General features: G+C 50.2%; 3 protein-coding genes and 1 long non-coding RNA gene across 10 annotated transcripts; 2 read left to right on the top strand and 2 right to left on the bottom strand.

Annotated features, from left to right (window-relative positions):
- The first annotated feature begins 42907 nt into the window (after nt 1-42907).
- CXCR5 (C-X-C motif chemokine receptor 5) lies at nt 42908-88049 on the top strand. The gene is made up of 4 exons (XM_081152675.1): nt 42908-42974; nt 75356-75590; nt 77334-77483; nt 85423-88049. The coding sequence occupies exons 3-4, from the start codon at nt 77424-77426 to the stop codon at nt 86482-86484; spliced, it is 1122 nt and encodes a 373-aa protein (XP_081008801.1). The 5' UTR covers nt 42908-42974; nt 75356-75590; nt 77334-77423; the 3' UTR covers nt 86485-88049.
- On the bottom strand, nt 86649-115940 carry BCL9L (BCL9 like). 5 transcript variants are annotated; one of them, XM_081152670.1, is made up of 9 exons: nt 115297-115940; nt 100090-100191; nt 98445-98830; nt 97668-97787; nt 94948-95149; nt 94692-94776; nt 92298-94593; nt 91611-91790; nt 86649-91222 (listed from the first exon to the last, which is right to left on the bottom strand). In XM_081152670.1, the coding sequence occupies exons 2-9, from the start codon at nt 100113-100115 to the stop codon at nt 90129-90131; spliced, it is 4389 nt and encodes a 1462-aa protein (XP_081008796.1). In that variant the 5' UTR covers nt 100116-100191; nt 115297-115940; the 3' UTR covers nt 86649-90128. The 5 variants fall into 5 exon arrangements, with proteins under 5 accessions (XP_081008796.1, XP_081008795.1, XP_081008798.1 ...); XM_081152669.1 differs by having other exon boundaries at nt 91611-91892; nt 115297-115939; XM_081152672.1 differs by lacking the exon at nt 115297-115940 and adding an exon at nt 100977-101106 and having other exon boundaries at nt 91611-91892.
- Nucleotides 115941-132479: 16539 nt separating this feature from the next.
- LOC308564439 lies at nt 132480-137754 on the bottom strand. Its single transcript, XR_013999953.1, has 4 exons — nt 137424-137754; nt 135978-136157; nt 135383-135479; nt 132480-134325 (listed from the first exon to the last, which is right to left on the bottom strand). It is a non-coding gene; the product is annotated as an uncharacterized lncRNA (long non-coding RNA).
- On the top strand, nt 137424-139575 carry UPK2 (uroplakin 2; the record flags this gene model as incomplete). Of its 3 annotated transcripts, none has more annotated exons than XM_081152677.1 (5): nt 137424-137548; nt 137965-138096; nt 138258-138396; nt 138665-138735; nt 139148-139575. In XM_081152677.1, the coding sequence occupies 5 exons, from the start codon at nt 137473-137475 to the stop codon at nt 139282-139284; spliced, it is 555 nt and encodes a 184-aa protein (XP_081008803.1). In that variant the 3' UTR covers nt 139285-139575. The 3 variants fall into 3 exon arrangements, with proteins under 3 accessions (XP_081008803.1, XP_081008802.1, XP_081008804.1); XM_081152676.1 differs by having other exon boundaries at nt 137473-137548; nt 137962-138096; XM_081152678.1 differs by lacking the exon at nt 137965-138096 and having other exon boundaries at nt 137473-137548; nt 139148-139573.
- Nucleotides 139576-141841: the final 2266 nt, after the last annotated feature.

Here is a 141841-nt window from a genome sequence, read left to right as displayed (position 1 = left end):
CACCACCCCAAGCTCTTTCATTGTTCAGATGATACAACCTGGTCTGTTCAGAAGAGTCTGGGTTTATGCCTGGGATTTTCCCACAGTAATTATTAATAGTGCGCCTATTTACCCTCCAAAGTATCCCACTTTGGATGTAAATTCTATAATCACTCTATTTATAGCTCTGTTCATAGGCATTTGTATACATGTCTAATTTCTAAGCTCACTGAGGACAGGAACAAAGTCATGTTCATGTTTCTTTCACCAACAACACCTAATAAGATACTTTGTATAAATATAGTAGAAGCTTTTGTTGAATGGTATTGGATGATACATTAAAATGCAATCATGTATCTGAAGAGTCTAGCACAATATCTAACACATAGTGTGTTAGGTTTTTTAAAAGTTCAATAAATGTTACTTTCCCTTGCCGCAGATGACTCCAAATGTCACGCCTCCCAAGCTCTTTTTTTTTTTACTTTTGGTCTTATATCTTCTACTAGATTGGAAGCTCTTCAGAGGCAAGTATCATGTCTTATAATTCTCCGTTCCATATAGCAGAATGGGTTCATATTTCTAAATTGGCTGATACTGAGATGCTCAATACTTAATGTTTGGTTAATTTGCAGGAAAAGGTGAAATGATGACAATGGTAGGGAATATCAGGTTAGGTGCACACAGTCAGTGGCAGGAGGGTCAAAGATCGCCTTCCCTGTTTGCAGGTGCATGCCCCTGTGTTCTTCCAGCCAGCAAAAACGGGAGCTTCAGATGCCTTCACTCCTATCGCTTTCCAGCAACCAAAAGGATACCGGTTCAACCCATCAGGTAATGGTTATGCAAATACAGTGTCCTTTGGAAGTATGGGAAGAATGAGAACTACTCAGTGTTGAGGTCTGACTGGAATAATAAGATCTGGGCTTGAATTCCTAAGCCATTTAACCTCTCTAAACCTGTTTTCTCATCTGTAAAATCAGGAGGATACATCCGCCTCTGGGGTGATTGTAAGAAGAATAAATGAGAAATATATGTAAAATCCTTAGCACAGGGCCTGACTCATTGCACGCCTTAAGAAACAATAGCTATTTTTATGATGGGCAATCTAGGCCGCTTCAAAGCGTGTTTCTGTGCTAAAGGTGGGGTAGTTTAAAATATAATTTTCAAATTTTTAGTTAAATCTTGTTTTTAGTGTCAACAACAAGATATAATTCTTTGCTTATTCATTCATTCAATAATTTATTCTTTTGTTCATTTATTTATTCTGTCAGGTACAAGATAAATGCTTACTGAATTTCATTGAATAAATAATAGAGTAATAATAAGGAACTTAGGCCCTGGCTGGGTAGCTCAGTTGGTTAGAGCGTCATCCTGATACACCAAGGTCTCAGGTTCAATCGCCGGTCAGGGCACATGTGAGAAGCAACCAATGACATATCAGTAAGTGGAGCAACAAATTGATGTTTCTCTCTCCCTCCCTCCCCCACCCTCTTTAAAAATCAATCAATAAAAAAATAAGTAACTTAGGGGAAATGAAGACTTTTTGGGGAGGTATGCCCTCAACGACATCTCTGGATGAGCATAAAACACCCTGTGACTAGGCCGGATTCTGAAGGTGGAAATCCAACCACCTCACCTACGGAGACTGCAGCACTTTAAGTTACCTCCTTGCAGCGCATGACCACCTCATCCTCATGGAAAAGGTCAAGTTCATGGAGCTCAGTGTTCCTCATCTTCCACAGAATCTGGCCTCACCTCCTTCCCTGGCATCTCTTCCCTCTCGGGCCCAGGCAGAGTGGAGCAGTGCCACCTGTGTGCCACCGCTGGGTACATTTCTATTACTGTGCAAATCACTCAGTATCAGTCACTCTGGCCGCAGCCTTGCCTTCTAGAAAGAGCGGGTCTCTTCTGCAGGTGTGCACTGCCTAACACATGGCCTGACATTTCGTAGGCGCTCAGTAAATGTTCATCCAATGGGCTGTTGAGTCACCTGCACCTTCCCTTTACACTCCTTTCCAAAAAATAATCCTTCGCAGAGACCCACACATTACTGAATCTCTGCTTCTTCACCCTAGGTGTTTCCCTGGTCTCCCACATGCAGCACATCCACAAGTCCTGTGGGCTCAACCTCTAAAATATTTCCTGAGTCTGCCCACTCTCGTTGCCCCATAGCCTCCACCCTCATCCAGACAGTCTTTCACCGGCCTGTCTACTGCGATAGTGTCCTAACTTGGGCTCCCCACTTGCCTTATCCCAATCTATTTTCCACACAGCCTTGGTGATATATTTTTAAGTTGAATTTATTGGGGTGACATTGGTTAATAAAATTATACAGGTTTCAGGTATACAATTCAACAATACATCATCTGTATATTGTATTATGTTCACCACCGCAAGTCTCCTTCCACCACCACTAATCCCTCCATACCTTCTTCTACCTGCCCCCACCCCCTGGTGATATTTTTTAAAGGTAAATGAGAGCATCACTACCCTGCATTTTTACATAGTTTCCCAAAGTGCTAAGAATGTAGTCCAAATCCCCTGTCCTGGTCCACAAGGACCTGCGTGACCTAGTCCTGTCTGCCCCTCCTAGTCACTCACTCTGTTTCAGCCACAGTGGCCTCAGAATTTCTTCTGTCTGAAGGTCTCCTCCCTCATTTACACAGCTGGTCCCTTCTTACTCGTCACATCTCCAAGCAAATGTCATTTCTCAAAGACACCCTCCCCCCCCACACGCCCTGTCCTAATCACAGGATCTGGTTTATTTCTTCATAATCCTTACCATAGCCATAATTATTTTATTTCTTCATTTGCTGACTTGTTTGTTGTTTGTCTTCTCTGTCAGAATATAAGCTTCAGGAGAGCAAGGACCTTGCACATGGGGTCCCCACTGTACAAGTGCCTTGCACAGTCCCTAGAGCAAAGGCGCCGTGTCTGAGTGCCCGTCCTGCACTGCAAACCATCTGCTTTTCTGATTTCTTCCTTTTAACTTGCAGGAGGTAGAAGACCCCCGGGAAAGGCGGTCTCCCTAGACTTTGTCTCCCCCGGCTGCCCTGGCGCCTCCCCCTCCCACTGGGGAAGGGAGGGCGGCCGAGGCCACCAGCTCTGCCAGCATCAGCAGCGGCCTCCTGGCCCGAAACCCCAGGGCCTTCCCGTCGCCGCGTGTCCTCAGTCTTGTTCTGCAGAACACGCGTCCCTCTTGCTGCTCTGGTGAGAACCGTCCATGTGTCTGTCCGTGTGCCCCGCGCCCAGCTCTGCAGCACTGAGCACAACTGCAGTTAATTAATTAATTTAAGTAGTGAATGGCTGACTTTCCTGAGAAATGTGAACTCTTTTATTGATTGATTGGTTGATTGATTGATTTTTAATCCTCACGTAAGGATATTTTCTTCCATTGCTTTCAGAGTGGGAAGGGGAGAGAGAGGAGCATCGATGTGAGAGACACATCGATTGGTTGCCTCCCGCACTCACCCAACCAGGGCCGGGGGTTGAGCCTGCAACCGAGGTACGTGCCCTTGGCCAGAATCGGACCCAAGACCCTTCAGTCTGCGGGCCGACGCCCTAACCACTGAGCCAAACCAGCGGGGGCGAGAAATGCAAACTCTTTTGTTACTGAATAGCCCCATAATTCCAGCATGTAAAAGATATTTAATGCTTGTCAAACTGACTGCATGAATGTTTCCCTCTGGGAAATTCACAATGTGAATATATATATATATATATACATTATGTCTTTTTTTTTAATATATCTTTATTGATTTCAGAGAGAGGACAGGAGAGGGAGAAAGAGAGAGAAACATCAATGATGAGAGAGTCATTGATCGAGCCCACAACCCGGGCATGTGCCCTCACCAGGAATCGAACCTCGATCTCCTGGATCCTCGGTCGACCCTCAACCACTGAGCCACGCCCGGCCGGGCCACAATGTGACTATATCAAGTGTAAAATCCTACACGAAAGAGTTTTTGTTGTTGTTAACCCTCACCCAAGGATGTTTTTTCCATTGATTTTTCTAGCTGAGAGTGGAAGGGAGGGAGAGAGAAACATCCGTGTGAGAGAGACACATTCATTGGTTGCCTCCTGTAGGTGTCCCAGTCGGGGCTGGCTGGGGATCAAGCCTGCAACCCAGGTGCATGCTCTTGACCAGGAATTGGACCCACGGCCCTTTGGTGCTCAGGCTGATGCCCTAACCACGAAGCCACACCGGCCAGGGCCCAGAGGAAGGAAATCTGTCCAGGCTTGTTTAGTGCAGTGATTTCCAAACTGTAGTTCTTTGTCTCTTGCATTCCCAGTGGTGGGATAGGGTGTGTGGTGTAACAGCTGCAGCTGATAAAAGCTACAGGAACCGTCAAGAAGATGGTAACCCCCACTGGTCTTGGGGATTAAAACTGGCAGAGACCAGCTCCACGCGGCACGGCGACTACTTTCGCCTAAGGGTAACCCCCAGCCTCCCTGTGTGCTCATCGTGATGCGCCAGCCTGCTAAAGGGCACAGCCCGTGCCCCCGGGCTCAGAGACGGAAAGCCCATATCAGGACACAGAACGGCCAACGGAATCCCTCCGAGAAGCCTCCAGCCCTTTCCCGGGAAGGTCCCGAATATGCCTCCCCATTGTTGAACATCCTACTCCACGGTGCGATGAACCTCAGTAAAGGAAGCTAATTCCCCTAAGGGGCCGGCCTGTCCGTGGAGCGGCCGCTCTGTCTCCCTGCCTCAGTCCTAAACCCACCGTCACCGTGCTCTCTCTGCTGGCTTGTTTGAATTCTTTCCCGTGCAAAGCCAAGAACCCGTGGTGGACCGGAGCCTCGGGACCCGGGTCCCCGGGATGCCCGTGTCAGGAGAATACCACCAAACACCCTGAGGGGTTTTATAAAACAAACATCAGAACACCTACTCTCTAGCATTTGATATTGTTGAGCACTCACTACTTCTCCGTATTTTCTGGCCTTGGCTCCCAGGTCTCCACTTTTCCTGGTTCTCTTTCTCCCTTTGAGGATGACCTTGCCCATAATCACGGGGTCACCAGCCGTTAGTGTGTGGACACCACCCAGCCACACAGCCCCCGGGCCTAAGTGACCATCTCACGAGGGTGTGCGTCTGCTCTGGCCGTGTCATTAGCCCTTCATTCCGACTGCGTCCAACCCCCCCCTCCTGTGCCTCGTATTCTGGTTAATGTTCCCGGCATCTAAGCCAGAGCCCAGGAGGTCTTAGCCTGGATTCCTCTCATCGTCCTTCCACTCTGAATTAAATTGATCCACTATTTCAGAAACAGTATTTACAACTTAGCTCTTTTGTCTGTACACGCTGCCGTTTTCTTGAGGTACACGTTTTCAAAATCTACTCCCTGCGTTAGTGCAAGAGCCTCAGGACATTCACCGTGTGCGAGCCTCCCAGGCCCATCGGCCCCTCACCCTGCTAGCAGAGCTGGCTTTTAAAACCCTCATCCAAGGATATTTCTTCTTTTTTTTTAAAGGATGTTTCATTTTTATTTTTTAAATATGTCTTTATTGATTTCAGAGAGAGGAAGGGAGAGGCCTGTGCCCTAATGGGAATTGAACTGCGATCTCCTGGATCCTAGGTCGACGCTCAACTGCTGAGCCACCCCGGCCGGGCAAGGATATTTTTTCTATTGCTTTTCAGAGAGACTGGAAGGAGAGAGAGAGAGAAACATCGATGTGAGAGAAACACAGTGACTGGTTGCCTCCCACACTCCCCCCGACCAGAGCGTGGGATGGAGCCTGCAACTGAGGTACGTGCCCTTGGCCAGAATTGAACCTGGGACCCTTCGGTCTGCAGGTAACCACTGAGCAAAACCGGCTAGAAGAGAACTGGCTTTCTTGAAAAAAATTTGTTCATATCACTCTCCAGTTTGAAGAACCTGCTGGTTCCGTTTTCCATAGAATGAAATTCAAGTTTCACAGATTGGTCTACAAGGTGCCTTCTCCCAGCCTCTCCATCCTTAGTTCCTGCTCCTCTCTCTCTTAACACCCTCTCTCTTCCTCTTTCACACCTCACCTATCAGAATGTTTGTCCAGTTTAATAAACATTAACTAGGTACCAAACTCATAGAAAAAGAGATCAGATTTGTGGTTACCAGAGGCAGGGGGCGGGGAGATGCCTCTTGGGCATTGTTTTAATCAGTTCAGGCGGCTATAGCAAAATGCCAGAGACCGGGGGCTCACCAACCACAGAAATTTCATTCTCACATTTCTGGAGACTGGAAGTCTGAGATAGGGGTGCCAGGAGGGTTAGGTTCTGTGGGGGCCTTTTTTGGGTTGCAGACAATTGACTTCTCATTGTTCCTCACATGGCGGAAAAAGAGAGCTATCTAGTTCCCTGGGATCTCCTTATAAGAGCATTAATCCCGCCCGGCCGGGTGTGGCTCAGCGGTTGAGCATCGGCCTAGGACCCAGGCGATCGGGGTTCAATTCCCGGTCAGGGCACATGCCCGGGTTGCGGGCTCCATCCCCAGTCGGGGGCGGGCAGGAGGCGGCCGATCAATGACTCTCTCATCATTGATGTTTCTCTCTCTCTCCCCCTCTCCTTTCCTCTCTCTGAAATCAATAAAGACATATTTAAAAAAAAAAAAAAAAGAGCATTAACCCCATTCCTGCGGGCTCTCCTCTCAAGATCTGATTACCTCCCAAAGGCCCCACCTCCAAATACCATCCCATTGGGAGTAAAGTTTCAACCTATGAATTTGGGGAGAGCCCCCGTCTGGAGATCTGGGATGGTGGTTAGGGTGGAGGTCAGGAGTGAAAATGGAAGAGATGTCCTCCTCATAGAGAGGACAGACGCAGCAGGCACGAAGACCCAGAAGGTGGGTGGAGCTGAGGCAGGAGGAGAAAGGACGAGCCGGGGAGCGGCTGCCGGAGCAGGTGCAAGAGGAGGGTGGGCCAAGGGTGTCCGGGGAAGGGGCAGGCCGGGGTCAGCTGGGGAAAGTGGGCACCCAGCAGCCGACGGGAGGGCGACGCCAAGCGTCACAGCAGTCCAGTGAGATGAGGGCCGAAAGCTGGCCCTGGGTGTTTTCAGGCTGCCACAGGTCACGGGCAGCCTGGGCCAGAGCATTTCCAGTGGAGAGCTGGGCAGGCCGCAGGTTTCAGCGGGAGAGTCAGTGCGAATGTCTATCGAGTGCTTGTCACGCGCCAGGCATGTGCCAAGCGTTTCATACGAATGATCTAACTTAATCCTCACAGCAACCCTCTGAGGGGAGACAGTCACAGTTATCTTTTTTCTTCATCGTCATGTCACTTGGGGATATTTTCACTGATTTTTTAGAGAGAGAGAGAGGGAGGGACATGGATGTGTGAGAGAAACATGGGCCAGTTGCCTCCCACCCGCGCCCCGACCAGGGATCGAACCCACAACCTTGTTGCTGTGCTGGATGACACCCAACTAGCTGAGCCACCCGGCCCGGACCAACTTCACCTTTTCACCCAGTCCTCCAGCCCCACGTCCACCTGGCAACCGTCAGTTTGTTCTCTGTGACTCTGTTTCTGTTTTGTTCATTTATTTTATTCTTTAGATTCCACATGAGAGATCATATGGTATTTGTTTTTCTATGTCTGACTTATTTCACTTAACAAATCCCCTCTAGGTCCATCTGTTATGTGGAAAGGTAGGGCTTTGCTCCTTTCGTGCCTGAGTCTATGCCACTGTGTGTGCACCACAGCTTTCTTGCCCCTTGTCTGTCGATGGGCACTGCGGTTGCTGCCATGCCTTGGCTATTGTAAATAACACGGCAGTGAGCATAGCGGTGATTTATCTTTTCAGATTAGTGTTGTAGGTTTCTTTGGTTAAATGCCCAGAAGTGGAACAGCTGGGTCATAAAGCAGCTCCGTTTTTAATTTTTTCAGGAGCCTCCACACTGTTTTCCACGGTGGCTGCCCCAGTCTGCACCCCACCAGCAGGGCACCAGGCTCCCCTTCTCCACACCCTCCTGGCACTTGCCGTTTGCTGACTTGCTGATGGAGCCATTCTGACAGGGCCGAGGTGACACCTCACTGTGGTTTAATTTGCATCTCTGAGGATTAGTGACCTTGAGCATCTTTTCATATGTCTCTTGGCATCCGTGTGTCCTCTTTGGAAAAATGTTTATTCAGGTCCTCTGCCCATTTTTTATTCGAATTGTTTGTTTGTTTTAGTGTTAAGTTGTATGACTTCTCTATAAATTTTGGATGAATCGCTAATGAATATCTCCTACCGTCTGGCAGGTGGTCTTTCGGTTTTCTTTGTTTTCCTCTGTAGTTTGACGTGGTCCCATCCGCTTATTTTCCTTTTGTCTCTCCTGCCTGAGGAGACACGTCAAAATATATTACTAAGAGCGACGTCGAAGAGTTTGCTGCCCATGTTTTTCCTAGGAGTTTTATGGTTTCAGATCTTACATTTAAGTCTTTAATCCATTTTGAGTTTACTTTTGTATACGGTGTAAGAAAGTGGTCTGGTTTCATTTTTTCTTTTTAACATCTTTATGTTAAAAAATTTTCCCAACACCATTTATTGAAGAGACTGTCTTTACTCCATTGTATGTTCTTGCCTCCTTTGTCATAGAGTAATTGACCATATAAGTGTGGGTTTATTATTATTATTATTATTACTTTAAATATGTCTATTGATTTCAGACAGAGGACAGGAGAGGGAGAGAGAGAGAAGCATCAGTGATGAGAGAGAGTCATTGACCGGCTGCCTCTTGCATGGCCCCCTGCGGGGGATCGAGCCCCAAACCCAGACATGCGCCCTGACCGGGAATCGATCCTCGATCTCCTGGATCCTAGGTTGATGCTCAACCGCTGAGCCACGCCAGCCGGGCAGGTGTGGGTTTATTTTGTTCCACTGATCTGTGTCTGTTTTTCTGCCAGTGCCAGGCTGTTCTGATTACTACAGCCTTGTAGTGTAGTTTGGTATCAGGTAGTGTGATCCCTCCAATTTGTTCTTCTTTCTCAGGATTGCTGTGGCTCGTTGGGTCTTCTGAGGCAGGTTGCATTCCTGATCAGGGCACATCGTTGATGCTTCCCTCTCTCCCTTTCCCTTCCTCTGAAGTCAGTAAAGACATATTTTTTAAAAAACAACCAAAAAAAACCCTCTGAAAGTTCAAATTTGAGTTCCAGCAACAGATGCCAGATTAAACCCACAATTCATTTCACTCCCTTTCAAAACTCCCTAAAAGGACAGGAAAGACTTTTCAAGAACCCCTGAGGTCTAGCAGAACTCTTAGGGACTAGGCCCGCGGGGGCGGGTGGCAACCGCGTCGGCGGAACCGGGGAGCCTGCGCCCTAACCGGGCGGAGAGGAACCCGAGAAGCGCCTGCCGCTCCCCCCAGGGTTCCGAGGCGCCACCCGGCGCCACAGGCGCCTGGGGAAGTTGTGCTGAGAAGCGACGGCGAACACAGCGCTGGAACCCGCCGGGCCGCAGCCAGGGGCCCCCGCCCGCCCGCGTTTCACCGGGGCCGAGTCTCGTCCCTGGAGCCGGCGAGACCGGCCAGACCCGCAGACACTGCCGCGGGTTTCCCCGGCGGAGCAGCCCCCCAGGCCGCAAGGCGCCCGTGGGCACCGAGCACCCGCCCGCTCGCCCCCGCAGGCGGCCCAGAGCCCCGCGGCCCCCCCCCCCCCCCCCGACGGGCCGGGCGAGCGGGGCAGACAGGGCTGGGAGCCCCTCCCGCCCGCCCCTCCCCTCCTCCTGAGGGGGCGCGGGCGAGGCGGGTGTCGGGGCATCGGGGAGGGCGAGGGCTTGGGGGGGGCGGGCACTGCAGCGAGGGGCGAGTGTGGCGGCCGAGGCCGCGCTCGGGACTCGTGGGGTAAAGAGGGCACACGCGAGGTGGGGGCAGGGCAGCCTGGCGGGCACTCGTGCCCGGGGGCACACGCGAGGTGGGGGCAGGGCAGCCTGGCGGGCACTCGTGCCCGGGGGCACACGCGAGGTGGGAGCAGGGCAGCCTGGCGGGCACTCGTGCCCGGGGGCACACGGCGAGGTGGGGGCAGGGCAGCCTGGCGGGCACTCGTGCCCGGGGGCACACGGCGAGGTGGGGGCAGGGCAGCCTAGCGGGCACTTGTGCCCAGAGGAACCAAAGAAGCCATTGAGCATCGAGGGGCGGATGGCAGTGGCCCCGGGCTTGGCGCTGGAGCCCTGAGCAGGGGAGGAGGGGAGGGGGAGGGGGAGGGGAGGGGGAGGGAGGGAAGAAGGGAGGGGGAGGGGGAAGGGGGGGAGGGGGAGGAGGGAAGAAGGAAGGGGGGAAGAAGGAAGGGGGGAAGAAGGAAGGGGGGAAGAAGGAAGGGGGGAAGAAGGAAGGGGGGAAGAAGGAAGGGGGGAAGAAGGAAGGGGGTGTCCTCCAGGCGCGGCCGGGAGCCCAGGGTGCGGAGCCGCGCGGCGCTGGGGCGGAGGGAAGGCGGCAGCTGCGCGCGGGAGGCCGGCGCTGACCCCGCGCCCCCAGCGAGGCCCGGCCTGGGCGAGGCCGCGTGTGCCCGCCCGCGGGTTTGGGGCTCCTGCGGCGAGGCTGCGGGCGGCGCGGCAGGTAGGGCGGCTGAGCGTCCACCCGGGACCCAGGCGCTCGGGTGGGGTCCCGCCAGGGCGCAGGCCGGTCGCGGGCTCCGTCCCCAGCGGGGGTGCGGGGCAGCCGACCAGTGACTCTCTTCATTGATGTTTCAACTCTCTTTCCCTCTCCCTTCCTCTCTCTGAAATTAATAAAGATATATTAAAAAAAAAAAAAGCAAAAACAGGAGATTGGTTACTTACAGGGAGGAACTGATCAAATAAGTATGTAATTTGAGGATAGTAGGAACCAGGTTCTCAATGAATAAGAAGGAATTTGCAGCCAGGGAAAAGGGGAACCTGTGGTGCTGGGTAGATAGAGGTGTAAACATAGATGTGTGTTCAAACACACGCATACACACATTCCCCAGCTTTATCCACTTGGAAACAGCAACACTCCAGCAGCAATTAACAACCCTAGTGCACTAATCTTGGTCTCTAAATACCATTCTCCACCGAGAGAAACCAGGAGTCCTGGGAGAAAGGATTGATTCCAGGGCTGAGATAGGGAAAGTACGCGATAGACCCGAATCATCTTTCTGTGCCAAAAAGTGAAAAACTTCCTACAGAATGGTGAGGACATGAAAGGATGCAGGAAGGGCTTGAAGGGGACTCCCACTAACCAAAGCTGAGCATCAAAATAGATAATGATAGTTAAAGGTTATAATCCATTGAATAAAATAAAGATCTATATGTCCATACTGATATAAATAAGTGGGAGGAGAGAACATTTTTCTTTCTAGTAGAATAAATTTAGAAGGAATAATGAAATTGGAAAATCACCATTTGGCAACTATCATAGTAAAAATTCATTCAGCAAAAAACCCTAAAATTAGTGAGTTAAAGTTTGATGAGGATATGTGCATAGTCTCAAAGCACCTCCCACAAAATTCTTACCGATTACAAAGGACAAAAGAGAAACTTCACAATGGAGAAACCTATCAGGTACCACTTTACTCAGGTGATCAAAGTTAACGTTCTCAGTAATGGCACACATTGAGGAGAAAAAACAAGCTGGCGGCGTAGGTAACAGCTGCACCCGCTGCCTCCCGCAACCACATCAAAATTACAACTAAAATACAGAACCACCATCACTCAGAGCCTCCTGAACCTGGCTGCACAGAAGCCCCACAACCAGGGAGCTGAAGGGGCACTGAGACCGGGAGGAGGGGCAGAGATGCCAGCAGATGGGGGCTGAATCACAGAGACAAGGCTGAGGGCCCACACCCGGTGCCAGGGTTGAAACCCGGGAGGGAATCTTGGTGGCAGAGTTTTCCTGGAGGAGGGAGGGGTCCCGGCCCCACAGCAGGCCCCCAGCCCAGGGCTCCAGGGCTGGGAAGAGATGTCCCCACAACTCTGGGCTGTGAAACCAGCGGGGACTGTTGCTGAGGGTGGCAGAGGCTGCGGGAGCCCCAGCAGCTCCTCTCAAAGGGACCGAGCACAGACTCACTCAGACGCTCCCTCTGAGTCCAGCGCCGGGCGGCAGCCTGAAAGGACCTGGGACACTCGGGGAGGAACTAACCTGCCTGAAATCCAGGCGAGAGGTGGACGGGCGGCTTCCTCCCAGGCAGAAGGGCTGGCAGAGGCCCTGGCTCCTTTGGCCAGTCGTCCCCGCACCTGACTCGCACCTTTGGCCCCGCCCCATGATTCCCGGAGGCCCTGCCCCTCCCCACCTGCAGCTCATCCAGGCCATTTCCAGGGGCTTTTCTGTGCAAGTGGCCTCTCGAGCCTCATGCTTAGGACTTTCCTAAGATCTGGCAAACAAGCAGCAGTAGGCCCCATACAGCTTGATAAGTGGCCCCAGGCCTGGCACTAGCGGCAGCCTGCATTGGCTCATAGCTGGGCCTCTCCTGGACACCTCCAAGCCCAGCACAAGTAGCTGCCAACTACGGTCCGCTGAGTAGCTCATGCTGGGTGGCCCCGGGCAAGGCACTGGCACAGGCTGACTTTGCACCTCCCGGGAGGCCCCAGAGACAGTGCACCTGGTGGTGAGACTCCACCATGCTGGATTACAACCCTACCACATCCACGAGTGACACTCAAGGGGCGCACTTGGTGAACACCAAAGCCCCACTGAAGTAAATCCTGCTCCATAGGGGTGTCTCCAGCACAGCAGCTCTTTAACTGTAATTGGAGCTGGTCCTCACAGCTGATTGGCCCAGGGGTCAGTTCCTCCCAGGGATGCCAACAGCAACCAAGGCTCAACTACAACAGGACAGTGCACACAGCCCACACAGGGGAGCACCTAGAAGGCCCAGCTCAGGTGACTGGGGAGGCTGAGCCACTGGACCCTACAGGACACCTACTACACAAAGCCACTCTACAAGTTCCAAGAGACATAGCAGCTCTACCTAATACATAGAAACAAACACCTGGAAGCAGCCAAAATGTGGAGGAAAGAAACATGTCACAAAGGAAAGAACAGAAGAAATCTCTAGAAGAGGAACTAAATGAAAGCAATCCAAGCAAGCTAACAGATAAAGAGTTCAGAATTTTGGTTATAAGGATGTTTAAGCAGACTATTAGGGAAATAACTGAGAAAATCGATAACATCATAAAGTACCAATTTGAAATGAAGGCTACAGGAACTGAAATGAAGAATAATTTACAGGGAATCAACAGTAGAGTAGAGGATGCTGAGAATCAAATCAGCAATTTGGAACATGAGGAAACAAAAAACACCCAACCAGAAGAGCAAAAAGAAAAAAGAATCCAGAAATATGAAAATAGTATAAGGAGCCTCTGGGACAACTTCAAGAGGCCCAACATTCATATTATTGGGGTACCAGAAGAGGCAGAAAGAGACCAAGGAATTGAAAACCTATTTGAAAAAATAATTACAGAAAACTTCCCCTACCTGGGGAAAGAAATCGACTTTCAAGTCCAGGAAGCACAGAGGGTCCCAAACAAGAGGAACCCAAAGAGGCCCACAGCAAGACACATCATAATTAAAATGCCAAAGGTTAAAGACAAAGAGAGAATCTTTTTTTTTTTTTTTTTTAAATATATCTTTATTGATTTCCGAGAGAGGAAAGGAGAGGGAGAGAAAGAGACAGAAACATCAATGATGAGAGAATCATTGATCGAGCCCGCAACCCGGGCATGTGCCCTGACCGGGAATTGAACCCCGATCACCTGGATCCCAGGTCGACGCTCAACCTCTGAGCCACGCCCGGCCCGGCAAAGAGAGAATCTTAAAAGCAGCAAGAGAAAAGCAATTAGTTACCTACAAGGGAGCACCCATACAACTGTCAGCTGATTTCTAAAAGGAAACCTTGCAGGCCAGAAGGGAGTGGCAAGAAATATTCAAAGTGATGAAAAACATGGAACTACAACCAAGATTTCTCTACCCAGCAAAGCTATCATTTAGCTAAAGGAGTTCATCACCACCAGACCAGCACTACAGGAAATGTTGAAGGGTCTTCTTTAAGAAGAAGCTAATGAACAAAAGAATCTGACGAACTAAATAGATCCAGAGACATTGACACATGCAACAGACAATCATATTTCAGAGGAAAGAGGGAAGGGGGGGTGGAGGGTGGAAAGAGATTAACCAAAGAAGTTATATGCATATATGCATAACCCACCGACACAGTCAATAACAGGGTGAAGGCCTGGGGAGGGGGTGGGAGTGAAGTGGAGGGGGTCAGTTGTGGGGGAAAATGGGACACCTGTAATACTCTCAACAATAAAGATAAATTTTAAATAAATAAATAAATAAATAAATAAATAATAATAATGGCACACATTAAAATCAGTTACCACCCCATAGGAGGCCATTAAAAGAACACAGCATCACTTCTGTGCTGTCACAAAATCCGTAACCTAGATTTGATCATGGGGACATTCAAACTGAGAGGGATTCTACAAAATCACTGCCCTGGAAAAAATGTCAAGGCCATGCAAGTCAAAGAAACACCAAGGAAGTTTTGCTTCAGATTGAAAGAGACTAAAGGGACTCAGCAATCAATGCGAAGTATGGGCCTGGACTGACTGCTTGTGCTCTAGGGGACCGTATTGAGACAACTGGAGGGATGTTATTGGAGTCTGTGGATTAGATGGCAGTCATGTATCAGCATTAATTTGTTGAATTTTATTATTGTGTTGTTAGGTAGAAGAATATCCTTGTTTGAGGAAATACACACTATATTGGAGATGAGAGGAATCATGTTGGCAATTTACTCACAAATGGCTCAGGAAAACATTTCTTTAAACTATTCCTGCAAATTTTTTTGGAAATTTAAACTTCTTTCATAAAAAAATAAATTAAAAATCTATCACTGATATCCTAAGAGAAATGAGAAGCTATCAAATTAATGAAACAAAAATAGTACACCATAAAAAGAAACATTCATAAACAAGGCAGAACTCTTGAAAATTAAAAATATGGTAGCAGAAAACAATTTTACATATTCAGCAGAAAGTTTGCAAGATACAGTTGAGGAAATCTTACAGAGAAAAAGCCAAAGTAGAAAATAGAAGGAAGGCTAAATAAATAAATAAATAAATAAGCCCCAAGATAATTAGATTAGACCAGGAAATCCAACATCTATCAGGGCTGGGGAAACTTTTTTCTGCCAAGGGCCATTTGGATATTTATAACATCATTCGTGGGCCATAAAAAATTATCAACTTAAAAATTAGCCTGCTATATTTGGTCAAACATTTAATTGAATTTATTGGATTTTGAGTCCCGTCTGGAGTTGTCTTGGCAGAGCCAGGCCAAATGATTTCGCGGGCCCTATGTAGCCGGAGGGCCAGACGTTCCCCACCCCTGAATGACAGCTGCTCAAGAGAAAGAGAACAGAGAAATCGGAAGGGAGATGTTCACCCAATTGAAGAACATTCCCTAGAACTGAAGGACATGTTTCCAGATTGAAATGTCCCATCCAGTGACAGCACAGAGAATGAAACCAGACCCACAACAAGGCACATCATGGAGGTTTATGAGACAACCAGCAATAAAAGGAAGAAGGGGTCCCAGAAAGGAAAAAACCAAACTAATCAAACATAGGCCACACTGAAAGGTTTAGGAATCAAAATGACTTCAGACCTATTAGCAGCCACATTGGAAGCTAGAAAGTGATGACGGAGCATCGTTAACATTCTGAAGAAAAATTATTTACAACCCAGAATCCTAAATATAGCCAAACTAGAAGCGAAGTATGAAAGCAAAAACATTTTCAAGCATGTGAGGTCTCCGAAAACTTATTTCCCAGCTATGCTTTATCCAGGAAGCAAAAAGTTTTGCAAGAAAGGAAAAGTAAAAATAGTACACTATGTGACTCACTTGTGAACACCAATTACATAGTCTTTTCTTAAAATACGTTTTTTACTGATTTTAGAGAGAGGGAGAGGTACAGAGAGATAGAAACATCAATGAGAGAGGTTGATCAGCTGCCTCATGTGCGCCCCCTAGTGGGGCTCGAGCCCACAACCTGGACATGTGCCCTGACTGGGAATTCAACCAGGGACCTCTTGGGTGGACACTCAACCACTGAGCCACACCAGCTGGGTGTAATTGCAGAGTCTTAATGACTTAAACTTAATGAGACTAAATAACCAAAATTATGATATAATTATATTGGGGAATAGGGGTTAGGGCAATAAACATGTGATGGTGCTGGTGGTGGTGGTGGTGGTGGTCATGGTGGTTGTGGTGGTGATGGTGGTGGTGGTCATGGTGGTTGTGGTGGTGATGGTGGTGGTCATGGTGGTTGTGGTGGTGATGGTGGTGGTGGTAGTAGTAGCAGTGGTGATATTGATTGGGTGGTGGTGGTGGTGGTGATATTGATTGGGTGGTGGTGACGGTGGTGGTGGTGGATGTGAAAGAGGGATGATTCTTCATCTTCTATAATGTGAAAGCTAATAGATAATATCTAAAACAGAAAAATCAGAAAGTAGCAGTATAATTGTGTTATTCAAATACCCTGGAAAATACAAAGGAATCCGTTAAAATAGTAGAACTTGAAAAGAAAAGTGGGGTGAAGGGAGCAAGAGACTATTTTTGTTTTTTAATGTCTTGTAGACTCTTTAAACATTAAAAAAAAATGAAGGGAGGGAGGAAGGAGCGAGGGAGGGAGGAGCGAGGGAGGGAGGGGAGAAAAGGAAGGAAGACAAAACTTTACTTATTGTAAAAAATGTGCAAATTGAAACTCTGTTGAAAAGTTATTTTGATGTCTTGGTTTTAGAAGGCAGGCCATCCTGGGCCCACTGGCCGGACTGTCTCACTGAGAGCTGGCTGTTTCTCGCACGCCATGCGGTGCAGGGGACGGAGTCAGGCCTCAGGAAGTCTGTTCCCCAAGTGCTCGGGAAGCATTGAACATTTAGAGCCCAGGATGTCTTACCTGTGGGTCCTTTTATAGAGCACACTTCCTCTTGCTTTATAGGCAATTTAAACACATCTGGGTATTTGAAAAGCAATGTAGTATAGGGTGGAAAGTCTTTCTCTATTACAATAAAGTGTATTCATTGTTTCTCAACCTGTAAGACCAATAATAATGTCCCTATTATCTTGAAGTGTTGATGTGAAGTTTGTATTTGTCAAAACTCTCTTGGTTACAAATGGCAGAAATCCAACTCAAACTGGTTTAAACACAACAGAAATATAAACAAAAAATTGATGTGTATGGTGCAGGCACTCATGCAAGTTGAAAAGTCCAAGATTCAGGTATTTAAAGGATATTGTCAGGCCTGTCTCTCTCTATCCCTCAACTGTTTTCCTGTGCGTTAGACTCTTTTTATGAGGCAATAAGATGGACTTGGGCGGCTCCAGGTTTGCCTGTTTTTTATAGCATTCAAATAAACATCAGCAGAACTCCTCCCTGACCCTTGTGGCAGATTCTGACAGGACCAGCCTGGGCCATGTGCTTGTTTCTGAACCCGTAAGGGACAAGACATATTCTGATTGGCCAGGCCAGGCCCCAGGGCTGTGGCTGACACACGGTGATGTCAACTGGAGAGGTCAGACGAGCACTTTAAAACTGGTGAAGTGAGATGCAAGTGTAAGTAACAATTATTATCTGCCCAAAGCACATTAGAAAGTCTATCAGAGGGGAAGAGGGCCTGGAAGTATCTCTACCCTAAGAACAAAGCGAAGTGGGAGCCAATAACAGGGAAAGTGACAGAAAAAAACTATAAAAATCTTACATAAAAGCTTTAGAAGTACAGCTCTGAGACATTTGGTATACAGACAACTAGTTTTACAAACTGAAGATACCCCACTGTTATCAATTTAGAAAACAATTTACAGACATTAAAAAATTAGTGCTTGCCTATGTGTTTAAAAAATTAGTGCTTGCCTATTGTCTATCCAGAATGGCTCTTCTCAAAGCCCCAGATTGTGATTTCGCAGGGACCCTGTCCCAGTGGGAGGTTAATATAATACGGAAGATGGTGTTGGTTTATTACAGCCCGATGTACAATGAGAGCTGAAATAGCAGTCATTTATACAAGAAGCTTTACATAATAATTAAGGTTTCGGTTCCACGCTCAAAGGCAGAATATTGAATTGGGTGGGTCTATTGAAGTAGGACAACACTCCTGTTTTCACGTTAAGCTTGTTCGGCCACCCTAAACCTGCTGCCCTAAAAATACACTCACTCAGCCCACAGATAGGATGTAAACACCTCTCGCTGCGATCTGTGTTCACTCTTCCGAGTTCTCTTCTGCAGTTCCCTCAGTGGTCGGGCATGTGCTGGTGGAACTTGCTCCTGGCAGCAGAGGCACAGGAAGGTGCTTAGCTCACGGGGCTTCATGCTGACGGCGCTTGTCACAGGAGAGGAGAGATGCCACCCATTTTCCCATCTCACAGGCGGCTCTGCCGTTAGATCCCCCTGCTGCTTCATCACGTCCCAGGAGCTCCTGTTCAGAGCCAGATCTCGCCCGCTGGCGCCTTGCACGTCCCATTAGGATGTCACCGCACTTCAGGCGTGCGCGTGACCACATCTTATTCCAGGTTGGGACTGAATGAGGGAGAAGAGCGAGGATGGGAGGCGGAGGAAGGGGAAGAGCAGCTGGTGCCCCGGCCTCGCCCGCTCGCCCAGCTCATTCACTCTATTCTGGCCGCAAGGTAAACTAATCCTTAGCCTTACCCAGGCCATTCATTGTTCCGGTCACTATTTTGTAGCAACTTGTGCACACCTCCTGCTTCTTTGTTGCTCTGTGCTGCTTATTTTCCTCCTTGTAACAATTTATGGCTAGTTCCTTATCCAGCTTCTTAATGGGAAGCAACAGGCCAATACCTGAGGTATTCCAGATTCCAATTTTCAATCAACAGAGTCTTCTCGGGAGTCAGTTCCACTGGTGAGAGGTTAGCTTGCACACAAAACTTAAAGTTTGAAGGGAAAATACCCATAGCTACCCACACATTCAAATGGGCAGCCACACCAGGAGAGGGAGACTGGGAGAGAAAGTTGTTGGTGGAAGGAGTAGCAGGCAATAGGAAGAGGCGAGAATGGCCAGGAGGGAGAAGCCCGAGGGCAGAGCTAAGGGGGCAATTCAGCCCAGCTAAAGGAAACTGGTTGTATTTGTTTATGTTGCTTGGTGACAAAAGTGCCTTAGAAACAGGAAATAGGCCAGGTGAAGCGATGAACTACAGATCCCCAAATCACAACATACTTAAGTGAGCCTTAGGAGAGCCAGTTGCAGTTTTTTAAATTATGTTCATAGAAATCACTTGTCTTTAGATTTGATGCTTCTTTTCCCCTGCAAACCATGTATTTGTCTGGGGGAGTTAAGAACCATCTCTGAAGGGAAGGGCCTCTCCAGGGACTTCCTTCGATCCAGCCTTGGAATTCTAGAAAACAGGCATAACTCAAAATGGAGATGCCTGTATGAAAAGACGCTCAACATGACTAGTTATTAGAAAATGCAAATCAAAACCACAGAGAGCTATCACCTCACACCTAGCAGAATGGCTATTACCAAAAAGGCAAACGAGTGTTGGCAAGAAGGTGGAGAAAAGGGAGCCCTTTGCACTGTTGTGGGATTGTAAACGGGGGCAGCCACTGTGGGAAACAGTGTGGAGGTTCCTCAAAAATTAAAAACAGAGCTTCTCTATGATCCAGCGATTCCTCTTCTGGGTATTTAGCTGAAGAAACCCAAAACACTAATTCGAAAAGATACACACACCCTTCTGTTCACTGCAGTATTATTTGCAATAGCCAAGATATGAAAACAGCCTAAGTGGCCACTGACAGATGAATGGATAAAAAAGATGGGGTTCACACACAGAGTGGAATACTACTCAGCCATAAAAGGGAAGGTTGTCATTTGTAACAACATGGATGGATCTTAAGGATAATATGCTAAGTGAAATAAGTCAGAAAAGAACAAAAACCATGTGATTTCACTTATATGTGGGATATAAAACAAAAAGTAATAAATGAACTAACAAAACAGAACAAAAACAAACTCATAAATACAAACATCAGAATGGCGGTTACCAGGGTGAGGGGAGGTGGGGGATGGCAAAATGGGTCAAATATATGGTAATAAAAGGAAACTATACTTTTGGTGGTAAGTATGCAATAGAGTATACAGATATCAAATTAAAATGTTATATACCAGAAATTTATACGTTATTAACCAATGTTACCTAAATTTTTTAAAAGCCTAAATAAATAAATAATTTTTATAAATGGAGCTGCCTGGAGTATCCTTCTTCACCTTTTTAATTTCCCTTTCATAACAGGTCAGGATTCATTTCTAACAAGTCTGTTGGGACCAGAGAAAAGTTGGCCGTAGCCATGTTACTGCTGACACGTTTCTATAAATGCTCCCCTACCCGCTCAGAATTAAACTGCAGTCCCTCACAGGGGACTGTGTATCTGTCTTCTCACGTGGCCTACACGCTTTCTGTCATCCGCCTTCACACTGCCCGCAGTTATCCTACACAAACTTTTTTTTTAAATATATTTTTATTGATTTCAGAGAGAGGAGGGAGAGGGGGAGAGAGAGAGAAACATCAGTGATAAGAGTCATTGGTCGGCTGCCTCCTGCACGCCCCCGACTGGGGATGGAGCCCGCAGCCCGGGCATGTGCCCCGACCGGGAATCAAATCATGATCTCCTGGATCCTAGATCGATGCTCAACTGCTGAGCCACGCTGGGGGGATCTACACAAACTTTTTAATGGCACTCCACCCCCACAGAACAAGGGGGCAAACTCTTTTCCGCGCGTTCAGAACCCCCTCAATCTCCCTTCACAGCCTCCTCTCCCATCACAGTCTTCATTCTTCTCAGTCTCAGCTCAAAGCCACCAGCTCCATGAGGCCTGTGCTCGGTCGTTTACATGTTTGTTTCCTGCATTAGGATGGAAGTTCCATGAAGGCTGCCTCCTATGTGACCTAGTTTTTAAATCTATCCCCTTCCATCTTGTCCCCATACATGTAATTCATTCACTCACTCCTTCCACAAGTAGTTATTGGTTGCTCACTCTGGGCCAGGCAGTCCGGATGAGTAGCTCTCCTCCTAAAATCGTAATGACAACAATAATTAAAAAGGGAGTAGTGGCTAATGTTTATTAAGTGCTTTGTATCACATGCTGTGAGAAATGTTTTACATTTTTAAAACCTTTTTATTTTGGAATAGTTACAGACTCACGGGGCTGAAACGACAGCGCATAGACTCTTGCTTGTCCTTCGCCCAGCTTCCCCGAACGGTGGCAGCTTTGTAATTGTGGTCCAATGTGAAAGCCAAGAAATTGACAGTGGAACAATATTTTGAACCAGACTACAGACCTTATTCAGTTTTTGCCCCTTTTTGCATGCATCAGTCCACATGTGTGTGGTTCTAGGCAATTTTAAGCCCTGTGTGGATTTGTAGAACACACACAAGAGAAAGAACTGCTGTGTCGCAGGGGGCTCCCTTGTGCCAACCCTTTACACTTCTGAGCAACACACACACCTGCACATACCCACACCCACACCCCGTCCACACCCTACCAACCACAAATCACTTCTCCATCTCTAGTTTTGTTATTCTGAGAACGTCATATAAATGGAATTATACAGTGATTGACTTTTTTCACATTTTACATTTAAATGATCTCTTGAGTTAACTTCTGTATAAGTTATGAGATTTAGGTCAAGGTTCCCTTTCTTTCTTTATTTTGCTTATGGATATCCAATTTCTCCAGCACCACTTATTGAAAATACTATCCTTCCTCTATTGAATTGCTTATGTCCCTTTGTCAAAAATCAGTTGGGCCTACCTGTATGAGCCAGTTCCTGGGTCTTCTGGTCTGTCCTGTTGCGCTCTGTGTCTGTCGCCCCACACTGTGTTGGTTACGGCAGGTTCACTGCGGGTCAGCAGCGATGTTTCAGCATTAGCATGAGATAGGTGACTCTTCTCACCTTGTCCTTCCTTTCCAGATTGTTTTATCTATTCTAGATCCTTTACCTTTTCATATACATTTTAGAAATGGCTTGTCTATACCTACAAAAATATTGCTGGAATCTTGAATTTTAATAGTCTTTAAAGTTTTCTTCATTTCATTTATTTTGTTTTTAATCAACATTTCTTTTTAGTGCTTATCTTCCTGTAGGCCACACAGAGTGTCAGAAGACTTTAATTTTCCCATTTCTAAGAGATAGGACAAGCCAACATTGGGCACAGTGGTCACCAAACTGTTTCATACATTACTTTATATGTGTTCTTTAAGCTTTATTGTAACCCTAAGAGGAGATACTGTACTATCTCCATTTTTACAGACAAGAAATCTGAGACATGGATAGACTAAATAATTTGTCCAACATCTCATCGCTAGCAAGTGGTGGAGCTGGGGTGTGAATCTACGAAGTCCAATTTTAGAACACACACTCTTATCCTCTGTGTATGCTGCTTTTCTTTGAAAACAATGATCTCATTCAAAGCATTTTTATTGACTGCCTATTATGTGGCCAGGAAATGTTCTTGGTGCTGGGGCTACAGAAAATGAAGTAAAGAAGGTTCGGGTCCAGATGGTGGAGTAGGTGAGCACTGTGCTCGCCTCTTCCCATGGCCACATCAAAATTACAGCTAAACTACAGAACAACCACCATTGAGAACTGCCTGATGTCTAGCTGAACATCAGCTGTGCTATAACTAGGGGTACCAGAAGAAGCCATGGAGAGCAGCTCGAAAAGTGCCAGGAACAAATGGGGAGAAACTGAATTTTCTGGCTTCAGGGTGAGAGCTGGAAGGGCAGCTTTCTTCTAGACAGAAGTGCTGGCAGAGGCCACTGTTCCTTTGTTGAGCCTTCCTTGCACCCAAGCTGCACATAGGTGCCATTTCTGAGTGTCCATAAACCTAGCTAACACTGTTCACCCCACTCTGATGATTCCCTGAGACCCTGCACCACCCAACATGCAGGCCCACCCAAGCCACTTCCAGTGGTTTTTCCATACAAATGGCCTATCTTGGCTTCAGGCTTTCCTAAAATCTTTCAAAGGTTCGCAAACCCCAAACATGCAAATCTGGCCTCAGTGTGCTCAATACCTCTTGCTAAGCAGCCCCAAACCCGGCACTACAGGCAACTGGCCTCAGTTTGCAGCTTAGGCTCTCTCAGGCACCTCCAAGCCCAGCACAAGTAGCACCATCTGTAGATCACATTGTAGCTCATACCAAGTGGTCTCGGGCAGGGGACAGGCCGCAGCTGACCTTGGCCAGCACCAGAGCCCCTCCCAAGAGGCCCCATAACCAACACTCCAGGTGGCCAGCTTCAGACCACACCAGAGTACCACCCAACCACCTCCACAAACAAGTCAAAGGGCAGACACAACAGGCACCAGGGCCCTGCTAAAGAGAATCCTGTTCCATAGTGTCAGCCCTTGCATAACAGCTCCTTCACTATAGTCACAACCATGCCTCACAACCAATCAGCCTGAGGATCAATCCCTCCCATTGACATGCCAACAGCAACTAAGACTCAATTACACCACGAGGGCACATACAACTCACACAAGGGACACACATGGAGGACCTGGCTCAGGTGACCAGGGACACCACACCACTAGGCCCCACAGGACACCTGTTACATAAGGCTACCTTACCAACACAGGGAGATGTAACAGCTCTACTTAATACATAGAAACAAACAGAGAGGTAGACAAAAAATGTTCCCAAATGAAGGAACATAACAAAAGGACAGAAAAATAACGAAGAAGAACGGAGACAAATGACCTACCAGGTGCAGAGTTCACAACACAGGTTATAAGGCTGCTCAGTGACCTCAGTGAGAATTTCAAGATAGGAAACATAAAAATGAAGAGAAAAAAACATAAAAAAAAGAACCGTCAGGCCCTACTTGGTTTGGCTCAGTGGTTAGAGTGTTGGCCTGCAGACCAAAGAGTCTTGAGTTCCATTCCAGCCAAGGGCATGTACCTCAGTTGCAGGCTCAATCCATGGCCCCAGTTAGAATGCATGTGGGTGGCAACCAATCAATGCGTCTCTCTCACAGCAATGTTTTTTTTCTCTCTCTCTCTCCCTTCCACTCTCTCTGAAAAGCAATGGAAAAAATATACTCAGGTGAGGATAAGAAAAAAAAGAACCAGTCAGGCAGGGCCAGCATGGCTCAGTGGTTGAGCATCGACCTATGAACCAGGAGATTACAGTTTGATTCCCAGTTAGGTCACATGCCCAGGTCGTGGGCTCAATCCCCACTAGGGGACATGCAGGAAGCAGTCAATTGATGACTCTCATCACTGATGTTTCCATCTCTCTCTCCTTCTCTTTTTCTCTCTCTAAAATCAATAAAATAAAATAAAAACATATTTTAAAGAACCAGTCAGAAATGAATAATACAATAACTGTATGAAAAATACATTACAGAAATTACTACATTAAAGCAGAGGATTGAATCAGAAATTTGGAAGGTAAGGTAACAGAAAAACCAAACAGAACAGCAAAAAGAAAAAAGAATCTACAAAAATAAGAATAGTTCAAGGGTATCAACATTTGCATCATAGGGGTACCAGAGGGAGAAGAGAGTTAGCAAGGAATTGAAAACCAACTTGAAGAAATAATGATGAAAACCATTCCTAACCTGGTGGAGGAAATAGACTTACAAGTCCAGGAAGCACAAAGAGTCCCAAACAAAATGAACCCAAAGAGGCCCACACCAAGACACATCATAATTAAAATGCCAAAGGTTAAAGACAAAGAGAATCTTAAAAGCAGCAAGAGAAAAGCAGTTATCTACAAGGGAGTTCCCCTAAGCCTGTCAGCTGATTTTTCAACAAAACTTTTCAGGCCAGAAGGGATTGGCAAGAAATGCACAAAGTGATGAAAATCGAGGACCTACCATCAAGATTACTCTAACTAGCAAAGCGATCACTAAAGCTGAAGAACACACAAAAAGCTTCTCAGACAAGAAAAAGCTAAAGGAGTTCATCACTACTAAAGCAGTAATACAAGATACATTAAAGGGACTTCTTTAAGAAGAAGAAAAATTAAAATAAATAAATAAATAATAATAAAATGTCAATAACTACATAACTATCAACAATTACTTTAAATGCAAATGGATCAAATGCTTCAATAAAATAACATAGAGTGGGACTTCCCATCAAGAGGGCAGCGTAGCTAAACGTGGTACTTGCCTCCTCCCACAACCACATCAAAATTAAAACTAAACTACAGAACAACCATCATTCAGAATCACCTGAAATCTGGCTGAAAGAAAATCCTACAACTAGGGAATTAAAGAAGCCACATCGAGACTGGTAGGAGGAGTGGAGACCCAGAATAGGCTTGTCCCACACCCACATGTGGTGGTTAAAGATTGGCAGGGATATCTCAGCTGTGGAGCCCCCAGCCCCCTGAGGAGTGAGGGGTCCCAGCCCCACACGAGGCTCCCCAGCCCAGGGTTCCAGTGCCAGGAAGAGAAGTCCCCACAACTTCTGACTGGTGAGAGGGGATTGAGGCTGAGGGAGACAGAAAGATGCTGGAGTCCCAGGCCTTCCTCTTAGTGTGCCTGCACATGGACTTACTCAGACTTGCTCCCTCTGAGCTCCAGGGCTGGGACAGCAGCTCGAAAGGCACCAGAGACACACAGGAAGGAAGTGAACTGTCTGGAACCAGGGCGAGAGCTGGCGATGCAATTGTCTGCCAGACGGAAGTGCTGGAAGAGGCCACGGTTCCTTTTCTGAGTCCTCCCCACAGAGAGCCAGCAGGCAGGCACCATTTCTGAGACTCCATCAATCTGGCTGGCACTGTTCTCTCTGCCCTGATGATTCCCTGAGACCTTTCCCCACATAACTTGTGGGTTCACTCAAGCTGTTTCCAATAACTTTTCCACACAAATGGCCTCTCTTGGCTCATACTTCAGATTTTCCTAAAATCTCTCAGGCAAGCAGCACCTGCCTCAGTGTGCCCTGTACCTCTTGCTAAGTGTCCCCGGCCCCAGTACCAGTAGCAGCTAGCCTTGGTTCACGGCTTGGCATCCCCTGGGCACCTCTAAGCTCAACATGAGTAGCAGTCATTTGCAGATTACTTTGTAGATCATGTTAGGTGGCCCTGGGCAGAACACAGGTGGCGTCTGACCTTGCCCTGAACCTCCCAGGATGCCCCAGAGCCAGCGCATCCAGTGGACAGCTTCAGGCCACATTGAAACATCACCACCCAATCACCTCCGCAAGTGACACACTCAAGGGGCAGACTCAGCGGGCACCAGAGTTGCACTTAAGTAAGTCCTGCTATGTGGAGTGGGCCCCTGCATAGCTGATCCTTCATGATGGTTGGAGGTCAGAGGTTGGTGGTCAGTGGTCACAGCCAGTCCCTGTGGCTGATCAGCCTGGGGGTAAATCCCTCTCATTGATGTGCCAACAGCAATCAAGGCTCAACTACAATGGGAAGGTGTGCACAGCCCACATGGAGGGGGGTGAACTTCAAGTGCCCAGCTCAGGTGATGGCAGAGGCTGTGCCACTGGATCTTACAGAACACCTGCTGCGTTAGGCCCCTCTACCAAGCCCAGGAGATGTAGCAGCTCCACTTAATACACAGAAACAAACACAGGGAGGCTGTGAAAATGAGAAACATGCTCCAAATGAAAGAACAGAACAACACGACAGAAAAAGAGTTAAACAGAATGGAGACAAGTGATCTATCAGGTGCAGAGTTCAAAACACGGTTTAGAAGGCTGCTCAACGACCTCACTGAGAACCTCAGCAGCATAAAAAGGACCACTCAGGCCTGGCCAGTGTGGCTTAGTTGGTCGAGCGTTATCCCCCCACCCCCATGCACTGAAAGGTTGCAAAGGTTGCCAGTTAGATTCCTGGTCAGGGCACATACCCAGGCTGGGGGTCTGAGCCCTGGTCGGGGTGCATACTGAAGCAGCTGATGTTTCTCTCTCACATCAATGTTTCTCTCTCCCTCTCAATATTTCCCTTCTTGTCTCTAGAGAATCAATAAAAACATATTTTTTAAAGGGACCAGTCAGAAATGAAGGATACATTAACTGAAATGAAGGCATATCAACAGTAGAATAAAAAAATGAAGATAGCCCTAGCCAGTGTAGCTCAGAGGTTAAAGTGTCGGCCAGTGAACTGAAGGGTTCCAGGGTCAATTCCAATCAAGGGCACGTACCTCGGTTGCAGGCTTGATTCCTGGCCCCGGTCAGAGCATGTGCGGGAGGCAAACAATTGAGGTGTCTCTCTCACACTGATGTTTCCCTCTCTCTCTCTCTTTCTCCCTTCCATTTTCTCTGAAAAGCAATGGAAAAAATATCCTCAGGGGAGGATTTTTAAAAAATGAGGGCCCAACTGGGCATGGCTCAGTGGTTGAGCATCGACCTAGGATCCGGGAGATCGGGGTTCGGTTCCCAGTCGGGGCATGTCTCTCTAGGTTGCAGGCTCGATCCCCATTCGGGGGCATGCATGAGGCAAATGATCAATGGCAACTCTCTCATCATTGATGTTTCTCTCTCTCTCTCTCTCTCTCTCCCTGAAATCAATAAAGATATTTTTTTTTTAAAATGAGGACAGAAAAAAAAGAAAGAAAAAAGCCCGGCTGGCGTGGCTCAGCGGTTGAGCATTGACCTAGGATCCAGGAGATCCCGGTTTGATTCCGTCAGGGCACATGCCCAGGTTTCGGGCTTGATCCCCAGCAGGGGGCGTGCAGGAGGCAGCCGATCAATGACTCTCTCTCATCACTGATGTTTCTCTCTCTCTCTACCTTCCTCTCTCTGAAATCAATAAAAATATATTAAAAAAAAAAAATGAGGACAGCTTAAGGAGCCTCTGGGGCAACTTCAAGTGTACCAACATTTGCATCGTGGGGGCACCAGAGGGGGAGAGAGGGAGCAAGGAATTAAATACCTATGTGAGAGATTCCGAGATGGCAGCGGACTGAGTGGAAGCTACACTGACACTGTCCCAGGATCAAACTGGAATGACAACTAAAATAGAGAAAAAACACCCTGAATAATCAACTGCAACTGAAGACGAGCTGGAGAGTACCCTCATTACCAAGGACCTAACGTGGAGACCTCACAGAGACTGGTAGGAAGAGCAGAGGCAGGAGAGGGCTGGCTGGGCTCCCACAGGCAGCAGCTGAAGGTCTGCAGGGAGATCTCAGTTCTGGGGGTTCCCACTGAGGACTGTGGGATCTGAACCACAGGCTGGACTTCCCAGCCCAGAGCACCAGAACTGAGACAGGTGCCCACATAACATCTGGTTGTGAAAAGCAGCCGGGTTTCTGTCTGCCAGGGAGACATGGCTGGAAATGCAGGACCCTCTTAAAGAATCAACACACAAAGTTTCATGTGCAGCCACTCACCTTGGGCTCCAGCAGAGGGAGGGCAGAGTGGACTGGAGCTGTGTGAGGAAAATCTAGGGGTGCTGGCTGGAGGAATAGAGATCAGAGGGCAGCTATCTGGGTTCCTGTGCTAAGTCATTCCCCAATAAGGCACAGGACATCTTTCTCAGGCAGACATTTACCTTCCAAGCAGCTTTTGCCTGGGGGGAGGGCGGGAGCGATTGCTCCACCCTGTTGGTAAACCTCTCTTCCCACCCTGTGGAGTTTCTACAGCCTGAGGCTCATTAAGAGGTTGAATAACAGCCTCTGGGTGCTTTGAGTCTTTGCCTGACTTGCTTCTGGACCCAGGACATGGAAAAGCAGACCTTGGTGCACATCTTGGTCCTGTCTAAACACACCCAGCCCCACCAGAGGGAACTGCAAGCTTTAGAGTGCAGAAAGCTTCAAATAAGGTACTCAGGCCAGTCACAAACAGCATCTGACATTGGCCTGCACCAGAGGCCATCCAAAAGACTGGGAGTCCTAGCAGATCTACTTAATACATAGAAACAAATCCAAACAGCTAGCCAAAATGGGGAGACAAAAAACAAGCCCCAAATGAAAGAATAAAAGAATTCTACAGAAGAAAAGCTAAATGAAATGGAGATAAGGAATCTATCTGATATAGAGTTCAGAATACTGATCATACAGATGCTCAACGGCATGAGAAAAAAAAAAGAATACTATGAAGGAACTTAAGAATGACATAGAAGAAATAAAAAAAAAAAAACATTGGAAGGAATGAACAGCAGATTAGGGGAAGCTGAGGGTCAGATCAGTGAATTAGAAGACAGGGTACAAAAAATAACTCAATCAGAGATCAAAAAACAAAAAACAATTAAAAACCAGGAGGGCAGGAGAGGGAGGATGGCAGCATTGTGAGAAGCAGCAGAGCACCCCCGCTCCCAGCCACAGACTCAATTTACTACTAAAATGCTACGTAACCAGCTTGGAAAAACCAGAGAAACATACCTGAGTGGACATATTAAGAGTAGGGAGCACTGAAGAAACGTCATAGGGTCTGGTAAGAAGGGAGGGCGTAGAAAGGAGGAGTCCCCCCTGAAGCCTGTGCTGGGCGCTGAACCCTGAGGCTTGGAGGCTGCAAAGCTCCCTCCCCTCAGGAGTGCAGACCGGCATCCAAGTGGGGATCTCACACCACTGAGCCCAGGCTGCTGAAACGGCCCAGACAGAAAAGGCAACAGGCTGAAATCAGTCTGAAGCTGCAGCAGGTCAGAGCCTGGGGAATAGAATCAGAGGACAGGGTAGGGCTGAGGAGCTGGCGGTGGAGCAGAGTCTAACTCCCGCACAGTGAGCGCCTGACAGCGACACCTCTAAGGGGAGTGACACCCTGAGCTACACTAGCCACCCTGCACCCTAAAGACTCTACAGAAGGCTCTGGAGTAAGACCAGGCAACCACAAGGCTGCAAAACAGCTGACAAGAGGAGGTGGCCCACGGAGAGCCTCAGATCAGCCATCTACCTAAGGACACCAGAGCCAAACCCAGAAGGCTCCTCACATTGGCTGATACACAAGCATCTCCCAGGAGAACTGAAATCAGCCCACAAAACAGTGACTCGCAGACAACACAAGCTGCCCAGAAGAAACTCACCTGACTGACTGTTTTGTTTTTTCTCTTTCCCTTAGGAAGAAGAAAAAGGGGGGGAAATATTATTTTTTTCTTCTTTTTAAATTTATAATTTTTTAAAATTTAATTAAATTTTTTAAAGAATTTTGTTTTGCTTAGCTTGTTTTTTTATTTGATTTCTTTGTTTTGTTTTATTTGCTTTGTTTTGTTTTATCCTTGCTTCTACTATCAAGACTTTCTTGATATTTCCTGTTTAATGGCTGGGACTTTATCACTATATCCAGCAAGTTTACTGCTTTTCTCTATAGTTTTCCCCAAATCTCTTATTGGACCCCCTCCCTGCCCAGGCCTTATCTCTCTCTCGTTCTCTTTCTCTCTCTCTCTCTCTCTCCTCTCGATCCATTGGCATAACTTTTTTCCTTCTTCTTATTTTCCTTATTTCTTCTGTTTTCCTCCCTTCTGTCTTTTTGTTCAATTGTTACTTTCTCTTATTCTCTTTATTGTATTTTTATTTTTCATTTTCAATTATTATCCTATTCTTATTCTCTCCCTTCATTTTTTGCTGGCCCTTCTTTCAGAATCTTTTCTCTGCCTCTTTTATCTTCCAGTAGCTTCTCTATTTTTTACATTTTAGTTTAGTTTATTATTATTATTTTCTAAATTTTCATCACTATTAACAACAATATACTCCTCTCTCTCTAAGCTTTACTTCTCTTTCTTTCTTTTTTTACCTTTTTTTTTCTTCTCTAGAATTTGTACTCTCCCTTCACTCTCTCATTTCTATTTTCACTTGTGTTGTTTTCATTGTGATTGTCAAGATATTTTGTAAATTACCCCTTGTTTGCTGGAAGTCTAGTTGTGTGTTGTCCAGCCTTGCCAGCACCCGTACAACAGCTTACATGAAGAGATTGGGGCTGAGACACACAGTTAGCCAACCTGAGAAGAGAGTCATCCCAAGGACTGGGCAACAACAACCTAGACCCAACTACAACAGGAGACCCCAAGAACCCACAAAAGGGACATGCCTAGAGCAAAGAGCTCAGAAGTATAAGGAAAACACACCTCTGGGCTCCACTGGACTCACAACACAAAATCCGTCCCCATTATACTGGGAGACAGGAAATATATCTAATATATAGATACGAACACTAAGTGCCACCAAAATGGGGAGACAAAGAAACAACTCCCAAATTAAAGAAAAGGAAAATCACCAGAAAAAGACTTTCATGAGATGCATTTAAGGAAGTAATCGGAAACAAAGTTCAGCGTAATGATTATAAAGATGCTCAAGGAAATTAATGAGAAAAACAAGACACTAGATGATAAAATCGAGGATCTTAGTGAAAACATGAAAAAAGAAATACATAACATAAACAAAACTCAGACAGAGATAAAGAATGCTGTATCTGATGTCAAGAATGCACTGGAAGGAATTAAAAGCAGGCTCAATGAAGCAGAGGATAGAATAAGTGACTTAGAAGACAAGGTAGAAAAAAATCACCCAATCAGAGCAGCAAAAAGAAAAAAAAACACTTAAAAAGCATGAGAACAGTTTAAGGGAGCTCTGGGACAACAGAGAGCGAAACAACATTCACATTATAGGACAGTCAGAGGGGGAGGAAAGAGAGCAAGGGATAGAGAACTTGGTGGAGGAAATAATGACAGAAAACTTACCTAGGCTTGCGAGGGAGAAAGTCACACAAGTGCAGGAAGCACAGAGGGTTCCAAACAAGAGGGACCCAAAGAGACCCACTCCAAGACACATCATAATTAAAATGGCAAATGTCAAGGACAAAGAGAGAATATTAAGGGCTGCAAGAGAGAGAACAAGCAGTGACCTACAAGGGAACCTCCATAACACTGACATCAGATCTCAACAGAAAGTCTTCAAGCCAGAAGGGAGTGGCATGAAGTTCTCCAAGTAATGAAAAGCAAGAACATATAACCAAGACTGCTTTATCCAGCAAGGCTATCATTTAATATTGAAGATGAAATAAAGAGCTTCCCAGACAAAAAAGGCTAAAGGAGTTCAGTACCATCAAACCAGCATTGCAAGAAATGCTAAAAGGACTGCTCTAAGAAAAAGAAAGCATAGTGAGAGGAAGGTATATCAGCGTAAAGGGGAAAATGGCATTAAATAAGTTTATATCAATAGTAACCTTAAATGTAAATGGAATAAATGGTCCAATCAAGACACACAGAGTAGTTGAATGGATAAGAAAACAGGACCCAAATATATGCTGTCTACAAGAGACTCACCTGAGAGCAAAAGATTCACACAGGCTAAAAGTAAAGGGATGGAATAAAATATTCCATGCAAATGGAAAGGAAAAGAAAGCTAGAGTAGCAATACTTATTTCTGACAAAATAGACTTCAAAATAAAGACCTTGACAAGAGACAAAGATGGTCACTACATATTACTAGAGGGATCAATCCAACAGGAGGAAATAACCCTTATAAACATTTATGCACCCAATATAGGAGCACCTAAATATATAAAAAAATTATTGGTGGACTTTAAGGGGGAGATTGACAGCAACACAATCATAGTGGGGAACTTTAACACCCCACTGTCAGCATTGGAAAGATCATCAAGACAAAAAATCAACAGGGAAACACAGACCTTAAATGACTCACTAGACCTAATGGATTTAATTGACATTTATAGGACATTTCATCCCAAAGCAGCACAATACACATTCTTCTCAAGTGCACATGGAACATTCTCAAAGATAGACCACATGTTAGGGCATAGGGCAAGCCTCTACAAATTCAAGGAGATTGAAATCATATCAAGCATCTTCTTGGATCACAATGTCATGAAATTAGTAATCAACCACCATAAGAAACCCAAAAATATTCAAACACGTGGAAGCTAAATAGCATGTTATTAAACAATGAATGGGTTACCAAGGAGATCAAGGAAGAAATCAAACACTTCATGGGGAAAAAAAATGAAAATGAACAGACAACAACCCAAAATCTATGGGACACAGCGAAAGTGGTCCTGAGAAGAAAATTCATAGCATTGCAGGCCTGTCTCAAGAAATAAGAAAAAGTTCTAATGAACCATCTAACAGAACAACTAAAAGAACTAGAACAAGAACAGCTAGAAAAACCCCAAAGAAGTAGAAGGAAGGAAATAATAAAGATTAGAGCAGAAATTAATGACATAGAGACTAAAAAAAAAAATACAAAAAATCAATGAAACCAAGAGCTAGTTCTTTGAAAAGATAAATAAGATTGATGCACCTTTAGCCAAACTCACTAAGAAACAAAGAGAGAGGACCCAAATAAATAAAATCAGAAATGAAAGAGGCGATATAACAACTGACCCAACAGAAATACAAAGGATCATAAGAAAATACTACGAGCAAGTATATGCCAACAAACTGGACAACATGGGTGAAATGGACAAATTCCTAGAAGCATAAAACCTTCCAAAGCTAAATCAAGAAGAGGCAGAAAACCTGAATAGGCTGGTAACAACTAATGAAATTGAAGCAGTAATCAAAAAACTCCCAGCAAACAAAAGTCCTGGACCAGATGGATTTACAGGAGAGTTTTACCAAACATTCAAAGAAGAATTAACACCTATTCTATTCAAACTATTCCAGAAAATTCAAGAGGAGGGAAAATTCTCAAACTCTTTTTATGAGGCCAGCATCATCCTAATCCCAAAACCAGATAAAGACACTACAAAGAAAGAAAATTACAGGCCAATATCCATGATGAACATAGATGGTAAAATCCTCACTAAAATACTAGCAAACCAGATCCAGCAATACATTAAAAAGATCATACACCAGGACCATGTGGAATTTATCCCGGGGATGCAAGGCTGGTATAACATCCACAAGTCAATAAATGTGATACATCACATAAACAAAATAAAGGACAAAAATCATATGATCATATCTATAGATGCAGAAAAAGCATTTGACAAAATCCAGCACCCATTTCTGATAAAAACTCTCAGCAAAGTGGGAATAGAGGGATCATACCTCAACATAATAAAGACCATATATGACAAACCTACAGCCAACATCATACTCAATGGTCAAAAACTAAAACCATTTCTCTTAAAAACAGGAACAAGACAGGGATGTCCACTTTCACCCTCTTATTCAACATAGTACTGGAAGTCCTCGCCAAAGCCATCAGACAGGAAGAAAGCATAAAAGGCATCCAAATTGGAAAGGGGGAAGTAAAACTGTCATTATTTGCAGATGACATGATATTGTACATAGAAAACCCTAAAGACTCCAACAAAGTACTGCTAGGTTTGATAAACAAATTTGGCAAGGTAGCTGGATACAAAATCAACATCCGGAAATCAATGGCATTCTTATACACCAACAATGAACTCTCAGAGAGAGAAACTAAAAACGCAATACCATTTACCATTGCAACTAAAAAAATAAGATACCTAGGAATAAACTCAACCAAGGATGTAAAAGACCTGTACTCGGAAAACTACAGGACCCTGAAAAAAGAAACGAGGAAGATATAAACAAGTGGAAGAATATACCATGCTCATGGATTGGAAGAATTAATATCATTAAAATGTCTATACTACTCAAAGCAACTTATAAATTCAATGCAATTCCTATTTAAATACCAACAGCATATTTCACAGATCTAGAACAAACATTTTGAAATTTTATATGGAACCAAAAAAGACCCCAAATAGCTGCAACCATCTTGAGAAAAAAGAACAGTGGGAAGGATCACTTTACCGGACATCAAACTGTACTACAAAGCCATTGTAATCAAAACAGCCTGGTATTGGTACAACAACAGACATATAGATCAATGGAACAGAACAAAGACCCCAGAAATAGACCCAAGCCATTTTGGTCAGTTAATATTTGACAAAGGAGGCAAGAGCATACAACGGAGTAAAGACAGTCTTTTCAATAAATGGTGCTGGGAAAATTGGACAGATACATGCAAAAAAATGAAACTAGACCACCAGCTTTCACCATGCACAAAAAGAAACTCAAAATGGATAAAAGTCTTAAATGTAAGTCACGAAGCCATAAAAATCCTGGAAGAAAACATAGGCAGTAAAGTCACAGACATCCCACGTAGTGGACTTTTCACTGATACATCTCCTAGGGCAAGAGAAACAAAAGAAAAAATAAACATATGGGACTACATCAAACTAAAAAGCTTCTACACAGCCAAAGGAAATAGCCTCAAAATACAAATGAACCCCATGGTTTGGGAAAACATATTTGCCAAGGATGTATCTGATAAGGGGCTAATTTCCAAAGAACTCATAGCACTCAGCAAGAGAAAGACAAACAACCCAATTAAGAAATGGGCAAAGGACCTGAATAGACACTTCTCCAAAGAGGACATACAGATGTCCAAGAGACATATGAGAAAATGCTCAACACTGCTAATTATCAGAGATGCAAATTAAAACCACAATGAGGTATCACTTCACACCTGTCAGAATGGCTGCCATCAACAAATCAACAAACGACATGTGCTGACGAGGGTGTGGAGAAAGGGGAGCCCTAGTACACTGCTGGTGGGAATGCAGACTGGTGCAGCCACTATAGAAAACAGTGTGGTGTTTCCCCAAAAAATTAAAAATGGGGCTGCCTTTTGACCCAGTGATCCCACTTCTAGAATATACCCTAAGAATCCTGAAACACTAATCAGAAAGAATATATGCACCCCTATGTTCATAGCAGTGCAATTTACAGTAGCAAAGATCTGGGAAAAGCCCAAGTGCCCATCAGTAGATGAGTGGATAAAAAAGCTGTGGGACATTCACACCATGGAATACTATGCAGCTCTAAAGAAGGATCTCATACCCTTTGGGATAGTGTGGTTGGACCTGGAGAATATTATGCTAAGCGAAATAAGCCAGGCAGAGAAAGACAAACATCACATGATCTCACTTATATGTGGAATCTAAAGAACTTAATAAACTGATGAACAGAATAGATTCAATGACATGGAAGCATGGATCAGACTGACAAATCTCAGAGGGATGGAGGAAGGTGGGGGGTGGAGGGAAAGAGATTAACCAAAGAATTCATACTCATATATGCTCAATCCAAGGACACGGACAATGGTGTGGAAAGGGACTGGGGAGGGGAGTGAGAAGGGGTGGAATGGGTCATTGGAGAGAAAAAGGGACATCTGTAATATTTTAAAAAAAATAAACACACACCAAAAAAAAAAAAAACCCACAAAAATACCCACAGGAGGACACTTTACGGGAGCTGTAGAACATCATGTAATGTAACAATATTCGCATCATAAGAGTACCAGATGATGTAGAAAGTAAGCAAGGGTTAGAGAACCTGTTTGTAGAAATAATGGCAGAAAACTTCCTTAACCAGGTAAAGGAAAAAGTCACACAAGTTCAGGAGGCACAGAGAGTCCCAAGCAAGAAGAACCCAAAGAGGCTCACGCCCATAATTAAAATGCCAAAATTTCAAGACAGAGAATCCTAAAGGTAGCAAGAGAAAAGCCTATCATTCGAAATAGATGGTGAAATAAAGAACTTCTCAGACAAAAAAAAAAAGAAAGGCTAAAGGAGTTTATCACTGCCAAACCAGCACTGCAGGAAATGTTGAAGGGACTGCTGTAATAATAAGAAGAAATAGAGAGAGAAGCATAGGCATAAAGAATTAAAATAAGGACCTATAAATAATAACCCTAAATATAAATAGATTAAATGTCCCAATCAAAGGACATGTTGTAGCTGAATGGATAAGAAAACAAGACCCAAATATATGCTGTCTACAAGAGACTCACCTCAGAACAAAAGACTCACATAGGGTGGGGGGAAAAGAGAAAAAAACCTCTGGAGGACTTTAAAGGAGAGATCAACAGCAATACAGTCACACAAAGGGACTTTAACACCCCACTGACAAGATCTTCCAGACAAAAAATCAACAAAGAAACAGTGACTCTAAAGGACACACTAGATCAAGTGGATTTAATTCACATTGCAGAACATTTCACCCCAAAGCTGCAGAATATACATTCCTCAAGTGCACATGGGACATTCTCAATGACTGACCACATGTTAGGGCACAAAACTAGTCTCTACAAGTCCAAGAAGATTGAAATCATATCAAGCATCTTCTAGGACATTTACACCATGGAATACTATGCAGCTGTGAAAAAGAAGGATCCCTTAACCCTTTGGGACAGCATGGTGGGACCTGGAGAGTATTATGCTAAGTGAAATAAGCCAGTCAGAGAAAAGCAAGTGTCACATGATCTCACTCATATGTGGAATCTAATGAACAAAATAAAGTGATGAACAAAATAGATGCAGAGACATAGAAGCATGGAACAGACTGACGAATCTCAGAGGGAAGGTGGGGGTGGGAGAGTAGGTGGGGAGAGATTAACCTAAGAATTTATATGCATATATGCATGACCCATGGACACAGACAATAGTGTGGTGAAGGCCTGGGTGGAGGGGTGCAGGGGAGAGGGGATCAATGGGGGGGAACGGGACATTTGTAATACTTTAACAATAAAGATAAATTAAAAATAAATAAATACTGATGTGAAAAAATGATGACAGGAAACTTTCCTAACCTGGTGGAGGAAGTGGATGTACAAGTCCAGGAAGCACAGAGTGTCCCAAACAATATAAATCAAAGAGGCCCACACCAATACACATCATAATTAAAATGCCAAGGTTAAAGACAAAGAGAAAACCTTAAAGGTGGCATGGGACCTCCCATAAGACTGTCAGCTGATTTCTCAACAGAAACTTTGCAGGCCAGAGGGATTGGCAAAAAGTGTTCAAAGTGACGAAAAGCAAGGAACTACAACAAAAATTACTTTACCCAGCAAAGCTGTCATTTAGGATCGAGGGTCATATAAAGAGCTTCTCAGACAAGGAAAAGCTAAAGGAGTTCATCACCACCAAACCAGTATTATATGTAATGTAAAGGGTCTTCTTTAAGAAGAAGAAAATGTATACATGAACAAGAAGATCAAAAATATGAACAAGAAAATGGCAATGAATACATATCTATCAACAATTGAATGTAAAAAACAAAATAAACAAACAGAACAGAAACAGACTCATAGATACAGAGAACATTTTGACTGCTGCCAAATGGGAGGGGTTGGAGGGACTTGGTCAAAAGGAGACTGGGTGAAAATGGTGAAGGGATTGAGAAGTACAAATTGGTTGTTACAGAATAGTCACAGGGATGTAAAGTACAGCACAGGGAATACAGTCAGTAATATTGTAATTACTATGTATGGTGTCAGAGGGGTGCGAGATTTTTTGGGATGATCACTTGGAAAGTTGTATAATGTCTAATCACTGGGGTCTAATGACTGAAATTAATGTCTAATGGCTGAAATTAATATAGTAATGTATGCCAACTGTAACTGAAAAATAAAAATGATTTTAAAATGGAAAGAAAAAAAGGCATAGGGTAGCCGAATGGATAAGAAAACAAGACCCATACATATGCTGCCTACAAGAGACCCAATTCAGATAGAAAGATACACACAAACTGAATGTAAAGGGATGGGAAAAGTTATTTCATGGAAATTTTTTAAAAAAGCTTGAATACCAATACTTATATCAGACAAAACAGACTTTAAAACAAAGGCTATATAACAAGAGACAAAGAAAGACCCAGCAATTCCACTTCTGGGTATTTATTCGAAGAAACTCAGAACACTGATTTGAAAAGATATATGCAGCCATATGTTCATTGCAGCATCATTTACAATCGCCAAGATATGAAGCAACCTAAGTGTCCATCAATAGATGCGTGGATAAAGAAGATGTGGTGCATTTACACAGTGGAATATGACTCAGCCATAAAGAATGAAATCTGCACCTGCAACAACATGAATGACCTGGAGGCTATTGTGCTAAGTGAAATAAGTCAGACAGAGAAAGACCCATGTCATACGATTTCACTTATATGCAGAATCTTAAAAAAAAACAAAACAAAAAAGAACAAATAAAACAGAAACAAACTCAGATACAGAGAACATTGTGATGGTCACCACATGGGAAGGGGGACTGGGAGGGTGTGGGAAAGGAGTAAGAAGTACAGGTGGTTGTTACAAAATAGTCATGGGGAGGCAACATGCAGCAGAGGGGTTACAGTGTGGCAATCGCAGGTTTACGGTTGTGAGTACACCAATCAGTTAATTTTGCATTATTACCTATTAATTATTGTATTCTTTTCCATAAGAACAACTGTAAACTTATTTTTGCTTCACCCTGTATAGTCAATAATATTGTGATAGCTATATATGGTGTCAGATGGTTACTAGATTTATTGGGGTGATCACTTTGTAAGTTATATATATGTCAAGTCACTATGTTATACACCTGAAACTAATATAATATTGTATGTCAACTATAATTGAATAATAAAAATTATTTTAAAAATAAAACAAAATTTTGCTCTCATGGAGCTTATTCTCTATAGGTGGGGAGAACTTGGTATGAATGCAGTAATTATTTTTTGTTATTGGGTGTATTTTAGGGGCATAGCCACTCTTAGATACAGAATCTGGGGTCTCACAAAATGATATGCCTATTCACTGAATTATTCACCATTGTCCTACCGATCTTCTGGGTTCTGAAAAATCCCTTGGTTGGAAGACAAGAACTGCCCAGCAGACCCAGGGAGATGGTAAGCTAAGCCGCCCAGAGGACAAAGCTGTCTAGACATTAGCTCTGTGTGGTGGGAAATAAGACCACACCTGCTCCCAATGTGTGTTTAAGGAACTGGGGAAACAGGAACATATGCAAAGTGCTCAGCGTTTGTCCCGTCCGAGAGTGGGTTATAGATCATTCAACCCAAGCTCATAAGAGGGTTAGTAGCTATGGAATAATCAGGAAATCGGACCGTTCTATACTATCTTCTAGAAAAACATTTTATTGAAGTATAGTATACATATATACTATACGTATAAGAAAATAAGACCCATACAAATACTGCCTACAAGAGACCCAGTCCAGATAGAAAGACACAGACAAACTGAAAGTAAAGGGGTGGGGAAAGTTATTTCATGATAATGGAAATTTTTTAAAAAATTAAGCTTGGATAGCAATACTTATGCTAGACAAAATAAACTTTAAAACAATGTGTGTTACAGGTGCAGAAATCATGAGTGTACACCTCAGTGAGTTTTCACCCATGTAACCACCCCCAAATCAAAGAAATCAAGTATTACCAGCTCCCCAGGAATCCGTGTGTCCATTTTAGTCACTAGCCCCAGTAACAATCTCTATCTTGAGTTCAAATACCGCGGATCAGTTTTGCCTGTTTTGGAACGTTAGATAAGTAGAACCATTCCTAAAAGTATTGCCCCTCGCTCAACACTGTGTTGGCGAGACCCCCATCTGTTGCATGTAGCTGTACTTTGCTTGCTGTGCTGTGTAGTGTCACATGGTGTGAAGATGCCGCAGTTTGTTCACCCTACTGCACGTGAGCGTTTTGATTGTTTCAAATATTTGGCTATTACAAATAGTACCACCACTAACATCTTAGTGAGTGGTTTTAGTTAACAAATGCACCACAAAATGCACATTGGGTGCCTTCCTAGGAATGAAACGGCAGGGCCTTCACCTTTATGTGATCGTCACCGGCTTTGACAGGTGCTGCCAAACGCCTCGCCGAAGTCAGAGCATGACCACACAGCCTTCAAGAATGTCCTTTTTTCTCCTTTGTTATGTGGCAAAACATTTTGTTGGGGCCTCCAACCCATTTCACCTACAAACAGAAGTTTTAAAATGTATGCTTGTAGAGGGAGAGCAGGGGAACAGTGGAGACAGACGCCTGGGAAAGAGGACACCGCAGGTCCCAGCTGTTCCGTCCAGGTCATGGCTTTAGAGGTTCTGGTTTTGTCTAACGCAGCACAGTGCTCCCTTACATAGTTGAAGTGATTTCTCCCCCACTGACTACTAATTAAATTGCCTCATTGTTTTTTGGTTAAGTAATTAAACTGTGCCCTCGCTGGTGTGGCTCAGTGGTTAGAGCGATGGCCAGTGGACTGAAGGGTCCTGGGTTCAATTCCGGTCAAGGGCACGGACCTCGACTGCAGGCTTGATCCCTGGCCCTGGTTGGGGCGTGTGCAGGAGGCAACCCATAGAAGTGTCTCTCCAACATCGATGTTTCTTTCCCTCTCCCCCCTTCCACTCTCTTGAAAAGCAATGGGAAAAATGTCCTCCAGTGAGGATTTTTTTTAAAGTAGTTAAACTGTAAGCTTAAGTGGAAAGAGACCTTGTGCATTTTTCAACATTGTAGTCTCAGGCATAATAAATGTTCAGTATCACCTACTAGAGTGAATAAACCAATAAATGAATGAGTTTCCTGAAACTTCACCGATTTGTCTCAAAATCAGTGATCAGGCCCCCCTCCCAGGTCTAACACAGATTCCACGAGGCTGTATTGGGGCTCCCTTGGGAGTGGCCGGCAGGTCACTCAGCTGAAGCCTCTGCCCCTCAGGCCTGCAGCCTGGCGCTGCCCTGGCAGGGACGCGCCCAGCATGTGGACGAGTTCACACACAGGATGGTGTGGCTGCTGCCTCACTGTTCACGAGGGTGAACAAGGGGCTCATTTGTGTAGAAAACCCCACGTAATTCTCTCAGAAGTCCTACCTACTAGCCATGTTATTATGGTCTTCATTTTATAAGATAAGGCAGTTCAAAGAAGTGAAGCGACTTACCCAAGGTCACAAACAGAAAGCAGTAAAGCCTATATTTAAACTTAGATCTGTCTAAACCAAGATTCTGAAACTTTAATAATTTTTGTGTATAAATAATTTAAAATTAAAATTGCCTTGGCTCTTAAGTACATGTGGTGTTTCCTCTGATTTCAATTAAGTTAAATACACTTGGTGCTTACTATGTGCTGAAGACGTATGTGTCACTTAAACCAGTATTAAAGTTAATTTACTTTCCCTAAAGGTTCCTTTAACTTCCCTGGTTAGGAGAAAGCTGGGCCTTGAAGGAAAAAGTCCTTTTTTTTTTATTGATTTCAGAGAGAGGAAGGGAGGGAGAGCGAGAGAAAGAAACACCAGTGAGATCGGGCACCGCGAGGGGCAGTGCCAGTGCCAGTCCCGGCTTAGGGCTGACGCTGGGCCCCCGCGCGGCCCGGCCCGAAGGCCTTCTCCCCATTGATTTTTTTGGAGGGAGGGAGAGGAGGGGAGCAGGGGAGGCGGAGGGAGACGGCGGCGGGTCGCCTCCCGCTCCCAGTCGAACCTGCAGCAGGCGCGTGCCCTTGGCCGGAGTCGGACCCGGGCCGGCGCGGGCGGACCTCCCACCGCCGCGCCGCGGGAGCCGGGCGGGAAGCCCGTTCTGACGCTCAGGGCGGAGAGGCGCGGGGCGGGGCGGCGCGGGGCGGTGGAGAGGCGCGGGGCGGGGCGGCGCGGGGCGGGGCGGCGCGGCGGACAGGCGGAGAGGCGCGGGGCGGGGCGGAGAGGCGCGGGGCGGGCGGAGAGGCGGACAGGCGCGGCGGACAGGCGGAGAGGCGCGGGGCGGGGCGGGAGCCCGCGGGGCGGGGCGGGGCGGGAGGCGGGCCGGAGGCGGGGCGCGGGCGGGAGGAGGGCGGTGCAGCCCCGCTTCCTGGCCCGGTGCCAGCGCCGAGGCCCGGCCCCGCGAGCGTCCCGCAGCTCCGCCCTGGACGGCTCCGCTGCCTCTGGGTTCCCGCTTCCAGGAAAGGCCCGGGGGGCGGGCCGAAGGGCGGGTCCCGGAGCTGTGCGCCCTGCGGAGCCTGGCGGTGCGGCCGCGGGTCCCGCTCGTGCCCACGCCCCCGCCTGCGGGGGGGCTCGTCTAGCGCGGAGACGCCGGCGCGGGGCGTCCTGGCCCCCAGGCCCCGCGTCTCCACCTCCGTCACCTCCCGGACCTGCGGGCACCCGGCCGAGTCCACGCCCGTCCCCGCGGGGCCCCCCTCCCTCCCTCCCGCCAGCAGCCGCGGCCGCGCAGACCCCACGCCGCGCCCCGGGCGCCCACCCGCGCCCCGGGCTCCCGCGGGCAGGGAGGGTGCGGGCCTTGCATCCCCTTGGGGCCCGGGCCGCCTGGCCTTTCCGTCGGTCCTGAGGCGCTCAAGGTCAAAGCTGCATGTCAGAAATCGGAAATTTGAACGTGAGATTTTTATTTTTATTTATTTTATGTCTTTATTGATTTCAGAGAGAGGAAGGGAGAGGGAGAGAGAGAAACGCGATGATGAGAGTCGTCGATGGCCGCCGAGCCTCACCGGGCTGTGCCCCGCGGGTCCAAGCCCGGGGCCTGGGTCCCGGTCCCCCGAGCCCGCCCGAGGCGGCCGAGTGCGCGGAGCCCGGCCCTTGGCGCTCTGTCCCGAGGTGCGCCTGTCGGCTTCCCGGCTCGTGGGGCTGGTCAGAGAGGGCTCGTGTCGCTTTCAGAAATGGGTAATTTTACTCTTACCCCGTTGCCTACACCCCCCTTTCTAAGAAAAGCACCTTTCCAGATGCCTCTATAGCCTTTAAATCTTCTTTATTCAGAAAGCCCCTTTCTATAGGTTTTCCCTCGGGTGTGTTGAGAGTGAGTTAGTGAAAAGAAAGCCGGCATCCAGAGTAACTAGTTAGAAAACGAAGGAAGATAAGTAGACCTGAACAGTTCACAGAAGAGGAAATTAAGTGGAGAGGGCTAAAGACACGTGGGAAATGTTCGACTTCACTAATAGCAAAAAATGCAAATTTTAAACAACAGGTATCGGTTTTCATCCACCAAACTTGCAAAAGTTAAAAAAAGGAGGGGGGAGGGGGGGAGAGGAGGGGAGGGGGGAGGGAAGGGGAGGAGGGAGGAGGAGAGAGGGGGAGGGGAGGGGAGGGGGGAGGGGGAGGGGAGGGGGTGAAGGGGAGGAGGGGGGAGGGGAGGGGGTGGAGGGGAGAGGGAGGAGGGGGGAGGAGGGGAGGGGAGGGAGGAGGGGAGGGGAGGGAGGAGGGGAGAGGAGGAGGGGAGAGGAGGAGGGGAGAGGAGGAGGGGGGAGGAGGGGAGAGGAGGAGGGGGGAGGAGGGGAGGGAAGGGGGAGGGAAGGGGAGGAGGGGGGAGGGGAGGAGATTGCGATGACAGCGTGCAGGGCAGCAGAGCATCTATAGCAAACATAGTTTATAAAGCTTCTAGTAACATGGGAAAATGCTTTTATTTCAATGTTAAGTAAAAAGAGCAGAAGACAAAATTGTATATATATTATAATCCCAGATATGTTAAAAAAATAAAACCTCAAAAAATAGAAACAAGGAAAGGGTAAAATATACTAATTTATTAACGGTTGTGTTGAGGTTTTTTCTTCTATTTCCTCTAATTTTTAATAATTGTCCCTATAATAAAAACTTTATTTAAAAATATAAGTGACTATAGTAATCAAGACCACACAGTACTGGCATATGTATAGACATATAGATGGAACAGATTGGAGACTCCAGAAGTAAACGGCGACCTTTGTGGTCAATTGATTTTCAACAAAGGTGCTAAGAGAATTCACTGGGAGAAAATTAGTCTTCAATAAACAATGCTGGGCCCTGGCCAGGCGGCTCAATTGGTTGGAGCACCGTCCTGTACACCCAAAGGTTGCAAGTTCGATTCCCAGTCAGCGCATGTACAGGAGGCGCCTGAATCGATGATTCTCTCTCTCCTCCCCCCCTTCCTCTCTCTCTAAAAATCAATTTAAAAAACACACATATCCTCAGGTAAAAAAAAAATAAACAATGCTGGGACGATTGGATATACACCTGCAAAAGAATGTGGTTGGTCCCCTTCTTTACACCATACGCAAAACTTACTAAACTGGATCATAGACCTAAATATAAAAGCTAAAACTATGGAATTCTCAGAAGGCAACATAACCCTAGGTTAGACGAAGCCTTCCTAAATACGACGACAAAGCACCACCAACAACAAAGGTAGATCAATAGGATTTCATCAAATTTAATATTTTTGTGCTTCAAAGGGCATGACCAAGAAAGAGAAAATACCACCCACACAATGTGGGAAAATATTTGCAAATTACACGTCCATGAAGAGCCTTCCAGCAGGACGGATAAAGCACCCTTACAACTCAACAATAAGACAAATGATCCAATTGTAAAATGGGCGAAGATCTGAGTAGACAGTTCTTCAAAGAAGATACACTAATGTCGTTTCCTCTGGTTGCCATAATTAATTTACCACAAGCTTAGCTTAAAATAATACTAATTTATTATTTAATAGTTCTAGAGGTCAGAAGTTCAGCATGAGTGGAAGTGGAGAGTGGCTGCTGACGCGCACAGGCTTCTTTCTGGGGTGACAAAAATATCTAAAATTGGTTGTGGTGATGGGTGCACAGCCCTGTGAATGTCCTAAAGCCACGGGCCTGTGTGGGCACCTTCAGTGCGTGAATTGCCTGCATGTATGTACTGTGTCTCGGCGAAGCTGTTAAAAGTCAATAAAGAAATCCTAGTCGGATTCCACAATCTGGTTAACAAGAGCTCCAACGCCAACGGACTTAGAGAATAAAGGACATTTCTGGGCCGGCTAACCGAAGGTGCAGCGGCAGTGCGGAGCCGGCGCGGTCCCCAGGCCCCTCCGAGCGCTCGCCCGGTGCCAGCGGCCCGCAGCAGGGCAGCTGCCAGGGCCTTCCCCAGGACGTGCCCCGCCCCGGGCCACTGAAGCTGGGGACATCCTTCCCAGACAGAGGCCCGAGGAGGCCACTACGGACAGGGGCAAAGACACTAAAACGTGGATAGGATCCACTGCTAGTGGGTACGGGGTTCTTTAAGGCAGGACAAAAGTATTCTAATTACATTGCCATGATGGGTGCATGGCCCTGTTAATATAATAAAAAACACTGAATTATACACTTTAAATAGGGGAACACTTTAAATGGTATGTGAGTTATATTTCAATACAGCTGGTTTTTTTATTTAAAAAAGTTCTTAGAGCAAGAAGATAATTATTGCTCTAGCACTTGGGCATATGGCGCCCGGCTCAGGGGACAGAGACAAAGCCGGGCCTTGCCCAGTCAGAGCCCACTAAGAAGGAAGTTAAAAGTGAATTGAAATCCAAGGTGTGGGAAGATAGGACGTGAGCATCTGTGTGTCCAAGACTCTAGAGCCCAGATCAAGCACCTCCTAGGGCACTGAAAGAACTGGTAGGTGTAATCGCTATTTAGCCTGTAATCCGTGAGGAGCTGTGGAGAATCAGGGGAGGGAAGAGAGGTTGGGAAGACAGGCGCATATATAGATCTCTCAAAGGTGACATGGGTGGGAGGACAGAGAAAGTTCTCCTAGAACCCTTAATAAAGTCAAATTTCTTTCCAAGAATGTGAACCTATAAGGCAGGGGCCTCCTGTGCTTGCTCCCGACTGAGTCCCCAGCTCCTAGAACATTGCCTAACCCATTACAGGTACTCAAATATTTGTAATAGTGACGAGAAGAGTGTTCTGAGCAAAGTGAGCAAAGATCTCAGGTCAGGAACTGCAGACGGGCTGGCACTGCTGAGAGCAGTGGGCAGTGGAGTGAGGGTCAAGCTTCGAGGGCACACTAAAGCTGCTGCTTTTATCCTACGGGAATGAGAAACCCAGGGGAGTGAGGCAAGAATGTGGCATGATCCAGTTTTCTTTTTATTTTGGAAAAATTTGAACATATATGACAACAGATTCAATAGTATTATGACTCCCCATATGCCTTTCACCAGCTTTTAAGTTTTGTGTATTTAATCCTCACCTGGGATATTTTTTCCATTGTTTTTCAGAGAGAGTGGAAGGGGGAGAAAGAGAGAGAGAGACACTGATTGGTTGCCTCCTGCATGCACCCCGACCTGGGCCGAGGGATCGAGGTATTCACATCTCCTCTCTTTGCATATCTTCTGTTAAAGTATTTACAAATGACTATAACTCACAATGAACATTCCAACACTAAAAACACCAACAAACATTACTGAGTAGCAGCACGACATAGTTTCCTGGAGCTAAACAGAATCCCAAGTCAAAAGTGCCAAATTAAGGACTTAGTTTGCCTCCAAACCTTATTTCCTGGATCACCACTCACTGGATTTATACAGTGAGTTTTGCATCTAAACTTTTTAATATTTCTTTTACTTGCAAGAATACATGCTGTCGGCAGCAGGCAGAGCTGCGGGCACACACTGGCAGCGCGGCAGTGAAGGTGAATCAGCATGGGTGGGTTCGCGCTGCGTCGTGGGACAGGCGAACACCATCAAGAGAGCGCAACCCATTTTAATTGTCTCGATGCAGTCCGTCATCTTTTTGTTGACACAGTGATAGTCCGAGTGGGACACAAATGGGCATTAGAAATTCAGAGGGAAATAAGATTGAATAGTTAGGGTGGTGAGGACTCTCGGGAGGGAGGTTGGCTACAGGGCGAAACAGGCTTCTTGTGTGCACGAAACAGGTAGGAAAAGCGGCAGGGGAGCCGGCTAATGAGCCCTGAGCCCTTGAACATTAGTCTTCTGTAGAACTTCATCAGCACTCGCTTGGGTAACTTTCTGTTGTCACCGGGAAACCTGTGGGACTTTCTCTTCCAAGATGAATGAAAGCTACACCCTTGCCACTTTCACTTATTCCCTGCTGCCCGTGGCTGTGTGCAGTCTGCAGCCGGCAGCTGCAGGGCGCGCTCACGCTGTTAATCTGGTGGGAAGGTGTCGGTGCACACGGGTTAGGTGTTCACACGGTCTCACTTTTGTCAATGGCTCAGTTCAGTTTCATGCTTGTTTCACTCTCTTCTATGCTCTCTCTCTTGTTCCTTGAATAGGGCAAGTCATTCTGTAAGCTGCGACATTGGTAAAGTCCCTTCTTTGCTATTTACCCTGACTTTGAATCCACAGTCTAAGGCTGAGCTGTTCTTACTCCTTTGATTACTAGAGTTGCCAAATTCCTTTTTGTCTAGGCTACTGGTTTCATGCAGAAACTGCTTCTCTCCCTACATGCTCATCCAAATGTGGTAAATAAGTAAACGCACATCTATACAATGAATTAGATAGCCTGTGTAAACAATGACATAGATCTATTTATACACCGATGTCAAAAACTCCATGATATATTATTACATTTTTTAAAAAGTAACTCACCAAAAAACATCTTTAGTGTGTATGTTCTGTGTGTGTGTATTTACAATTGCATAGAAATACTTCTGGAAGGATACATTCTAAATTTTTTTTTACTTTAATCTTTTATTTTTCAATTACAGTTGACAGACAAGATTTTATTAGTTTCAGGTGTACAACCCAGTGACTAGACACTATATAACTTATTAAATTATCACCCAATAAATCTAGTACCTATCTGACAACATACATAATTATTACAATATTATTGATGATGTTCCCTATGCTGTACTTTATATCTCCATGACTATTCTGTAACTACCAACTTGTACTTCTTAATTCTTTCACCTTTTTCACCCATCTCCTCAACCCCCTTCCCATGTTAAAGAAGACCCCTTTAACATTTCTTGTAATACTAGTTTGGTGGTGATGAATTCCTTTAGCTTTTTCTTGTCTGGGAAGCTTTTAATCTGTCTTTCGTCTCCAAACGATAACTTTGCTGGGTAGAGTAGTCTTGGTTGTAGGTCCTTGCTTTTCATCACTTTGAATATTTCTTTGAAAAGTTTCTGTTGAGAAATCGGCTGATGGTCTAATGGGAGCTGTCTTGTAGGTAACTAACTGCTTTTCTCTTGCTGCTTTTTGTGTGTGTGCTAATCCTCAACCAAGTATATTTTTTCCATTGATTGAGAGAGAGAGAGAGAGAGAGAGAGAGAGAGAGAGAGAGAGAGAAACATCAATGTGAGAAAGATGCATCAGTTGGTTGCCTCCCACATGCACCCAACCAGGGGTTGGGGATCGAACCTGCAGCCCAGGTACATGCCCTTGACTGGGAATCCAACCCGTGACCCTTCAGTGCACAGGCCGACACTCTAACCACTGAGCCACACTGGCCAGGGTTTCTCATGCAGCTTTTAAGATTCTCTTTGTCTTTAACCTTTGATATTTTAATTATGATGTGTCCTGGTGTGGGCCTCTTTGGGTTCATTTTGTTTGGGACTCTCTGCACTTCCTGGGCATGTAAGTCTATTTCCTTCACCAGGTTAGAGAAGTTTTCTGTCATTATTTTTTCACGTAGACTTTCAATTCCTTGCTCCTCCTCTTCTCCTTCTAGCATCCCCATTATGTGAATGCTGGTAAGCTTGAAGTTGTCCCAGAGGCTCCTTACACTATCCTCTTTTTTAATTTTTTTTATTTTTGCTGTACTGATTGGGTGTTTTCTGCTTCCTTCTCTTCCAAATCTCCGATTTGACCTCTGCTTCATCTACTCAACTGTTGGTTCCCTGTATGTAGCCTTCATTTCAGTTAATATAATCTTCATTTCTGTCTGGATCTTTTTTATGTTTCCTAATTGTGTTTTTATGTTTTCTATCTCTTTGTAGAAATTCTCACTAAGTTTATTTACTCTTCCCCTAACTTCATTGAATGTCCTTAAAGTCAGTGTTTGCTTGTCTCCATTTCGTTTAGTTCTTTTTCTGGAGTTTGTTCTGTTCTTTTATTTGGGACATGTTTCTTTGTCTCCTCATTTTGGTTGCCTCCCTGTGTTTGTTTCTATATATTAGGCAGAACTGCTATGTCTCCCAGGTTTGGTAGAGTGGCCTTATGTAGTAGATGTTCTATAGGGTCCAGTGGCACAGGTTCCCCAACCACCCAAGTTGGGCACTCCAATTTTGCCCTCCATGTGGGCTGTTTACACTCTCCTATTATAGTTGAGCTTTGATTGTTATTGGCATGTCGAGAAGAGGGATTTAATTCCAGGCTAATTGCCTGGAAGAATTGGCTGTGAACGCTGTGATGGGACCCACCCAATGATGCAGAACTTACTTCAGCAGGGCTCTGGTGCAGCTGAATCTGCCCCTAGAGTGTGTCACTTGTGAAGGTGGCTCTGAGGCCTCCCAGGTGGTGCAAGCCAAGGTCAGCCACCACCTGTGTCCTACCCGGGGCCACCCAGCATGAGGCACAGATTTATCTGTAGATGAATGCTACTTTTGCTGGGCTTAGAGGTGCCCAGGAGAGGCCAAGCTGCCAACCAAAGTCAGCTGCTACTAGTGTCAGGGCTGGGACCACTTAGCAAGAGGTATGGGGCTCGCTGAGGCCAGATGCTGCTTGTTTAAGAGAATTTTAGGAAAGTCTGAAACATAAGCCAAGGTAAGAAGAACCACTGGAAACAGCATGGGTGGGCTTGCAAGTTGGGTGGGGCAGGGTCTCAGAGAATCACCAGGGAAGGGCAAACAGTGTGAACCAGGTTGATGGAGACTCTGATATGGCGCCTGCCTGCGGGCTCTGTGGGAGGAAGGTTCAGAAGGGGAACAGTGGCTTCTGCCAGCACTTCTCTCTGGGAGAAAGCTGCCCCTCTTGCTCTTGCCCTGTTGCCAGACAACTCTTTCTCCCCATATGTGCCTGGTGCCTTTCAAGCTGCTGCACCAATGCTGGAGCTTAGAGGGAGTGAATCTGAATAAGTCCATGCACCGGCCCTTTAAGAGGAATGCCTGGGACTCCAACAGCCTCTGTCTCAGTCACAATCCCTGCTGGTTTTTACAGTTAGAAGTTATGGGACTTCTCTTCCTGGCACTGGAACCTTGGGCTGTGGGGGTCTGGTGTGGAGCTAGGACCCCTCGCTCCTCAGGGGGACTTCTACAGCTAAGATATCCCTCCTGATTTTTATCCGCCACTCATGGGTGTGGGACCTGCCTGTTTCAGGTCTCTGCCTCTCCTACCAGTTCTCAGCAGGGATTCTTCTTCATATACATAGTTATACAACTTCTGTTGAGCTACATTTCAGGAGGTTCTGAATGATGGTTGTTCTGTAGTTGTAGAACCAGTTGTAGTTCTACAAACAGTTGTAGTTTGATGTGGTTGTGGGAGGAGGCAAGTATCACGTTTACCTATGCCAGCATCTTGTCCAGGACCCACATTCTAAACTCTTGCATGCAGGCTTTGGAGTATGTATATGAGAAGGAAAAGTAATTTTATTTTTCACTTTGGTTCTTTAATATTTTAATGTACATGTATTACTTTTGTAATTTGAAACAAAAATTTTAAAACCCCAAAGCTTTGCTTTCCTTAGATTTACTTGAACCCTAATTTGGTGGTATTCCTGAAAAAAATTTCTCAATTCGACTTTCTTCTGTTTTTGACTGAACAAGGATTAATGGAGTATCTACTCTGTGCCAGGTATAGGAATAAGCACTGGAGAGTTAGAGATGAGAGACACCTGTGTCCTTAAAGACTCAGGAAAGGCTCTTAGGGGGAGTAATCATCAAGAACAGTCTTTTATTTTTTCTATTATTATAAAAAATTTCAAAGATACAGAAAAGTTGAAATATCTGCAGATCCACCACCTAAATTCAACAATTGTTAACATTTTACCACATTCACTTAGTAATAAAAATAAATAAATTTGAAGCCATTTGAAACTTCACCCCTAAATATTTAAGTGCCTAACTCCTAAGAATGACATTCTCTTACATAACCACACAAATAAAAATTAACATTAATTTCCTTTAATCATGTAATTAAAGTTCATATAAAAATCATTTCCATTTCCCCAAAATGTCTCTCAGAATTTGTTTTCCTCCCAGCCCAGAATCCAGTCCAGCCCACACATTGCCATTACTGTGGTGTTTGTACTACGAGGACATGGTTAAGTTTGCCAGAATCCCCTTCCTGGATGGTTTCAGGTCAGAGCTGGTCAAAAGAGAAATGTGTATGTGATTTGGAAAGCAGAAATAGAGCAGCAATTATTATTCTCTGAAGGTCATTGCAGTTGATGTGGTGACAGCTGGAAACAGAAGTGGTAGGAGCTCAAGCTTGTCTTGCATTGCTCTGATCAGTGGAGAGAAATTCTTCCCAACCTCTAACCCTATGGCCCCAGGCCCACCTTTAAACACTTGGTGGTTGGACCCACAGAGGTGGCAGCTCCATGAGCTCCCCCATCGCAGTCCCGTGTTAACTAGATGTGTAATTCCCACATTGTTGACTCCTTTTTTTGACTCTAACTTTTCTGCTGGTCCTTCAGTTCCTTAGTTCCTTCCCAAACTATGTAAGATCTCATTTCTATCGTAAACTCCTTATCTCATAATTCATAGTGGTTCTGCTTCCCTGTTTGATAACTTATTGGTACTGGCTGTGGTCTCAGGGAAATAAAATCTTAAGGATAAGAATCTGTAATTGATTCTCTGATCTGATCAAATTTAAATGCACTAATAACTATTAATTGTAAAGGGGAGCTAGTATTCTATGGCAGCAGTGGCCAAAGTCACTTACATTCTCATTTGTAGTCACCCATATAAATGCTTATAGAAGGCAAGCCTTCGAGTAACCAGATATAGGAGTATTACGAGCCTTGTTGGTTGCTTTTAAGTATGCTGGACAGTTTGGAGAAAGAGGGATGAACTGAGGGTTTTAAATTCCCAGCTCAAGATCTAGGAGAGGGACCAAAAGACTTCTATGGCTGCCTGCCAGAAGAGAAACTCTTATCTCTTGTAGACTCAGCATTAAGCTTTCTGGTAAGCAAACCCTAAATTTTTACTTTCAGGGAGTTGAATTTCAACACAAATTGAATTCATAACCTAGTGGGTCTCATGTTAAAAATAAGACATTGATTGGGAAGGAGTGAGACCCTGAATCTTAGGATGGGGACATGTGGACAAATTCTAATGAAGCTGAAGACCTTAAACTAAATTCTGCTGACCCTCCTTCAGCAGTAAAAGCAAAGTTAATATTCTCTTGCTTCAGGGATGGGGAACATCTGGCCCACCGGCCACATACAGCCTGCAAAATCATTTCTGGCCCTGCCAAGGCAACTGCAGGTGGGACTTGAAATTTAACAAATCTAGCTGCTTTTTTCATAGCTAACTTTTAAGTTGATAACTTTGTATGGCCCACAAATGAAGTTATAAATATCCAAATGGCTCTTGGCAGAAAAAAGTTTCCCCACCCCTGTGACTTACTTCAAGGACCTGTAACGGCCCCCCAACTGATGATCCTCCTAAGAACCTAACCCTACTACCTCCTTTAGATCTGGTAGGAGCCTGAGTGAGAACCATGAGGAAGCACCATACACACCAAAAGAATGTGGTGTCAGTTGACACATTGTTTCTCTTTTCATTTTGACATAATTTCACCCTACTGAAAGTTACAAGAATAACACAATCGACTTTCTTTACCTCTCATCAAGACCACTCAAATGTCAATGAATATTGACTGAAAACCAGAAACTATGTATGAGAATAGATCCAAAGGGGCTGGGTCAGGATGGGGAAATAAAATATTGGGTCTGGCTGCATGTATTAATATGGTTGCACTAAGCAGAGTCTGGATCACACAGCTAGTTAGTGACGGAGCCAGAATTAGAGCCCTGGTCTCTTAAATCCACAGTGTCTGCCCTGCTAAACAGCCTCGACCTTAGAAAAAAAGTGCTAGAGAAATTCTGAAGAAAAGAATTTTCACATTACTTATGACAACACATAGGTTAAGGGCTCAGCATCAGCCTGGAGGACTTTCTCTAATGCTGTGGTTCTTGAACTTTGTGGTCTCCGATCCCTTTATACGCTTAAAAAGTATTGAGGACCCTCAAGAACTTCTGTTAATGTAGGTTATATCTATTAATATTTATTGTATTGGAAATTTAAATTAATAAAAATGTTAACTGTTTTGTTTATTAATTGCTTTAAAAATAATAATAAACCTATTGCATGTTAACATGACTTTTTTATGAAAAATAACTATATTTTCCAAGAAGAAGAAAAGAGTGAAAAAAGAGTGACTTTGTTTTATGGTTTTCCAAGTCTCTTTGTGCTTAGCTCATAGATGACAGCTAGATTCTCACAGCTGCTTCTGCACAGTCGGTTGCAATGTCACACATCCTGTAGCCTCTGGGTAATCCCACTGTTCATTTGTGATAGGTTGAGACTGGAAAAGACATTTTAGCATTATTATGAAAATAGTTTTGATCTCACAAACCCTCTGAAAGGGCCTCAGGGAACTCCAGGACCCCCAGACCACACTTTGGAAACCCCTGTTGTAGTGTCATGCCACTGTTTTGTCCTATTTCACATTTTTCTCAACTAATGAATTTTTTGTAATTTTCATTAACTACAAAGTAGTTAATGCTCATCAGTTTTGTATAAGACACAAGCTGAGAAGGGGATTATTACAAAAGGTGACAGTAAAAAATTTACATTATTTCAGCAGACCAGAGAATCAAAAAAATTAAATATGGAATGTCCTGCATTTACATTCTGCTTTATTGTTAATCAGTTGCATGTGTGCCAGAAGCATAAGCTGGGAGTAGCTGTCCAACAGCAGATTATATGAAAAATATCTGGCAGTTTAGGTCAACCACAAGCGAAATATGAATCAACAGTTTATAACATAATGTTAAGAAGCATCAAAAGAAGTGTCACCATTGAGCTGGGCAGACAGACAGGTTACTTACTTGGAGGAGGGGCGAGAAGACAGTTGTTATACTTTCTTTGCTCCAGCCTCCACCTGGATTCCCAGAAAATGCAAGGGGAGTAGATAAGAGGCATGCAGTATTTCCTCTCTGCTAACAATCTGGTTTGAAAAGTGCAATAAAATAAAACTAAACCCATCCAGCCGGCGTGTCTCAGTGATTAAGCATCAACCTAAGATCAAGGAGATCGTGATTCGATTCCAGGTCAAGGCACATGCCCTGGTTTCTAGCTCGATTCCCAGCAGGGGGCGTGCAGGAGGCAGCAGATCAATGACTCTCTCACTGATGTTTCTCTCTCTCTCTCCCTCTCCCTTCCTTTCTGAAATCAATAAAAACATATTTAAAAAAACAGACAAAACTGAATCCACAAACAAAAGTTTCCTCGAGTCTTACAAGTTTTCATAACCAAAAGGGCAAGGACATCCTTCTATGCTGGAATCTGCACCAAGGAGGTAGCCTGTCCAGAGTGCAGCACCAGGCTACCAGTTGGGGCTGTTCTCAGATTTCCTCTGGCTCTTTGAACGGGGTTCACTCCAGCAGTTCACCTGGCCAGTCCTGCCTGCTTCTGGAGACACTCTGGCTATAGCAGCATCACCCTTCTGAACTTGGCGTAGTCACCTGGGCCTCAAGTCTTCCTGGCTCAGCCCTAAGGGAGAAAGATTCTTGGCTCCTTCCTGCCTATTGCATCTTCATGCCCTTGTGAAGGTGTCCCACCCTCTCTCTCCTGAGTCAAGAAAAAATTTCTTTCAAAAGTCAGCAAGGATGGCCCTACTGACACACCTTTCACAGAGAGTGATGGTTTCTCCCACTCCGCTCCAGTCTGAGTCAATCTTGAAAACAGTCTCTTAGTCTGGGTGCTCCATCTTAGGAGGTCATTAATGAGTGAGGAATTTCCAGAGGATGATAGGGGTGAATACAAAAGGCTCTGGAGTCAGGTGTAGATTCAAAACCCAGCTCTGCAATTTGGTAACAGCATGGCCTCAGCACAAGTTACTTAAACTCTATGAACCTCAGTTTCTCCATTCATAAAATGAAAATTATAATTTGGGTATTATGAGGACTGAATGGGATAATCCATATAAACTAATTTTCATAGTCTCTGGCACATGATAATCATTCACTAAATATTATTATATAAATTGTATTTTATATCATGTTTTTTAAAAAGGGAAAGAGGATCTGAAGAGTTGCCTTTCTGCCTACAACACAGGCTACTTTCATTACTTGACCAGAGAAGTACTGCTCCTAGGCCCTAGGATCACAGGCATTGGGTATTAGAAGAGGAGCTATACTCTGCATTTGCATAACTAAAAGTCTCCATAAGCAGTTTTCCAAGAATGAAAACAAATTATGGTCAGCTTCTCCTCATTCCTATCAAGGCTTCAAAGATTTTAGGATCAGCCCAGCCGGGCATGGCTCAGCGATTGAGCATCGACCTGGGATCCAGGTGATCGGGGTTCGATTCCCGGTCAGGGCACATGCCTGGGTTGCGGGCTTGATCAATGACTCTCTCATCATTGATGTTTTTCTCTCTCTCTCTCCTTTCCTCCTCTGAAGTCAATAAAGATATATTAAAAAAAAAAAAAAAGATTTTAGGATCAAGTTGTAGTGGGAATTTGAGCTCCAACAGTCTGTGCATCCCCACACCCTATCCATTGGAAGGAGAGTCAGCCCCTGGAAGTTCATGTCCATCCATTCAGGCAAGCCTGCCCCAGACCTAGCCAGGCCCAGGGCAAGAGTGTAAATGGAGGTCCACAGACTATAAATTCAATATTGGAAAGTTATAAGTCAAGCTCTGGTCAGTGAGACTCAGTTGATTGGAGCATCGTCCCATGCACCAAAAGGTCACTGGTTCAATTCCTAGTCAGAGCACATGCCCAGGTTGCGGGTTCAATCCCCAGTCAAGGTACAGTCAGGGTGCCTACGGAAGGCAGCTGACCGATGTTTCTCTCTCACATTGATCTCTCTCTCTCTCCCCCCTCCCCCTCTTCCTCTCTCTAAAAATCAATAAAAACATATTTTAAAAAATAAAATAAAAAATGTAGAGATTAAAGATGGAGGCAGACTGAGTGGAAGCTACACTGACACTCTCCTAAGACCAAACTGGAATTACAACCAAAATATAGAAAAACCATCCTGAATAATCAACTGCAACTGAAGACATACTGGAGAGAACCCTCATTACAAAGGACATAATGTGGAGAACACATAGAGACTGGTAGGAAGTGTGGAGGTGTGAGAGGGCTGGCGGGGCACCCACAGGCAGCAGCTGAAGATCCAGAGGGATATCTCAGCTGTGGGGGTTCCCACTGAAAACTCTGGGGTCTAAACCCCAGGCCTGACTTCCCAGCCAAGAGCACCAGAACTGAGAAAGGTGCCCACATAACATCTGGCTGTGAAAAGCAGCGAGGTTTCTATCTGCCAGGGAGAGACAGCTGGAAATACAGGCACCCTCTTAAAGGGCCAATACATAAAGTTTTGTGTGCAGCCACTCACCTTGGGCTCCAGTAGAGGGAGAGCAGAGTGGACTAGAGAAGTGTGAGGAGAATCTAGGGATGTGGGCCCTGGAGACAGAGCTCAGAGGGCACACCTCTGGATTCCTGTGCTGCCATTCCCCCATACTGCAGAGGCAAACATTTACTTTCCAAGCAGCTTTTGCTTGAGGGGGAAGCAATTGCTCCACCCTGCTGGAAAACTTTTTGCCCTACCCCATGGAGTTTCTACAGCCTGAGGCTCATTAAGAGAATCAGATTAATCAGCCTGCAGGCAGAGGCAGACTTCAGAGTGTTTGAGTCTTTGCTTGATCTGCTTCTGGACCAAGGCCGTGGAAAAGCAGACTTTGGTGTGCATCTTGATTCTGTCCAAACACACCCAGCCCCAACAGGGGGGACCTCAAGCCATGAGTTGTTGATAGCTCCAAACAACATACTCAAGGCCAGTCACAAACAGCGTCTGATATTGACCTGCACCAGAGACCTTCTAAAAATACTGAGAGTCCTAGCAGGCCTACCTAATATAGAAACAAACACAAATAAGCAGCCAAAATGGGGGGACAAAAACCAAGCCTCAAATGAAAGAACAAGAGAAATCTCCAGAAAAAGAACTAAATGAAATGAAGATAAGCAATCTATCAGATATAGAGTTCAGAATACTGATTGCAAGGATGCTCAAAAACATGAGAAAATATATGGAAACTATGAAGAAAATGAAGAATGACATACCAGAAATAAAGACTACATTGGAAGAAATAAACAGCAGATTAGAGGAAGATGAGGATCAGATCAATGAATTAGAAGACAGGGTAGAAAAAAATCACTCAATCGGAGATTCAAAAAGAAAAAACAATTAAAAACAGGAGGACAGTCTAAGGGAGCTGTGGGACAACATGAAATGTAACAATATTCACATCATAGGAGTGCCAGATGATGCAGAAAGTAAGAGAGGGTTAGAGAACCTGTTTGAAGAAATAATGGCAGAAAACTTCCCTAACCTGATCAAGGAAAAAGTCATATAAGTTCAGAAGGCACAGAGTCTCAAGCAAGAAAAACCTAAAGAGGCCCATGCCCAGACACATCATAATTAAAATGCCAAAAATTCAAGACAAAGAGAGAATCCTAAAGGCAGCAAGAGAAAAGCAATCTGTTACCTACAAAGGAGCTCCCATAAGGCTGTCAGCTGATTTCTCATCAAGACCAGAAGGGAATGGCATGAAGTATTCAATGCAATGAAAAGCAAGGATCTGAAACCATGACTACTCTATCCAGCAAGGCTATCATTCAAAATAGATGGTGAAATAAAGATCTTCTCAGAGAAGAGAAAAAAAAGGCTAAAGGAGTTTATCACCACCAAACCAGCATTGCAGGAAATATTAAAGGGACTGCTGTAATAATAAGAAATAGAGAGAGAAACATAGGCATAAAGAATTAAAATGGCAATAAATAAGGTCCTATCAATAATAACCTTAAGGACTTCAAGGGAGAGATCAACTGCAATACAGTCATAGTCATGGACTTTAACACCCCACTGACTTCACTGGGTAGATCTTCCAGACAAAAAGTCAACACAGAAACAGTGACTAAATGGAATACTAGATCAGATGGATTTAATTGACATTTACAGAACATTTCGCCCCAAAGCTGCAAAATACACATTCCTCTCAAGTGCACATGGGTCATTCTCAAAGATAGACCACATGTTAGGACACAAAACAAGTCTCTACAAGTTCAAGAAGATTGAAGTCATATCAAGCATCTCAGATCATAAGGGCATGAAATTAGAAATCAACTACAGTAAAAACACGCAAAAACATTGAAACACATGGAGGCTAAATAGCATGTTATTAAACAATGAATGGGTTACCAATAAGATCAAGAAAGAAACCAAAAACTTCCTGGAAACAAATGAAAGTGAACACACAACAATCCCAAATCTATGGGACACAATGAAAGCAGTCTTGAAAGGGAAGTTAAAAGCACTGCAGGCCTACCTCAAAAAGCAAGAAATATTTTTAGTTAACTATTTAACCCTACAACTTAAGAATTAGAAAGCTCCCCTGTGAAGCCGTTTGGACCAGGGCTTTTGTTTTCTGGGAGGTTTTTTTATTGCTGCTTCAATTCCATCAGTTGTTATTGGCCTATTCAGGTTTCCTGATTCTTTCTGATTCCGTTTCATATGATCTCACTCATTTGTGGAATCTAATAAACAAAAGAGACTGAGGAACAAAATAGATCCAGAGACATAGAAGCAGGGAACAGACTGAAGGATCTCAGAGGGAAGGTGGGGGTGGGGGAGTGAGTGGGAAGAGATTAATCAAAGAACTTATATGCATATATGCATAACCCATGGACACAGACAATAGTGTGGTGAAGACCTGGGGGGGGGGGGTGTGCAGTGGAAGGGATCAGTGGGGGAAAAAGGGAGGATATCTGTGATACTTTCAACAATAAAGACAAATAGGAATAAATAAATAAATAATAAATAAAATGGAGATGATAATGGTAGTTGTAAGTCAAGATATAGACAAAACAGGGTTTATCATCTTGCCGTGGGAAACTGTACCTTCAGAACAACCAGGAAGACCTAGCTCTAGTTTAGATTGCTTGGACTCCTCGGAGTTTCTCCCCAGAACGTGAGGTGCAGGGAGGGCTGGCTTGTCTCTTTTCACACCTACACTTCACAGGCAAACATGTGGACACTTCAACCAGCACATGCAAGCTCTATAATACATCAACCTTCAGTCACCTTGGCCACCTTTTAGGCCTAGGGATGCACACATGAGCGACTCGGTCTGTCCTTAGGGTGATGGGCCCTGGGAGGAGAGCTGAGGGCAGTTAGGAAAGGAATTCCAGGATCTCCATTTGGGGGCAGAAGGTTCCTGGTGGGCACATTTCTCTCCTCCCCACAGGGAGGAGCAGAGCTATGGGAGGGCCAGAGTGGTACCCTCTAAAGCACAGGCCCAGTGTAGGTGTGCCTCTCACTACATTCATTGAGTATATATTGAGCACTTACTATGTGCCAGACACTGTGCTGAGTACTGAGGAAGCTGCAGTCAAAAAGACTGACTGATCCCTGCCCTCAAGGAGCATGCAGTCTGCTGGGGGGAGCTGGACAACACAGAAGTGATCGAATAGCAAATATTTACACATTGTGGTAAAATCCTATGAAAGGGGACCTACTTTAGTTTGGGTGGAGATAACCCTGAGGCTGAGTTATGGGGTATGAGAATAAACCAGAGGAGCAGGGAGTTAGAAAAGTGTGTTGCATTTGGATGGAACTGAGAAAGGGCCAGTGACGAGGAGGATGGGGGGTAACTGAAGGCAAGGGCAAGGGGGACATGGGTTGAGCTGTGTGGGGCTTTGAGGCCACATCAAGAGTTTGGATTGGATGTAAAAGTTTTCCAAATGAGGTGATTTAATTTACACTTTATTTTTTAATTTGTAACTACTATGTATATTTTTCCCTTTTTATTGAATTTATTGGAGTGACACTGGTTAACAAAATTATACAGGTTTCAGGTGCACAATTCCACAGCACATCATCTGTACACTGTATTGTGTGTTCGCTAACCCTAGTCAAGTGTCTGTCCATACTATTTATCCCCCCACGCCCTCCTCCCCCTCCCTTCGCCCTGGCAATCACCACACGGTTGTCAATGTCCATGAGTTTTTTCTCTCTTTTTTTTTCTTTTTTGCTCAACCTCTCTGCCCCCGCTACCCAGTCCCCCAATCTCCAACCCCCCTGACAGCTGTCAGCCTGATCTCTGTTTTGCTTATTAGTTCATTTTGTTCATTAGAGTCCATATATGAGTGAAATCATATAGCACTTGCCTTTTTCTGACTGGCTTATTTCACTCAGCATAATGCTTTCAAGGTCCATCTATGCTATTGCAAGGGGTAAGAGTGCCTTCTTTTTTGTGGGGCCCAGTAATATTCCATTGTGTAAATGTACCACAGCCTTTTTTTCCCCCCACAATCCTCCCCCCAAGGACATGCCCAGAGAGAGGAAGGAAGAGAGAGGGAGAGAAAGAAACATCAATGTGAGAGAGAAACATTGATTGGTCACCTTCAGTATGTGTCCCAACCAGGGGTCAAACCTGTAACCCAGGCTTGTGCCCTGACTGGGAATGAAACCGGCAACCTTTTGTTACGCAGGACAACTCTCAACCAACTGAGCCACACCTGCCAGGCTGTACTACAGCATTTTTATCCACTCATCTACTGATGGGCACTTGGGCTGTTTCCGACTCTTGGCTATTGTAAATAACGCTGCAATGGACATAGAAGTGCATATATTCTTTCGAATTAGAGTTTCTATATGTTCCCAAAAGTAGAATCGCTGGGTCATAAGGCAGTCCCGTTTTTAATTTTTTGAGGAACCTCCCTTCTGCTTTTGACAGTGGCTGCACCCATCTGCATTCCCACCAACAGTGCACAAGGGTTCCCTTTTCTTCACACCCTCGCCAGCACTTGTTTATTGACTTATTGATATTAGCCATCCTGACAGGTGTGAGATGATACCTCATTGTGGTTTTAATTTGCATCTGATGATTAGTGAGGTTGAACATCTTTTCATATGTCTATTGGCATCTGTATGTCCTCTTTGAAGAAATGTCTATTCAGGTCCTTTGTCCATTTTTTAATTGGATTGTTTGTTTTATTTGGTGTTGAATTCTATGAGTTCTGTATAAGTTTTGGGTATTGAACCCTTATCAGATGTATCATTGGAGAATATGTTCTCCCATTCAATGGGTTGTTAATGGTTTTCATTTTGTTTATGGTTTCCTTTGCTGTGCAAAAATCTTTTAGTTTGATGTAGCCCAGTTAGTTTATTTTTTCTTTTGTTTCCCTTGCCCAAGGAGATATGTCAGAAGAAACATATTGCTACAAGAAATGTCTCAGATTTTACTTCTAGGATTTTTACAGTTTTGAGTCTAACATTTAAGTCTTTAGTCCATTTTTACGTTAGTCTTGTTATGGTGTATGAAGGTGGTCTAGTTTATTTCTTTCTTTTTTTTTTTTTTTTTTTGGCACGTATCTGTCCAGTTTCCCCAACACCATTTATTGAATAGACTATTTTTACCCCATTGTATGTTTGTGCCTTCTTTGTCAAATATTAATTGACTATAAAGGCATGGGTTTATTTCTAGGTTCCCTATTTTGTTCCATTGATCTGTCTGTCTGTTTTTATGGCAGCACCATACTGTGTTTTTTAAAAATATGTGTTATTTATTTATTTACTTATTTATTTATTTATTTTTAATCTCATCTGAGGATATTTTTTCCATTGCTTTTTCAGAGAGAGTGGAAGGGGGAGAGAGAGAAAGAGAAACGTCGATGTGAGAGACACACATCAATTGGTTGCCTCCCACACATGCCCGACCAGGGGCCAGGGATCGAGCCTGCAACCAAAGTATGTACCTTTGGCCAGAATCAAACCTGGAACCCTCAAGTCCGTGGGGCCGACCTTCTAACCACTGAGCCAAACTGGCTAGGGCTATATGTGTGTTTTTTATTTTAGAGAGAGAGGGAGAGAGAGAAACATTGATGAGAGGAACATCAGTCGGCTGCCTCCTGCATTCTGCCTGCTGGGATCAAGCCCACAACCTGGGCATGTGCCCTGACCAGGAATCGAACCTGTGCCTTCTCAGTGCATGGGATGAAGCTCGACCAACTAAGTCACACTGGCCAAGGCAGCACCATGCTGTTTTGATTACTATGGCCTTATAATACAATTTTATATCAGGTAACATGATTCCTTCAACTCTGTTCTTCTTTCTCAAGATTGCTGTTGCTATTTGGGGTCTTTTTTGGTTCTACATAAATCTTTGCAATATTTGTTTTAGTTCTGTGAAATATGCCATTGGTATCTTTATAGGAATTGCGTTTAATCTATAGATTGCTTTGAGTAGTATGGACGTTTTAATGATGTTAATTCTTTATATCTATGAACATGGTATATGCTTCCACTTATCTGTATCTTCTTCAGTTTCTTTTTTCAGTATCTTATAATTTCCTGAGAACAGATCTTATACATCCCTGGTTAAATTTATTTCTAGGTATGTTATTCTTTATGAAGCAATTGTGAATGGGATTGTTTTCTTAGTTTCCCTTTCTGATAGTTCATTTTGGTGTATAAAAATGCAACTGATTTCTGGATATTTGTTTTGTATCCTGCTACTTCATTGAATTCATTGATCAGTATTAGTCATTTTTTGGTGGAATCTTTAGGATTCTCTATATACAGTATAGTGTCATCTGCAAATAATGACAGTTTTACTTTCTTTCAAATTCGGATGTCTTTTATTTCTTCTTCTTGTCTGATGGCTGTGGCTAGGACTTCCAGTACTATGTTGAATAAAAGTGGTGAGAGTGGACACCCCTGTCTTGTTACCAATCTTAAGGGGAACACTTGTAGATTTTACCCATTAAGTATGATGTTGGCTGTAGGTTTGTCATATATGGCCTTTATTACATTGAGAAATGTTTCCTCTATTTACACTTTGCTGAAAGATTTTATCATGAATGAGTGCTGGATTTTATCAAATGCCTTTTCTGCATCTACTGATATGATCATATGATTTTATCCTTCATTTTGTTTATGTGATGTATCACGTTTATTGATTTGTGAATATTATACCAACCTTGCATCCCCGGAATAAATCCCACTTGGTCATGGTATATGGTCTTTTTAATGTATTGCTGGATCTAGTTTGCTAGTATTTTGTTGAGGATTTTAGGATCTATGTTCATCAGGGATATTGGCCTGTAATTTTCTTTCTTTGTAGTGTCTTCATCTGGTTTTGGAATTAGGATAATGCTGGCCTCATAAAAGGAGCTTCACAGTATTTTCTCTTGTTGAAATTTTGGACTAGTTTGAGAAGAACAAGTGCTGGTTTTTCTTTGAATGTTTGGTAAAAATTTATCTGTAAAGCCATCTGGTTTAGGACTTTTGTTTGTTGGAAGTTTCTAAATTGCTGTTTCAGTTTCACTAGTTGTAATCTCTCCATTTGAGTTTTCTGATTCTTCCTGATTTGGAAGATTGTATATTTTTAGGAATTTATCCATTTCTTCCAGATTGTTCAATTTGTTGGCATATAGTTATTAATAATATTTTCTTACAATCCTTTGTATTTCTTTGGTGTCCATTGTTACTTCTACTGTCTCATTCTGATTTTATTTATTTGGGTCCTCTGTCTTTTTTATTATTGAGTCTGGTTAAAGGTTTATCAATCTTGTTTATCTTTTAAAAGAACCAGCTCTTGGTTTGAGTGACCTTTTGTATTGATTTTTAGGCTCTAATTCATTTATTTCTGCTCTGATCTTTATTATTTCCTGCCTTCTACTCACTTTGGGCTCTGTTTATTGGTGTGATTTTTTTTTCAAGTTTCTTTAAGTGTAAAGTTAGATTGTTTATATGAGCTTTTCTTGTTTCTTGAGATAGGCCTGTAATATTATGAATTTCCCTCTTAGAACTGCTTTTGCTGTGTCCCATAGATTTTGGGTTGTTGCATTCTTATTTTCATTTGTTTCAAGGTTTTTTTTTAATTGCTAAATTTGTGTTTTAGCATTTTTTTAATCCTCACCTGAGGATATGTTTATTGATCTTAGAAAGAGAAAAGGAGACAGAAAGAGGAACATCTATGTGAGAGAGAAACATTGATTGGTTGCCTCTTGTATGGGACTGAACTCACAACCTAGGTGTGTGCCCTGACTGGGAGTCAAACCCATGACCTTTTGGTGCATGTTATGATGCTCCAACCAACAGAGCCACAGCTGCAAGGGCTCAAAATACCTTTTGATTTCTTCCTTGTTCTCACTGCTAACCCATTCACTGTTCAGTAACATGTTATTTATCCTCCATATCTTTGTGTGTTTTTCAGTTGTCTTCTTGTGATTAATTTCTAGTTTCATACCCTTATGGTCAGAGGAGATGCTTGATATGGTTTTGATTCTCTTAAATTTACTGAGACTTGTTTTGTATCCTAACATGTGGTCTGTCTTAGAAAATGTTTAAGATGCACTTGAAAAGAATATATTCTGCTGTTTTGGGATGAAAAGCTCTGAAGATATCAGTTAAACCCATCTGATCTAGTGTGTCACTTAAGGCCACTGTTTCCTTGTTTATTTTCTATCTGGAAGATCTATCCATTGATGTCAACAAGGTGTCAAAACTCCCTATTGTGGCCCTAGCCAGTTTGGCTCAGTGGTTAGAGTGTCAATCTGTGGACTGAAGGGTCCTGTGTTCAATTCCAACTAAGAGCACATACCTCAATTGCAGGCTCTATCCCCAGCCCTGGTTGGTGTGTATGCAGGGAGCAATCAATCAATGTGACTCTCTCACGTTGATATTTCCTTCTCTCCCTCTCTCTCTCTCTCCTGCCCCCCTTCTACTCTCTCTGAAAAGCAATGGAAAAATGTCCTTGGGTGAGGATTTAAAAAAAAAAAAAAATTCCCGCCCAGCCGGGCGTGGCTCAGCGGTTGAGCATCGACCTGGGATCCAGGCGATTGGGGTTCGATTCCCGGTCAGGGCACATTCCCAGGTTGTGGGCTTGATCAATGACTCGCTCATCATTGATGTTTCTATCTCTCCCTCCCTCTCCTTTCTCCTCTCTGAAATCAATAAAGATATATTTAAAAAAAAAAAAAATTCCCTACTATGACTATGTTACTGTCAATCTCTCCCTTTATCTCCATCAGGTATTGCTTTACGTATTTAGGTGCTCATATGTTGGATGCTCCCTTTATCATTATGTAGTGTCCTTCTTTGTCTCTTACTATAGGCTTTGTTCTAAGGTCTGTCAGATGTAACTATTGCTACCCCAGATTTTTTGTCATTTTGATTTGTATGAAATATCTTATTTCATTCCTTTTTCTTTTGGTCTGTGTGTATCTGTCATTCTGAGGTGGGTCTCTTATAAACAGCATATATATAGGTCTTGTTTTCTTATCCATTCAGCTACCCTATGTCTTTTGATTGGAGCAGCTAAGCCATTTACATTTAAAGTGACTATTGATAAATATGTATTTATTGCCATTTTATTCTTTTAACTATGTTCCTCTCTCCCCCTCCCCCTTCTCCTTCTCCCTCTTGACTCTTTAACATTTCTTGTAATACTTGGTTAGGGGAAACAAACTCCTTTAGCTTTTTCTTGTCTGGGAAACTATTTCTCCTTCAATTTTAAATGATAGCCTTTCTGGCTAAAGTAGTCTTGGTTGTAGGTCCTTGTTTTTCCTCACTTTGAATATTTCCTGCCAATCTCTTCTGGCCTGAAATGTTTCTGCTAAAAAATCAGCTGACAGTCTTATTGGTGCTCCCTTGTAGATAACTAACTGTCTCTCTTGCAGCTTTTAAGATTCTCTTTGTCTTTAACCTTTGGCATTTTAATTATGATGTGTTTTGGGTGGACTTCTTTAGATTCATCTTGTTTGGGACACTCTGCACTTCCTGAGCTTGTGTATATTTTTCCTTCACCAGGTTAGGAAATTTTTCAGTCATTATTTCTTCAAATAGTTTCTCAATCCTTTGCTCTCTCTCTTTCCCTTCTGGTATCCCTATGATGTGGATGTTGTTATGCCTCATGTTGTCCCAAAGATCCATTAAACTGTCCTTTTTTATTATTATTATTATTGTTCTTTTTTCTTTTTGCTGCTCTGATTCAGTGTTTTTCTCTACCTTGTCTTCCAAATTGCTGATTCGATCCCCTGCTTCATCCTACCTACTGTTTATCCCTTCCAGTGTATTCTTCATTTCAGATATTGTATTCTTCATTTCTGACTGATCCCTTTTTATGGTTTGTATGTCCTTTTTCATGCGGTGAGCATCCTTATAACCATTATTTTGAACTCTATATCTGATAAATTGCTTGCCTCCATTTCATTCAGCTTTTTTTCTGGAGTTTTCCTCTGTTCTTTCATTTAGGGCCTATGGGGCCTTATACGATCTGGTCCCACTCTTTTTGTTGTCACCTTCTTTCCCCTTTCCCCACTTTGCTCCAGTCAGACTGGCTTCCTTGCATGTTCCCATACCTCCAAATTTCTGTATTTGCCACCTGCTCTGCCTGGAACATTTTAATCCCAAGTTATCCTCATGACCCACTCTCTTAACACCTTCAAGTCTTCACCCCAAAGTCCCTTTCTAAACATTAGGTCTTTCCTGACAGCCCAAGTCCTTCCTACCCTCTTTGTCCTACCTTCTTTAACAGCAAATATGCCCTTCTCGTGTACTATTTATCTAATGTGCTATTTAATTTACTTATTAACTTTGGTTATTACCTGTCTTTCCCCTTTAGAAAATAAGCTCTGTGAAGGTTTGAGGACAGGGGTCTTTGTCTACTTTGCTCACTGATGTATCCTCAGAGCCTAGAACAAAACCTGGCACACAATCGTTTCCTAATAATAATTGAATAAATTTAATGAATATCTGTTAGCTCTAATTCTTTCAGCATTTTGGAAGCAGTAAGAATCAGAAAAATAGCAACTTTAAGCATTGACATTTCATGCTGCAACCTCCAAACAATGTTTATGAGATCACGCTAAGTGAAAAGGCATCCTGCAAAATCACATGCATACTGCGGTTACAAATTTGCAATATATGTATAAGAAGAAAGATGGTGCACAAAGTTATATTAGTTCTCATCACTACATTATTACTAATTTTTCCTGCTATTTTCCAATTCTATGTAATGTTGATTCTAAAATAAAACAACAAGGGGGTGGACAAGGTAGGAGAGGGTAAAAGGGGGAAATAAATGCTAATGGAAGGAGACTGGACTTGGGGTGGGGAACACATAATACGATATACAGATGATGTGTTATAGAATTGTATACCTGAAACTTGTATTAATTAACTAATGTCACTGCAATAAAGTCAATAAATAATAAATAAGTAAAAATAAAATAAGATTTTAACTTCCTGAACTATGAACAACATGACGCCCTTTACATAAAAACAAAGCAAAACAATTCCTTATTTTTTCTGTGGTGCCTAGGCAGACCTGGAGAAAGAGCACACTGACCTTCCCATATGCTTATCCCTGGGGAGAGGGGAGAGTGCATTATTGGTATTGATCAAAGGGCCTTTTTGGTCACATTTAAATCACTTACAAAAATAATGTGTTCATATATTGTGTAACTGGATTTTTTAAAAAAACAAGACTAGAAGAAAAGAAAAAAAACACTTAAAAATCTTTAAAGAAAACAAAGTATGGTCTGTAACTAAAGACTCCACAAAGCAACAGAATCCTTCTTTGCTGCCAGGCTCCAGTCGCTTCTCTTGAACTCAGACATTGGGGCTGGAGAGAGACCTGGAGAGCTCCACTGCCCACTAAGGATATGACTTCAGCTGATACACGCCAGAGTCCTTGTAGGGTTTTGGGGTGAGAACAACCCTCTCCCCCTTTCCCTGCTCTCAGCAGGGTTGTAAAAGGCTCCCATCAAAGGCCCCCATACAAGAAGGAAAGAGTGGATGGGCCCTCTGAAAGCAGATTTCACACAGATTTTTTTCCCCCAGAGAAAAAAAGACTAGAGAGAGACGACTGTGGCCCCGCAGGATCCTCCCACTGAAAATTCCTCCAGCTCAGTGACCTCTGGGCAGCAGCAAAGCCAGCTTTTCTCAAGGGCGCACCACACATACCAGTCACTGACACATCCAGGTTACCGTGTGCTGACCCCAGAGTCCAGAGGGGCCCTCATACACCTTCTGTGCACCATTGGGAACCTCTCTCTCTGATGGGTTCCAAACTGCTCACCTCACAGGAGAAACTGGGTGCATAGAAAGTTGTTGAGGCCAGTTTGGGGCTCCTTTCTTATCCCCAAGCATCTCCCCAATGATTTTCTTTCCCCACTGGCCAGCCCAAGGAGTCCTCTCTTTGCAGCTGACCAGGACTCAGCCTCTGGATCAATTCAAGACAGTGAGCTCCACAACCGTAAAGCCTGGGCCAATGTCCATTTTCCACACATGGGCTCATTTGTAAGGTTCAGTGTATTGTGGCTTTCTCCTCCACCCCAGGCCTGGCAAGGGCAAAAAACACCAGTTCGTTTCTGGGTCAGCCGCCAAGCAAAGGGTGACTGCCTTTGTGGATGAGCCAGGCCTCTCTCCTAATTCTGCCTCCATGGCAAGCCCTTGGCACCATGACAGGGGCAGGTCACCACCCAGAAGACAAGAATTCTGCTGCCTGAGGGGGAGCATCAGGAACTGTGACAGCCCGTGTTCATTTAGTTCCCAGAACGCCTTGCTTAAGTGGCAGCAGAACTTTAGACCAGGGGCTGGTGAGTTCGTTTCCATGCACGTGCTTGTCCTGCTGCTCGTCACACCCCCGTGGACGCTGACCGGCCCTGTGGACACCCCTGTGGACCTGACCAGCCCTGGCTGCCTGCGCTGTGCTGGCTTATGGTGCAGCAGGGAAGAGTCAGCAAGCACACGGGTATCTCTGCCTCAAAGAGGAGTAAAGAAACACCCACCTACCCCAGCCCCACCTGAAAAAGAGGCTAAAAAAATTACTCTCACTTGGGTAACTGGTCAACAAACTTTATTGAGCACTTACTAGGTATCGGGTGTTTTCATGTATTGATCCTATATTGATCCTCACAATAATCCTTTAAAATAGGAATTATTATTTATTTATACTAAAGGAAAAAGACAGAGACTTGCCCATGGTAACACAGCTACTGAGCACCAAAGCCGAGGCTCAAAGCCGGTGCTCTTTCTCCTGACCCTCCTGGCAGCCCTGAGATAAGCACTACAGGCCCAGCCCACAGAAAGCAGCCTGGGAGAGTCAAACTCCCTGTGCCTCTCCGAGACACCCCGCCCTCCTCCACTGGCCCTATCCTCATTCCCTCTTCATTCATTCATTCATTCAGTCAGTCAGTCAGTCAGTCAGTCAGTCAAAAACAATTATTGAATACCTACTAGGTGCAAAGCTCTTGGGGACAGCGGAGAAAGGATGACTCATGAATCACTTTGTCACCAAAGACTCTCATAGCCCAGTAGGAGAGTAGAGAACCTAAACAACCACAACGCAGGGTAAAAAGTAAGAAATATAGGTAAAATGCTAGATTAAGTTCAAAGGAAGAAAAAGTTACTTTGATTTAGGAGAGTCTTTGTGGAGGAGGGAAAACTGAGATGGCATGGACGGTATTTAGATTCTAGCCCAGCACAGATGGGAGGGAAAGGCTGCCCAGTTTCAGGAAACACCTTAAGCAAAAGTGAGGAGGCAGGAAGGGAGCAGGGAGAGGGAAGACTGTAGGAGTTTGTGGTTGGAGGAGAGTGCACCTAAAGGGGAGCAGCAAATAGACTTTCATAAATATCTGTTACCTGAAAAACAGAAACAATACCCTTGGACCATATTACAGGGACCTAATCTGCTGAGTCTGGCTCTTGCTTCCTTGCCATCAGGGAGCCGCTGTGGGATATTCTGATGTCTTTCTTGGACGGCTAAGGCCTGGTGGCTGCTCTATCTTGGCCACTCCCTGTCTTCTCTCCAAGCTGAGGTCTCACAGTGTCAGGAGCCCTGTCCCCCACTGCTGTGTCATCACTTACTTTCTTTCAAGTGCCTGGCCCACACCCAGCAGCCCCCATACCTCAGCCCAGAAAGCTTCCTTTCTGGGGCCACAGGGCGGGCGAGTCATTTGGAAACCTCTCTGATGAGCTCCGCAATGAATGTGCTGATGGGGCAAATGGGCTGGCTCAGCAGTGAACCCTGAGCCCTGAGCCCTGAGCCCGGAGCGGTGGGGAGTTTCAATGGGCCACCACCTCTGCCTTGGGTCTGGTTCACTTTCACTGCCAGCGGTGGTGCAGGTGCGTTGGCAGCACCTTGCACACTCCTGCTGTAGAGGTTCCTGCCTTTGCCCTTCAAGGCTGCTCTGGGCCACCCGAGGCCAGACTTCCAAACCCACCGCTGCAGGCCACGGTGCCTCACTCTAAGCTCACCTAGAGGCTGTCCTGGGAAAGGTGAACTTCTCGCCACTTTTCCTCTCTCTCTAGGGCCAGTTCATCTCTTGCACCTTGGAGGGAAGTGCTGGACCCAGAGTCAGGAGATCGGACTGGGCTTCCTTTCCCACTGGGGAGAACTACACAACTCACAGAGTTGCCGAGCCTTGGGTTTCTCATAAATAAAATAGGCCGAGGACTCCTGGCCAGCTTCCCCCAGAGCTTGCTGCAGAGGCTCTCCCCAGGAGGAGCCTGAAAGGGCTTCATAAACTGTCAGTTCATCCGGGACCGTGTGCTTGTGGTTACTAGCTTGTGAAGACTGAGCTCATGTTATTATTTTGCTCTCTTGACACCCTGTCTTTTCCTTCACAGCACTCACAGATTTTTATAATTATAAGTCATCGTTAATGCCTCCCCCTCTCAGGTGTAAGCTGCGAAGGGGGGGAGCCCTGTTTAGCCCTGTTTCTCATTACTTTTCCAGCATCTGGTTCAGGGCCTGGATGTAATGGAGGCCTAAGGAGTAATTAACTGAGAAGTAATCTGAGGACCCACCACTTGTCCTCCCTAGAGACATTTACTAGGCTAGCCTGTTTTGTTCACTGCTAAACCCAGCACATGATAGGCAATTAATAAATGTTTTTCAGAAGTTGAAATGAGCAAACCTTAAATTCCAGCTGTGTTGTGAAGTTCTATTGCTGAAGAATCTGCCACACGGCCCAGGGCCCGTTCTGTGACCCAAATGCCAATCAGCACACGTCCCTGCCTCTCACCCTCCGCTCCGTCGTCCTCGCCCTCTCCCCAAGATGGGCTTGTACCACTGTAGCCCTCTCCCTTCCCTCAAAGTCCTGCCCGAACTTCCTTCCTTTCCAAGCCCCTTGGGAGGGGGGGGGGGTGCAGGTGCACACACACTCACGTGCTTAAATGCCAACTAGGTTGTGATGTAAAACACATTTCTTACTATGGGCCATAGTTGAAGTGACTGGAGTACGTGGCTTGCTGAAGGTTTACTAGCAGAGCTCCAGTGCCAGCAATTAGAATGAGGCTGAGCTGGACCAGGGAGTGTGGGAGCCAGAGCCAGAGGAGTCTGGGAGGCACGATTAAACCTCAGCTGCTCCAGCTCGGGCCCCAGTGAAGCCCGTCTTCTGGGTTCTGGAGCCAGTTGTGTGAGGTGCTGGCAGTTGTCCTAGGGAGGTGTGACAGCATGTGTGGAGGGGCTGAGCGCAGAGCTGGCTGGCCTGGGAACTCAGCTCGGGACCCCAGATGCCTCAGGGCAAGCCTTCTCTGCGCTCCGATCCTGTGGCAACTAGAGCAGCAGCGGTTCTCAGGGTGGCTCCCAGGCTAGCAGCCTGGGACACTTCCAAGCAATGCAGTTCTCAGGCCCCACCCCAGACGTCCAGAATCAGAAACGCAAACCCTCCAGCTGGTTCTAAGGCATGCAGCTTGAGAGACACCCTCTTGGCACTCTGGGTGTGGTGTGTCTTAGAATATCTAGGAAGGGTCTGGTCCAAAACCGGCCTTGTTGGAATACTGAAGTGTGGGGCCGCCAAGCCAGGCCTTTTGATATAAAGTTCAGAGCTCTTTCCAAAGTTTGCCCAGCATGTTCCTGCATAGCAATTCTGCGTGAGAAATGCTGGGCTTACCCTTCTTAGTCTGTGTGCCTCCCACACTCTGATCTCGTCCCACACTGGGTTTGTATAGTACACTCACAGCACTGCTTCGAGAAGGTTCTCAGTCGCATGTGTGGAGTGTGCACACTTGCATACATGTGTGTTCCTTCTCCTCTGTGAGACAAAGTGCTCCCAAGACAGAGCCTGAGTGCCACCTCCCTTGATCTTCACACCCGCCCTCTGGCTGGGGCTCAGCTGTACCAGGACACAAGCACCTACTCACTCTAACCCAAGCACACAGCCTGCCCCAGGCCGAGGTTTCCAGACACACTCATGGCCCCTGTAACCTTGGGGTGAAGGTGATGTCTCTACCCAGCACCTGCAGCCCGTTTCCTCCGCCCCACGGACTCCTACCTGCTGCCTAGTAAGAGAGGAGCGCGTGGGCGTTGGCTCCAGCCTGAGAACTCGCTCGCTCCGCTTCCTGTGTTGGTTTGCTCTGAGCTGCTGGGCCCTGGCGTCTGACTGAGCTGCCAACACTCACAACTACTTCCCATTACTGCTCAGTTTCCACACGTGTGATAATGTGATAAAAATATCACTTCGCGACTGTTCAGGGGATGAAAGGAAATGATCTGTATGAAGAGCTCAGCACAGCTCATGGCGCTTAGTGAGAGCCTGGTGAATAGCCTGTAGAGGGCTTGCCCTTAGCCAGCTGGGCAAGTTCCCGTCCTTTGCAAAACTAAATTTGTGAGCGAAAGTTGTGTGGTCTGGCGGAGACAGCCCCGAGCTTGGTGTCCACAGAGGGGCCTTCCAACCCTGCCGGGTGATTACCCTCCCTGTAGTCACGAGTGAGGAACTGGGCCTCTGTCTCCTCACCCCCTCAAAAGTATGGCCAGGAAATGGGGTGCATCTTTAACAGTGTCAACAATAAAAACCTTTTTTAAAAGTACGACCGAGGCATTTGAGGATTAAACATAATTCAATGTGTGATTAAATATGAAGATTAGGTAAAACTGAAGTTAACCCTTATAGGCCTTTGTAGATAGGCAAATGCTATGTAAATGTTCCTGTTGCTCTCTTTGGGGCCTGGAGGAATGCCCATCACCTCCTCAGGCTGCTCCTCATGGCACTCCCTTCTGAGCAGTAGTAAGAGGCTCAGAGAGAGAAGGGAACAAGCCCTCTGCCAGGTTAGAGAGAGAGAGGCCCAGGTTAGTGAAAGAAATAGGGGGGAACCCCAACCGATTCTTTGCACCCCATCACTCTGCAGAAAACTTAATTTTTCTGTAGAACATGGGAAATGAACTCCAAGACTAGTGATTGTATCTAGTATTTGGAATAAATAGAAATTTAATATATCCCATCACCTGTGAAGTAAAATCACTGAAAAAAATCCACCTGAGCCCATGTCAAGCAGCCGTCTGCCCAAGGCGGACACACAGCCCGTTCTTGACAGAACCACCAGTGGCTGTTTTTATGAGAAGCCTGGAAAACAACTTAACCTCAGGTAGGCTGTCCACTGGGTGGGAATTGGGATATCACATAGTAGAAATATAAACAAGTTGCTTATTGAAGTAAAATTTGGGCTGCCTCACCTGGAAGCACCCTCCCCACCTGACTGTCACACACAGGTGGGACCCTTTCCTTCTCATCTTTCAAGTCAAAGGATCAAGTCCTAGGCACTGCCCCTCTACACTAGGGGGCTAGTCTGGGTTTGGGTTTGAAGATTATAATACTATCTTTTCAATCACAGGCAGTTAGTTATTCTCTGAACCTTCTAAAACAACATTAGAACTCATGGTCAATAGGTATTTACCTATTTAGGGCAAACTGAGTTGACCTTCAAATGTCAGTGCCTGGGACAAGTGGGCCTCAGGAACCTGTAGTATGTCCCAGGATCTACAGTGACAGAAAGGGATATCTTAATGGGTCCATAGTACAAGAAGCACCAGGAAGTCAGGAGGCTGGAGAGGAGTTCTGCTCCATCAAACCCAATCGGCCACTGAGAAACAGGCGATGGCTTGCTGCCCCACACCATCACAGCTAAAACTACCGGCAGAGCCTGCTGCTGCACCTGAAAAGCAGTCCCGAGTGTCCCCCAAAGCCCTTTGCTGGGCCTGCACCACACGAGGGAAATGGACCACTGAGAAAAGGAGAGGAAAAGGCCACAGGAGCAACTCCTACATTGCCCAGGACACACACCAACCTCCAATGGCTGCCCCCGACATCATCATCATCATCACTACCGTAGCTAGACCCCCCACATCTTGAGTAATCTTTCCACACATTTGCTCACGCAGTTCTCATCGTCTCCCACGCCCCCTACCATGCACCCTCCTCTCCAGGTACATCAAGTCTTCACTCTCTCCAGACCTTCAATGTCCAGCTTGTGTCCTACTTCTCCCATGAAGTCTTCCCTGACCTTCGGGAACAGTAGGTCTCTAGTGGCATGAAGTAGGGTTCTGCTTTGGCACTGTCCTGTCAATATTTTCCATCAGGACTTGAATAGACACATGCTTCCCTAGTTATCGCCACACCACCAAATGACTGACTCGGGATTTCAAAAGTTACCCTTTATAAACTGATATCATGGGCTAGAACCATCAAAATGAAGTTGTTAGGCATGTTATCAAGGAAAGTGAGAGTCCACAGGAAAGATTATTTTTTTAAAATATATCTTTATTATTATTTTTAAAATATATCTTTATTGATTTCAGAGAGAGGAAAGGAAAGGGAGAGAGAGAGAAACATCGATGATGAAAGAGAGTCATTGATCTGCTGCCTCCTGCACACCCCCACCGGGGATCGATTCTGGGCATGTGCCCTGACCAGGAATTGAACCGCGATCTCCTGGATCATAGGTCAATGTTCAACGGCTGAGCCACACCAGCCAGGCAGGAAAAAACATTTTATTTACACTCATTTAAGTATGGAATCTTGAGTAAGAAAACTCTTATCTTTCTATATTTTGTCCTATTTAGATGTAGATCACTAACCATAAATCACACAGAAGTCAAAGAACAGGCTGACAAGTGACCCAGAGCCATGTTCTTTGAAGACTGGCTGAAGACACTGGGAATGGATATTCTGGAGAAGAGAAGACTGCTGAGGATGTGCTATCTGTCTTCAGACGATGCTCATTGAAGAGGAGTTAGGCAGCCTGGACATAAGGCAGAGCCAGGACCTCTGGAGACATATTTTGACTCAGCATGAGGGGTAAGTTTCTAGTGAGTAAATCACCCTACAGGAAAACACCATCTCTTGAAAGGAACAAGTGGTGTTTGTTCAATACTGGGTGATCGCCTGATAAGGATCTAGTGACAAGAACCTTGACCTTCCTACATGAACCATCGAATTCCTACATGATTTTATACACTATATTCCTTCCTGATCAATGTCCTTAGAGTAGCAAAAGCTAAGTTGAATATATCAATGGATTGGAGGGGCAGGAATATTGAGGGTGGGGGAAGAATGAGGAGGACACAGCAAGCTTGCGATGCAGGAAACATTGGGGGCACATCTTCACAAAGGTTTCAGGGCTGGAGTGTGGGAGAGGAACCCCCACACCTGTCCTGGGTCTTCCTCCTGAAAGCAGTTGCTGAAGGCAGTGAATGAAGAGAGGAAAGACCCCAACAGCACAGACAGAGGCTGAAAACTCCTCAAGTTGTTGAAACCCAAGAAGATGTATCTGTTGGGGGTCGAGTGAGGGTTGTAAGTAAGGTGTATAGGAGAAAAAGGAGAAGATGAATGGGGGGAAGGTGAGGAACGGTTCTGGGAAGGCGGGAATCCCAGCAAACGGCAATGAGGCTGAAGGGGAGGTTGATCACAGGGCCGAGGTGGGGCGATGTGGCAGCAGGTCACGTGTGGGCGCTTCTGCATTGTTTTTACATCATTGGACCAAAAGAAAAGATTCCCTCTCCTGAAAAAAACAGGCACAAAGATGAGACTTGAGGGGAAACTGATCAATGTCTACAAAGGGGCTTCTTCAATGAAGGAGTCCTCAGACAAGACAGAGTCGAGGGAAAGGAAAGGGGTTACATGGGCCTGTAAGAGTGGCAGCCTGGTGTAGTGGAGGACACCCAACCTGGAGCCAGGAAAGCTTGTTCAAGTCCCGGCCTGCCTCTGGCTAGCTGTGGGCCCTGGGGCATCACTCTCCTCTGGTCCTCGGGGTCCTTCTGAGCAAAAGTGCACTCTAGCTGAGTAGTCAGTCTATGATGTTAATAATCTATATGCTAACCAAGTTCATTTGTAGCTAGAACATCATTATTTTTTGAGTCAGAAAATAACTCTGTCACTGTTTTTGTTTTTGTACTTAAAAATTTGGGTAATTTCATTTTTGTCTCTAGTAACATTTTAGTGTTGCTCTCTTTGAAAATATCTAACCTGTTTCTTCTGAACTTGAGCTAAACAGGGAACGGGTTGTGCCCCAGCCTGGGCAAAAGGATGGTGGCAAGTAGGGTGGCCGAGGGTCCCAGTGTGCCTGGGACTTAGGGGTTTCCCAGGACAAGGGACTTTCAGTCCCAGGCAAACTGGATGATTGGGCGCCCTAGTGGCAAGAAAGATGAAGGTTTGGTGAGGGCTTGGAGGAGTGGTCCTGGAAGGGCTTGCCTGTTCCCTTTCTATGTGGAGTTTCCCTCATTGCCCCGCTGGCTAGTGTGGTGGTTTTCATGACAAGGTATGCCTCCCTTATTGGACGGCTGGTGGAGGCACAGGAGGAGAAGTGAGGGGCAGTCTTTAAACAAGTCACAAGCCCCAAATGAGACTATTGCCAGGAAAGAAGCTGAAATGCTTGACTAGCACTGAAGCTATGGGGATTTTCCCTCTTTCTTCAAAAAAAAACAAAACACACACACACAGAAAAGACCCAGTGGAAAAAAAAAAATGATGAGTTGTGAGGCAGGCAGCGGGTCCTACACAGCCTCAGGAGACAACGCACAGCTCATTTGTTTAAATTTGCAGCTGACGGCTGCCACCTCTCTAAAGGTATCAGGCGGAAAGTTTCTCAACATCAGACAGCGAGTGACCAGTTTGGTGACAACAGCTACAACTATGAACTACCCCTTAACCATGGACATGGACCTCATCATCAACTACAACCCGGAGGACCTGGTGAGTAGGGACAGATGGCTCACAGCTACCCAGGCCCTCCCTGAAATTCTAAATATTTTGTGCCAAGGGCCCAAGGAAGAGGGGATAGCTATGGAGTCCCCTCCCACTCTGGGTGGACAGAGTGAAGACAGACCCACCGGCCCACCCATGGACAAAGCAGGTACACAGAGCTGCTGCCTTAAACAGGCACCCTTTACCGGGAGCTGCAGGTGTAGCTTCAGGTCCTACACCCTCCCTGGTTCGTTGCACGACCGGGAGCAGCCGCTTTGCCTCTCCACCCTCTCCTTATCTCTCAGGGCTGGCATACGGGGCTAGATGGCAGAGAACCCTGGAGGTTTTCTTAATGTCAGGAGGCTGCCATTGCTGGTTGACCAACCAATGTATATTTATTCATCTCTTGCTATGCGATTCTATCATGAAGGCACTACATTCTGTGTTAAATGGAGAAGTTGAGGACCTGGTCTTAGCCCTCAAAATTGGCTTATGGTCTAGCTAAGAAAAAACAAATCACTCGCCAGAAGCTCTTAGACAATGATTATGTACTAAACCAAGGAAGTGTGAGACCAGGTGGTCAGCAAGGGAGAGAACCCCGGTGGGCCAGAGTCAGGGGGCAGTAGGTTCCAAGTTTGTGAGAGAACTCTGTATTAATCCTAGAAATGTCTTAGAACATGCTGTGGCCTCCCTCAAAGGACTGGAATCTCTAGAGATAGGTGTTCTTGGGTGGGCTAAGAAAATGGTCCCCAGCATCACTCTGTCCCCCATCCAAGTCTCTCCCATGAAGCAGAGTGGTTCAGTTGGCTTGGTTGTCTCTGGGCTCCAAAAGAATTGGGGGGCGGGGGCGGTATCTAAACCACAGACCTCAGGACTCCTGTTTGCAGGCAGCAGAGGACTGTTTTAAGGATCTTCTGGAAACTTCTTTGTGGCCTTTTCTTCCTTTCCCTCATGGCCAATAGCACTTCTAGGGGAAGGACCACTCACTCTCTGAGCTGAACTTTGGGCTGGATTATGAAGGATCCAAACCCTTTCTCCTGACCTTAAACTCACCCTCCAGCTCCCCTAGCTGGAGTCTATACTATAATTCCATCAACCCTGTTCCCAGACTTGCCTGGACAAGTCTGCCCCTCACTTGCCTAGGTCCTAAGGCTTGGAAGTATAGCAGAACATGGGGAGACAAAGGTGAGGGGAAGGGCTAATCATCTAAAGTCTGGCCTCTCGGATCTAAGCCCCAGATAAAAGTAGAGCCAGAACTATCAGTCTAATCAGACCCCATAAAAAGGGAAATGCAGCCCCTTCTTCAAAAATTATTAAAAATTTCACGACAGCAGTGCAGGCCCTGTGTAATTGCACGGGCTCGTGCCCATGAAGCCGGCATGAGTTTACTCACAGAGTCTGGGCAATACCCCAAATCAGACTAAAACCCTGCTGCCCTGGAGGGCAACATGCCGCCGCCCTGGCCCCCAGTCCTGACCGCTGGCCGCACCTGATTAGGTTACTGGGTGTCTTCCTCTGCCCACAGCTTCAAGCTGACCACAAGCCCTGACCCAGTTGGATATCATAGTAACCTTCCCAGACCTGGCTGGTCCTGGCTTCTGAGAAGCCTCAAGAGTTTCCCCTAACTGCACGCCTCACTCCACTGCGTGACCTACTAGAGACAGGTGGTGGCTGGGGGCAGGGCGACAGCAGGGCATGTTCCATATAGCAGAGAACACCTACAGCCCAGGGACAGGTACCTGGTGACTTGCTTCATGTCACACTTCAAATGCATGGTCTTGGACCAGGCGTCCCAGTGTGCCAGGGTCCCCTCAATCAGGGTCTAGCCTGGAGCCCAAGAGTCTTGGGACCATCCAGCTCTAGAGCTCTTCTTTCACCAGCTTCTGGTGCCTGGTTTCACCTTCACTTACCTCCGGTCCACTCTCCCCTAAGCTGAGGCCCCTCAGAAGCACAGAGGCCCCCTCCACCCCCACCCATCCACAGCAGGGCCTTGAGCAGCTGTGGCGTCTCTGACAGTGTCTCACAGCACAGAGACCTGGAGCGGCAGAGGAGAAGGGTCTGGCACAGAGCAGCTTCTCAGTGTGCAGTTACTGGTTTGTGAGTTCCTGAGGTCTCAGCTCAGGTTTTCTCTGTGGGTCAGTCTAGCTTCTGGGTCTTTTGCTTCCTACCCCTCCTGCCCTTCTCCAAACCACATGTTGGTTCGCTTTCCTAGGACACTGGCTTCCATACTCCATGGCTCTTGGCCCCTAGTGTTGATCATCCTGTGTTTCCTTTCGCCCCTTGAACTCTAAGATAACTCTAGCTGCTTAAAATGCCCATTTTCTTAAGATGGGCTGCTAATTCCCATGAATGGAGGATCCAAACAGCAAAAAACCAGATGGTTAAGTATGAGGACCAGGGAGCCAGGTCCCTGGGGGGGGGGGGGGCAGGCCAGGGACCCATCCTGCTGGAAGGCAGACCTTGGCAGACACAGGAAAACCTCTGTCCGGGGGAACCTGCCCTGAGAGTGTGGAGCCTCCTCTTGATGGAACCAGGAACTGGGGCACCCACGGGGGTGCAGTCATAAACTGCACCTCCAGCCCCACCCTGCATACCATCCAGGAGGGGAAGCTGCTATAAAGCAGGGAGAAACTGGTTCACCCCCAGGGCCTGGCTTTTCCCGACCCCTCCCCAGTGAGTGCCCCCATAAACTATGACCTCAGTGTGATTAGAGAATCACAGGCTGCAAAGCCCATCCGCTTGTCATCTCATTGCATCAAGGAGGTGTGAAGAAGGGGAACCAAAACCAGCTCAGGCATTTCTGGGCTTTATCTTGGGGGAAGGGAGGGTGCTCCTTGACTAGGTCAAAAGTCCCAGAAGAACCCCGGTGGAGGAGGCCCCAACTGGGTGTGATTGGAAGGGCCAGAGATGAGAGCGAGACCCCGGGCCAGCCTGGGGAGGGGTCAGCGTTGGGGTGAATCTGGGCTCAGGCACACAGACCAGTCTCCATCAGGAGCTCTTGCTTTCCTTGAGGCTGTTCCACTCTGGAAATAGCTTTAAAAATGGTCATGGATTTTGCACTGAGAATCAGGACACAGGAATGAGCATTCTCTCACAGGCGATGGGACAACATATTTCAAATCAGTCCTGACTCAGGCGACAGCTTCGAGAGATTGCTGTACACGCCCAGGAGACACACACCTGTCCCTCAGACTGCATGACCCTGTCTCCAAAGTACAAACTGATTTGGAGAGTCAAGTCTGACCCCTTAAACCTAAAGACTCGGTGCAGGGGTAGGGACAGTTTAAAGTCTCCCCCCAGAACCGCATCCAGAGCAGCACTGTGTCCTAAGAGCCGAAACCCTTGGGGAGAGATAGAAAAGGAGCCTAGCAGGCTCGCTCTTGAACCGTGGAGCAAGGAAAGGAGAAGCTTGACAAACGGCAGGCCAGACTCAGATGGTCTTTGGGGAGGGTGGTCTTCCATAGGAAGAGCAGGGGAAGGGACGCAGACTTCTCCCTCACCCTTAGCCCAGTCTCATTCCTCCAGACCCCACACCCCTCTAGCCACTGAAGGGTAGAATGAGAGACGCCCTGGCTGACTCCGCTCACAGCTCCTGACTCTTGGCTGCGATATAAGGACAAGGGCATAAACAGAGAGGAGCCCGTGTGTGGTCAGAGCGGTGATCTACATCTGCGTGTAGATGCCTCAGGCCGCTGGAGTCCCAGGCCTCTGCCTGGGTGAGCCATGTGCCCAGGAAGCCTGCCCTCCCTCAGGCTGAGAAGCAGAGCCAGGTTGGGGCATCACTGGCTGCATGACAGACAGGTGAGAAAATAAACGGCTCTCGCCCAGGTGCTGAGCTGCATGAAGATCATGATGAAAACCAGCTCAGTCCTGGGCAGGGCTGACTGCCAGAGGATCCAAGTATCTAGGAGCTGGGAGCAAAAGGCATTTGAGGGCAGGGCTGGGCCCCCTTTCTGCAATAGGGATCCCTCCCACACACTGGAGTTCAAACATTCCTCTTCCTCCCAAGGGCCCCAACCCAATGTTGTACAGTTCTGCCTGTTAAAAGATTCTTTCTCCTCTGACTGAAACCCCTGCAACCCCAGCCTCCGCCCATTCCCTCAGGCCCGCCCTCTAGAACCTCACACAATAAGCCCAGTTTGCCCTCTTGCCCATGGGGGCTCTTGTCAGTCCTCGAAGAAGAAAGCTCTCTAGGACCTGTCTTCTCTTTACCCGGTACCTGAAAATGTACTCCCAAGGTGGGGATATCAGACCCCTTGGCCAGCTGCTCACCTGTGTCCAGACCAAACAAACTGGGCTGGTGCCAGATGCCCACCTGCAGGCTTCTGTCACCTAGAGGAAGGTAACAGTAGCACTTTTGGCAGCCACATCACCCCGTTGACTCATCTTAAGCTCACAGTTAACAAACTCTCAGGTCCTTTTCTCATAAACTATGACTAAGCCTGATCTTCCCTACCTTGTCCCTGCACAGTTGGAGCTTTAACCCTGAGTCTAGCTCTGTTTTCCTTATCAGTTCCATCTGGTCAGTTTGAGCGCATGGCTCCAGATTGTAGAGAACCCCGCATTGTGCTACAGTACCCACCAACCACGTCATCCAAGGCAGGGCAGAGAGTGAAGGAGGAGCGGACCCAGGACACGTCCCTGGGATGCCTTAGACACCCCTGCCCACCTGCCTTCGGAATCCCAGGCAGCAAACATTCGCTGGCCTCACGCTGGCCATGCAGGGAGATACGGCAGCTTCAGAATTTGGAGTCAGATGGAGCTTGGAGACCTTAATTATACAAGGAGGGGCCTGGGTCCTACAGTGGCTCCTGAGGAAAGAAGGGAGGGGCAGAGAATGGAAGGAGAAGAGTAACATTTGTAATTCCCCTATCCGCCCTTCTCCTGGCACCAGACAGAATGTTCTAGCCCTTTCCTGCCCCGTCCCCAGTGCTCACAGCCACCTGCTACCCATGTCCCTGGCTCTGACTCAGCTTCGCCCCAGTCATCGTGTCTGCTTCCCTTCTTTGGGGCACGGGTCCCCGACCAATGTGTAAGGTTGGGGACCTACCTGGCCCCTCGCTATCATGGCCCCACCTGGGCTCCTCTGTATCTATTCAGTGTGTGCACTGCCAGTGTGTGCACACGTGAGAATGCAGGAGAGGAGAGGGCCGGTTTCTGCTGGGCCGGTGTGTGCTCCCTCTGTGCGTAAGTCTGGCAGAGCCCCTTCTGCATCACAGGCCTCTGGGCGTTCAGAATTCCTGATTCTCCACCTCCCACCAGGCCAGGGCCAACCCGGCTGGGTCTGGGGAAGGATGGGGGTGCCTGATCCCCTGGGTATGGGAAGTGGCTTTACACTGGCTTCTACACCTGCCACTCCCAAGCCCTCAAAATGTCTGTTTGATACCTCCTGCCAAGGTGTACTGCGAACTCCTAGCACCCCTCAAAACAGCCCCCTCCCTTCTTCCCCTCTCTGCCTGAGCACTTTGCCAAACAAACACCTCTTGCTTGGCAAAGAGGAAGAAATAGTCCCCTACCCCCAACTTTCATCTAGACCTGGGTTCTCAGGAGATGGGGCCTCTGGTGTCCTGGGGACACACCCCACTGCATTGGCTTTAAATGAGAAATAAACTAATCAACCTGGATGCTTCTGAGAGAGAGGACTTGAGTGTTTCTCATGAAGGGCTTTCTGGTCAGACAGGCGGCCTGCCCCTAAGCCCTCCACTGGGCGGCGGGACAGCCAGGCTCCCCCCACCGCCAGTGCAGGTGGAGCCGCCCCACTGACTGCTCCAAGCTCTGCATCTCTCCTCCCTCTGAATTGCTTTGCTCTGCATGAAGACTGCCCATCTTACTGTTTCCCCCTCACCTCCTGCCGGGTTCCAGTATGAATCAAATGGTTGTATTCAAAGATGACACTGGAAATAGCTCTTACTACAGAGAGAGGACCCAAGGCGGGCTAGGCTGTCAAGGGCACTGGAGGTGGCAGGACCTGCGGAGGGGGGAGCGGTGCCTGAGTGTCCACTGAGACAGAGACGTCCTGAGCCTCAGAATAGCTGCTCTGGAAACTGCCCCAGAGCGGTGCAGGACCCTGCTGCGCCCCTCAAGGGCCAAGCTCGTGGCCTCCGAGGCAGGCGCCGAGGCTGCCGGCTGTGCGGGGAGGAGGGCCCGGCGGGGACGCCGCCGCCTCGCGGGGAGGGAGTGTGGTGTGGGTGGGGGAGCCAGGACGGAGGAGGAGGGGGTGGGGGCCCGGGAAGGAGGCACAGGAATTGGGCAAGTTTAGGAAGGACTGTTTAGCAGAAGGAAGAGTCTGAGCAAAGTTTTGGGGACCAGCATGCGCCGGGTGTCGCGGGCGGCGGGGAAGGGCCGCCCGCAGGGCAGGGCTCCAAGGCCATCGGCGAAAGGCGAGGGTGGACCGCCGGGCGCACGTGTATTTTGTTGACATTTAAAGGCCTTTTGGAGGCACTTAGACCTCGTCCTGCAATTCCAGGGTTTTCAGACGAAAGCAGAACCACTTTTTCAAACAAAAGCCTATGTGGGAGCCGCCGCGGGAGACAAGAGTGGGCGCCCAGGTTCAGAGGCGGGGGGGGGGGGGGGGGGGGGGCGGGAGGCCGGACCCTGCGGGTGCCAGGCCGACCCCCCGACCCCCCGGGCCTCCCTCGGGGCGGGGCCCGGCCCCCTGGCCCCTGGCCCCTGGCCCCTGGCCCCTGGCCCCCGCCCCCGCGGGCCGGCTGTGGCCTTGCGCGCGCCGGCGCCCTCGCCCCGACGGCCCTCTGGCCGCGGCTTTTTCTCACGACGGGTTTGCTGTTCCGCGTGACATTACAAAGTAAAACAAGAGGAAACGCTGGCTGTAGGTAAACCAGGAGCAGTGGAGGGCGCTGAGCGGGGCTCTGGTGTGACGGGGTTGGCGGGCTGGAACTCTCCTGCCCCCGTGCCCGAGGCGCGCGCGGGCCCGAGGGCGGGCGGGGGCCGGCGGGGCTCTGCCCTCGTGCCCGCGCGCCCTCACCCGCCTCCCCAGAGCACCCGCCTCGGGGACCAGGAGGGCAAGGCCCGCCGGGAGGGCGCCTGCCCGCCGCGAGGGGAGCGCCCCCTGCGCCCCCTGCGCCCCGCCTCCCGGAAGGAGGGCGCGGGGACCCCGGGCCGGCGCGGCCCCGACGGGCCGAGGGCGCCGTCAGCCCGGGTCGGCCGCTCGCGGCGGGTCCGCGCGGGGAGCGGCGGCGAGGGGGCGGCGCAGGTGCGGCGGCAGCTGCGAGCGAAAGGCTGGGAAGCGGCCCCTCCCCCGCGGTCAGCGGGTAAACAGCCGGGGGCGGGGCGGCCGGGGGCTTCCGGGGGGCACGGCCCGGGCCTGGCCCCCCCACTTCCTTCTGCGTCGGAAGCCCTGGGCGCGGGCGGCGGCAGGAGCCGGGCGGTGGCGGGAGTGCTGGCTGCGGGTCGGTCGGCGGGTCCCAGCAGACCTGACCTTCCGCTGGGCGGATGAAATGGGGATGCTGCGTACCTGAGCCGGTGCGCAGACGAGGTGAACCGCGAGGCTGCTGCTACAGGTGGTCATCGCGAAGACAGGCGGGAGTGGAGGGACAGGCCCAGCGGGAGCCAGCGGGCCCGTGAGCGCCCGCCCCGTCGGTGGGGTCCTAGGTTTTATGAATTGGAGCAGGTGGCTCCCTGTCCCGACCGGAGCCCTTCCCAAACTGAAGTCCCCGTGCCAGCCCAGCCTGCAGCTCCGCGCCGAGGACAGGGCCCTTCATCGCCCGCCTCCCCTGCCGGCGGTTGGGCCCTTTCACAGATGAGCGCCCAAGCTCAGAAGGGCGAAGCAGCTGTCCGGGCGCCGGAGGGAAACTGGGACTGGGGCAGTGGGGCACAGGGGGCGAGCGGGGGCAAGTGCAGGGAGCGGGGAGGCGAGGAGAGTGCGGGGAGCCGGGCCCGCCGAGGGTGGTCCTCAGCTCTCCGCCTTTGTCTCCCGCCCTTGCAATACAAGGAATTAGGTAACTACAGCTACGGCACGGAGACCTCCCCAGTGGAAAACCACGTCTGCTCCGCCGCCGAGGGGCCCCTCCTGACCTCCTTCAAGGCCGTGTTCATGCCCCTGGCCTACGGCCTCATCTTCCTCCTGGGCGCGATGGGCAACATCCTGGTGCTGGTGATCCTGGAGCGGCCCCGGCAGGCGCGCAGCTCCACCGAGACCTTCCTGTTCCACCTGGCGGTGGCGGACCTGCTGCTGGTCGTCATCCTGCCCTTCGCTGTGGCCGAGGGCTCCGTGGGCTGGGTCCTGGGCGCCTTCCTCTGCAAGGCGGTGATCGCTCTGCACAAGATCAACTTCTCCTGCAGCAGCCTCCTCCTGGCCTGCATCGCCGTGGACCGCTACCTGGCCGTCGTCCGCGCCGTGCACGCCTACCGCCGCCGCCGCCGCCTGTCCCTCCGCGTCGCCTGCGCGGCCGTCTGGCTGGCCGGCTTCCTCTTCGCCTTGCCCGAGGTCCTCTTCGCCAAGGTCAGCCACGCTCAGCACAACGGCTCGCTGCCGCTCTGCACCTTTTCCCAGGAGAACCGCGCGGAGACCAGCGCCTGGTTCGCCTCCCGCTTCCTCTACCACGTCGGAGGCTTCCTGCTGCCCTTGCTGGTGATGGGCTGGTGCTACGCGGGGGTGGTGCACAGGCTGTGCCAGGCCCAGCGGCGCCCTCAGCGGCAGAAGGCGGTCAGGGTGGCCATCCTGGTGACAAGTGTCTTCTTTCTGTGCTGGTCACCCTACCACGTCGTCATTTTCCTGGACACCCTGGTGCGGCTGAAAGCCGTGGGCAGCAGCTGTGAGCTGAATGGCTATCTCTCCGTGGCCATCACCATGAGTGAATTCCTGGGCCTGGCCCACTGCTGCCTCAATCCCGTGCTCTACACTTTCGCCGGAGTGAAGTTCCGCAGTGACCTGTCACGGGTACTGACCAAGCTGGGCTGTGCCAGTCCCGCCCCCCTGTGCCAGTGCTTCCCTACTTGGCGCAAGAACAGCCTCTCCGAGTCAGAGAATGCCACCTCCCTCACCACCTTCTAGGCCCCAGCCCCCTTGTTTCTACCTTTTTGGGGGATGCCCTGATGCCGGAACCCTCCACGGGCACTGGGATCCGAGCTCCCCTGGGCAGAGTCCTTATATGGGGCAGCCAGAATCAGCGCTTCATTCCAGGACACCCCTGTCAGCCCTTCTCCCAAACCTGAGGCGAGGCTGGAGTCCAGGAAAGGGGAAGCAGCTCAAAGGCAAAACGAAGGATACCTGTGTCACCTGAACCACCTTGGGCTGGAGGACCCCACACCCCTCTCATCCTAACCATCCAAAGCTCAAGAAACAAATTTACTTCTGTCTTAGCCAGTAAGAAAGTCATTACCCTCTTGGAACGCTCTCCGCAACTACCCAGCTTCCCTCCCACCCCACCTGCCAAAAGAAGCTAAAAGCTGAGCACCAGGGATGGAGGTTAAGGCTGAGGAAAGGCCAGCTGGCAACAGGGCGTGGCCTTAACATGTCTTGTCTCTAACAAACACTGATTCTGCCCGCTATCAGCCCTACGGCATCTGGACCGAGCAGGAAGCTCTGACTGGTGCCGGCCAGGTAACTGTCCCTGGCTCTGATCAGAATGATACTGGGCCAGCTCCGTGTCACTGGAAGGTATGCAGACTGGAGGGCAGACTCCATGCACCCTCAGAGCCCAGCCAGTGTCCTAGAGGGGAACTAAGGCTGAGCCAGCAGAAAGGAGCCCAGCCAGGGGAAGAAAAGATTCTCTTCCCCCAGCCCCAAGGAGGTACAAGCATAAACCAAAGCCAGCCATCTCCTCTGCCCAGGGTGGAGAGCTCCCAGGGCAGGCCAGCATGGCAGGGTCTAGGACCTGGTGAGTCTGGGCACTGATGGAGGAAGCAGACTGGTTTCTCCCTGCCCCTCCTTGGGGGCTGCACAGCCGAGAGAAACTCCTCAAGCAGCAGAGGGTCCCAACCACAGTAGAGGAAGCCTTGGCCAAGAGTCAGTACCAATATGCAGAGCTCCTGAGGGGAAACAGAAGGAAAGAAGCCTCTGGGAGTCAACTCCTACAGCCCCTTGCCTGGAGGCCTCCACTTGTGGCATCCCCCTAGGCTAGATAGTGTGCCCCCCAGGCCTGGGCAGGGAAGTCCCTTGCCCCCAGGAAACAGGGCCTTGCCCTTGAGGATACTACTCAGATGGAACCAGGGGAAATTGCTCTACGCATGCTTGCTCACCACCCGCCTGCTGCCCTCCCGCCGCCCTAGCCTGTGGTCTAGCTGGAGTGGGGCAGCAGGGACCCTGTACTTGCCCAGCGCACATCTGAGTTGTCCACTCCCACTCATCTCAATCACCCAAGTTCCCTAGGGGGCCCCCACAAGGGAAGGCAGAGATATGACCCAGGGCATTGTCCTTTTTCCTCCCAGCATCCAACAGCAAGCTGGCCTGTGGAGGAGCCAGACATGGAAGCAAAAAGGCAAGAGACTGGATTTTTAATTTTCTGTTTTTAATAAAAAGGCACCTATAAAACAGGTCAATACAGTACAGGCAGCACAGAGACCCCCGGAACAAGCCTAAAAATTGTTTCAAAATAAAAACCAAGAGGATGTCTTCACATATTGTATTTATATATTTATATTTATATATATTTATATAATGGTACAAAATGGCTGGGGTATGGCCATGGAGGGAGGGACGGAGGCTGGCCTGTGGAGTTTGCCTTGAAAAGCTACTCTGATGGTGCAGATGGGAGAAGAGAGTGAGGAGGGCACTGAGCCCTTTGCAGTCTGACCCTCTCCTCTGGGCAGGTAACACTCAGAGTCAGTTTGGAAAGTTTGGGGTCCGGGGTGGGGGCTCATGGGCACAAGGCCCAGGTTGAGGCAGGGCAGGCAGAGCGCCTGGCTGGAGGGCAGGTGGCTCCTGGATAGGGGCCTAGGTCCCGGCCCTGGGAGGTGCTGGGGGAGACAGGAGCCTGCAGCCAGCCCCGGAGGAAGCGCTTGACCTGGCTGACAGTGGACTGAGGACAGCACCAGACTGGGAGAAGTGGGGGCAGATTCCCTTTGTATGACAGCTGCCAATGTGAGACCAGGCCCTGCAGGTGAGGAAGGCTGAGGATAGGGCCATGGCAGAAAACACCTTGTCTAGACATGGCCCCTGGCCCCTGGAGGCACAGCGCAAAAGGCCTCAGCCAGGGAACTACCCTGCCACCTCACAAGGCAGGAAAGGAAGTGAGGAAAGGAGAAGTGTTTTACTGCTGGGGGTGGGGTGGGTGCAGAACACCTAGTCACTTATGGCTTCAGCTGACCAGAGGGGGGAGCCCTTCTGGGGCGGAGGGGGAGGCAGTGACTGCTCCTGGGTGGGCAGAGGGGCTTTGCCAGTGAGTGGGCGGCAGGCACAGAAAGGCCACCAGGATGCTCCCCTGCCCCCTGTCCAACTCTTTCCCTAATCCGTCCTCAGCCGGTGGAAGTTGGTGGAGAGACTGACTTGGCCAAACCCTTTTCCTTCTTCCTTTGGTGACAGAATTAGGTGGTAGCCTCTGGAAGAATCGGGGCCCTGGGGGTACCTGGCCCAGGGCTATTGCAGTGGGCGCAGGACTACCTGGGCCGCCATGTCACTCCTCCATGGCTCCACTCTAGCGGGCCACACGGCCTCCGCCTTTCTCCTTTCCTTCACCCCAGACTGGGGACTAAGGACTTCAAGTTCTGCCTAAGATGTAGCAGCAGGGGACACCAGACATCCACAACTAGGAAGCCAGGGGCCCATGTCACCTGTGTGGGGCAAACACAAATGCATGCACACACGTTCTCCTGAATCACTCAGCACAGACAGGCTGCTGTCCGGAGGTCTCAGCCCTGCCTGGCCCAAGGCAAAGCCCAGGTGGTCTGAGCTCAGTTCAGGTGTGAGCTGTCATTTCACCATCTGGGGAGGAGACCAGAATGGTATTCATTATGGACCCAGAGATGCTATTAACAGTGGATAGGTGTGTCAGACTGCACATCCCTGGGTCCGAAGGAATGGAACGGGCAGTAATTTGAAAGAAGGGGAAAGGGTTTCTTGTATCCCTTTTTTGTGTGACTTCTATCAAAACACAGAAATACAGCAAACACACAAACTGGCACAAAAGCGCAGCTCTCTATTTACAGCTACGGCTGGCACCTGCCCATCTGGCCAGCCGCCTGCAGGGAAGGGTGGGAGAGGGGGTCAGTCACATCAGCAGGGAGGAAATGAGGCAGGAAAAGGAGAACCAAGTGGGAATAGAAACACCAAGAGGAGGAAAGTGGCGCTGGAGCACCGGAGAGCAGCAGCAGGAAGGAAAGGGCAGAGAAGGGAGAGTTCACCTCCCCTGCCTCTCCCCGCAAAGGACTCCATACAGGACTCAGAAAGCATCGCTGAATGAGGGTGGGTGCAGACACAGGGGAAAGAGAGGCTCCATAGGGCGTGGGGGAGTGGGGGAGTGGCAGTCTGATGGCCAAAATGGAACAAACCCCTACCCAAAGCCCCCCACCCCACTCTGCCATTCCCACTAAGCTGCCAGCACATCTGGTTGCCACAAATGCCATTCCCCACACAAGCCCCCTCCCACCCCCTCAACCCACCCCTTGACCCCAGGTCATCCCAACACTGGAGGGGAAGAAACTTTTTTCAGGTTATCATAGTTGCAATATCGCCCCAGCTCCAGCCCCAGACAGGGAGTGCTAGAAGGGCAGGTTGGCCATGTTGCCCGGTGCAGGGAGGTAGCCCATCTGGCTGTCCAGAGACATACTGCGCTGTCGCAAGGGGTGGGACACCATGAGGTTCTGCTGGGGCGGGGGGCCCATGAGGGAGCCCTGTGGGGAGAGCATGTGCGGGGGCTGGCTGTAGACCTCACCCCCCACGCCCCGTTGCTTCATCAGCATGAAATTCTGCTGGGTCATGAGGCCTTGAGGAGGGGACATCACCCCCTGGTGCAGGCCGTGGGGCACCATGCCTTGCTGTGGGGCCATACCTGTCCTGCCCAGCAAGGACATCTGTCCGGGGTGGCACATAGACATGTTGAGCCCCCGCTGGACGCCCTGCTGGCCTGGGAGGTTGGGGGCCCGTGAGGGGGTTTGCTCCGCCATCATGTTCTGCAGGTTCATGAGATGCAGATTGGGGGGCTGGGCCTTGGGGGGCTGGTTCTCGCTCTTGGGGAAGTACTGGAGGGTGCTGCTTGGCTTCTCAGAGGGGATGATCCTCGACAAGTCGAACTCGGGGATCCCCGTCGGGGTGGGCCGGATCACCTCGCTCAGCTCAGGGTCGTTCAGCACAGATGCCACCCCAGGGAGCACGCCTGGTGGGTATGTGTCGCCCATGCGCCCAGCCATGCCTTTGCCCATCAGATGCTGCTGGGGGGGCATGGGGCCAGGCGGCTGGCTGGGCAGGTCCTCTGGGGGCAGGGGCATGCCCGAAGGGTAGTGCTGCTGCAGGCCAGGCCCCCCGCCCCCGCCCCCACTGGGAGCCATGGCACCATGGGGCTGCTGCAGCCGAGGGGGGAAGGGCATCATCTGGGAGGAGCTGGGCACAGGGCCGCAGGGGGCATTCAGGGAGTCTGGGCCCCCTGGAGCTATCATCATTGAGTTTTGAGGGGGTCCCCCTGTCCCCTGAGCATTGGGGTGCAGTGGAATGTTGGAACCCAGAGGGGTGGGGGAGGGCAACATGGCAGGCGGGGGCTCATGGGACAGGGGCTGCTGGCCTGGCAGGTTCATGCCCATGGGGCTTTGGGCAGCAGCTGAGTTCAGGTGCATCTGGTTGGACTGGTTATTGCTGATCCCTGTGGGGAAAGAAAAAAGAGGGTGAGGAACTACCTGCACCCAGCTGGTGCCAGGGGTGAGGACTTTCACCATTGCCCTGCCCTGGCTGCAAGGAAAGGGACTTGAGGCATTTAGGTTAGAAGCCCAGAGACCCAGGTTCTGGCCCAGTCTGCCATGGACACACCATGGATTGCTGGAAAGACCACTCAGGTGCCCTGGGCTTAGGTTTCACTAAATGACTATGCCAAGTGGAAACTGTGTCCTGGACATCACTCCCCACTCCTGGGCCCTCGGGAAGCACATAAAAGCCAGCATAACCACAGGGGTGACCGCTGGACATGCCCACTCTCCCCACCCCCAGGGCCCACATCAGCTCTTCTCCCTGTGGTCCCCTTCCCGTCCTCACACCTGGCCCAGAGCCCTGCGGTGGTGGTGGTGGGGGTAGCAGGGGCCGGTCAGGCAGCAGCTCATCGTCTGAGGTGGCGATGGTCTTGATGGCATTGTGGTAGAGTGGGGTGGAGCTGGGCATGGCATACTTGGACATCTGGGACATCATCAATGACAGAGGGTTCTGGGACGGTGTGGGATCTGGGGAGGAAGTGAATGGCAGGCTGGGGTTCATGAGGCCGCTGGGAGGGTTGGCAGGAGGCGCAGAGGAGCTGCTCCGGGGACCGCTAGGCGGGAGGGCACCTATAGAAGTGGGGAGACAGAACAAGCAGGAGTGACTGGGGAGGGGATATGAATCTGGTTGTTCATATTGGTGGTTCAGGAGAGGTCAGCTCCCAAATCTCCACCTGACTGCACCAGGCACACCTCTATCCAGACATCCCACTGAACAAAGCCCTCCCACTATTATCACTATGGCCCACCCTTCTTCAAGCAGTTCTATAGCCCCAGGGCCAGGGCCCCAGGCAGTGGAGAAAGCCCAACTCTGACTCCCTCAGAATGCCCAGATAAACATGCACCCCTGTGAAAGCCTATACCCACTGCCAACATCCCCTCTGCAGAGCTGCCCACCTCTGCACAGATGCCCACCCTACCCCCAGGCTCCCCATGCCAGCGTCCAATGCCACTCACCCAACACAGCTGACTCACCCTGCTCTATGCTGCCCAGGGTGGTGGAAGAGTTCATGCTGAGAGGCGGCTGCTTGTTCTGGGGGACCCCAGGGCTGGGCATGGCTGTCTTGGGTGAGGCAACCCAGCCTGGAGAAGGCACCGCCATTGAGGGAGACTTGAGCCTGCTGGGAGAGCCAGTGGGCGAACGGACACTGAGAGAGGAGCTGAGGACCTGGGGCGACTTGAGAGGTCCTGGCGGGTTGGCAGAAGGCAAGGGCACCATCTGTGAGGGAGTCTGGGGTGACTTCAGGTTGGCAGTGGGCGAGGTAACCAGAGGTGAGTGCACCTGGCTAAGTGTGGGTGACTTCAGGTGCCCCATGCCTGGTGAGCCCATCTGATTAATACTGATGGTGAGGTCCGAAGGTCGTCTGCCCAGCCCCCGGCTTGGGGCTGAATGCACAGACCCTGGAGGAGGATTGGGCGCAGGGGGCAGAGGCATGTGGCTAAGCCGAGTGGTCCCCACGCTGCCCATGGGCATTGAGTTCTGGTCAGGGCTGAACATATCTTGGGTGTTGCCCATGTCCTGTGGCAGGGCTTGGTAGGGTCCCTGGCCCCCAGAGAACCCCTGCTGGCCCTGGTTGGGGAACTGCGAGGGCATCAGCATCTTCTGTGGGCCTCCCACCATGCCACTGCTGTTCTGAGCCCGCACTCGGGCCATGTCCTCAGGACTGAGGCCCTGCGGCCCCATCATGTCCCCAGGGCCTCGCATCTTCTGCGACATCAGCATCTGCTGCTGCGGGGTCATCTGTACATTCAGATTCATGTTCATGTTCATGTTCACATTCATGTTCATGTTGAGGTTGCCTGGCCCCAAGGGTGGGTCCACCTCCCTCAGCCCGGACTGCCCCATGGGGGGGCTCAGAAGGCCCCGGCCTCCGCCAAACTCCATGCCCATGGGAGTGCCTGCCAGGCCCTCACCACCAGCCATCTGCCCGGGGAACATAGCTGGCTCCATCTGCCGGTGTGCCTGCATCATCCGCTCCAGCTCCACGCCCTGCCCCATGCCACCACCGCTGGCCATGCCCAGGGGGCGCTGCATGCCCAGTGACCGCTTCTCCAGCAGCTGGTGCCGCAGCAGCTCCTCACGAACCCGAGGGGTCATGAATCGTTCTGCTTCACTCTGCCCACCTGGGTAGGGCACCGGGTTCTGGGCAAAGTTGCTGGGCCCCCCCATGGGGGGCAAGTCTTCGGTCCAGCCCATACCCGGCCTCACAGGCCTCTGCATGGCACTAATAGGCACCTCCATGGGCATACCCTGCATGCCTCCAAACCCAGGCACCCGTTGCATCTGGTTGCCTGGGAAACGGGGGCCCGGGAAGGAAGGTCCGCCCCGGAGCTGCATGGGATCTTGGACATCCATGGGCCCGCGCAGCTGTGCACCCATTCCGGGTGGCCACTGATCCCCAGGCTTGCTGTGGTAGGGAGGCGGTGGGCCCCTCACCATCATGGCCCCCATGCCCATCACATCTTGCAGGGGACGGCCCCCATGCAGCCCAATCTGCTCCTCCTTCCGCCGTTTCTCCTCATAGTACTCTTCCTGCAGCTTGCGCCAGGCCACCTGCTCGGGCGTCAGGCTGTCCTGGCCCAGCCTCTGCATCATCATGTTCATCTGCTGCCCCATGTCCCCACCTGGGGGGTGCCCAGGCACCTCATGCTCCAGAGGGGGACCCCCTAGGCTCTGTGTCTGTGAAATCATAGACTGCAAGGGCTCCTCATACTTCTTCAGCCCGCTGGGAGGGGCCGAGGGTGGCTGCTGGGGGGCAGGAGGGGCTTGTGCTGGTGCCCCGCCCTCACCTGCTCCTCCCGGGGGACCCTTGAGGAAAGGCTCAGTCTCCCCGCTGCGGAGCAGCAGCCTCTCAATATCTCGAAGTGTCTGGAGGGAGCGCTCCCGGTGCTCTAGCTGCTCCTTGGACAGGCCCTCCGAGCCCACCAGGCTCCGCTGCCCATTTCCGGTGGGGGTGGCCTCCCCTAGCAGTGCAGGGCCAGGGGCACTGCTGGGGTCTCCTCCAGGAGGCAGCGGGTTGTTGTTGGTAGCAGCCGTAGGGGTGTTAGGGTGGGTACCCCCAGTCCCACCGCCCGTGCTGGCAGCTCCCACTGAGTTGGGTGTCAGGTCCTGATTGGTGTCCTCAGGAGGCCCCTCAGAAGACAGAGCAGGGGGGGCACTGCCAGGGGCTGGGGGTGGTGGTGGTGGCAGTGGAGGTGGCTGGGACTGTGGGGTGCCTGCCGATGGTGTGCTCAGGGGTAGCGGTTCTGGGGTGGACAGCACTTTGGGGGCCTGCAAGAGGACAGAGGCAGAGCATGAGGCAGGTAAGGGACACACCAGCCAATGTGGCTTAGTGGAGACACCATGCCTGAACCAGGAGCCACACTCACCTGGTCAAGCTTGGCCCGGGGCACGTTCTGCTGGTGGTAGGCAAGGATGGAGTCGGCCCGGCCCTGCAGCACGGCCTCCGCAGCCCTGCACAGGAGAGAGCCAGGCACAGATAGCTCAGAGAGGTAGGCAGGAGGGAGCCCTCACCTTCAATCAACCCAACCCAATCCAACCCTGGCCCCCATAGGTGCTCACTTGGGAACCTAGGCTTAGGGATGCTGGGTAAACAGCAAGCTTGGTCTGCCCTGAGGCACTTACGTGTTGGCCAGGTGCGTGGTAAAGACATACACGAACTGTGAGGGCAGCTTTCCAGGGACACCCCCGCCCCCGGGGGCATCGGGCCGCAGGCCTGGTGGGGGCCCATGCGGGGGGCCTGGTGCACTGCTCTCACTGAGGGGAAGTTGGGTGGCTTGGCCGGGACCCAACTGTGGGGCCGCCATGGCAGGGTCTACATTACAATCTGCATGAAAGAGAAGGAAAGAGGGTAAGTAGCCAGGTCTAGAAAGGAAACTAGCTGGCACCCTACCACCCCATCCCAGAGGTGCCCAGGGACAGAGGCTCACTGCTTTAAAGGTGGTGCCCACAGGGTCATTTGTTGCCACCCGCTGGTGGTTTCCCTAGCTCACTTTCCACACATACTTGCCCTAGACCAGTCTTTGACCAGGATGGTAATGGCGGGGACTATGTGGAGCGAAAGGAGAGGGAAAGTGTGACCCTTATGAACCGGCTCCCCCGTGATTGGCATCCCAAATGCATGTGATTCCCCCAGAGTCTGCAAAACCTGCTCTTAGACCCGCTCCATCCCTCACTCTGCGGTCTGCACACACGTGTGTGTGTGTGTGTGTGTGTGCACGCTCACACACGCACACTGAGCAGGTGATGGGGAGGCAAACAGGGTACACAAACTGATGATTCAAATGGTGGATGGTTTTCCATGCCAGCCCCACCACTAACTGGCTGTGTGACACTTCGTCCCCCTCAGCCTCAACTCTCCTGCCCCGCATAGGGAGCAGGTCAAAAAAATCTACTTTTGTAACAAGTTCAGAAGTAAGTCACAAACTAAAAAACCATTGGGAAAACAGAGAAAGTTAGGAAAGGCTGACATAGTAGGTTCACTCCCAAGGTAGACTGGCCACCCTCAGCACCAAGAAGTTTTGTTTCATGGTCACAAACTTGACTGTAAGTCCCAGCCTAGAAAAAAACCTATAGTTGGTCATTAACGGGTCTAAGTGAGTGGGTGGACCCAATCCCAGGCCAGAAAAAAGTGCCTGGCCTATGGATGGGAAGTGACAGCTCTCTCAGTTCATACAAGGCAAACTGCCTGAAGTTGACTCCTGAAGCCAGGGCAGCAGCCACCTCACAGGCCAGTGCTAAGTCCCTCTCCTTGGATAAACCTTCTCTGCCAGTCCTAACTCATAGGGGCCCAGTCTCTCCAATTTTACGTAGAATCACAGAGCCTAAAGTTGTGGATGGGAGGGGACTTGAGAGCCAACTTCCATGCTGCCCTGGGAAGAAAAAGGTGCTCAGTGCTCAGAACTAGGGCTCCTGGGCACAAGTTTTGGGGAAGGAGGCAGCTTTATTTCAACAGGAACTTTCTAGTACAACAATAACAATAATGAAAGCTAACACTTCTAAGTGTGTTATACGTATCAGCTCACCAGCCCTATGAGATAAATATTATTTTTACAAATGAAGAAACTGAGGCCCTTTCCCCAGTTTATACAAATAATTAGTAAAACCTGGGCTATAAAGTATTATACTGCGCCACCATTAAGCGCTCTTTGAGAATCTGGTGCCAGGCAGTACAGCTGAAGTAGTAATAGTGGTTGCCTTGGTACTGAGTATGGGATGTTAGAAATGGTGTCTTTGTATTTCCCTGTGTCTTCCAATGTTTCTACAATGGTACAGTCCAATGTTATAAAAGTGAACGTGGTAGAGGAGAGTGTCTGTCCTTGGAGGCAGTGGCCACCCCATCTATCAGTGAAGAGTTCAGCCAGGGGCTCGTGAACCATCAGTCGGTCCCTTTGGGGAGACCTGGGAACAGATGACCTTTAAAATCCCAGCCAGCTGTAAAGGCTTCATTCAGTATTTGATCTATGTGCCACCTCCACAGACATGGTCCACTCATTCCACAAACACCTGCTGAGTCTATTTCCTCTGCTGTGATAGGCATCATAATAGCACCTACCTCACAGGGCTGCTGTAAGGACTGAACACCACAAAGCAGTAAGTTTAGCCAGCATATTTTTTTTCTTCCTTCTTTCTAAGTCCCTGCCTTTAATAAGTTCACAATTTAACACTCTCTGGCTAGTATCTTATGCATTAAGCTGTTTCACATCCCCCGCCCCCGCCCAAAAAAAAACTAGATGTAAGCTTTGAGGGAAAGCACCAAGTAAATTTGTATGGGTGTTTCAAGGGCAGGGTTGTGTCTGGCTCTCCCCCCATCACTTGTGCAAGGCCCAAATACATGCTGATCAATAAAAGAGTGAGAGGAACGGGCATCCACTCACACCCACACTCTGTCCTGGTGATGTATCCTGGGCACTTGCCAGGAGTCAATTAAAGGTTAGGGAAGTGGGCCAGAGACAGGGCCAGCCAGCGTCAGCTCACACCCTAGCAAGGCTGACACCAAGTGATGCTGGACTCCTGCTGCCCAGTAGGTGGCAGCATAGGCCAGGAATTCATGGAAGGATGAATAAGTGGCATAGTCAGGAGGGGCCACCTGAGGTTCACCCCACCCCACCTCAGTCTTTAGAAAGAAGGGGCCACTGAGCACCTGGAAGGCAGAGGCAGAGCCTGAGTGCAGGAAGCAACAGAATATGAGAGGTGGATCAGAGAGGAGCCTGGGCTACTGACCCTTGCTCGGTGCCCAGCCTTTGCCCTCTAAAGCCGTAGCTGAAGAGAGGAAGGCTCCCTTAGGGCAGCCATCCCCCAAGGGCACCATGGGCCCATGGCACCCTGGCATGATGGGCACTCACTGTGGGTGGCCCCGATGGGCTTGTCGTCCTCCTCGCTGTCTGGTCCTGAGCACCATTCGTCCCCACTGTATGGCTGCTTCCGCTCCAGCACACAACGCCGCTTGCTCCGGGGTGCCACCTCTGCCCAGGCAGGACAGTCAGGCAGGGGTCAGAGTGAGTGCCCGAAGGCCCTGTCCTCCCACACCCAGGCCCATTCTCCCAGACATCCCAGGGCAATGCCCAGGCTATGGTGGGCACTTAGCCAGCCCTTGGCCCCCACCACATTACCATTTGTTTCTGATTTCTCTCTATAGCCCCACTGCCTGTCTCCCCTCCCCCACCCAGCACCGAGCACAACTGGTTCTAATTAAGGGGGGGAGCCTCCGCTACTCTTCCAGGCTAGTGGCTGCTCAGCAGCTCCCACCAGCCCAGATACCAGGAGCTTCCTGGGATGTGTAGGTCTGCTCCTCACCCCAGAGCACCTCCCTCTTCCCCTATAGGGGTTCTGGTGGGAAAGCAGAAGAGGAAGGAGACTGACCAGAAACCCCATCATCATTCTGTGTGGCTCCATCATGGGTGGCACCTAAGGATGACAAATCTCCACCCTGGCCACCCCCAATCCTGAGAAAAGGACCAGGTTGGTGGGTATAATGTGGGTAAGAGAAAAGTGCCCTGCATAAATGCTGGAGAAGCAGGGGGTGAGGATCAGGCAAGTGGGACAGAAAGATGATCTCCCAGCAAGTTTGGGCCTTGGACTGTAGAACATGCTGGACTCTTGGGGATCAGAAAATGGGGTACCTTTGGCCTCTGAATCCAGGGATGGAGTCCCAGCCTCTCGCTGCTCTCCAGAATCCACAGACACACTCCGCTCCCTCTTCACTTTGCCCTTGAGTGAGCTGAAAGGGGGCACCCCTGCCTGGGTGTTCTTCAGACTTGAGTTGCTAGGTGAAATCTGGTTGGCCTTGGCCCCATGGCTCCCCGCCCCCACACCCTTCGAGCCCAGGTTGCAGGTGGGTCCTTGGTTCACATTCTGATGCTGGGATTGGGCCCCACCATTCCCTGTTTTGCCATGATTGGTCAACTTATTTTCTGGGTGCATTGGCTTGGATGGGGCAGGGGGGCAGTGGCCGCGGGGGGACAGTGGCGGGCTCCCTGGAGCTTCTCTCCTCCTGGGGTGGGGTAACCTGGGAAAAGGTGAGAGAGACATGAAAAGTTAATCTTGATAGGGGCTTAGCATGCCTGGATTTTAATTGCCCCATCCTGCCTCACCTAATGGGAGGGGAGGGGAGGGCTGAGTGGCATTTTAAGACTACCAGCTTATTCCCTACCTCCTTCCATTGCTCCTCAGACAAGGGCTGATGCCATTCACCTTGGAGAGTGAAGATGGGGCAACTCCCTACACCCCTAGCCCCCACAATTCAAATGAAAACCAGAGCCTTTCCTTGGCAGAACCCACCCACACTCCCCAGCACCCATCAGGCTGCAAGCCTCCGTGGCACCACCACCCTCACACACACTAACACCTGACCAAAACTTAAGCATCCTCTCTTCTAGGGTTTGCTGCCTTCAGATTCCTTCCAAGGTCCCAAACCTCAACTTCCACGTGTCCCAACACCCACAGGAAGGGGCACAGGACCTGAGGGTCACTGCTCATGCCCCAGTCCCATTCCCCTGGGGAAGTGGGGAAAAGCACAACAGAGTGGTACCCACTGGTCCAGACAGCTCCCCAGAGCAGGAGGGGGAAAGCCTGAAGAGGGTTGGCAGCAGGCCTCGCGGGCGGGCGGGCAGGAGCAGGAAGAAAGGGGAAGGGGAGTGGTGTGTGGAGCAGGCTGGAGTGCAGCTTAAAGCCAAGGATTCCTGCAGCCTAAGCTGTGGGCCCTTTAAGATCCAGCTGGCTCCCCCCACCACCTCCCCCTCCCCGGAGACCTATTAATAGCCGCTGGAAAGATCACATCACTGGGAGAGGATATTTATCCCCCCTCATTCCACACCAGCTCAGATTTATTTCAGCTCTGCCGTCCTGCTGCTGCCGCCTGGCCCTGTCTGCAGGCTTCTCCTGGGGAAGGGGAGGAAGGCAGGCACCGCCCCTCCCTTGTAGCTTAGACTGAGGCCAGAGGGCGCCACTGGACCCAGCAGTGGGGTGGGGGGTGGGGGTTCTACTCAAACTGTTTTTAAGAGTAATAGGTTGGAAGGGACAACTAAGCAGCAGGCATAGCTGGCTGCCATTCCCCTCTGTCCCCTGGATCCAGGCACTAAGGCTGTGGGCTCCTGCCTCAGCACAGGCCTTCCCATTCTGACCCCCCTTGAGCTCACTGGTGGCCTGGAAGCTAGGTGCCCACGTTGGCCGGCTCTGCAAGCCAGCACAGCTCAGCCCCATCACTAGTGGGCCCTTCCCTTCCCCGCACTCCACACACACATCCCACCCTCCATGACACCCACACACCTTGTCTTGTTAGCCAGGATCCTCATGGCTCCCACACACAGTGGGGCTACGGCCCCTGTGCGTGCCCAGGGCCCAGCCAGGTACTCGGTACTGGAGCACGGACTGCAGCAACAAGCCCCAAAGAGAAAACTTGTGACTTGGGGAGGGGGTGTAAGGTGGGAAGGGGAGAAGGGAGGACCCAACAGCCCTGAGACTAGGGAACTGGATAGGGTAGGGTGGGGATGCAAAGGAACGACTACTAGGTGGGGTCTCAATCCTAAAGGCCAGTCCTATCCCATCCCTCCCGCACTTTACCCACAGGGGGCTTGCAGTCTCTAGCAAGGCCCCGGGCCGAAGAGGCAGAATGCACTAAAAAGATAGGTTGCAACGGTGCCCACGTGTGGTGGCCCTGAAGTCTCTCTGGCACCCTGGGGAACTCTCTCCCAGTCACGCCCCTCACCCGGGCAGGGAACCCCTCGCGACCCACCCAGCCCCAGCTCGGCGCCCCACCCCGTGCCCCGCTCCGCCCTCAGCTCGGGGCCTAGCCCGTGCCCATCCCAGCAGGCCCGGGCGGGCAGCGAGCGGCCTGGCGGGGCCCCGGGGCTGCAGCTGGGCTCTTCTGGAGACCAGTAACGCTGGCTCGGATTCCTCCCCGACCGCAAGAATGCAGGAGCCTCCCCTCCCCCGCCCCGCACCCCACCCCTCCCCACCCCTCGGCAGAGCCCGAGCAGGGGCAGAGCGAGGAGAGCGCGGGCGAGGGGGCGGCGCCCCGCGGCCCCCGCCCCGCGCCCCGCGAGCCGCGGCCACCCGGCCGGCCGGGCCGGCGCCCAGCAGGGCCCAGGCTCCGCGGAGCGCGGGGCGCCGCCAGGCTGGGGCCCGGAGCCACCGGCAGCCGAACTCTGACTCACACTCGCTGCTCACACGTGGACCGGGAGACAAAGACACGCACGAGCCGGGAAGCGAGAGGTGCGCCCACGCCAAGCCTGGCAGCGGTGCGCGGGGGGCGCGGGGGGCGCGGGCGAGGGCCCAGCCGAGGCCCGGGCAGAGCGGGCGCGCTCCCGGCTCATTGAACAGACGGGAAGACTGAGGCCGCGAGGGCGCCCCGCAAGGTGCGCCCGGTAGTCACAGACGCGCGGGGCCATGGACACGGCACCGACAGGCAGACTCCCACCGGCACGAGCCTCGCCCGAGGCCCCGGCCCTGCCCCCACCCCGGCCGGCGGGAGGGGGCGGGCGGGAGGAGTCCCGGGCCCGGCGCTCCGCGCAGGTGGCGCCGCCGACGCGGGGCTGTCCCGGCCCCCACCCGGCCGCTGGAGGCTGCGCTGGGACCGGGTGGGGGGCCCCGCCTGCAGCCCCGAGAGCGTCTACCCCAACTTAACCCGGGGCACACTGGCCTTCCCAGCTCCAGACCTGTCCCTGGGAGGGGAGGGGCCTCAGGGGAAGGCTTCAAAGTCCAGGGCCCGGCTGGGAAGCCCCGGCTGCCAGCCCGCTCCCGCAGCGCCCCTGGTTGGGGCAGGGGCGGGGGCGGGCTGGGGCAGCACTGGGCTAAGAGCAGGCCTGTGGCCGACGCGGGTCTCAGGCTCCCGCCTTCACCACCTCCCGGGAGGTAGGAGTTTTATGATCCCCATGTCACCACGAGGAAACAGGTCTAGGAAAAGGAAGTGAACAATAGTGGAAGCCCAAGACCCAGTCGCCCTGGTGCTTCCCCAGCACTGCGTGTACCCCTGCTGAGTCAGGACCGCTCATCTGAGCCTGTACCCCATAGGTGGGCTTCCCACAAGCCAGCCACTGGGCGCAGCCCCCTTTGGGGGGCAGGGACAGGGCAAGGGCCACCGCTACCTCCTATGTTTACAACTTCAAATATTGGGACCTATAATAATTTGGGAAGGGGCTGTTAGGAAATTAGTCTTCTCCAGTGTCCCCAGTAGGCCAAGGCTCTGCTCCAGAAGAATCCTAGAGTTGCCCTCTCCTTTAGAACACCACCCCTTGCTCCCACCCAGCCACAGGGCAAGCTGAGTCAAGCAGGGATGAGTCAGGACTTTCCCATCTCATCCCCCCCACCCCCCTGCAGCACCAGGCCGGGAGCCCCTGAGATGGGTGAAAGAAGAGGGATGGGGCTCTGGGAACACATTGCTGTGGCTCCCTCTTAGGGGGTAGGTTGGAGAGTGGAGACGTGCTCACACACAGGGAGCTGGTGCCAGTCTCCTAAGTGAAAGGCCAGCAGCACACTCATGAGGATGGAGCCCAGGAGGCCACTGAGACAGAGTTTGAGATATTTTGCCCTCCCTGTGACACTTGGGAGGTTGGGGGGCAGGAAGCAGGACCTGACACCAGCTACAGGTGGGAGACCAGGAAAGTTTCCATGGATGCCCAGGGCCTCCAGCTCCTTGTTCAATACAGAACTGTCACAGGTATGGGGGCATTCACACACCAGTGGCAACCCACCTATTTCCAGCTGCCCCCACCTTGGGAACCTCTGCTTGGTTCTCTGGCAGGCCCACCAATCTCATTGCCTAGCTCAAAACCACCCAAAAGAGGCAGTAACGAAACTGCTTGGAGGGTCCAAGCTCCCACATTCAGTGGGCAAATACCTCTAGAGAGGAAATGGTTAGGAGCCCCTGTGATGGCTGAAAGGGGAGGGCCCTGCTGTGAGGAACGGGAGTGGGGTCCTTGACCTGTGGCTCAGGGAGATGCAGTCTCCCAAGACAACAAGGTTGTGAGTCCCCTTTCTCCAGGGTATCAGGACTCCTTGGCCCCTAGAAGCTCTTCTCTACCACCCAAGTCACTTCCTCTTCCTGAGGTGGTGACTCAGCTGGGCGGGGAGGTCAAGGATTCATAGCCCAGCAGGAAACCTGCTCAAGGACCAAGCTATTGCTCCGAGACCCTCTTTGTGGGAGCTTCCAGGCTGGCGGAGTTGGGGGTGAGGGGCTTCCCCTTGTCCAGGTTCCTAGCAGTTCTCCTCATTTCCCCCACCTCCTGCCAAAGGAGACCATGTAAATCAACAATTTTTGTCTGGGAGTTTCTAGCCCAACCTCACCTGCATCCCCAGGGTAATGTCAGGCAACCCCAGCCCTACAGGGACATGGAAACTCCTGGCCCCAGACCTTTCTAGTCTGGGATCTTTAAACAGGGTGTTTCTACAAGGGACTCTGCCCATTCTGGTCTCTGTACCTTTCAGAGGCTGCAGGGACAAATGGCATTGCCTAGACAAGCCTGAGGTCATCTCACTTGGCTCCTTCAGCCAGTGCCAGTGTGGCCAGGCCTCGGGAAGCAGTCATGCCCTGGCAGTGAGGTGCCCCCAAAGTCCGCTGCCCAATCCCTGACTGCTCCCTCCCCCAGCGGGGAGCTGTAGAAGGGGGGCACAATGAACCAAGACAGGGCAGGAAGCCCAGGCAGGCAGCGGGCACTCTGGGCCAGGCACAAACAGCCCGCACAGGAAACCACAGCCCACCCCCGCCCACCCCACCCACCCAAAGCTCTGGGAGAGAAGAGTGCCAAAAGTCTGGTACCCCCACAGGGGCAAGAGCCAGGGGTTAGCCTCGGCAAGGGCGAAGCAAGAAGCACTCCAGTACTCTCTGCCCCAGACCCTACCTGGGGAGGGGGAGAGGAAGCCAAGCTGGCAGGGATGGTGCTGCCTCTTTAAATCCACCGAAATCCTGAGCTAGGCCCAACCCAGCTCTGGTTTCACAGGAAGGAAAGGAGCTCAGGAGCCAGTAGGGCAGGCGGTGGTGGCTGGAATTAGCCCCACCAGCCCAAATATATCTGGTCTCTGCCTGCCACCCATTGGCACTTCCTGGCCCCTGGCACCTGCACCGTGGTGGGGGTGGGAGAGGGTCTAGGTGCTACTCCGGAGCTGCCCTGTTGCTGGGTACAGGGGGGTAGAAGGTGGCTTCCCAAACCTGTATTCTGAGAAGAGAGGAATGGGCTCAAAAGCAACCTGTGGGCCCTCAGCCTCTGGCCTCCAAGGGGTTAATCTGGCCCCTGTTTGGGGGGTGGGGGTTAGGGGTGGCCTAGGCACCTCCTCCAAACTGCCTGGCTGCTGGGAACAATGGGGCCATTGTGGGAGGAGTGTCGCAGGGCAGCCTGCTGGCACAGCCAGCCTACACCACAGGCAACCTCACCGTGGCTGTGGCAGCTCCTCTGCTCTCCCCCAGGTACTAGCAGCAGCAGAGACATCCTCCCAACCCCCTCACCTTGCCAGCCTGGCCCAAACTCTTGGCAACAGCAGCACCTGGAGGGCCCTCAAGCTCTGCCTACGTTGACATCCAGACTGCCAGGACCCTACAGGAAGCAGGGCATGTGGGCCAGGACAGGGTGGGGTGGGGGCTGACAAGACAGGATGTATGCCTGTGATCCTCCTGCAGGGAAGACAGGAAGGCCAAATGGGGTTGCTGGTGTCAGTCCTGGCACCCTCAGGCAAGAAGGGCTTAGGGAACTATGAGGGCAGTGGCAGGCAGGGTCCCCTGCCCCCAGGCCTCCTGTCCTACTTACTCCATAAACCTGCGCCCTGAGGTGGTCCAGTGCCAGGTATCCCGGGGCTGGGACACCGGCAGGCAGTGTGAGTGATGCAGTGGAATGAGAACTGGGTTTACAGTCAGGTAGACAGGGTGCCAGTCATACCCCACCCCTTCTGAGCTACAGGACCTTCTCCACCCCTTCGGCCCTTTGGCCCCAGTTTCCTCTTCTGCAAAATGAGGATAAGTTCATAGAGTGAAATACTATTAGTAAAACTATCTAACAATGCCTATGACATAATTAGCCCTCAACAAATCACCTCTGGCCATGGTGTCCCTTTTACTCCCTGAAGAGCACCCAAATACATGGGCATTTGGTAAATGTGGGCATTGTTCAGATGTGTGTCCTGGAAGTACTCATGGGCTTGTGGGCCTCGGATTCGTGGTACTGAGCACAAAGACTTGGCTCTTCCTCTACACTCCTCAGAGGCCAGCCCCTTGGCAAGCACTCCCCTGAGCATCCTGGGTTTACTGACAAACACTCAGACTGGAGTGTGAACCCAGAGTGCAGTTGACCACTCTCTTATCCTCGGGTCTATGTCTCAAAACCCCAGGAGGCAAGCAAAGGGGGGTTTCCCTTCAACAGTGGCCTATACTCCCTACACCAGGTGCCCCTCTCCCCACCTGACCCCTTGGCAGTCTCTCCACAGGGTTTGGGCTGGGAGGTCTTGCCATGGACCTCTTTAAACAATGGGAGGGTCTTAGAGGAAATGAAGAGCAACTGGGAGATGCAGTCCTGAAAATTAGGGGTCCAAGGAGAAGACTTGTTCTCAACTAGAGAGGGCTGTCCCTCTCAAGGTGGCTCCACAAGCCCCAAAAGGGTTAACAAGACCCTAAAAATAACCTGCTCCCAGCAGGACCCACTGCATGGAACCCACCAGCCATCTGTTCCCATTTTCTCCTGTTCACATTGGAACATCTGAAACCAGCCCCAGAGCCCCAGCCCGATCCCAAAAATAGCCCCAGCCTGTCCAAGGAACAGGCTCCAGGGGCTGGGCACAGGCAGGCAGTTAGCCCAGCAGTAAAGCACAGCCCAGGCCCATGCTGCACCCTCATCCTGGGCCTATGGAAGGGAGGTGCTTCCCTCTGGTCCCAGAAGGAGGTAGTAAGTAGAGCCAGGGATTCTAGCCCACTCCTCTTGGTACCAGGCCAGAGAAGGCACCTGCTGGCCAAGCCCAGGCCTCATACCCAGGAGCCCAGGTGTCCCAGGCACTTCTGCCACATTCTGATCAACTTTCTCCAGGGATTTGGACAGCGACTGCCCAGAAGATCCAAACCACCTGTCTGCAGAGCTCCCCTCGTAGCCACCATCCCTGCTGCCCACTCCTGGGCTCCTTACCCAGAAGTTCCCAAGCCCCAGCCCCTCCACCATCCCACTCCCATCCCAGGGCTTTCCCAGCACCACTCAGTATTCTCCCCTGCCTCAGGGCACACAGGGCTAAAGCAGACTTTTTCCAGACTGCCCATACTCACCCATCAGCCCAGGAAAGGCTTCTGGAGGTGTCCTCTAGACACCATAGATGCTGGTAGAACCCCACCCCTCCTCTGAGCTTCAGGATGCCTCTTCCCTGCCCATCTATATGCAGCAGGTGTCAGGCAAGCCCATCTGGGTTTCTATACATGTAACAGGCCTGAGCACTGCCCCCACCACTCTCAGGGGAAATGCCCAGGTGGGTTCCAGGGAACCCAGGGAACCCGGGACACTGAGGCAGGCCTAAGAAGCACCATCCATATCATAGCTCCACACTGCCACTTCTCCTCCCCAGGAAGGTCCCTGACCCCTCAGCCAGGAAGGAAAGGAAGAGACATCTAAGGCGTTTAAGGACAGAATGTCTTGTTCGGCTGGTGAAAGAACAGAGCAGCAAGGGATGGGATGGTTGAGAGGTTACTGAAGCTGATCTGAGCTCACAGACCAGGGGAGGGAGGGCTCAGCCCTGAGAAGTGAGGGAGACAGGGGAGAAGGCATGTCCTAAGTCCCCCAGGGCCCTCTCCAGGGCCATGGCTATTTGGCAGACTTGCAATCAAGATGTCAGCCAGCACCAACAGTGGGGAAACTAAGGCAGCAGGAAGGTGGGTCTGGAAGGATATTAAAACCTAGGAGTCTGAAGTGCTTACAAGGTTGTCTCTTCCTGACCACCCCCCACTCCCCCCACCTGCCTCAATTCTTCCCCTGCTGAAGCCCCTGAGAGTCATTCCTGGAAGAGCTATGACTAGCGCCAGTGAGGACGGCCTCTACCGTTTTTTGAGCATTTGCTCTGAAACGTCAGGCTGTGCTGCATGCTTCACATGCTTTATCTAACTTAATCCTCAGAACTCTACGCAAAAGTGCTTTTATCACCCCCACTTCACAGACAAGGCATGCAGAAGTCAAGTAACCTGCTTAAGGTACACAGTTCAGTTAGAAGAGTCAGGATTTGAACCCAGGCACTCCAGCAACTGGGCTCTTAACCATTTCACAATACAAATGCACCCTGGTAGCAGCACTCTGCTGTGATGAAAGAACAGGTGTCTCACTCACTCCCCTCCCTCCATGCCTGAGGTATACCAGGTCCTAGCTAGAGGTCACAGGTCCTGCCCAGGGAGGAGATCAAAGGGAGGACACCACTCCACACCCCACAACGCACGTGCCCAGCCTGGCTGCTGTTCTAAGAGTAAATTTCTTGGGCTGGCCTCAGTCCACTCACCCTTAATCTGTTATGTCCTCACTGATCCTGGCCCCTAAGAATCAGGGAAGTGAGCAAGGCAAGTTACCATGACAACAGCACAGGCCCCCCCCCCCAGGAGTCTGCTGCCCCTTCCACTCTGCAGGTGAGGGTCAAAGGTCAAGTGGGGTGGAGTCCAAGCCCTGCCCCTAAACCAGCTCAGCCAGACCAGTCACAGCCCCCCAGAGCAGGACCACTTCCTCCCAGTTCCTGAGGGGTAGTGTCCTCCAGCAGCAAGGGTGAGGGGATTAGAAGCCCCTCCCTCCTGAGGACAGCCTAGAGGTGCCGCCTCCATCCAGGTTCACAGCTTTCTCCAGCTTCCCCTACTCAGACCAGGAGCCTCAGGCATGTTTGTTGTGAATTCAGGGAGTTGTTGCTAAGTAAGGAAGGAGGGGAGGGAGGGAGGCAGGGGGGAGGGAGGGAGGGAGGCAGGGGGGAGGGAGGGAAGGAGGGAGGGGGTAGCAGTGGGGAGAGAGCATGTATCTCTAGGGGCCAAGGCAGAAACCACATTATGGTGGCTGGTAGCCACCCTGGCGTTGACTCAGCCAGCTGAGGCCAAAGCCAGCAACAAAGAGAAAGACTTGGGATGACCAGGAAATTGTACCTTGCCCTCCAGGTTGCCCTCCCACCTCCCACCTGGGGAAAGAATCCAGTCAACTAGAGGGCTGGGACCTCTCGCTGGAGTAGCTGCTTTAACCCTTCCTGCCCTGGCCTTAGCCCCTCTCCCTACCAGGTTCCCAGGTTGCAAGGCTGTTAGTTCCCTTCCTCTTGGGGAGGAAGATGAAAGAAGTGGGGGCAGAAAGCCAGGAGGAGAGGTGCCCAAGACAAAAAACCAAGCAGGAGACCACGGCAGACAGAGGTCAGCAAGGAGGCTGTGGGGGAGAGGGACACACACCTTACTCTCATCTCAGGGGCAACTGGGTGTCTGGGCTCAGGCTCAGGGTGTGGTCTGGGATTAAGGCTCCCTATGGAGAAAGTCACAGCAAGAAACCCCAGGCCAGCAATCCATGCCCCTGCTCCTCCCACAACCCAGTCCCATCTTAACACACACACCAAATAAACATGTACACACATACACATGGCCTGCAGCTCCAGGAAGTCTCAGAGCTACTGAGACAACCCCACTGCCGCCCCCACCCCCACCCCACCCCCTCCAGGACTTCTGTGGATTGGCCAGGAGCCACACTGCTCCCCCTCCCTATCCTGGAAGCAGGAAAGCGAAGGCTCAGGAAGATGCCTTGGAGATCCCTTAGGGTTCAGTCCCGCAGGGAGAGAGATGGGGCAGACAGACAACTCTCGGGGCCTGGCAGGAGGACCTGGGAAGAGAGTTGGATGGGGAGCCTAAGGAACTCAGCCTCCAGCCCCAGCCACCCCCAGGGTTACCTACGTCAGGGGAAAGAACGGTGTGGCTCCTATGTCCCTGTGTGGCCTCCTTGGCTACAACCCTTATCCCCTGAAGATGCAAAGTCCTGGGGACCAGGCCTGGCTGGGAGGCCGGGGGTGAGAGAATCATGCAGGCGTAGCAGTTCAGTAAGAGGGGCTGGCGGAGCTCCCAAAGGCAGGCGGAGGGAGGCTGGTGGCTGGGCTCAGTTTGTACTGGGGGTCAAAGGGGAGTTCTTTTCCAAAGAATTCTGGGAGAGAGGCCAACTAGAGCAAGCTGCTAACCACCTCTCCCTCTCTCTCTCTGGCAGGAGGGAGGGGGTGTCCCTGCCAACCAGACTTAACCCTCTCTAGTCTGTGTTGCTCCCAGGCACAGGATGGGGGAGTTGGGGAGAACTTTGCTGGGCTCAACTTCTAGTTCTAGGGGCAAGCGCAGGGCATCTGTCAGAACAAGGCTGGTTCCACATGGCCCCATCTGGTACTGCCCTGCCCTACCCCTGGCTGATTTTTCTGGGCTCATCTCCTGAAGGTGTCTGCAGTGACGTGTGTGTGCGTGTCTCAGAGACAGAGATTGAGAAATAAACAGAAAATTCCTTGCCAAGGCCCTCCCCATGCTGGGTCACTGAGCACTGTACCAACCTGTGCCTCTACCCCTCCCTTCTTCCCACTTCATCCTGGGACCAGAGGCCATGGAGGGGCAGCAGTAACAGACATGAAGAGGACAGCTTATCCACTGCCCGTCTCCCGCTGCTGTCCCCACAAGCCCTGGACTCACACACAGCCCCTGCCCCAGCCCCAGCCCTCTTCTTCCTCACTGATTGGCCACAAATGCTTCTAGAGGAAAGCATTCGATTACAGCCTGAGATCCCAGGACGGCACTGCAAGGTAGCAGGGGTTTCACTGCCCGCATCCCATGTAGACATAACTTTGCTATCGTCACTACCCTTGGTTTGGCAACAAAAAAAACAACCAACCACCTGGCAACCTTCCCTCCTGTAAAACACTGTCTAACTGCAGAAGGAAGGAATGAGATTAAACATCAAGAAGAACTTCTCAGGCCCTTGCCAGGTGGCTCAGTTAGCTAGGGCATCTTCCCAATACAACAAGGTTTTGGGTTTGATACCCGGTCAGGGTACATACAAGAAACCACCAATGAATGCATAAATAAGTGGAACAGCAAATTGATGTCTCTCTCTCTCAAATCAGTAATAATTTTTTTTTAAAAAAAGGGCTTGCCCACCCGGGCATGGCTCAGCAGTTGAGCATCAACCTAGGATCCAGGCGATCAGGGTTCAATTCCCAGTCAGGGCACATGCCCGGGTTGTGGGCTCGATCCCCAGTTGGGGGAGTGCACTCTCTCATCACTGATGTTTCTATATCTCTCTCCCTCTCCTTTCCTCTCTCTGAAGTCAATAAAGATTTTTTTATTTTTATTTTTAAAAAGGCTTCTGAGGATCTACTACAATGGCAGCTGGCCCCACCCCAAATACTTCACACTTCTGGGGTGGTGCATCACCCCCTAGGATTTCAGGGCCCTCTGTCCTCTGTTGAGGCTGGAAATATGAGCATCTAGTCTTGTTTTGCTCTCTGCTTCTAGCTAGAGAAGTCAACTTTCGGAACCTTAAATTAGCCACCAAGCTCCCAAGTCTGATGCAGTGGCTATTTCTTGTCCTCAAAAAACAAGTTACTCCAGGGCTGGAGAGTTAACTTCCTCTCCCCAGCCCTTTCCTTTAGAGCACTGGGCCTCCCTATGACATCTACCACTGTAGCCTCAGGACAAGAAGGGGTGGACTGGTAGTGTTGGGATCCCTCAAGGTGCTGGGTGTCCATGAGGGACAGAGGAAGAGAGCCCAGCCCTGGGGACACTTTATCCCAAAGTCTCCCCACTGTACCACTTTCTCTCCAAGGACCACAGAACTGCCAGAAGGCTTGGCCCCACTCCAGGAAAGCTCCCTATCAAAGGACAGAGGACTCCATGTCCCAGGCAGCTTCAGGGAGACATGTGACTACACAGCCCAGACACGTTCCCAGGGAGGAGGAAAGAGGCGGGAACAGAAGCAGAGCACACACATGCAGTACAGTCATGAGAGACACAACCCTGGGCACATGCACTCCTCAGAGATACTCCCAGACACATGCAACAGAGATTTACAGACACAACTCCCAAAGACACACATCAAAAATGCCTCCTAGCCCGGCCAGGCGTGGCTCAGCGGTTGAGCCTCGACCTAGGATCCGGGCGATCAGGGTTCGATTCCCGGTCAGGGCACATGCCTGGGTTGCGGGCGGCAGCCAATCAATGACTCTCTCATCATTGATGTTTCTAGCTCTCTCTCGCCCTCTCCTTTCCTCTCTCTGAAATCAATAGAGATATATTAAAAAAAAAAAAAAAAAGCCTCCTAAAAATCACTCCAAACTCCCCAAGAATAGCTCCTTAAGACCATAAAGGCTTTCATACTCCTAGAGAAGACCCAGGAGAGCTCAGGAACAAGAGACATGGGCCAGCACACAGAACTGCTGACAGAAAGAAGATACACCCAGCCCGGCCAGGCGTAGCTCAGCAGCTGAGCATTGACCTGGGATCCAGGAGATCGCGTTCGATTCCAGGTCAGGGCACATGCCTGGGTTGCGGGCTCGATCCCCAGCAGGGGGCGTGCAGGAGGCAGCCGATCAATGACTCTCTCATCATTGATGTTTCTCTCTCTCTCTCTCCCTCTCCCTTCCTCTCTGAAATCAATAAAGATATATTCAAAAAAAGGAGATACACTCACATTGGGATGCACACGCACACACAGTAGTATGCACATGGCCATGTGCTAACACACACACACACAGAGTAGTACACACGTGGCCATGTGATAGCACACACACACACACAGTAGTACACACGTGGCCATGTGCTAGCACACACACACACAGTAGTACACACGTGGCCATGTGCTAGCACACGCACGCACACACACACACCCTGGCAATGCACAGCGTGGAGTCAGGTTAGAGGACTAAGTTCTGGGCTAGTGGGGAGGAGAGAGTCAGAGGGGTGGAGAAGCACTCAGGGATTTCAAAATAATCCTGGTTTCGAAATGCTGGATTCAGGGCCATTCCCTAGTTGAGGCTGGGGGTAGAGAGTGAGGGGAGAAGGAAGACAGGCCAGTGCAGAGCCACCAACCAGCCCACTGGAGGAGGGGGTTGGACAGAACCAGCCCCTGAAGAAAGGGGAATAGAGAAGTTATCAAAGTTAGGAAAGGCAGGTGCCCCAGGCCAAGCAGGGGGGCCTGGGGTGGAAAAGTGGCCTCTGCTTTTGCCACTGACTAGAAAAGAAGGCAGGAAGGCTTCCTTCCCCTCAGGACTGAGAGGAAAGGGAAGCCTGCCTGTGCCCCTACCCCCACGCACAGGCTGCGGTGACTACTTTCTCCCCTACAGACTCGTGCCTTGGCACCCCTTCCCCACCACCTAGCAGAGCCCCAAGCGGGGCCTAAAGCGAAGAGGTTGGGGTGGGGGCAGCAAGGGCCTGCAGGGGTCAAGGATCTTCCACGCTCAGGGCAGGGTGGGGACAGCTACCTAAGAACACAGGGCTTCCCTCCTCTCCATGGGGGGGGCAGCTTTAGGAAGATTGGGGCAGTGCAACATACCCCAATACCCAGGAAGTCACCCTTCTCTTCCCAGGGTAGCAGAATGCCGTATTCCCCTCCCCCCAACCTCCAAGGAAAGTAGGCAGTTCTCTCCCAGGGAAGGGATTCAGGCCAGTCTGGAGGCCGGGACCTAGCATGGGGCAGAGGAGACTCCAGGCTCTAACTCCAGGCTGCTGTCTCCACAGCCACCCATCCAAGTAACATGCAGCATCTCAGGGGCTCTAGTCCTGTGGCCTTCCCCAGACCCCTTAGCTCCTAGCTACTTGGACCTCCCACTGTGTCCAGCCCCAGCTCTGGTAGTTACAGGACAGGACCTGGGAAAGCTCAGCACCCTCTAGATGAGCCTCTATCTACCAGCCCCATCCTGGGCCCTTGGCCAGGCAGAGCCTCCTTTCTCCAGATCCCTGGGGGCAGTCCCATAGTGTGGCTATGGGTGGGCAGCTGGCAGGGCTGGCAGGCAGGGGCACAGATGCCAAGCTAGCGCAGCCAGGCACTCAACAGGTTGAGCCAGTCCCAGGAACAGCCCCACCCCAGGGAGAGCAGGCCTGGCAGAGGCTCCCCGCCCAAGGCACCCAACCTGTACCCACTAGGCTGCCCACTTTCCCACGCTGCCATCCCCCTCTGCCTCCTTCCCCTAGGTCAGCATCTGGGCAGTGCCCAAAGCTCTTGGTACAAGGGATGCTATTTCCCCATCACCCTTAGGTGCCCAGACTCTTGGAGCACCTCACTATGAGCAACCAAGAAGCCCCAGGAAGAGTAAATATGGCATTAGGGCAACAAAAACCCCAAAGTGCCCCTATCTCCTTTCAGGCCTCTTCTGGTCCTGGGAAAACTCAACACTCAGACATCCTGGCTCCTCACAACTGCCCCACCTCACTCCTGTCCCCAAGCACTGGGACAGAATTTCAGCCTGTGGTGCCAGAGGCAGTATGGGGGTGCCCCCAGCTTCTCTTAGACTCCCTGGAGGAGGGGCTGCAAAACTGGGTGACTGCTGGCTCCCTCCACTCCTACTAGAGCTGTTGTTGCCTGCAACCCTGGTGCTTTCCTTGCACCCCACTCCTGGGCTCCGTGGAACTCCATCCCAGCCACTCCCCCCACAGGCAGGCAGCCCCTCTCTGCAGGCATCTCCTTTAATCTAAAGCAGGTGCCAGGAATTCCAGCCTTTGCGGAGTCGACACTGCCACCCACTAGGCCCTGCCCAGAATGCTACCCCTGCCTGTCCATGGAAACTGAGCCCCCAGCCCAGGTCTCCTGCTTAACCCAGGTACCCAGAAGTTGGGAGGCAGGAACTACCCAAACAAAGGCATGGGTGCCCAACACAGATTTAAAAAAGCAAGTTCACTAGGTCCTACATCACCACTGTTGCGCTAGTCCCAGGTTTCTGTGGACCACCAATCCTCCTCCAGGACTCTGTAATCTCTTCCCACTTTGACTTTCAACCCCAGCAATTAGAGCCTCATTTAGAGTCTCCATACAGATCTCCAGAACCCATCTCCTGCTACCCCAAGCACAACAGTTACTCTGGATCCAAGATTATAGGTATTCTAGCCCTCACAAGCACCCTTTCCAACATTAACCCCTACCCACCCCAATTGGGAGCAACACAGGTAAGCAGAGAACCTCTAGAGGGAAGTGGTCAGAAGGCTGGACTTCAGGCCTGGTTCTTCTTCAAGGCCAAGAAGCCTGATCACCGGAGGGAGGCAGCATCTTCCTTTCTGGCACCACACTCCCCCTACCCTTCACCTTCTTTGCCATCCTCCCCCTGTCCTGAGGCTTCTCTCAGCAGGGGCCTCAGAGCTGACACCAGAAAGACAGTGCCCGAACACGTTCCTCGCCTGGGGCCATGAAATCGTGGCCTGACCCAGAGAAGACAGCGGAGCAGTCAGGCGGCCCTAGCCCAGAAGTGGCTGCTCCCTGGAAAGGCTGAGAAGCAGGTAGGAGAAGGGAAGCGGAAGCCCACCCACCTTGGAAGTCTCACTTGGAAAGCTGCCGAGAGACATCAGTAGGATCACAGCAGATAGTGGGAAGACAGCTTTCCTAGGTAAGCCCTTTCCCAGAGCTCAATCACATGCCCGGCTAACCTCTCCCAGAGCAACACGTTTCCTCCCTGCAGCAGAGCCCCCGCCCCCCAGACACAGACATACACCCCAAGCAGCAGACAGACAGAAAGAGAGGGAGGAGGAAGTGTCAGAAAAACCCGGAAGGAAGGAAGCTGGACAGACAGACAGAAGCTGATCCTGGCTTTACTGTTCCAGAGAGGCACCCTCCAGATTCCCAGACTGTGGGGAACACTCTCCTCAGCTCCAGGTGGGAGAAGGGGACAGCAGACCTCAGTCTCTCCTGAAACCAACTCCAGCAGCCCTGGGATAGAATATATCTCAGCCAAGCAAGACGCCCTCAGCCTCACTTCTCTTCCCCCACATTCCTTTGGACCAAGGCAGGGGCCACTTCCCCTCAGCAGTGCAGGGACACCTCCAAGGAGCTGTGTGACTGCCCCACCCCCTCCAGCCAAGCCCACACCACTGAGAATCCCAGGCTGGGAGAACTCCTCCAGGCACAGCCCCTGCTGCTCCCAGGCAGTGCTCGGGGACGCAGGGTGACCCCAACAACCCCCAATCCCAATGCACCTCCTCTGGAGGCTCCCATCGGCAGGGAGGGGTCCCGGGGTGCTGGGACCCAAAGGACTGGTAAGCCTGGGAGGGGGACTACAACTCCCAGAAGCCCCCAGGGCAGGGCTGCCGCTCCAGCTGGCCCGAGGCCGGCCTTGTTCTCGCTCCGGGGCGGCAGGGTCAGCCCTCCCCCCGCGCTCGGGCCGCCGGCCTGACTGGGGGCCCAGGAGTAACCTCCACGAACCCTGGGGGCGCTCCCGCCCGTTGGACGGCGGAGGGGCGCGCGCCAGACACCTTGGGACTGCGCTCCCCTCCCCAGCCCGAGCCGGATCCCCCTCCGCGCCTCGCGGGCTCGGCACGCCCGCGGCCCGCAGCCCCAGCCCACCCCTCACCTCTGGCGGGCCGGGGTCCTCACGCCAGGCCGGAGCTGGACGCCATGACCAGGTCAGGGTCGGTGGGTGGGTCTGGGTCCCTGCTCGCCAGCTGGAGGTGCGGCGGGGGCGGGCAGGAGGTGGGCTCTGGGTCCTGGGCGCCTTGGTCTCAACGCCAGCCCGGCCCGGGGAGGTGCCCGGGGGTCGCTGGGCGCCTAGGTTCCTGCCTCCCAGTCGCGGAGCATGGTCGTGGGCGCCGGGCAGCGGCGGAGGCGCGCGCCCGTCCGGCCCTGCGCGCGGGCCGGGGTCTCGGCCCCGAACCGCGAGGCTCGGGCTCCTGCTCCTCCTCCTCCTTCCTTCCTTCCTTCCGCGCTTCGCCGCCTCCTTTCACTTTCCCCGAGGCCGGCGGGGCGGCGCGCGCGGGGCGCGGAGGGGGCTGTCTCGCGTTTATTGTCGGTCGGACGCCGAGGGTCCGCGTCGCAGCCCCGGGTCGGCGCGGCGCCGGGGGACCCAGGCGTGCGGGCGTCGGGCCGGCTGGCTGCGGGCGGCGGTGCTGCTGCGGCCCCGAGCCCGGGGCATGTCCGGCCACTGGCCCCGCCGCGCGCCGCCTCCCCGCGCTGCCCTGCGCTCGGCTCCGCGCCCCGGCCTGAATAAGCATCGGCGCTCGGGCGGCCTCCAGCCTTCATACCAGAGCCCGAGAGGCCCCTGTCAAAATAAGAGCTCCCCCATCTCGCTCGCCTCCGCGCCCAGCCGGCTCCCCGGCCTCCCAGTGGTCTGACGCGGTAAGGCGCCGCGGGCCAGGGGGAGCGGGTTGGCCCGCGGGCGGGAGGGGGCTTCCACCTCCCCCCTCCCCGGCGGAGGGGACGCGCCGACGACGTCCGCGCCAGGGAGAGGTTTGACAACCTACCCTACCCTCCTGTCTACGCTGATTGGAAGAAGCAGGATGCCTGGACTCTCAACCCCAGCACACGCGCTACCGAGCCCCCTCTTCACTGTACCCACCCACACTTATTATGCACTGAGCATCTCCTCTATTCCTCTCTCTTTCCTAGTAGACCATGAAGTTCTGGAGGACATAGACTGAATTTTTTCTTCCCAATTCTCAGTACAAAGTGGATGCTAAGAAAATGTTTGTGGAAGTGAAACCTCTGTCTTCTCCAAAGAACTCTCTCCTAACCTCAGAGTGCTGCGCGCGCGCGCACGCACACACGACCCTATATGAGAGTAGATGCAATGAAAAAGAAATTGTACGTTTAAAAAGCATTTCACATATGTTATTTCAATGTTTACCACAAATTGGTGAGAAAGATGCTATGGCCCCATTAAACTGGTCAGGAAACTGAACTTTGCACTAGTGAAGGACTTAGTCCGGGTTTCACAGCTAGAAAATGGTAAGCCCAGGACTAGAATTTGGGTGTCCATATCCCAAGGCACTTCCCCTGTATCCCAATGCCCTCACCCACCCAGAATTAATACCAACAAGTAATAAGCATTGAGTGTTTGGGAGGGAAGAGCACTGGTGAGCCTGTTTGCTCCTGCTATTTGATTCCCCTGCTAACCCTTGGCTCCTGCTCACAGATGGTCCCCAGGGAGCTCTAGCCCTCTCCTACCTCCCTCTGTCCTGACCACATATTATATCTATGCCACCCACTGGGTACCTACTTAAATGTTTTCTTTTGTTTCTCTGTATATATATCTGTTTGCTCCAAAATATTGTTGAGGGCCCAAACCTTCTAGGCCTCTATATTCCCCATAGCACTCAAGTTCTGGGGTCATAGTAGGGCTTCAATAAATTCACTTGATGGGTGGATGGTGCCAGCAACTGGGCACTGGGCCAGGTCTGGGGAGATACAGGAGAAGGGGGACAAGACCTGAAGGAAGATAGCATAGTACCCCCTGTGGGTTGCTTACCACCATAGTTTACCCAGCATTTTCATGCACATTGTGTCTTGGTCATGCTTTGATCCAGTCAACAAAACTTCCCCAAGTGCCTACTAGCTGCTGTGCCACCCCGGGCTGGGTTAGGGGCTGATGAATCACAACCCCATGAGCTAGATATTATTCCCATTTAAAGGAAAAGCAAGCTGAAGCCCAGAGAGGCTGAGCTCTGGTGTGATAGAATCCCAGGGCCTAGGATAGTACCTGACCCATGGAATTAGGGTTTAATTTCCTCTCCCCTCTCCAGGGGTCCTGTGGGTATAATATGAGCTACAAGGCAAGAAGGCCATTCTCAAGCAGGTTGCTTGTTATAAGGAAGGGTCCACCGCATTTATGTGGATCAGTTCTTTGTTACATACATGACAAGCCACATAAGTTGGTTCCCATCCGTTTGGCACAGTGCCCAGCTCCTAGCAGGTCCAGGACGCAGTGTTAGTGGGGGTGATAGCTGTGTTGCAAGGGGTCTCTAAATGTGGTACACAGTAAGTTCAAGTGTATTCGGCACGTCCCGTGGAGCAGCCAAGTAGAGCGCTCCCCTGGGTGGGGCTGTGACTCATTCCCCAGCGTGGGTTCCAGGTTGGGATGCGGAGCTGAGCTCCAGGCAGCCACGCGTTCTGGGCGGAGCCCTGGAGGGAGCGCGGGGTGGGCCGAGGCCGGCGGCCAGTTGACGGAGTGGAGCGGCTCCCTCTGCTGGCGCACTCGGGGAGCCACCGCGTTTCCGTGTGCGTGTGTCACAGGTGTGCGGGCCACGTCGGTGGCAGTGCCGGCCTGGTATAGGTGTGAGAGGGTGCCTGTTTGTGGCGCAGTGTGGGTGTGCCAGCGCCACGCGGGCCTGTTTCTGGAACCACAGGGTGTACACACACAACCTCATCTCGTAATACAATTGACTTCGGGGCTGGGCGCAGGAGGGGGCGGTGCCAGGGCTGCTGCAGCTCCCAGACTACTTCCCGCGACGGCGCGGACCCAGGACGGAAGGATCTGCCCCGCGGTGCTTCTCAGACCTCGTGCAGGTGCGAAGATTCAGATTCGCTAGGGATCCGGTTCCTAGCGAGGGGCTCTATCCCCTCAAGTAACTAGGATCCAAGAAAGAGTTAACTTTGAGCCCCACAGTGACTTCAATCATTGGCTCAGGACACTGTCAGTCAGAGTTCTGGGGGCAGGGTTTGCGGGGACGGCCTTCGGACTGCCCCGCGCCCCTCACTTGCCCCTCGACCCCCACTTATTTCACTCTGGGATGCACCTACAGCCCCACCTTGAGGCAGACAACTTCCTGGGCCTGGAGGAGGCCCTTCCGGGCGGCCTGGCTCCCCCGCTCACTCCAGCGGCCTGGCTGCCTGATAGATGGTGATTATTATATAATAGACCTTCTGGACAGAACCGTGCCAGCGCTCGGAACACTTTGCTCCTGCTCGAAGCCTGCCCAGGGCCTGGCACCAACCGTACAGAGCCTGCTGCCCAGCTCTGCGGGCGCCCGCTGCACCGCCTCCATCCCGGGGCGGGAGACTCCTGGGCCACCTTCCCTGGTAGCTCTGGGGCCAGATCCTGGGATGGGGCGGGCGTCAGGCTGGAAGTCCGGCTGGCACCCAGCAGGTCTCAGGGTCGGCCTTGCAGAGTGTCGTTTTTCTAGCGCCTCTCCAGGATTGTGAGAGCCACTTGGCCCCTCCAACCTGAGCTTGGAACTTAGTTGCCAGTAGAGATGGGGACAGGGGGTGCAGGGGATGGGGTCGGAAAGGGAAAGAAGTTTGGAAAAGGTCCTGGGGCAGGAAAGAGGAGGCTGGGAGAGGGGCCGCCGGGGCAGTGGGGGAAGGACTCTTATCCTGACAGGGCTCCCGCCTTCCCCGACTGGAGGGTTTGGAAAAACTGAGCAGGCAGCCAAGGCTTGGCTGGAAATCCCGCAGCCCACCCTCCCGGGGACAAAGCTGGAGCGCGAGGGAGGGCGGGGGGAGAGCGCGACCCCGGGGAGGGCGGGGCCTCTTGGGACTTGGGGCCCAGGGGCCAGGTCCCTGGGGAGGGGGTTCCTGGCGCTGTCCCCCGCCGCGCCCCCCTCCTCCTCCCTGCCCACCCCCTTCCACTTCCTTCTCCCCGGCTCCTGCGCCGCCGGCTGCGGGCGGACTTAACTCCTTAAGTGCCAGCCGGCGGACGACGCGGCGCCGGCGCCGAGGGGGAGGGGCTCCCGACCGCGCGCCCACCCGCCGTTCCGCGGCTCGCAGCCCCGAGCGCAGCCTCGGGATTCGGGCTGGTCGCAGCCCTGGAGGGCCGCCCGGTCCCGGCCGGGCGACGCGCGGACCCGGGCACCTGCGAGCGGCGTGACCCAGCCCTTCCCCTCGCCCAATCGCAAGTCTGCCCCCCGCTGCCAGGCTTCGGTCTCTCCCTGCACTCCTGGGCCACCCTTCCACACACAGCCCCCCCCCCCATTACTAGTTGTTGCAAAGGGTCGTGAAAGTTAGAAGGCTGCGGGGAACCCGGAAGCGTGGGTCCTGGGGGGCCACGGCCCCCCGACGTCCTGCCCGGGAGGCCGGGCGCCGGTAAACCACGCCCCTTACCCGGGCCTCGGCGCCCAGGTGCGCGAGGGGGCGCGTGGGCTCCCTGTGGAGGCCGGGGCGCCAGCCGCCCGCAGCTCCTGCTGGGACCGGGCCGCCGCGAGCCGAAAGGCTACCTTCTCCACCCTAGCCCCTCCCCTCTGCACACCCCGCACCCACAGATTTGCCTTCCAATCCGCCACGAGTGACTGCCCGAGGGAAGTGCCTGAGGCTAGGCAGGAAAGGGTTAACGGGGCCGCGGGGCTTTAGAGCCAGGTGAGGCGCCGCCCTCCTTGGCCCTCAGGTGTGTGGGTGGGGAATTGGAGGGAGAAGGACCCTAGGGCTACCTTTCGCCCCCTGGTGGCCAGATAGGGCTTAGCAGTTTTGCAAAAGCTGGCTGGGGTGGAGATTGGTAGAAGGACTTGGGAGACAGCACCCTTGGAGGGATAGGCTGATGGAATGAGGGAGCTCCCACAATTCCTGCCATGCCATCTCCACTCAGGACGCTGCCCCAGCCACTTCCAGATCCTTGCCCTAGGGACTCTACTAGTGGGTCCCGGTGCCCAGACACCTGGATGAGGAAAGGGAAAAACAGAAGACATAGGCCCTGTCCTCCCAACCTAATATTAAGTTTTCAACCTAATAGAGGGGTCAGTAGAAGGAAGCTGCCCCTCACCTTTTCTTTCTGTGCCCCAGGCCTTCCCAGAACTCCCATTCCCTCCAGACCTTAGCACCAAACTCACACCTCTGGCCGGCTTCAAAGCTCCTCCTGAGACAGGACAGTAAGCCAGGACAAGTGGCATAGAGAAACTGAGACAGATACTTAAACAGCCAAGCAGTTTACAGCCATCTAGTAAATCACAAAATTCTAGTCTTCCCTAACCAAGGACATTTAAGAGTAAGTAGTTTACACTTCTCCCCAACCAGAGGGTAAATAGCTTAAATCACCCTACTCAGGAAGATAGGTAGCAGAAATCCAATTAGTGCCATTTGTGCCAACCACACCCAAGGACAGATGAAATTAAGGGAATAAACGTCATTTTGTCACATCAGCATAAAATTCATAATATGCTATTGAGATCCTCCTGTCCCTAAACTCCCAGCCTTTAAAACCTTCAAGATGAAGGACCCCAGGACTCGCTGTCCCTCTCAGGAGCATGCCAGTGCCTTCCTTTCCACTCAGGTGTGCATCTTCTACACTGTAAGGGTGCCCATGAGACTTATAACCAGGGAAGCAATGAGCAGCAGCCCCTCCTCCCAGGCCAGCCCCCTGAACCTGTCTCCAAAGTCGGTTTTCTCTAACTTTCCAAGGAACCAAAGCAGCCCCACCTAAGCTTGCTCATGTTGCTTCTTCTCTTCTAAGCCCTTCCTTGTTTCACTGTTCCAATCTTTAATAAACATACCCTCAAAATCAGCTAGACAGGTGTTGTGAAATCTTTCCTACACAGTCAAGAATCCACCCGCTGCAGGCCCTGTTCCTGTTTGTTAGCACCACCAGCTTTCTTCCCCTCCACCCAGGCTGCCCTTGGGTTTCTCCCCATAAAAAGGCCCCTCTTGAGGGATTCTAGGTTCTCACAGACACTTGCTCTTATCCTCAGCGAGGCTGAGATGCATTCGGCCCTGTATCCAGAAGCTCTCCTCAGCTGGTGAAGGCCATGGTCTTGAAGGGATCCTTCTTTCTTTTTTTGTAAACTGCCTTACTTTGCTCCATTCTCCCCGTTTCCCATTATCCTCAGACTTTCTTTTGCTTTGACGATTCTGTCCTTGTTGACTGTGATATCTGAGTCAGCATTTACCGGTTCCTCCAGGAATCCTTTCTAACCAATCCTGCCTACTTATTGATTCAACAACTGTTTAGTGGGCTGGGGCACTGGACCAGACAAAAGGTATATTTTGGCAAATAAGACAGATGTGGTCCTGCCCTCCTAGAGCCTACAGTCTAGTTGGAGACAGACAACAAATGAACAGGCAATTTCAATGTCATGAAGGCTTGGGGAGCCCTTTGGAGAGACATCTAATCTGGGCTTGGGAGTCTGAGAAAGTTTCCTGCAGGAAACATCTGAGCTGAAACTCATTCCAGCCTGAGGTGTGGTCCTCTCTGGGCACAGTACATCTCACTAGAGGTCTAAAGAACAAAATCCCAGGGAGGGATCTTGACCAGATGTCATGAAACATCTCTAAGGATGCATCTTCAAACTGGTGGGCAGTTAGACATGAGTAGAGCAAGTATGGTGGGCCAGGTACAGAAGGTCACCAGGATAGAAAGCCCTGGGTGCCTAGCAAAGGACAATTGTAGGGTGGTCTCGCCCCCAGGGTGGCCTTTCTTCCCCTAGCATATCTCCGGTCATGCTGTTTGGACCCCCTGTCCTTTCCTCCCTAGAGATAACATTTAGGTCTAAGTTGTATTTCAGCTCCACGCCAAACAAAACCAGCCACAGCTGACCTCAGGACCAGCTGCATTGGATAATGACCCCCCCACCCCCACCCAGGCCTGGAGCCTACCAATCAATCAGTGGAGACCACAACCCTGAAGGGACACACCTGGAAAGCTGCTGAATATCACAATGAGATCTTCCCCTGGGATCTCCCCTAAAATCTCCCTTAAAACCATTAAGAGGGAGGACCCAGCATTCTCCCCCTTGGGAGCACGCCTGTGCCTTTCTCTCCCCCCCCCCCCCAGGCACGTTACCATTACCTTCCTGACTCCCAAGCTCCAAGGGCCCTTCCTTTGCCTCTATAACTTGTTTCCTTAGCCCATTTCTTCTAGGAATTACTTCTTCCACCTCTGCGATTAATGAAATAAATGTTCTCTTATAGTTCGGGTCTTGGCTCTGAATTCTTTCCTAGCTAGAACCCAAGTACTAAGGTTGCTGAACCCAGGTCCGGTCTGATCCACCTGCCTAACACTCAGTGCTGTCCCTGCTGCCTACAAAACAACCCTTTTTTCTTTTTCTTTTTAATTCTCACCAGAGGATTTTTTTTTCCATTGCTTTTCAGAGAAAGTGGGAGGAGGGGGAGAGAGAGAGAAAAACATTGATGTGGTAGAGACACATCAATTGGTTGCCTCCCGCACATGCCCCGATGGGGGTGCCGGGTTTCAAACCTGCAACCGAGGTACATGCCCTTGGCTGGAATTGGACCTAGGACCCTTCAGTCCACGGGCTGACGCTCTAAACACTGAGCCAAACCAGCTAGGGCAAAACAACCCATTTCTAATAAACTCTCCAAGTCCGAGAAGAAAGAAGACTGGCCTAAGAGTCAAAAGTGTGTAATCTTGGCCTGTGCACACCCTGTCTCTGGGCCTTAGTGTCTTCAAATGTAAAACAAGAGGGTTGGATGAGTTTATCTTCAGGCTCTTCTTTATCAGGAAGATATTAAATAGACGGATTAAGCAGCAGACTGGATTTGTTGAGAGAAAAACACTCTTTTAGCTCTGTCTGTGTGTGGAGGGAGAGCAGAGTTCATAAGCCCCAGAGGGGCTACCAGAGGCAAGGCCCCAGAGACAGTGGCAAAAGTCACCTGCTCACTGCTCTGGCCACCAGCTGAAAGCAAGAGGCTCTCAGAGGTTGTGCTGAGAAGGGTGAGCGTCAGGGGACAGCACTCACAGAATATATTTAGTTACTGCGTTAATTTTTCTTATATGTAGCACTATAGAACTTCTATCTTAAGAGAGAGAATGTTCACAGGTGAGGAAACTGAGGTCCAGAGTGGTGAAAGGACTTGCGTAAAGTCACGTGGCTGAAGAGTGACAGCTGCAAGAGGTGCCCATGTCTCCTAATCCCCAGTCCAGACTCCATGACACTGCAGCACTTACTTCCAACTTTCCGCTGGACTTTGTCCTGCACCTGGCTCTCTTCCCTGTGAAGCCACAAGATCTGGGAAGGCAGGCCGGCCTCTTTCTCTGGCACAGCGTGTTGAACAGAGGGAGGAATGCTCAGACCCCCCAGTCTCCCAGGCCCCCTGTTCTCTCTCAGCATGTAACCAATCTAAAGAGGCACCCCTGGATTGGGGACAAAATCCTGGGCCAGACATTCCCAGTCCAAGTCAGACATAAAACCTGCTCCGTGACTTCAAGCAAGATGATTAACTTCCCTGGACCTCATTTTCTCCATCTGTCCAGACATTTGTAACTTGAAGTCCCAGATTACTAAATGTTTTTTATTAAGAGATATAACTGAGATAAGGGGGAAAGCTTAATGTTTTGGTCTTTTTGAAGGATCCCACAGCCTCTATCTGCAGGGACTGGGTGCTGCTTAATGGGGCACCTATACCTGGCACCATGAATATATTCTGGGGCCCCACAACCCAAATACCAAATATCAAAAATAATTTCAGCCCTAGCCGGGTTCTCACGGACTGAAGGGTCTCGGGTTTGATTCCGGTCAAGGGGCTGCAGGTTCGATCCCCGGCCCGGGTCGGGGGCGTGTGCAGGAGGCAACCAGCGGATGTGTCTCTCACACACCAGTGCTTCTCTCTCTCTCCCCCTTCTACTCTCTCTGAAAAGCAATGGAGAAAATGTCCTTGGGTGAGGATTAAAATAACAACAACAATAATAATAATTTCAAAAAGAAACCCAACTTTTACTTGTCGCCCTTGAAGGCGATCCGACTTGTCCTCCACGGCACCACCCCTGAAGCTCCCTTCCCTCTTGCGCTGCTACACCTGGCAGCAGGGAGTGATTCTCTGCGAACCCCAACTCTCCTGCCTCTGCCTCTGCCTCTCTCCGCCCGTCCTTGTCACCAGCAGAGCTCCTCCCTCTCTCCCACTGTCACCTCCCTACTCGATGGACTGGCTTAGCCTCTCAGGTCTCAGCATTTTCCTTTCTTCCTTCACTCATTACCCAGCTTCTCCCTAACACAAGAAAGTTGCCTGCCTCCTGCCCCTTTATCTCGCTCCCACATTCGCCCAGCTCCCCGTTGCGGAAGCCCTGGGACTGAGCAGGTCCAGGCGAGGTTTCCAACAACAGGTGAAGGGTAAAACTATCTGGGGGGTGAGAGGAGGTGGGGCAGAGGGAGGCTGAGAACAGCCAGTGATTAATAAGTTTTTATCCTGTAACACATAACACAGGTACCTGCCCTGAAGGATCTCACAAGATGGGGACAATTGAAGAACAATAAAAGATGATAAATAATTAAAAGGTGTGAACTTAATGCAATCAGTGCGGGCCTCAGACAGGCCTGGCGGAGAAAGCAGCAGCTGCCCTCAGCTACAGGGAGCACGGGGCGTGCTGGGCGCAGGAAGAGCGGGAGCAGGAAAACCACAGGTGTTGGTGGGAAAGGGTCTCGAAGGCCAACTACTAGTTCAAATTCCTTCTGATGCTTAACTCCCGCTCAACAGCCCTGGCAGGCAGTTTCAACGCCTGCTTGCCTGGCCGCGTGGCTCAGCGGTTGAGCATCCACCTGGGACCCAGGAGATCGCGGTTCGATTCCCGGTCAGGGCACAGGCCCGGGTTGCGGGCTCCATCCCCAGTAGGGGGCATTCAGGAGGCAGCCGATCAGTGACTCTGTCATTATTGATGTTTCTCTCTCTCTCTCCCTCTCCCTTCCTCTCTCAGAAATCAATAAAGATATACATACATATTTTTAAAAATCTTGAATACCTCCAGTAATGGGGTGCTTACTGCCTCCCGAGGCAGCCCGTGCCATTTAGGAACATCTGTTTTTCCTTCCGTTAAGCTGAATTCTATCTTCTTGTGGTCTCCGCTTATGGTGGACTTGAGAAGGGAGAGAAAGAAGGAAAGCTGCAGAGAGATTTGAACATGCGCAGGCAGGGACCATGGAAAGCAAGGGAGAGATGCGAGGGGCGGAGGAAGCTGAGCGAGCATGCAGGAGTGCAGGCTGTAGAGGGGAATAGGGAGACTGAGGGGGCAGGAAAAAAGATTTGCAGGAGAAACTGATGAAGTGCAACTGAGAAAACTGTTGCCATGGTGATGAGTCCAGAGGAGGGAGTAGAAATAGAAATCGGATTATGAGTTGGGGGAGAGCGGAAGGGGCTGTTTGAGGCCCACAGGCAGTGCCCCCACACCAGCCCTCCACCTACCCGTGAGGGGTGCCTTTCCCAGAGGTTCCCCCAAGGCCAGACCAAGGAGTGCAGTGAGAAAAGCACTGGAGGGGCCCAGGCCCCTGGGCTGAGAGAACAGATCTGTACCCAACCCCCAGCGTGCCTCATTGGCTCTGAGAGCGCCCCGTCCTTCAAGCTAGTCCCTCTCCTTCTGCCTCTTCATCAGAGGCCTAAAATGAAGAGAGAGGAGGGAACTTGCTTTAAGCACCTACTATGTGCCAAACACTGTGTTGGGCACTTCGCGCCTTGTTTCATCTAGTCCTCAGCACCCCTGAGGTACGTTTACCACCTCCGTTTCGAGACGGGACACTGAGATCAAGGTCCCAAGCTGTAAATAGCAGTCAGAGCTGGGGTGTAGCCCTGGCTTATCTGCTCCGAAGCCACTGGCTCTCTTCTGAGCCCTCTGCCTACCTGCACAGCCTGTTTCCGGCTCCCTGGCTTCTCCTGCACCCTTAGAACTGGATGGGCCGGATGGGAGCTGCTGGCGGATGGCCTATTCAAGGCTCTTTCTCCATTCTTAGAGACAGAGAACTGGGGAGATGAGGCAAATATGCCAGACAGTGAGGCTGGGCTAAATAGCTGGCACGGGGGAGCTCAGGGCTGGGGGAGTGGGGAGGAAGGGCTGAGGTGGAGAGGACCCTGGTGGGTGGGGAAGCTCAGAGGTCTGGACATTTCTGGCAGAGCCGAAGGAAAACTTCCAGCAAGGCCTTGCGGGGAGCCGGGAACTGTCCACACGCACTGAGCTGTGTGTGGAGTAACTGGGGCTGTATTTGACTGCAGATCACTGCAAGTAGAAGTGGCTGGACGGGAAGGGGCGCCCCTGCTCCTCCCCTCGGGCTTCTGCACAAATAGCAGTTTTGTAAAGGACACTACATCTAATGTGCATATCAATCGGGGCCTGAGAGGTGGGAGAAGGCAGAGTTCAAGACTGTGTATGGCCTTGAGTAGCTGTGCCAAGGCCACCCTCCTCACCTGGAGTGTGAGGTGGGATGCCAGAGGGTCTGACCCCGACCCACATAACTTGCTCTTCCTCCTGGTGGTGACCTTAAAACATCCCCCTGTTTTCTCTGGGGACTGGCTTGAACCACACCCTGACCTGGAAGTCCTGTGGGGGGAGAGGGGTTCAGAAATGGCTGGACCCCAAGGCTAAAAGTCACAGCTCTGTTGTGTCCCTTGCCCACTGGACTCAAGAGAACCCGGATCCCTGCCCCGCACTCCTGTAGAAGTTGGATAGAGGTGGATAGAGGTCCTTCTGCAACAGGTCAGTCAGCCAGGACAGACAGAATGGGGAAACCAAGGCAGATAGTTAAACAGCAGTGTGCAGCCATCTAGAAAATCAAGATGCCAAGCGCTTGCAGCCATCCAGTAAATCCTGTCTTCCCTAAACCGGGACACTTCAGAGTAAACGGTTTGCAGTTCTCCTCCCCAGCCAGAGGGTAGTTTAAATCACCCCACTCAGGGAGACAGCAGAAATTCAATTGGTGCCATTTGCCAACCACACCCAAGGACAGATGAAGGTAAGAGAATGAACCTCATTTTGGTGTAACAGCATAAAGCTGATGAATATTTTATTGAGATCCTCCCCTGAGACCTCCCTAAATGCCCAGCCTTTAAAACCCCTCAAAAGGAAGGTCTAGAGCTGGCTCTCCTTCCCAGGAGCTGGCCCACACAGGCCTAAACTCTAAGGGACTCCACGAGGCTTGCAACCAGGGCAGCAGTGGGCAGCAGCAGTTTGTCCTCAGGAAAAAAAAACCTGAGTCTGTCCCCAAAGTCCCCTTTTCTCTGACTTCTTAGTGAGCCAAAGCAGCCCAGCCTAGGCTCATTTCCCCAGCCCTTTCTCGTTTCACTGTCCCCAGCTTTAATAAGCATCCTCTAAAATTCCCCTGGACTCATGCTGTGAAATTCTTCCTGCACGAAGTCAGGAACCCACACACTACTGGCTGGCCCTGGGCAGACCCTCCAAGGACCAGGTCCCCTCTCCTTGTCAGGCCTGAGGTAAGGCTGATCCAGATGAGCTCACTTCTGTTGTTTCAGTTCATATCTCCTCCTCAGCAACCCACCAGCATCCCAGCAAACCCTTCCTACCTGTCCTTTCCTGTGCCCATCCTTAGTTCCTACAGAACTCAGGAGGGGACATTGCCCCCCCAGAAAGCATCTAAGGAACTGCGGGGGAAGCGGGGAGAGTAAAAATTTCTCTACCTTCCTTCACACCTGCTCTCCCCAGGTCAGGTCCCAGCCCTTCATTGAATCCCAGACCCCATTCCACCCAGACCTTCAGTCCTACATTATTACCTCCCTGCCCAGCCCAGTCCCTCTCATTCCTATCCTTTGCCTCTTAGATTGAAGCAATCTCATGACTGCTACTGGCCAAACCCCAGAAGCACATTCCAAATCTCTTCCCTTCCCTGAGGACCAGTCTGCTGCGGAACAGAACGTACTGCTAGAAGTATTCTTTCAGTACCTGGGGTACCACTCCCTGCTGGCTCTTCTCTATTTTCTCTTGGGAAGCTTCTCAGTCTCCTTTGCAGGCTCCTCTTTCCCTTTGCCCGACTGTTGGTGTCCCAGACTCTGTCCTTGGCCTTGTCTTCTCACTTAGCATGCACTCCTCTCCAAGGCTGCAAGCTGTCACACCTGTGCTGACAACCTTCTGAGCTCCAGACCACACGTCCACCTTGGCGTTCTTCAGGCACTCAATTCAGCAAGTTCAAAACTGAAAGATTTCCACCTTCCCCCCACAAATCTGCTCCTCCCATCCCCACTGCATGCCTCAGCTAGCGACAGTGCCAGCAATCACCCGGCTGCCCAAGCCCAGGACCTGGGAGGCATCCTTAACTCCACTCTCCACCTCCTCCACAGCCCTCCCGCAAAACCATCAACCCCAAAATCTCCTCTTTTATCATCTTTTGTCTAGAATCTTATCTCAACATGTCGAGAGACATCTAAAATGTCTCTAAGCACCCGGCCGGGTGTGGCTCAGCAGTTGAGCGTCGACCTGGGATCCAGGCGATCAGGGTTCGATTCCCGGTCAGGGCACATGCCCAGGTTGCGGGCTAGGCGGCTGATCAATGACTCTGTCATCATTGATGTTTCTATCTCTCTCTCCCTCTCCTCTCTCTGAAATCAATAAAGACATTTAAAAAATAAATAAATAAATAAATAAATAAATAAATAAATAAAATGTCTCAGCTATTCGTCCAACACATTGCAAAAAAACTCATCTTTGTAAGATACAAATTTGATCATGACACTCTCCAGTTTAAAACCCTTTAAGAGCTTCCTTTTAGCCTTGGGATAAAAATTGGAATCCTTGCCCTGCCCACATGGCTCAGCGATTGAGCATCGACCTATGATCCAGGAGATCACAGTTTGATTGCCACTCAGGGCACATGCCCACGTTGCCGACTTGATTCCCAGTAGGGGGCGAGCAGGAGGCAGCCAATCAATGACTCTCATCACTGATGTTTCTCTCTCTCCCTCTCCCTTCCTCTCTCTGAAATCAATGAAGACTTTTTTTTTTTTTTAATTGGAATCCTTAAAGGGACTTACAAAGCTCTTCATCTGGTCCCAACTTTTCCAGTGACTTCCACAAATGCTACTCTAAACGTCCAATGTGTCCATTGTCTAACCATGAGCCAGTACAGCTCTCTCAGCCTAGAACAATCTCCACCTCTTCCTCGCCTTCACCCTGCTAACTCCTACTCAACCGTCAGGTCTTCTCCTATTCACCACTTCCTTCAGGATGCCCTTTGGGACTACCCAAGCCCACGCAAGTTGCCCCGTCAATGAGGTGCCTCTTTGACAAGTCATTTAACTTCTCTGACCTAGTTTCCTGGTTGATAAAATGAAGATAATAACTGTACCCACCTCACAGAGTTTGTTATGAGGGTTAACCAAGAAAATACATAGAGGACTTAGCACAGTGCCTGACATGTGGTTAGCACTCAATAAATAATGGCTGTTATTAAACTCTGATGAGTGTAGTCATGGACTCTGCAACAGCTCCCACTAGACCATAATTTCACGGAGAGAATTTCATTCACCCTGAATGTCCAGCACTTAGCACAGTGATTGGTGGAAAGGCATTTAATAAATATTTATTGAATAAATTAATTCATGCTAATTCCAGACATCATTATTTCTTGTATGGATTAGCTCTCCTTCAAGCCTAAGAAGAGGCTTAATTATCCCACAATCAAGCCTCCACCTAACGGTAATCTTTCTACAAACAAACTGAATGACTCCACCTCCCTACTTCACCCAGCTGGAGGCTCCTCGTGTCCGTGAAAAACTGGTGGCGGGTCCACAGGGCACCTGCTCCTTCCCTTCCACACCCCACCCCTCCAGTGCAACCCCTCCTTCCCAAGGCTCTGCCCTGAGCCCCATGCTACCTCTACAAGCTTCCAGCCTCCATCCCCTTAGCCTCACATATCTTTCCTCTCTGCTCACCTGGCAAAAAACCTACTCCCCTTTCAACACCCGGTGCCAGATGGCACGACCTGGGGGTCCCAATGGCAACGCTGGCCTCGAGGATGTGTGTTGGCTCACGAAGTGCATTTTCATAATGTATATCAGTTTAAATTTGAAAATAAGAACAATTTACCTAAAAATTCAGATTTCTGGCTTCTCTTGAAAAAGCGAGAAGGCATGGCCACCCTAGGTGCCCCTCTACAAGGCCACTCTTGCCGAGCTGCATGTGGTGGCCCCCGACAGAGCTCGTGCTGCTTCCCTCCCCAGCGGGCCCCACTTTCACGCACCTTGTTGAACTATTTTTGTTACCTGCCTGGCCCCTCGAGGCACTGGGGGCTGCAGGCTCTGTCTGGCCTCACACATTTTGATCCATCCAGCTGCAGTGACGACCCTGGCTTTCTCTTCTCAGCAGCCACCTAGACGGCCACCACTCTGTGTCCTGGCCCATCCACACTCCCAGCTCTTCCACTTCTTTTGCAGCTTTACTCCCCCCTCAGTGCTTCCCCTGCGCCCATCACTCCCTTTCATAACTAGCCTAGGCCTTATTTTCTTTTTTTAAATATATCTTTATTGATTTCAGAGAGAGGAAAGGAGAGGGAGAGAGAGAGAGAAACATCAATGATGAGAGAGTCATTGATCGAGCCCACAACCCGGGCATGTGCCCTGACCGGGAACCGAACCCCGATCGCCTGGATCCTAGGTCGACGCTCAACCGCTGAGCCATGCCCGGCCGGGCAGGCCTTATTTTCTTTGCATCCCTTCACTCTTGCCAATACCCTCAGCTCTCCAAACCTTGAAAACCCTAGCTCTGAGTCAGTACAACCTGACAGTTTTATAATTTCTACATCCAAACTGTTGAGTAATTTGAAAAAACTTCCAAAATATCAAGGTCAGTGTGATGGTTAATTGTATTTGTCAACTAACTGGGCCACTGTGCCAAGATATTTGGTCAAACATTATTCTGGGTGTATCTGGAAGGTGTGTTTTGGATGAGGTTAACATTTAAATCAGTGGACTTCAAGTAAAGTAGATTACCCCATAATATGGGTGGGTCTCATTCAATCAGTTGAAGGCCCTAATGGAACAAAGACTGGCCTTCCCCTCTCCCCACCAAGAAAGAAGGAATCTGCCAGCAGCCTGCCTTTGGACTTAAACTGCAACTCTTTTCCTGTGTCTCCAGCCTGCTGGCCTCCCCCATCAGATTTTGGATTTGCCAAGAGTCCACAATTGCATGAGCCAATTCCTTAAAATAAATCTCTCTATAAATACATATCCTGTTGGTCTTATTTCTCTGGAGAACCCTGACTAATACAGTCAGTGCCCCGAAGACCAATGATCCTCAGGCTCTGGGCAGCCTCTGCCCTCCTCTCCCAGCAGTGACTTCAAACTCTCCTCTCATCTTTTTTCAGGTCCCAAACCTTTCTCCAGGAGTTTTCTACTTCCCAGGACAGTAGAGGCCTTCAGGAGGGAGCTCCATTAACTTACTCCTTCTGTCCCCTGGCCTTTCTCATCCACCCCCTGAAAAAAGGGTAACATTTCTCTGCATCGTTGACCCCCTTTTCTCTCTGCTAGAAAGTGTTGTTCCCAGGCCAAAGGCTAACGCCTCCATCTCCCATCTGAACTCCATTTTATTCCTGCTCCACAAGCCTCTCCATCAATTATATGCCCCCTCTCTTGCACCTTTGACTTTGAAAGCAAAATGGATGAGCCTTTTCTGTACCCCCAAGTCCCCTCCAGTTATCTCCTTGACTTCCTAGCGAAGCTTCTCCAAAGGGCAACCTGCACAGTTCTAACTCTGCGTCCTCACGGGCATCGGTGGACTCAGCCTGCCCTGCCTTCCTCACAGGCAGGAAGCTGCTCCTGAGGAGATGCATAACCCTCAGGATGCTAAGCGCCGTGGGCATTTTTTAGTCATTACCTTCAAATCATTTGTCATTTCCTTTTCCAAACTCTCCTCTACTCCCTTCTGGTTTCCTCCTAATTTTCACTCCGCCTTTATCAGCTCCTCTCCCTCCACCTGTCCTTTAAATACTGTGTTTCTCAGTGTCCTGTCCTGGGCGTCTCCTTCTCTGCCGCTCTCTTCAAGGACTCTTCCACATTCATGATTTTAACCATTGCTCACCTTCCTTCTCTTTATCCCACACCTCTCCTTTGCTCCAGACTCACATATTGAATTATGAAAATGTCCAGGGGATATAACAATTCACCCCCAAACTTAGTGATTTATAAAAACAGACATTTATTCTAAGAATCAGAAATCTGGGAGAGACTTAGCTGGGTGTTTCTGGCTCAGGGTGTCTCATGAAGTTGCAGCAAAGCTGTCCACCTGGGCCATGGTCAGCTGCAGGCTTGGCTGGGCCTGGAAGATGTGCTTCCAAACTTGTTTCAGTCACATGGCTGTTGGCTGGAGGTCTCAGGTCCTCACTGGATGCTGGCAAGAGACCTCAATCCCTTGCCATGTAGACCTCCCCATAGAGGTGCTCCCATGTCCTCCAGAGTGAGGAATCCAAGGAAGAGCAAGAAGGAAGATGCAATGCCCATTATGACCTCACCTCAGAAGTGACATGCCATTATTTCTGCTGTATGCTATTGGCCACACAGACCAACCCTCACACAATGTGCCAATCCATTACCTGCTGCCGGTCCATTCTCTACAGTTTTCATAATGATCTTTACACAATTAAACTCCTTAAAAGCTTTCTGTTCTCTTCAGGGTAAAAACCAAGCTCTGTAGCATAGCCTGCAAAGCCACTGTTGACCCTGCCGGTGGCTAGAGCTCTCACCATGCCAACCTTTGAATACTTCTTTCTAACCAAGATGTTCATAGTTCCAGAAGGTGTCAAAATAAATCACATTTTTAAGCCTTATGCTGCTGCTCCCTCTGTGGGGTGTTTTAAGAGAGAGAGAGAGAGAGAGAGAGAGAATTGGTTTGTTGTTCCCCCCGTTTATGCATCATTGGCTGATTCTTGTATATGCCCTGACTGGGGATCAACCTCGCAACCTTGGCATCTCGGGACAACGTTGTAACCACCTGAGCCACCCCGCCAGGGCTGCTCCCTCCTTTGGACTATCTCCTTCCATATTTCAACCAGGCTACCTCTGGCTCATTCCTTAAGACTCGGCACCTTCAGAGAGGAATTGTCTTGTGGTCTCTGTGCCCTCCACCAGCACGTTTACTGAGTGAAATGTTTACTGTGCGCCTGGTATCCCTGTGGCGTGCTTGCTATACGAGGGACAGCTGGTCCAACCGCAGTCTCTCTCCCCTCAGACCGGTGCCTTCCCTGCCCACCCGTCTCCCTTTGCATCGATGACACAGCTGGAGAAGAAATCCTAAATGCTACGCCATCTCATTCTCTACTCACCCTATAACCTTGGAAAGTCATTAATTGCCTCTGAGTCTCTCTCTGCACTAAGGGTTAACAAAGAGGAAAGGATAAGATTAATTACTTAAGTTAATATTTATTGAACCAGATACTGTGCTAGACACTCTTAAATAAATTAGTTTGAGTGGCAGACACAATATCCCAGTGAGACAGATTTTGTACCCTTTCTACAAAAGAGGAAACTGAAGCTCAGAGTAGTAAACCAGGTAATTTGGCCGAAGTTACAAAGCCAGAAGCAGATTCGGGGTAACATTAGAAAGAAAATGGAGCATCTAGGTCTTTTCCAACTGAATGACTGAGGTTTTTCATTCTCACAGCCTTTTCTAGCATCAGATGTCAAGGACAGAGGCTCTGCCACTTCCCCTGAGACCAACGTCTGGTGAGCACTGCATCTTACTCCTAGGTCCAGTCCCCACGGTTTCTCCCAGACCATCCTACAAATTAGGACAATGACCTCCTGCATTCCTTCTGCACCTTTATTTTACAGCATTTTTACACCTGTCATATGTTGCTAAATGAATGGGAAGAAATGAGTCTTCCCATTTTAGGTGAGAAAAATTGAGGTTCAAAGTGACTTACTTACCTAAAGTCTTATGGTATCACTCACTCATCAGCAAGAGGACAGTAGTTCCTGTAGAGGCTGACATGTCCAAGGAGCCAAACGAACACATTTTTCTAGCTCACTGGGAAGCAGAAGAGTGGCATTATGGAAAGAAAACCAGCAATGTATCCGACAGACCTGGTTCTCATCTGAGATCTTCTGGTTGCAAAACTACCATAGTTCAAGGGGGGGAAAAAGGTACTGTAGTTCAGAAAGAGTAGGTCTGTTTTAGGATCTAATCTTCTAGTCCAGGCAGCATAGGAAGATTAGTAGCTCCTTGAGGGCAGAGACTTATCTTTCCTTTCCATCCCTGGTGCCTAGCACAGTTCCAGGGACACATCTGATACTTAATAAATATTTGTTAACTTGAATATGGGAATTAGAAGAAAGGAGGCAGGGGAGAGAACTTGAGAGAGTTTAGCATTGAGAACGGAGAGGGCAGACAGCCTAGCGAGAGTGGGTTCAAGGGGGAGACACCAGGCACTTGTGACTCTAGCTCCCTCACTCCCAGCCACGAGGAACTCCTCCAGGGGAACAGGGTGCTGTGGCTTTAAGTGACTTCAGCGTAGTCAATGGATCTGCTCTGCTAAAAGAGTTATCCTCTTGCTCCTGCGCTTGGCCTCCCCCTCCTCTCAGCTCCCCAAACCCTTCTCAGCCGCTGTGATGGGATAATTAGATGCGAGAGCTCAGCACAGATGATGCTCCAGTTGCTTAGCAACTAATGGTTTCCATGGAGACCGCAAAGCACAGCCTCCAGAGCAACCAGTGAGCAGCTTGGCAGGGCAGGGAGAAGGCGCAACTCTCGGCTCCTCCAGAAACCTGGGGAGGGCCCCGGGTGGGGAGGGGAGTTGGAAGGAGAAGGGAGGGTTTAAAGCCACAGGGCCCTCTTATCACTTTAAAATCTGGTCCAAGCCCTGTCCTCCCCTGCCCCAGTCTGTCCCACTCATAATTTCAGATGGGGATGGGGCTTAGGAGTGGACCCAACACAACCTGCCCTGCAATGAACCCAACCTCTTCTCCTTTCTGCTTCCTGGTTTGTGACTAAAATGGAAAGAGACACCTCCCGAGCCCGAGAGTAACCCTCCTCCAAGTTTAGCGACACCCTCCCAATTTGAAGAGCACCAGGAAGGTCCCCTTACCCCTGGAGTTCCACCTTTTAGCCTGTTTCCTCCGTCCAGAATTCTACTGTGCACAAAAGGTCCTCTTTCCGTTTGTACAGTGATGGTAGAATCTGATCTAAAAGAGGGCAAAAGCCAAGTGCAAGAAAAACAGAATTCAGTTATTTACCCAAAGGCAGCCGCAGCCTGTCCTGGGAGACTGGGAAACACTTGCCCTGATCTCCATCAGAGAGGACCCCGGGGTGTACGTGGACTGCAATCGGAACATCTGGCAACTCGAAGGGGGGCGGCTCAGACCCGCATCAGTCAGGTTACCTGAAGCTCATTAGAAATGCAGAATTTCAGGCTTCACCTCAGACCCACTGAATCAGAAACTGCACAGTAACAACTCCCTGGTGATTCATATGCACATTAAATTTGGAGGAGCACTGGTCTAAGACCCTCCAGCCCTGTGCTTGGGCCCATGAGTTCTGTCCTTACTGTCACCCTTGCTCGCACCCCAGGCTTTGTGCCCACCCTTCCCACCACAGGTGTCATCATGGACAACCTCACCAGTCCCTCGCTTTCCTGCCAGGACCCTGGCCCTTCCCTGGGACTGGGGAAGATAGAGACATACAGAAAGCCCTGGCCGGGTGGCTCAGTTGGTTGAAGCGCTGTCCCGTACACCACAATGCTGTGAGCTCGAGTCCCGTCAGGGCACATACGCAGGTTGCAGGTTCGCTCCTCGGTCAGGGCACGGACAGGAGGCAATCAGTTGATGATGTTTCTCTTTCTCTCCTTTGCTCTTCTCCTCTCTCTAAAATTAATAAAAACATATCCTCAGGTGAGGATTAAAAAAAAAAAGACAGCCCTGGCTGGTTTGGCTCAGTGGTTAGAGCATTGGCTCTAAAGGACTGAAGGGTCCTGGGTTTGATTCCAGCCAAGGGCACGTCCCTCAGTTGCAGGCTCCATCCCGGCCCCAGTCGGGTGCATGTGGCAGCACCCAATCGATGTCTCTCTCACATGGATGTCTCTCTCTCCCCCTTCTACTCTCTCTGAAAAGCAATGGAATGTCCTCAGGTGAGGATTAATAAAAAGACACACATCAGCAACACTCTGGGGGCTCTCAGACTTCTGTAGACCTCTCCTGGCAGAGTCCACTTTCCACAAGTGACTGCACCTCTGAGTCTGTTTCCACGTCTACAAAAGGGGCCGACGCCCCTGCCAGGACGCGGGAGGATGGTGTGCAGAGCATGCCCTCCCCTACTTCCTCTGCCTCCCCTCCCTCCGCCCGCCCCCCCCACCTCCACTTCTGTCTAACTCAGCACAGGGGTAGAGAAGTTGTCTTTTGCATTTTCTCTTACCAGGTCCCTTTGTCTTGTTTATGCTCAAACAGTTCAACAAAGGTTGCTGACCAAGGCTGACTGTGTCCACCCCCAACCCGCCAGACTGGGTGAGTGCCCATCTCTGGTCTCTCCAGATGTCTTCCCTGGAACCCTTTGCTCCACTCTCCAGAGGAACCTGAGCCCCTCTACACTCCCTGGCACAGCATGCCCCCACCTCTCCTCCAGCAGCAGAACCTGGGCCTCAGTGCACACCAAGAATTAGAACCCTTGACTCTGCCGTCTTACCAGTTTCCATTTCCCTCCCATTTGTGGCGAGCCAAGGCCTTTCAGGAGCCCCTCAATTACTCTCCCCTTGCTGCCCACCAGAGCAACCTCAGAACTTGCTGCCTTCCTGGGAAGGCCTCCCACCAGCCGGGGGAGCTATCCTCTACATGCTGGGCTCCAGGTGCATGTGCAGGCGAAAACACTGGTGCCCTTGCATGTGTGGGTCCCAGAAGAAGGGGCAATTTCCACCCCCCACCTTAGTTACCATGCCCCTCTGCAGCTGACTAAGCCACCAAAATCCAGCCAAGATTCCTACTCCAGGCCTGAGGGCCAGCTCCCCATCCTGAAAAACCTGTCTGGGTCCCCCCACCCTGAGGCTGTAGAGCCCATGGCACAGGTTGGACAAGATTCCTCTCCAGCCCCTCCCACCCTCAAGACAAAACCAGCCACCCCAGGGGCAGGGCCTCACTTGCCTCAGGAAGCCACGGCCGGCCAGCATCCATTCCAGCTCCTAGCCCAGCTATGGCACCCCTGCTACCCATCCAGATCTTGCCCTTGACCCTGATTCTGCTGACTGTTCTGGCCCCAGCAGCTGCAGGTCTTTGCCGTTTCTGGGGAGGGTGTGGGGCCTGTGCCCTCCTGCTCCTTCCAGGGCTCTGGAAGAGGAGCTCATCTGGCCAGTTGGAGGTGGGGGGCTGGCAATAGCAGTGACCAGTCATCGGCCCCTGAGCTAAGAGCACACTCCTGCTCCTCTTTCCAGCCCAGCAGGCAGGGCCGTGTGGGGAAGGGCCCAAGGCTGTGGGCAGGGGCGGGGGTGGGCACCCAGGATCTGGAGGCAGAGTATCCAGCTTCTGCAGCCCAAGCCTGCCACCTGGTGGTCAGACTAGCAAAGGTCTGTGTTCTGCTGATGGCCTGCAGAGTGGGAGGACACTGCAGCCTTAGAAGAGGCCTCTGGGAGTGGGGCCAGAGCTGATGGTGGTGGGGCCACTTAACTTCCTCCTGGCCCCCTAGCAGTATTCAACATCTCAAGCCTCTCTGGTCTGCTGTCCCCGGTGCTAACGGAGAGCCTGCTAGTTGCCTTGCCCCCCTGTCACCTCACAGGGGGTAATGCCACACTGATGGTCCGGAGAGCCAATGACAGCAAAGGTCTGCTACCCTGTCCCAAGGCATTCCCCTAGTCCTTTCCCAGGACATCCCCAGCATCCCTTCTCCCACGCATGCCTTCCCATAGGCCCCATTACTGGGCCCAAATTACTTGGAGCCTCCAGAAACCTGACCCTGCCTCTCACCCCCAATTTCCTGCTCAGTGGTGAAATCTAGCTTTGTGGTGCCTCCATGCCGCGGGCGAAGGGAGCTGGTGAGTGTGGTGGATAGTGGGGCCGGCTTCACGGTCACCCGGCTCAGTGCATACCAGGTGACAAGCCTCGCGCCAGGAACCAAATACTAGTAGGTACTAGATCCAGGCCTGGAGCACCTGTGGGAAGGGTACAGGAGATGATGCTGGGTCCTGACATTTGGTGTAGTGGTGGGATGTGGTCAGCATGGGGGAGAGAGTGAGGGCGCAGTAAAGGGTTCGAGAATGAGCCTCTCCTGGAGGAGGGAGCAGAGGAGACACAGTTGTGAGGGGGAGGCCTGGCTGGGTTCCCTCTGTGCCCAAGTCCCAGATACTCACCGAGGGTTCTCTCTTCTTTCCCTCTCAATGCCCCCCCCCAAGCATTTCCTACCTGGTGAAGAAAGGGATGTCCACCGAGTCCAGTAGAGAGATCCCAATGTCCACACTTCCTCGTAAGTAGCACCACTGGCTCTCACGCCTCCAGGCCCAGACCCTTCCCTGGCCCTCCCTGGCATGCCCTGCCCTCCCCGCGCTCCCTGTGCCCCTTTGCTTCCTCTGTCCGGCCGAAGCCCTTGGCATTTTAACCACCTGCTGACTGGTCTTCCTGCACCGCTAACCGAAGGTTCTCTGTGGGTAGGGACTGTGTCCGGCTAATTTCTGTAATCTCAGCGGGTGACAGAGGAGGTGCTTTGTAAGTGTTTACTTGACAGATGTCTGGATGCCTTGGCTGATCCGTTGGATGGTTGGATAAGTAACTAGATGGAAGGAAAACTGGTCAGCTGGCTGGACAAGGGGCTGCGCCGAGTGCCTCAGGCAGGACAGGGCCGCTGCCCACCAAGACCTCCCTGCTTTCTCGTCTGACAGGAAGGAAGGCGGACTCCATTGGGCTGGGAATGGCCCGGACAGGGGGCATGGTGGTCATCACAGTGCTGCTCTCTGTCGCCATGTTCCTGCTGGTCGTGGGCCTCATCGTGGCCCTGGCCCTGCGCGCCCGGAAGTGAAAGTGAGGAGGAGTCCGCAGGGGCCCTGCCTTCTCCTGCCGCCCCTCGAGGACCGCCTGTTCCCTGGCCTCTTGCCCCTGGCTCCGGGGTGCCTTTCCCTCCCGCCTCTCCTCCCTCTGCTCCTCTCCTCACCCCCTCAGGCCTCCCCTCTTCCCAACTCTCCCTATCGTTTCCCTCACCCTATTCACATCACAATCGATTTTCCTCCCATTTCACCTCTTTAATGACCCCCAACAACAATCCACCCCCGCCCAGGGACTAAGTTCCTACAATAAAGTCGGATGCCTGCCGTGCTGGTGTGTTTCCCTTCTGTGGGTGCAGCTTTGGGCAGAGGCTATAGACTCCAGGTCCCCAGTCCCCTCCCTGCCCCACAGCTCCAGAGTCACTTTCCCCAGGAGGCAGGAAGGGGCAGGGGAGATAAGAACTCCGGAGTCAGAGTTCTCAGACCCACTCCTGGGCTGTGGGGTTCTGCACCCTCCACAGCAGGCCACCCCACCAGGAGCTGGTGCACAGTGAGGGGACCTAGAGGCCATAGGAGCTTTGGGGGGCGGGGGGCAGGGGGCAGGCGCCTGCTGGCAGAGCAAAGGGAAAAGATTAGAGGGTCTGACTAGGGGAAGACAGAGGGTCACCAGGATGAGACCAAAGGACAGGGTACTGGAAAGTGGGGGACTGGAGAATAGGCTAAAGGGGCTCTAGGAGAGAGTGGAAGTGGAAAAGTCCTAGTGGAGAGAGACAAGAGTGGTACAGTCTGGTGACTGAGGGGAAAAAGCGGGAATAGTCCCCCTTGTTCACTCCTGTCCTCCCCAGTATATATTCCGCATAAGGATCATCCAGTGACCTTCGAATTGCTCTTAAAGACTCAAATCTTTAAGATGACCTTCAGAACCAGCCCTGGTCTCTCCCCTAACTGGCCCTCAGCTCTCACCCTGTTCCCTCTTGCCTCAGGGCCGTTGCACACACTGTTCCTTTGCCTGGCCTGCTCTTGAGACTGCCCCACCCCCACTCCACTCCTATTGGATAGGTAATCCAGCCTCTCCAGGGGAGCCTCCCCGGACTTCCATCCCCCCACTGGGGGGGCTCTCCTAGACTACCTGTCATAGCATTACTACGGTTTGTAATTACATGTTCATATGATTATTCAGTCTTCTCCCCACCAGACTGTACATTCCCTGAGAGCAGTTGCTTTGCTCCCAAGGGCCTGCAGTACCTCTGCTCCACAGTGCCTGGGACACAGTACGTAATATTCAATAAATACTTGTTGAGTAAGTGAACAAGCCTCTATAGAGAAAGAAGGGCCAGCCAGCATGGCTGGGTGGTTGAGGGTCGACCCATGAACCAGGAGGTCACGGGTTTGATTCCGAATCAGGGCACATGCCCAGGTTGTGGGCTCGATCCCCAGTAGGGGGTGTGCAGGAGGCAGCTGATCAATGACTCATTATTGATGTTTTTGTCTCTCCCTCTCCCTTCCTCTCTGAAATCAATAAAAATATATTTTTTAAAAAGAGAAAGAGAAGAAAGGGGCTGGAAAAGTGCCAAAAGTTCTGCAAAACAATAAAAATGACTCACAGAGTTAGAAGATGCTGGAACAATTGTCTTTTTATTATTATTATTATTGATTAGAGGAGAGAGAGGAAGGGAGAGAGAGAAACATCACTTTGCTGTTCCACTTATTTATGCACTCATTGGTTGATTCTTGTGTGCCCTGACCAGGGATCGATGCTCTAACCAACTGAGCTACCCAGCCAGGGCTAGAACAACGGTCTTAATGAAGCCTTTCTAGAGTAACCCAAGAGCTTAGGAGAGGGAGACAGCGGAAGAGAAGAAAAACAATATTTATTCATTCCACAAATATTAACTGAACATTTAGTATATGCCAGGTTCTGCTGGAGGTGCTGGGAATAAACTGTGAACAGACATTGCTCCTCCCTCATGGAACTTAAAGAGACTCCCAAAAATGTGAACAAGCAGGTAAATAAAAATGTGCTAAGTACTACAGAGAATGAGAGAGGCGGTGACCTCTGTCTGCGTGGGCCTGAGCCGAGGCCTGAATGAGGAGAAGGCCAGGGAAAGCCTGACCTGCAGAGAACGGTTTGGCTGCCTCCCCACCCTAACTGCAGAGCAGGGAGGGTTGGGAGTCAACCTTCCTGTGTTGTGGCAAGAGCATGGGATTGGAGCCACTGTGCTGCACAACAGAATCACCTAGAGGGCTTTTAAAGCCCCAATGCCCAGGCCATACCCCATAGCAGAATCAAAATGACTGGGGCCATCCGGGCACTGGCATTTTTTAAAGCTCCCCGGGAGGTTCCAATGCACAGCAAAGTTTGGAAATTACTGACATAAACAATTTTCAATTGTGGTAAAATAAACATAAAATTTACTATTTTAACCATTTTTGAGTGTATAGTTCAGTAGCATTAAGTACACTGACCGTGTTGTGCGACCATCACTGCTGTCCATCTCCAGAACTGTTTCATCTTCTCAAACAGAAACTCTGTGCCATAGAAAACCAAAACTCCCCTTCCCTCCTCCCCACCCCTGGCAATCACCATTCTACTTT

The sequence above is a fragment of the Miniopterus schreibersii genome, assembly GCF_964146895.1.
Source record: "Miniopterus schreibersii genome assembly, chromosome: 12".
Lineage (NCBI taxonomy): Eukaryota > Metazoa > Chordata > Mammalia > Chiroptera > Miniopteridae > Miniopterus > Miniopterus schreibersii.
The sequence above is the reverse complement of the archived record's forward strand: the minus strand, read 5'-3'. Positions and strand labels throughout refer to the sequence as shown.

What these genes read in the sequence shown, in the direction of transcription:
- CXCR5 (XM_081152675.1), top strand. Translation starts at nt 77,424, where the DNA reads ATGAACTACCCCTTAACCATGGACATGGACCTCATCATCAACTACAAC. An exon ending in ACTACAACCCGGAGGACCTG is followed by an intron (nt 77,484 to 85,422) that starts GTGAGTAGGGAC and finishes TTGCAATACAAG; the next exon opens with GAATTAGGTAACTACAGCTA.
- BCL9L (XM_081152669.1), bottom strand. Translation starts at nt 100,115, where the DNA reads ATGAGGATCCTGGCTAACAAGACAAG. An exon ending in CCTGGATTCAGAGGCCAAAG is followed by an intron (nt 97,788 to 98,444) that starts GTACCCCATTTT and finishes CTGCCTGGGCAG; the next exon opens with AGGTGGCACCCCGGAGCAAG. An exon ending in CCCGGGCCAAGCTTGACCAG is followed by an intron (nt 94,594 to 94,691) that starts GTGAGTGTGGCT and finishes GTCCTCTTGCAG; the next exon opens with GCCCCCAAAGTGCTGTCCAC.